This window comes from Arvicanthis niloticus, chromosome 3 (genome assembly GCF_011762505.2).
Source record: "Arvicanthis niloticus isolate mArvNil1 chromosome 3, mArvNil1.pat.X, whole genome shotgun sequence".
Taxonomy (NCBI): domain Eukaryota; kingdom Metazoa; phylum Chordata; class Mammalia; order Rodentia; family Muridae; genus Arvicanthis; species Arvicanthis niloticus.
The window spans coordinates 44,759,921-44,881,816 of record NC_047660.1 but is presented as its reverse complement, the minus strand read 5'-3'; the positions used below and the strand labels follow the sequence as shown (position 1 = coordinate 44,881,816).

Genomic DNA, 121,896 nt, shown 5'->3' with positions numbered 1-121,896 from the left:
TCACATGAACTTTATATATAATGTCATGCTACAATGCCAGGATTAAGATTGTCTAAACTAGTCACAATGGCTGCGGTCACCATGATTTGTTGTTGTTTTGTTTTTGTTTTTTTGAGGGTTCAGTTATCAAACAACCTGGCTAATTGTACGTGTATGTTTCTTTTAGACTGTGGAAATGGAAGCTAAGTCAGCTGAGCTACAGACACCAGAGGAAACCTGCTGTTACACTTTAACCAGTGTGTAAAGAAGACTCTTAGGCAATTAGTTATCTGGGACTTTCTCCCTGAAGACTTAGGTTGCTCAGCAAGTCACTGTTGGGATGAAGCTTTATGGCCTTGGAGTCCTGGTAACCATCATCCTCTGTGAGCACCATGGCCTGGCCTTTCAGAGGTAACACCAGGGGCCTAGACTGGCCCGGTCCTTCCCACTTGTGTGCCTCTCACAGAGCAGAAGTAGTGCCCTGGGATGGAGAGCCAACTGGGTGGAGGCCAGTTCCTTCAGACTTGAAGTGATTTGGGAATGACAGGATATCAGCAGGTTTTTTTTTTTTTTTTTCCTTTTCTGCTTTCATTTTACCAGTGTGATGAGTATATTCAGCGGCTATAGAGATTAAATAAACAAACGGGACCCTGATGAATTACCTGTACCTTTACATAACGTTTGATTTATACTCTTTCTGCCTTAACACATAGGTGTATTAACTAAATAAGTAAGTTTTTGTTTTCACCTTGTTTATAAAGCACAGGAGGGGTAAAGGCATGAAATAGCTCCGGATTGTACAGTCACTGGACGTAGACTGTAAGAGGAAGTGGAGTCACAATGGACAGATAGAAGAACTTAGCTGCTTCTTCATTAGCTTCGTGGAGTGATTTCCTGAGGATCTTTGACCATAAACTGATTAGAACACAAACGAATGCATGTTAGAACACTCATAACACATGGAGTAACAGTCGAAGCATACATGCAGTGTTAAAATTGTTAACTAGTCAATGCTACGCTTTAAAATTTATATATAACTTTGAAAGTATTATACTTTTTCGTTGTTTTGCTCCTATAACCCTTTTCTAGTTTTCTTTGAGATGGGTCCTTGTTTTCCTCTTACTGAATCACAGGGAGAGACAGCACTTGAGCCCAGTGTGTGTGGGGAAAAGTCTACTCATCAAAACCTTTTTTGAGTCATAAAACCCATAGAATATTCACTCATTCAGGTATTGTTGTGTTCTTGAAGCTGTGTTTATAATAGCTGGCTGATTCTGTTTTGTTCAGTGTGATTGTCAAGGTCCAAGCAGTAAATTCCATTGTGAGGGACTGGTTGTTAATGAGTCGATACAAAGGTCAGAATTGCTGACTCATGCGTCTATATTTTCTGAATAGTCAAGTATGATTTTAGGATCTTTGTAGGTTCTAATATTCCATAACTTGATGATTGTCTTTTGTTAGAAGAAAGGTAGCAGCAACTCTGATAACATTATCTAACCCTAACCCTAACCCTAACCCTAACCCTAACCCTAACCCTAACCCTAACCCTAAGCCTAACCCCTAACCCCTAACCCCTAACCCAGTTCCTGTAGAAGTAACATCATTGTCTTTGAGTGCAGGCGGCAGAAATCTATTGTTATTTAGGAATGTGTTTGACTCATGTTCTAGCTGGACACAATATTGCTATTTAAATACCTACCCTATACTATGGATCTTTCTCACCCTCCCCTCTCCTCCCCTCCCCTCCTCACCTGTCCCACCTCTATCAAATAGCTTCTCTATCTTACCCAGATTGCCTCTGAATTTCTGATCTTCTGCCCAAGCCCCTCAAGTAGATGTGGTTGGACTGAGAATGTGCTAGACTAAGCTGGCTTCAGGCTGCCATGATTATTCTCTACTAAACTAGACAGGGTACTCATTGCGACACAGGACACTGAAAGATCTTGCCGTAGCTTTACAAAATCATCGAGCCTGTACTCATTCAGTGGAGCTAAATAATGCAAGTGAAAGAGACAGACAAAGGGAAATGATAAGTATATGAGTGAGAAAACTCTCTCACGCGTGGTTCCTACTTCCTTTGCTGTGGCATGTCCTCTGAAATCTACAGAGACGTGTGTTTGAAGAGTGGAATGAGAAAATGATTACAGTTTAGCCAAATAATACTACATGGAAAATATTTAGCACTTGCAGGTACCTGGAGTGTACATGTGAGTGAGGGGAGAAAAAGAGGGGCCACGTTGGAGAAGAAGCTCTGAACTCTCACCTCTGCACTAGAAATAATAAGATGAACCCCCCTCCCTCAGTGTTCCTGAGCTCTGCAGTTTTTAGAAGTAAGATATTACTACCACTAAAAGAGAAGTCTAATATCATTCAAAGTGACAGCCTTTGATAAATTCTTATTTCTGGGGGTTAGAATTTAAACCTTTCCAGAAAGCAGTAACCAGCTGGCATTCGCCTGAAGCTGTTCTTTCTCCCTGTTTTCTTGCCGTGATCATTTTCCTAATAACAGTTTGTGTTGGAGCAATGTCTTCATGGTTGATTTGTAGGTGCGTGCTGATAGCTCTCATCCATGCCATAGAACCATAGCCACAGAACAGCTTGTATCCAGGCATAAATACCATATGCCAAAGAGGAAGGCAGCTGAAGCCCATATTTCCATATTTGGTTGATTTTTTTTCAGGGCCAGATAAATAAATAAAATACTAGCAAGAATCTTGTAAACAAAGTCGTTAATTGTATTGTGCAATGATTGTCTAAGTGGAGTTTGTCAGTCCAGGCCATTGGCAAAAGAAAAATGAGAAACGTGGACAGAAAGGAAGGAAAGGGTTTGGAGAGTGGGCATGGAGGGTATCGTAGACCACAGCACATGTGGTCTGTTAGTATCACACTCTGACTGGGTACCCTATTCCAGTCATTCTCTTTCAGTTATTAATTCCATGGAATCATTAGTTTCACCTCAAGGAACGGCTCGCCAGTGGCCCCCAAACACTGCAAAGCATATAACAACATCACGACCTAGGACTATTTCTCTCTCTCTCTATCTATCTCTCTCTCTCTCTCTCTCTCTCTCTCTCTACATCCATTCACACACCCATCCATCATCTATCCATCTATCCATTTATCTATCATTTCTATCAGCTATCTCTATCAGCTATCAATGTATCTATCCACCTATGTACTTACGTATGTATGATCTATCTCTTCTTCCTCTGTGCTTATGTGTTTTATTCTATTTTTAGTGCAAGTTCTTTTTCTTAAATATTTCTTTTGTAAATGATGTAATTATCACTATAGAGATTTGTCTTAGTCAGGGTTTGTATTCCTGCACAAAGCATCATGACCAAGAGGCAAGTTGGGGAAGAAAAGGTTTATTCAGAGCCTTCACCCAGTACACATATTATGGCAGCTTTTACCTTCTGGAACCATGTGGGTCCCATGTTCTGGAAACAGGGGAAATCCATATTAGATTCATAGATCTTGTGTGCCCATTTTGATTTGGACTTGGTCTAAGGCTCCAGACACCCAAAGTGGGATATCAGAATGGACCATGCCCACAATAGCCCTCAGAATGTTGGAGCATCTCCTTTGGCAGTGTTCAGAGTAGCTTGAGTCAACTGTCACCAGACTCTTGCAGAAAGGAGTCATGATCCCTTTAGACCAGGGATTCTGAACCTTCCTAAGGCCACCACTCTGCAATATAATTTCTCATGTTGTGGTTGACCCTCCCTAACCATAAACTTACTTTTGTTGCTACTTTATAACTGTACATTTTCTACTGTTATGAATTGTAATGTAAATGTCTGACATGCAGGTTATCTGACATGTGAAACCCTAAAGGAGTCGAGACCCACAGGTTGAGAACCACTCCTTTAGCTCTTTCTTACAGTGCTAGAGTGTTCTTTGAGGGGTATCTAGATCCTCCTTCAGGCAAGAAGATCTGGGTGTAAGTACTGACTCCAGTCTGGAAACTAGACAATGGATTGTGACTTTTGACTGCGGTAGCTTGTCTTCGGTCCCTCTCCGTGCCCATCTTTGACGTATTTGGATTACAAAGATTAAGCAGTAGTCTTACTGGCTACTCATCTATCTTGGCCCCAGGAATGTTGTGTTCTTTTTACCCCATAGCTCCCTGAAGGTCATATCTTTCTGGCTACTGCTCCAGCTTTGCCACTTGCTAGAGCAGTTGTGCCTGCCTTCTTGCTGATACATGAGCCTTGTCACCTAGAACTGACAGTACAGGAGGGGTCTCATCATCTCTGTTGCTATCAGGAAGCTCCAGTCTGTGGCAGAATGCCCTACACTGGCTCTGTGAATCCAATCAGCTTCCTTGCCTGGCTTCCAGGACAATAACAAGGATTAAAGCCTGGCAGTGGAGACACTGAGCATAAGAAGGGGGGAAAGTGACCCTTCCCTAAAGGGGGTGTTCTTGGCCATGCTGATGGACTGGACATTCTAGTTAGGTCTTTGGGGAGGGATTGGATGCTAGGATGGTTTTTAGGCCCTTGAAGAAAACAATGGCTCACTCTAACTAAACTAAAAATAGCAGAATTAATGTGGCAGATACTTAAAGTGTGTGGGGAAATTGGGAGGCTATTCATAGACTGAGACATGTCAGGATAAACATACTGTGCAAGGTGGCCCTCTCTTTATTGTACTGATCAGGGACAAAGAGGAGACTCGGCAGCACTGGAGTCCAGAGTGCCTTCTTTAGTCAAGGATGGATTTAGTGCTTGTCATTCTTCTTGCTGCTGCTGTTGCTGTCATTGGTTTGGTTTGGTTTCTCTGAGTAAATAAAGTGCTGATATTTCTTTTTTTTAATTCTTTTTTTAAAAAGAAGGAAAAAAATTAGAGAGAAAACACTGAAACTGTGTCACCCAGAGAAAAAGCTCTTTAGCATGCCAGTGGCCATTTTTCCTGAATTTCTTAGACTCTTATGTCTGTCGTATAATTCTGCATCAATTGAATATCCTGATTATTTTGAAACATTTTAGACAGTCTCTCTCTCTCTCTCTCTCTCTCTCTCTCTCTCTCTCTCTCTGCTTTATTCTTGGTTTTTTTGTTTTGTTTTGTTTTTTTTGTTTTTTTTTTTTTTTTGAGATAGGATCTCTTTAATTGGCTTTGGCTGACCTGGAATTTACCTGCCTCTGCCTCTCAGATTCTGGGATTAATGGCCTGAGCTAACACATCCAGCTGACCTTTAAAAAAAAAAAAAAAACTTAATTAGCTGGGCATGGTGGTGCATTCCTTCAATCTCAGCACTCAAGAGGCAGAGGGCAGACAGAGCTTTGTGAATTTGAGGTCAGCCTGGTCTACAGAGTGAGTTCCAGAATAGCCAGAACTACACAGTGTGACACTGTCTCAAACAACAAAGATAAAAACGAGCAATTGCAATTATGTACAAGGCCCTGGGTTTGATGCCTGTGACGAAAACCAAATCATATTTTACCCTCTCTCCTTCCCAGACAGCCATGTAAACCAGGGTTCACAATATGTTCTTTGTTTATTTGTAACTTTCTCCTGCTTTTAATACATAGTGGTTTTCTTTTTCTTCTAAATTAGTTTTTCAAAAATAGGACCATATTTCAGTTTGCGTCATCTTATTTCACTGCGTTATAATATATCACAGAAATCATCCCCAAGTTAACTGTTATAAATCAAACTCATTCTTCATAACTAGAAAACGCCTTAGGATAGCTGCACACGTGCTTCCTGTTATTGACACTTTGAATGATGATTCAATGCATAGCCTTGAACATATGCCCCTAGGCAGTGGTTGAATGGATTGTGTTAAACTTGTACCAGGGATCGACATCAAATTTCCCAGGCTCATGTTCTATGAGCCACAGTTTGCTCTTCTCAGTGGTGTCCAGAATCCAGAATCATTTTATCAAAGTTCTCCAAACAAAAGCATCCTCTGCCCTAATGCCAGTCATGGTTCCCTCCTTAGTCCTAGTTACTTAGGAGAGGAAGCCCAAAGCTATCAGTGTGCTTTCAGCATCTTCTCTATGGAAGGACTTGCTAAGATGCTTACATGTGACTCGGGGTAGATAAGAACATAAAATCAATATACGAGAGCAAGCATCTACCAAAGATAAGTCCTAAATAAATTGGTTTTAAGCCAATTCTTCAGTATCCATAGAATCTTATTGTTTAATAAAGATGAAAACAAAATTGTAAACTAATGAGATGAGGGTGTTTACTTACCTTTAACACAAAGGAGTAAACACTGCCGTGTTATCTAATACTAGAGAATAAAGAGTGTTTTTAACTTTCTCAGTGTTAATCAATATCCTCATTTTTATGCAATCAATGCTGAGAAGTCTGCCTTGCATAAATACTCTACACAAGGCTGGAGAAGTATGATAGAACTGTTTTAGAAATTGTTGGAAATTCTGTCCTAACCCCAGGCCAAAATTCATTTAATGGCTTTTTGTGAAACTCAAGTCAGTGACTTAAACTGCAAGTTCTAAAATCAAATAGTCTAACACGATATGATCCAAAGGTGACGCTGACCTGTGCATGCCGAGGAGAAGCGGTAAAGAAGTAGTAACTCCTTGTTTTCAGTAATGAAACCACCATGTGTTTGTAGGAGCAGAAAACCGTCATGTTCAGGACAGTGGAACAGTGTGGAGTCTGAGTTGAGGTGTTCCAGGATCCACTGGAATTGAGTGCTCTGGTGGCACAAAGTACACTTGCTGTGTGTTCAGAGCCACAGCGGTGGTGACATCATGTCCTGCCACACAGAGAATGCTAACACAAACACTTAGATCATCTGGTGTTTGGTTTTAAGTTAATTTTAGTTTGGTTTTCATGCATCCCAAAACCTTTTACTGTTGCCAAGTTTTTTGGAGCTTCACATTCAGTTACATGACCTCAGACTCAACTGTGGTTTAAAGAGGTGGAGGAAATACAGTAGGAGATTAACATAAAGTCCTAAACTGCTTTCTGTCTCGTTACTACTCTTCTTCTCTGAACACCCATGTATTACACTCAGAAGAAGTAGCAGGTTGCCATTTTCCCAGCAAAGTTCTATGACCTCCTGAGTTCAGCCTCAGCCAGTCTAACTTAGTCAACAGATGTTTGTGTCTTAGTTAGGGTTATCATTGCTGTGATGAAACACCACGACCCACAGTAACCTGCAGAGGAAAGGGTTTGTTTGGCTTACATATACTGAATCACCATCCACTTAAGGAAGCCAAGGCGGGAGCTAACTACATCAGGACAGGAACCTGGAGGCAGGAGCTGATTCAGAGGCCATGGAGGGCTGCTGCTCACTGGCTTGCTCTTCCTGTCTTCCCCAGCCTGATTTCTTATAGAACTCAGCACCACCAGCCCAGGGATGGCACCACCCACAATGGGCTAGGCCCTCCCACATGAATCACTAATTAAGAAAATGCCCTGTGTGTTTGCCTACAGCCTGATCTTATGGAGGTATTTTCTCAGTTGAGGTTCCCTCCTCTCAAATGACTATGGCTTGTGTCCAGTTGCCATAAAACTAGCCAGCAAGCCACCTCTGGAGCCCATGCTAACAACGCCTATGCCCCGCCCCCAAAGCCACTATTACCTCTTCTGTACTTACATACTTCTCTGTATATCTCTTCTTTAATAAAATCTTCTCTTCAACGTATTTTTAGGAGGTTGGAGAATGGATGGTTCAGAGCTTAAGGACACTTGATGCTTTTGTAGAGGATTGGAGTTTGGTTCCCAGAATCCATAAGGGGGAAAGCCACAGATGTCTCTAACTCTAGGGGATCCAGGGCCCTCTTATAGCCTCTGTGGGTATAAATTTACATAATACACATGCACACATGCACAATGAGAGACAGAGACAGAAAAAGACAGAGAAACAAAGGCAGACAGATGGACAGACAGATAGGTATAAATAAGTATCTTTAGAGTGACAGGAAATTTGCAGAGGAGACACATGGAGTTCTTGCTTGCCCCTAATCCCATTATTTCATGTTTGTTTGTTTGTTTGTTTTTTCCCCCATGAGACTCAGGCAGAGTCCCAGGAGACACAGAGAGAGCAGAGGGATCAGGCGCGCCCTCTGCAGACAGTCGTCTAAGCCGCTGCGCCACCGCTCCACCGCTTGTTCGCTCCCATCATTTTGTGTTATCGCTCCATATTTGTCAAAGCTGAAGCCAGCACTGGTTAGCCTTGTTCACTAGGCTTTTAAGAGACCACTGCTCTTTCTTTTTCTCTTTACATAATTATCTCCTACAGCAAAATTGGATGGTGAGCTGCAGAAAGGAATCTGCTAAGAAGCTCTCCCTCTCCGAGTAAATGGTTTACAAACAGAAAGTAAGCTGAGACTGAGTCACACTGATGTATTGCCCAGACTGTACCAGCATCACTAGGAACTCTTAACTAACGGAAAGGAATAAACAAAGTAAAAGAATGTGCTAAGAAGACTGATATCCCCAAGTCAGCTTCATTTGTATATCCTGACAACAAATGTGGCTAGGATATGGAGTATTCAATCGCCATTTGCAAAAGGAAAGATAGCATTGATAGAACAAGTATAATTTCAAAATATGCAATATTTTAAAGAAGGCCAAACGGACAAATCTTCTGTAATTGTTGATGAGAAGACTCAGAATCATGAGTTCGTCCATCCTCCCCAAATTATGAACCTATACATTCAATAAACTCACCATGAAAACCTTAAGGTTTTTATGAAACATGACAGGTGTTGAGTTTTAAATTTTATGCTGAAGAGCAGGATCTCTCCAAGAGGCTTTTTGAGAGGCACAGGGTGAGGGTTGGGGGTGGGAATAGGGGCTCATTCTGCAAGATACTGAGAATTAGTTTGGAGGCTGGAGAAGATAGTTCAGGTAGTAACCTGAACCTGATCCCCAGAACCCATGGAAAAAAAAACCCAGCTGTAGTCTGTGCTTTTCATCTCACCCCTGGGGAGAAAAGGCAAAGTACAACCATTTCATTAAAACACAACAGCCCGGAAAGCCGTACAATATTGGTAAGGAGCATCCCAGACTATGCTACAAGTAATCAATTCTAAAAGAGCCTTGTCTGGTGCAATAAAGCCTTAATTAGTAGTTCATTTGTGCTGCCTATATCAGCAACAAAATACTCTCAAGTGCGGGTTTATCAGCAGCCGAAACTTCTCTCCGAGCTACAAGCTGGAAATCCAAGGTCAAGGAGTAGCAGATTCCTTGGAAATGTGCACTGTGTGGATAGGGTAGAGGGAATGAGTGGGTGGAGTCTCTCCCAGGCTTCTTTTATAGGGGCATTAATCCTAATCTTATCCCAGAGGGCTCTTCCTTTGCGATCTCTTCACTTTCCAAATCCCTCACATCTTAATATCACTTTGGGGATTGGGATTTCAACTTACAGATTTGAGAGGGACACAAGCCTCCATCATGACATTTTTCCGGTCAGCTCTCAATAGAAAACACAGGCCCTCCCTGCTACTCCACCCTGGAAGTCTAAGCTGTTTCCGTTATACAACTCGGCTGTCTTGAAGTTCTGTGTCCCAGCATGCTTTCAGTCATGCACATCCCCACTGGCTGAAAGTCCGGCCTCAGCATAGCCATGTGCAAGGCTGGGGATGCAAATTTCTGCAGCCTGGGAAAAAGACATGGTTGGATGCACATTTTCTCTGTCAGGTGGTATGAAAACTTAACCCACGTCAATGGTGACATAGATACCTTTAGAAGGCATTGGAGATTCTTAAATGATGTTATGGTGTTATAAAGAGAAAGGAAAAGAGAGAGAAAGAAAGACAGACAGACAGACAGACAGACAGAGAATTCCTTTGCTATACTTCCTACCAATAATTTCCTATGGCTTAAAAGACAGGATAGGAAAGACAAATACATTGGGGGACTGAAGAGGTGGCCTAAGGACACTGGCCGCTCTTCCAGAGAACCTGGATTTGATTCCCAGCACCCATGTGGCAGCTCACACTTGTCTGTAACTCCAGTTCTAGGGATCTGACACCTGCTCTTCTGGCCTCCATGGTCACTGCACACACATGTAAGCAAAATACCTATACGCATAGAATAATTTTTAAAAGAAAGACAAAAGACATAGATGTGACTATTATTGTGTTCCAAAGTTTGGCAAGACCTCTTTCAACCTGTCAACCTGTAAGAAAATGATGGATTAAAATGTACCTTAAAAAGAAGTCAGGGATTTGGCTCAGTAGCAAAATCCTTCCCTGGCATGTACAAGTGCCTGGGTTCAATCTCAACACTGGAAATAACAAAAGAAAATTAAAAGGGGGTGGGGCAGGGAGACAAATGTAAAACTGGTAGAAGACTTTTGCGGTGTGAGTAACTAATAAAAATCAGTACCCAGAAAAGAAATAAACGATACTGGTCAATTATCACAAAAACACAAAGGACCGTCTAGGAAAAAACATGAGCAAATAACCTGGATAAAAACAACACATCAATACAATTCGGAATGCTAAATAATTACAACATTAAAAAGCACATAATTAGTAGAAGCCAAAGACTTAAAAAGTAAGTAAGTCAGAAAATTAAGCTATAAGAGCTGTGTGCTAAGTTGATTGTAGAAGTTAGGGGGCAGATGTCATCAAGTGCTGGCAGGGCGGGGTCAGAGGAAATCTTCCCCACTGGAAATACAAGTGAGTGAAAAGGGTAATGGACTAGTTCAACATTATCTTGTGAGATGAAAATGATGCATATCTCAGGACTCGTCGAGTCCACTGGCCAGGAAGTGCTTGTAATGTGAGCTCTGGCAACAAGCTTGAACATGCAACTCTTAGTAAGGAAGCATCGCTCACACGAGTACCTGGAATCTGCTCTTTTAAAATTTAGCAAAATCTGTGGACCACGCCAGGCAGGCACTCTACCATCAAGCTATGAGTCTTATTTTCTTTTTATAAAATTAAAGTCAAAAATCAAATAAATCCAGACAATTACTGAAGTATCTCCACAGACAATAGCCCACAGCTTTATAAGAAAGACCACTGTAAAGAAAAACAAAATATGGTGAGAAGCAAGGGTGAGAAATGACGGTATTGGATGTCTTTGAGAGCAGGGGATGTGAGAGAGGAAGAAAGCACATAGGGACCTCCAAGGATGGCAGTCGAACTCTCTCTGTCTTTCTCCTCCTGTGCATGGTGAGGGTGGAGTTGTGGCGATGCTTGATGCAGCTCACTATGTAGCTCAGGCTGGCCTGGAATTTGCTCTGTAGCCCAGGCTGGTCTGGGGATCATTTTCCTTCAGTCGTGAGAGTGCTTGGGATTACAGGCTACACCATCATACCTGGTCTGGAGTTGGATTTCTTAAGTGGGGAGATGGGTTCATAGATATTCTTTTTAAAATGTAACAAACTGTAAACTAGTGTTAACACAAATGTTCTATTGTGTCTCAAATAGTTGATATCATGTTGCTATTAGTTGACATGGCAATTCTACCTCCTGGTGGGATACAGTGGCATATTAGGGTACACCAGCACACTGTTGCAACCGGCTCAGCTCTACCTGGCTTGAGACAAAAGACTTAAAAAGCCTGGTTAGTTACTATGTTGCAGCCTGCTCCACTCCGCCTGGCTTCAAACTGCCAATCCGGTCTTCAGGTCAGGGTCTAGAGGGAGAGAGAGTGAGGACAAGGAGAAAAGACACAAAGAATGGAGACATGACAGAGGTTCTGATCAAGTCTCTGATCAAGTCTCTTTATTTGAAGGGAAATCTAAGGTATTTATACACTTTTGCCACAACCCTTGTAGGCGCATGGATATGACATAGTCCTTGGAGGCGTGGCTAGCATGTGAATAGCTGCTTTCTAGCTGCTTTCTGCTAAAGGTTGGCTCCCAACAGCACACTGTCTAATCTGATCAGGATATTTAGCATCTCCCTTCTTTACAGGTTTATTTTTTTATTTGTGAAAACATTCATATTCTCTCTTCTAACTTTGTGAATATATAGCACAGTCTTGTTTATCATAGTTAGCCCTGTGTGGTAGAACATATTTCATCTAACAATAATTTGCATCTGTTCATCAACCCCGCCCCCCCCCCACACACACACACACCTCCTCTACTTCCCAGCTTCTTTGGTAACCACTTTTCTGCTTCCTCCCTTCTTGAGATCTCCTCTAGAGTCTACATGTGGATAAGATCACATAGTGTTAGCCTTTCTGTGCCTGGCTTATTTCACTTAACGTAATCTCTGTTAATTTACACGACAGAATCCTATTTTTTTGAAATTTCCCCATTTAGATTTTCCTTTTTTTTTTAAATCTATATTAGTGGGTTTTTTTGTCTGCTCTGTATATATGTGCACTGTGTAAGTGTCTGGGCCAACAGATGTCAGAAGAAGGTATCAGATCTCCCAGAACCAAAGTTGCAAATGGTTTTGACCTGCCCTGTGTGTGCTGGGAATTGAACCTGGGTCCTCAACAAGGGGAACAAATGTTCTTAACCACTGAGTCATCTCTTCAAGCCCAAGGGTCTCATTCTTTTTAATGACTGGGTGTTATTCCATCGTGTGTGTCTGTGTATTTATCACATTTTCTTTATCAACTTATCCACTGATGGACACAGATTGACTCCATAGCAGTGAGGGGTACTGCAACAAAAGTGAAGGTACAGATGTCTCTCTGATGTACTAATTTCATTTCCTCATGCCCAGCAGCATTGTCAGCGCGCGTTCAAGCTCTACTTTTTAATTCTTTGAACAAACTCTGCACTGCTTTCCACAAAGGTTCTACTAACTCACATTCCTAGTTACAGCAAGCTAGAGTTCTGCATTCTCCATATGCAAAAATAAAAGCAAACTTATTATTCGTTGTCTTTTTGTTGGACCCAAGTCTTTGTACACTTGTGTGCATGAAGGGAGAGGAAAGGGATTGGTGCTCTGCACCCAAGAGCTCTGGTTCTGTGATTGGTTAGGAGTATGACTCTGAGGAAGAAAGAGGCTGTCAACCCTTTACCCTGAGTCTGCCTGTGCCCTAGCACACTTTTTGTTTCCTTCAATTAGTGTGCTCCAGTGTCATGTTGTTTTTTAACCAAACCCTGTTTGCCTCCCCAGTGGCCAGGTTTTATCTGCCCTTCCAAGAACCTCCAGGCAAGTTCAACTTCTTCAGAATCTTACTACAACTTATGAGGTAATTCCCCTAACTTACCTTTACATTAGCGTTTCCCCCCCCCCCCCCCCGTGAGCATTGTGAACTGTGATCCCCTCCAGTCTGTCTATAGGTATCTAGCTATAAGCACATGGCCTTTGGTTTCCAGAATCAAACCTTTACCTTTATTTGAGGTATCATGGCTATTACCACGAGGCTGTAAGCATGTCAGCACAAAGCTGTTACAGTAGGAGAAAGTTGAAGGTTGACAATATTTTGCTTGAAGAATGGTGGTTCTTAGCCAAGGGGTAGGCACATAAGCTATAAGGAAACTTTTATTCAAATGTCTGTGCCTGGCTTCCACCTCCCTAGAAGTCCGAGATGTGGAAGATTGGCAGGCAGCAGAGAGTGAATGAGCCTGTGTTTGTTAGTGTCCTTTGGGAATTAGAAATCCAATACAGATGTGAGTGGTAAGGGGGTGCTTGCAAACGATAAAGACGAGGAAGGGAGCTGGAGGAGGTGGAGGCGCCTTCATTGCATGGGGCAGAAGGAGATGACCCGGCAGAACAATGATAGTTCTCAGACTGCAGAGCATTTGCCAGGTCAGGCAGTGGAAGCTTTGCTTTAGCAAAACCGTTGGTTACCAGAATCCCACCTCTGGGAGGAATGACCCTACAGAAACACTCTGTGAGGTGGCACAAGCAGTAGCCCTGGGCAGAAAGGCCTCAGCCCCAGGTGTATATCACATGGGTGGCCACTAGGAGTCACCTGCACCTCTGACAGGCACAGAGATGAGTGGAACATGTTTGTGGCCCCTCTCATAAGGTGAAAATGAAATATCTCTAGAGAAAGGATCAGAGATCTCGATTTCAACTACTTTGTTCTGTTCCTTGTCTAATTTTTATTTTCATTGTTTAATGAACTTGCAAGAACAATCAAACCTGAGTTCATTTTGGCATTGTCATATATTTGTCAAACACCACATTCTCGTTTATCTCAAAATCTCATTGATATATGCTTTTAGACAAATTAGATATGATCCATAAGTGGCTAATCTTTACATCTGCCCAGTTGGTGTTCTAATAAGAAAAAAAAAGGCCTGAAAGCACTTTGGAGAAGTACAGCAGAATGGGAAAAATGTAAATATTCAGAGGCATTAGACGAAAGAACAGGACACTAACGTAATAATAATATCAAATGCACTGAGTCTTAACCAAGCAAAATCAATGTGTAATCAAACTTCCTTCCTACAGAGAATTTCTTTTAAGCACCTGAAATACACATCCAGCTCCACAGTAGTCATAAATATATTCATCTTCTCATCAAATATGAAGCATCTGGAGTGTTCCAGGGCCTGTTTGGCAGCTAGCTAGAACGGCAGTGGATAAAAAGAGGTCCCTGCAGAATGAGTGTTTATATTAGTGTGTGCTGGGCGGAGACTGGCTGAGAGGTGTCTTTGTCACAACCCCTTTAGAGACAAGTAATTAGATGGGCCTAGCTACACATGCAAATGGTGTACATGGTTCAGCTTTCAATTTACCGATTTCCCCCTGGAAACTGTAGGTTGTCCTCTGGCAGCCAGTGACAGCTGAATTCATCGAGAAGAAAAAAGAAGTACACTTTTTTGTGAATGCATCTGACGTGGACAGTGTTAAAGCCCATTTAAATGTGAGCAGAATTCCATTTAAGTAGGTATCCTTTGCTACGTATATTCAAAACCTATGATAAACACCTTTCGTGTCTTTGACTGAGAAACAGTATAATTGGTTTGTGGGAAAATGGCTTATATTTAAAAAGGTGGTGTGGCAGCCTCTGTGACAGGCTGGTGATGAGACCTAAGACTCAGTTCAGTGACAAGTGGTTTGACCTCTTACTGCATCCAGTCTTTCATCGGAATTAACACCCCATGGTCTTTCAAACCTCTCATTCATCCTCTTTCTGTGACTAATCTCTTCCTAGACCTAGTAGGCAAAACTGTTGTCACTGTGGCATTAGTTCTTTGTTACAATTTAAAAAAAAAATCCTGAGAAAAGAAACCTAAGAAGAAAGATGTATTAGGCAGGGTTCTCTAGAGGAACAGAGCTGATACTGTGTGTATAGTTATGTACACATATAATTACATATAAATACATATATATTTAATAATGGGCATACTTGCAAAAATTATATTTACTTTTATGTGCATGGATGTTTTTCCTGCACACACCATGTGTGTGCCTGGTGCCCACAGAACTGGAAGAGGCTATCAGAGCCCCTAGAACTAATATGTCTCAGCTGGTTTGCAGTGTCCTTTGGAATCCTGAAAAGTAGGCTCTAATACAGTGAAGGAATATCTCATCATTTCTATGTCCTTTATATAGGCTGGCACGAGAAGGTGGGGCCCAGACATAGGGTGGATCTTCTGACCGCAAATGATTGAAACTTAAGATGGGTCTTCATATCACCCAATTAGCTAAATATTCCTCACAAATGTGCCCATCTGCTTAGGGTTTTAGTTAATCCCACATGCAGTCAAGTTGACAGTTAAGAATAGCCACCATAGAAGGGGTTGCCATAGTACACAGTCCGATATGGCAGCAAAGCATGGTGGTAGGAGCCAGCCACGCTGCATTCATAGTCAGGAAGCAGAGAGCAATGCATGCTGCTGCTGGCTCCGTCTCTCCTTCATATTCGGCCCTGGACCATAGCCCGTGGAACAGTGCCATCTATACTTAAGATGGGTCTTCCTGTCTGCAGTAACCTAGTCTAGAAAATCCTTCACGTGCCCAGAAACCTGTCTCTTCAGTGATTCTAGAGGCTGTCAAGTTGACAATGACCATCAGACTTTTGGGATGTCTCTTGGAAAAGCAGACAAATCTGTCACGAATTCTTTCTTCTCCAAGTTAGTGAATATTTCTCAAGAGCCAGCCCTCAACTAGAGAGAGGGTCTGACACTGGAGCTCGGCACTGCCACTTAGTCACCTGTATGATCTTGTAGGAATTATAAGTGTGCTCTGGAGGGAAATAACACTGACTGTGTATCTTAAGTGATTCAAAGGCGTTTAAAAAAAAAAAAAAAAACAAGCAAGCAAATCCATTGTATTGGGTGTTTCTGTGCAGAGGCCACTCCCTCCTCGGGTTTCTCTGGATCACCTTCTCTTCTCCTGAACCACTGTCCACAAGCCAGGCTCCCCCTGCTATTCTTTTGTACTTCTTGAGACTATGGTTTGGTGTGTGCCAATGGACACCTCTGTAAAATATGCTGGGAGAATTATTGCTGATTTATTACATGATTATTACTGTGCCTTCCAGGAACTACACTGAGCCAACCCACACATTGTTTCACTTGTCCTTATAGAACTGTACAAAGCAGATGCTGTTCCCAGAGACAGATGAAGAAAGTTTAGAGATTCATTTGTTTTTATTTTAGGTGCATATATTTTGCTTGCATGTATATCTATGCATCACCTGTGTGCATTGCCCACTGAGGCCAGAAGAGGGCACTGAATCCCACAAACTAGAGGTAGAGATGGTTGGGAGCCACTGCATGGGTGCTAGGAACTTAGACTCTGTCCTCTGCTGCACAGTGTTCTCCACTGTCTCTTCAGCCCTGGAATTTTTTTTTTTTTTAACTTACAAGGAAACTTCCCAAAGTCAGCCAGTTAAAATATGGTGCAGGCAGAAATCGATCCATTGGCCTAAACAACAAAATTTTTATCAGTCTGAAAGCTAATTCCAAATTGTTCATCCTTATAGCTGATGGATAATTCTGGTAAAGTACTTACCTAGTAGGTAAGCAAGCTGATAGTCTCAATTTTATCTTTCCCTGCGTTTTGATTTGCAAGGTCTGCTCATGTTTCATCCTGAAGAACACCTGGGGTACATCACTGAAACACAAGAAAGAAGGGCTGTTTGGTGTGCTTCTCCTGTGTCCTTCACTGAAAACAGATATTGCTCGGGATTGAAGCAGGTGTCCACCAGTTTCTATATTCTAGCCAGATTACTGTTGCTGTGATAAACACCAAGACTCAAAACAGCTTGAGAAGCAAAGAGTTTATTTAATCTTGCATATTATAGTCTGTCGTTGAGGGATGTCAAGGCAGTAGCTTGAAGCAGAAGCCACAGAAGAGTGCTGCTTACTGGTTTACTCTCAGGCTCATATTCAGCAAACTTGGTAAATCTAGCTCGGCTGCCAATTACTGTGGATGGCACCACCCACAGTGGGCGGGGCCTTCTTACATCAGCTAGCAATCCAGAACTGCCTCACAGACCACACACCAATTCCATAGGTAGACACAATTCCTCAGTTGAGGTTCCTTCTTACCAGGGTGTCAAGTTGACAACCAAGATCAACCATCACAATTCTCATAGTAAACACACTGGAGAATCAGTCCAGAAATAGAGATATTGGTTGAGAAGGATGAGATTTTAGGCAGATCAGAAACTATACCCTCAGACCCTCTCGCCAATGTCCACAGGGCACTGCTAATAGGGTTTGTGAATTCATCTTGTCTCCACACACTGCTGTGTTGTTTTACTTGTGGAACTGCTCGTTAGACTTGCTGTCAATTTTCCCACAAGCTCACAAACGGTGCCTGCAATGGGCCATGTGGGAAGGCCAGCACTGTGCTTGGAAATCGCTCATCTTCTGCTTCCTCGTAGCGTCCTGATGGACAATGTGGAGGATCTAATTGAACAGCAGACGTCCAATGACACGGTCAGCCCCCGCGCCTCCTCCTCATACTACGAACAGTATCACTCGCTAAATGAAGTAAGTCACCTTGCTGTTCCTTAAAGGCACTGTGTTCTCCTGATCAGCATGGCCACTTCAACCAGGAGGAATTACCAAAAAAATCATAACCAACAGAGGAGTTTTGTTTTGATTTTTAATCACACTTGGGTTGACTAGATAGCAGGAATGTATCCTTTTACTGATGTCTCCCCTGGGAAGGCTGCCCCTGTATTTGATAAACTGGCTCTACATCAGCATGTGAGTCTAAGGCTGAGAGTATCTGTCATTTCTGGGAAGAATACTGAAGAAAATATTCAATGCTAATAACAATAGAAAATAAAGGATAGGACTGCTATATTGAAACTGTCCAAAACATTGCCACTGTTCATGTCTCTTTGGACCATTATCTGAGTTTTAGTCCTTTTTAAAAGACTTATTTTTATTTTTTATGTATATGAATGTGAGTGGCCTATTTGCACCTATGGCTGCATGACGGAATTGGGCATCAGGCAGGAGAGGACATCAGATCCCGTTATAGATGGTTATAAGCCATCATGTGGGTGCTGGGATTTGAACTCAGGACCTTAGGAAGAGCGGTCAGTGTTCTTAACCACTGAGCCATCTCTCCAGCCCTCTAAATTTTATTCTTAATAATCACCAGATTACCTCATAGAATTAAAGTGATATATTACCTTCTATTTAAATGTTATAAACGAATGCATTTTATCCTTCTGGGTAGGAGCCTTTAAATCAGGATGTCTTTGACTGGATGCCTAAAAATTGGCAGGAACCACAACTGAGACTTGGGTAATAAAAATCAATTTTATCTTCCCTTTTTGAAATCATCCATTTCTTTGCAATTGGTTAATCCGGAACTCAGTCTGCTTCCAGAACCTATGTGCCTGGCTGACTGATGAGGCTGTTACATTTCATACCCCACATTTCTTCTCTCCAGCATCCTACATCTCTCCATTCTACTTAGGGTATTTCCCACCAGCATCTGTCGCCAGCAGTGTAGACCAACTTGATGTGGACAGGCTGGGAAGGAGTGGCTTGAAAAGCAGAAGATGCCTGGCATGCACTGTGTTGAGCTTGATAGCAGAGGGAAATGCTTAAACAGGAGGATTTCAAAATACATTATTAAATCATTTTCCCCAAACAGTTATTACCATATTCTTATGAAAGACTTGGAATGGTAAACACACACCATGGCTGTGCTCATGGGCTAAGGAATCCAGCACATGACATAGACTGTCTAGACATTTACTTGTTCATATTTCTGGAGTCAAGAAGTCCGAGATCAAAATGTTGGAGACAGTTGGTCCCTTTCTTCGAATGCTGTTCTAGTTTGCTTTCTCCTGCAGTGATAAACACCATGACCAAAAGCAACCTGGGAGAAAAGGGGTTTCCTCATGCCACGTAGAACCACCTGCTCAGGGATAGTGTGTGTGTGCATGTGTGTGCAGACACACACACATGTACACACACACACTGCAGTGGGCTGGACCCTTCATTATCAGTTCATAATGAAAAAAAATGCCCACATGTATTTGTCTACAAATTTGAGGCATTTTCTACATTGGGCATCCTCTTCCCAGATAACTCTAGCATATGTCAGGTTGACGGACAACCAACCTGGACATATGGCTGTCCTCTGTACTTCCCACATGCCTCCATCTGAATCTCCCCTTCTTTTAAGGACAGTAGTCAGACCAGATCAGTGCCTCCCTTGAACTTCATCATAGACACAGGCTATGTAAGTGAGCATCAGGACTTCAACAAACCAGTTGGGGAAACATGCTATGTCATCGCCACAGTATTTCAAAACTATTTTTAAGCTTCCCCTCCCCCTACTCCAAATACTTTGTAAAAAGACTCGTGGGAAATATGGTACATTTACTCATAAGGAAATTCTTTTATCCTTTGCCTACTTATGACTACCTCATCATGACCACCCAAGATGGTCTAGTAAATTCATCATTGAAGCTGGCTCCAAAGCTGTTGGAAAAAACTATGCTGAATCACCAGTACCACAGCACTGGTTAGCCCATGTAGCAGATTCCTCAGACATATTCACCCCAATATAATTGATGAAGAAAATAAAACTCTAGTGAATAAATAACCCTTTGGTGGTTAAATCTCTGATACCTCAGAAACCGATTTGAAACTTGGTGACAGGCCTTTCTTTTCAGGAGTATCTTTGTCCCCAGGATTCATACAAGAGCTCACAATGTTCTTGCTGATTGTGTCACGGAATGAAGACCTAGGGTAAATGATGGTCTGGTTACCATCAGCCAGGATCGCTGTGGGAAATCACCACTAGGAAAGCTCTTAGAGATAAAACCGGACAACTGATCGTCATAAGTTTGCCGGGTCCAAGACGACCGAGGAAGAGGGTCTGTAATAAGACATGACCAAGTTTGATCCCAGCTATCACATACCAGATGATAATTCAATATCTGCTAGAAAGGGGATGCTAAAGTCAGCCCCAGAAATTATTTTCCTCTCATTGTAGTTTTGCTAGACCCTCAGAGTCCTTTGCACTCCTGTGCTGAAGGGAGTAAGGTCACCACTTGAGGTGGAGTTTCTTTCTTCAGCTTATCCATATTTACTTTTTGTGGTTACCACAGCCTCATTAGGTTTATGGTAGGAAGCAATCATGTTGACTTCTTTCCTGTGTAAACAGAGTGCATGGGTTGCCTTGGTTCTAAAAAGTGAATTTGTGTGTTTGTGTGTGCGTGTGCATGATGTGTGTGTGCGAGAGAGAGAGAGAGAGAGAGAGAGAGAGAGAGAGAGAGAGAGAGAGAGAGAGAATGTCTGAACCTGTGGCTCACTGATTCAGCTAGGCTGGTTGGCCAGTAAGTTCCAAGGGTCTTTCTGTCTCTGTCCCTCCTGACATACTCCCCCTTCCCCAGTGTTAGGATTACACAGGCATGCTATAGTGCCCAAATTGTACATGGGTGCTGGAGATTTGAACCCAGGTTCTCACACTTGCTTAGCGATCACTATAACAACAGTAATCTCCCCGGCCTTGAATTTCTTTTTTAAGCCTCATAATGTGAGCTCCAGAATGCCCGGTAGGAGGACCTAGGACCTCATAAAGAGAGACAAGAGTCTCAATGTCATAAGCATCTAAAACATTGGTTCTCACCCTTCCTAATGTTGCAAACCTTTAATATAGTTCCTTATGTTGCACTGACCCCAATCATAAAATTATTCTAGTTGCTACTTCACAACTGTAATTTTGCTACTGTTATGAATTGTAATGTAAATATTTGTGGAGATAGAGGCTTGCCAAAGAGGCTGCAACCCACAGGCTGAGAGCCACTGTTCTAAAACAAGTGGAGTCGGGCATGGTGGCTCAAGCCAATAACCTCAGCATTCAGAAGGCTGAGGCAGGAGATAGTAAACTCAAGGCCAGCCTGGGTTACATAGTGAGATCCTGTCTCAAAAAACAAAATAACAAAAACCCAAGGCATAGTTTAGTCAAGGCTCAGTGGCAGAGTGCTTTTCTCTTATGTACAAGGCCCTGAATTCCATCCTAAGTACCAGAAAACGAATAACAAATAATGTCTGGGCTGGAGAGATGGATCAGCAGTTAAGAGCACTGGCTGCTCTTCCATGGGACCTGACTTCAATTCCCAGCACCCACATGGTGGCTAAAAATTGTCTGTGGATACAGCTTCAAGGGATCCAATACCCTCTTCTGGCCTCCTAGACACCCATGTGGTGCACAGACATATACCCATAGACATAAAATACAATTAAATAGAAGCCAATACTTTCCAAGGCCACATTTTAAAGATCAACTCTGCTCTCTGCTTATTGGAGCTGCTTCAATATTTTCTTAATCCTTAGAATTCACCAAAACTCTGCTTTCATTTATTTTCAGCGGAGGAAATACACAACCTCAAGAGATTTCATTTCTTCAGTTCATCTAGATGCTGATAATGGAGCGGAGATCTCCTGTTTGTGAGGACGCTGCCTATTCTCTGTGATCAGGGACATCCTTTGAACTTGTCCTGTTACTAACCTGTGGCTTCTGTTCACATAGATCTATTCCTGGATAGAAGTTATAACTGAACAGCATCCTGACATGCTCCAGAAAATCTACATTGGATCATCGTATGAGAAGTACCCACTTTATGTTTTAAAGGTATGTGAGGAGAGTCATTTTGAGGGGAGATTGACTCTCCAATAGTGTTTGTTATGACTTCTGCTTTTGTTGTTGTTGTTCAGGAAGTATTTTTGATTTCAAGTATCTTAAGTTTAATGTCCAGCTACTTATGGATGAATTACTTTTAACATTTTTTTTTTCTTTTTTCCCCCTTCCCTTCTCTCTCTTGCTCTGGCCCCTGCTCACTCTTATATGTAAGTACACTGTAGCTGTCTTCAGACAACCCATGGTTGTGAGCCACCATGTGGTTGCTGGGATTTGAACTCATGACCTCCAGAAGAGCAGTCAGTGCTCTTAACCACTGAGCCATCTCATCAGCCCAACTTTTTTTTCTTGAGTAATGAGTTTATAAGACTGAAACACAGCTCTAGAGTCCGACTCATCTGTGTTCATGGTACATTAGACAATTAGATAAGCCACTTTCTGTGGGCTTCAGCTGCCACATCCATGAAACAAAGGGAGTAGTCTAGGCTATTCTTCAAGCCCTTGTGTTGTTGATATCACTACCTCCTCAGATTGGCCAGGAGAGATTGTGTGTGTTGAGTTGTTCTTGGACAATCAGGAGCCTAGCTTTTGAAAGCAAAGTAGGAGTTGTGCTACCAAACAAGGTAAGGACAGATAGCAGGGCCATACTGCAGCCGTTACCTTGGCCACCCTGGTCACCCTCATGGAGTTATTTACTCTCAGTTGCAGAGTCTTGTGGGAGAAAATTTGATTTTTTAAAAAAAATAGTTACAAAAATAATTTCAGGATATGGAAATCCTGAGTAATAAAAATGAATGAATATGTAGAGTAATAAAGACAAGAAGAAAATAGAATCATATATTACCATCTATACCATTCCAGGAGGGCTTCTTTTCCAACCCTGTAGTTAACAATATCCAAATAAAGGAGAGAGGAATATTGCCTTGGATGGGCGTTTTCTTTAAATAAATTGTGCTTAGGGAAGATGAGTGAATGTGAATACTGGAAAAGCTGTAGGCATCATGACCATCATAGTATTTCCTTTTACACTTTCCAGATCCATAGTTCTTTGTTCTCCCATACTGTCTCCCTTAAACATTAAAGAGAAGCTCTGGAGAAATGTAATTAATAGGAAAATACATTTGCTCTAGGGGTGTAGAATTGGTATCTACTCACTGGAAACAGGTAAGCATTTTCAGTCGCTCAAAGATAAGATGCTAACTTGGGATCTCAGGTTCAATCTGCCCTTGACAAGAACTTTCAGTGCAGACTCAAGGCAGAGAGGAGGAGCACTGGGTTCCTCTAGCGACTGAGTTGGTTTAATCAGATTAGTTCCACGGGAACTGTCATGGAATGCCCACCCATGACACACTCTTGTTTTGTGTACGTCTTGCAACTGGATGTCTGGAAGCTGAATGAATACATGAGAAAAAGCATGCACCCTGGCTGGTTGCATCAAGTTTTACTCTTATTTAACTGAGGATGTGCACACAGTATAAGGCTCTGCAGACCCACAATGCTGCCAGTGTCGGAGCCAGCAGGTGATTTAACCCATAAAGCTTAAGTAGGTAGACATAGCTAAGCTAATGGTATCGGATGATGAATCAGCTGGTGATGTGCTCATCCTTGGGGGGGGGGAGCTAAGAAATAGTATGTGCATTAAAAGTGTACTCCATGGGGGAAATGTGAGGGAGTTTGTATTTTTGAAGTCTCTATCTTTCCTGCAGACAACTGCCTACCAACAAACACTGTTTACCTCTGAGGAGTAAAGACATACTTAGAGCAACTGTTCTCTGCTTCTCCTTCTGTCTGTGGTGCCTACAGAGTGCAGGGACAAGAGGACTTTAACAGTCTTGGCTTCAATATCAATATCTCAATCCACACATGTCAGATCTAAGCAACTGCCCCTTCCATCTCAATGGCTTTTAAATTTACTTCTGAGAGTTTTCAAGAGAACAATATATATTTGGTAGGACCATTGAAGAGTGAAGTAAAAGAAGAAAAGATGGGCTATATCATTTGTGTCGTATTTTTATTTGTGTGTGTGTGTGCAGGTCTCAAGAAAGGAACAAAGAATCAAAAATGCCATATGGATAGACTGTGGAATCCATGCCAGAGAGTGGATTTCACCTGCTTTCTGCTTGTGGTTCATAGGCTACGTAAGTACTTCCCGTAGGCTAGTGGTTTTCCACAAGGGATCCAAGATCACTGGAGTCAGAATCAACTGGATTACAGTTAAGCTGCATTTCCCTATATCATACCGTGGATTTCTTGGTTCATGTTTTACAAGTGAATCTTAGAAAACTGTAGTGTCCACACTGAATGAAAACTAGGAAACAACATACTATTAAGTGATAAGCTTCCTAAGTAGAAAAAATATTTGAAGCAATTAGCTGTTTGGTCTTCATCATCACCATCAATCATGATTTTGGCTTGAACTGGCTGGACATCGTTTGCCACATCCCATCCTTGGGATCTGAACATGAAGCAAACACTTACAGAGCTGATAATTCTTCTTCATGTGTCATAATTTTAAAACTCTGTCTCTGAAGAAGGGATTGGATTTAAGAAAAAAAATCATATATAAGATAAAGAATGTTCCATAAAGCGACACAGAGGAGGTCTATAAGCTTCCATAATGAATAAAGGCAGTAAAATTATGCTTCAAAGCCTACAAATGAGTACATATGCCATCCATTTTGATCAGCTTAAAAAAGAAAACAGCACTGTTGAAAATGGGCGTGGCCACTGCTGGTGGACATGCATTGTTTACTCATCGATACTTTTAAAAAAATTAACCTGGCTACAAGAACTATCTAAATGCTTTACTTCTGACAAGCAACTCTTCCCTACATAAATAAGAGCACAGCAGTGTGTATTCAGATAGTGATGCTTTTGCATAGCACAATTGTATAGATATATTTTATGTTTGAAACCTCCACATATGAGTATTGTATTGGCATCATATCCCAACTCCTTCTATGTCTCCTCCTCTACTCCCTCTCAACATCACAGGCTTTTATTCTTTAGCTATTCACACACACACACACACACACACACACACACACACACACACACACACACTTATAAATACTTTGTTTAGTGTTGCCTCTATATATCCATGTTTAGGAATGACCATTTGGGATTCGATAACCTATCAGGGCCTGGGGAAGACTTCCTTTTCCTCTCTCGGAAGCCATTAAATGCTGGTAGCTCTTCATGTCGACATGTTTTAATTATGTGTATGTGATGTGAGCACATGCACAAGTGTGCAGGTACCCATGGAGGCCAGGAGTGCCAGATCCTTCTGGGGCTGGAGTTGCCATGGCTGTGGGCCATCTAATGTAGGTTCTGGGCATCAGACACTGCCTATGATCTGAAGTGCTAAGCCATCTCTCCAGCCCTGAAGTAGGATTTAAAAGAAACCTTTAAAAGTTCATAGTGAGAAAAACTTGTTTCTTACTGATATCTTTTGATTTGTGTTTAAGACAACAAACAATTCTAAGCTACTGTACAAACTAAACTATGTCAAAGCTTTCTAGGTGGCATGATTTCACCTGTTAGAGAACATTCTTTGAGGTTCTCCTGCCTGAGGTTTTTTTTTTTTTTTTTTTTTTTTTTTTTTTTTTTTTTTTTTTTTTTTTTTCATCATTTTGGATTTCCTTGGACTCCTGAAAGATGTACCCTATATATGAGTGTGAGTGAACACGGGGAGAGTGAGGGGCGGATGATGAGTGCCAGCTCCTCAGAGCAGGTGCCTACTAAGACTGCCATTTGCGTTACAGCCACGTTACAAAACGTGAGGGAAAGACCTGAAAGCAAACTTCATGACAGTTCTAAGAAAAAAAAATTTCTAATTCAGTCTCTGTCTAAAACAGTGGTTCTCACCCTTTCTAAAGCTGCAACCCTTTAATACAGTGCTTCATGTTGTGGTGACCCCCAACCATACAATTGTTTTCATTGCTACTTTTTAACTGTAACTTTGCTGCTGCTATGGATCGTAATGTAAATATCTGATATGCAGATGGTCTGAGGTGACCCCATGAAAGGATCACTTGACTTTCAAAGGGGCCGAGGTCTACAGGCTGAGAACCACTAGTATAAAACAAGATCAGGAAGAGTTCTGGTTACTATGGATTATTGAAAAGGAGCCGAGCTATCTCTTTTGTAAGCTTTACGGCTTTAAAGGGTATCCTTTCTTGACGTTTGAAGTCGGATTAGAAATGGGTGGTTCTACTTTTCTATCCTTGTTAAATAACAAGGTGGCCATGCTATGTGTTCCCTGTGGTATCCGACTAAGTAAATTTAGACATTTTAAGGGGCTGTTACTCTCCTTGCAAATTAAATCTTCACACTGAAAGCTACCAAACAACTTAGGAAAAGAGGAAAATTCATTTCAAATTGAGGCCAAACTTAGAAGGACCTCAGCTGAGACATTAAACACCCTTGGTTTAACTGCAGGTAACGCAATTCCATGGGACAGAAAATATGTATACCAAACTTCTGAGGCACGTGGATTTCTACATTATGCCAGTGATGAATGTGGATGGCTATGACTACACATGGAAAAAGGTGGGTGCAGCAGCAAAGAGAGCAAAATATGCCCGTTGGGAAATACAGAGATGCGGATATTCGTCATGGAATTCATGAATCATGGATTCATTCATAGAATCCTGGGCCTTGGTGAGGATGTTTTACTATGGAAAAGAAACTGTTCAATAATGGGAGATTTCAAATATCCATAAAAACAGAGGTAGTTGCATACCAACTGCACACTAACCCGCTAGATACCCATCTCATGGCCTCAGTAGTGGTGATCAGCTTTCCGTTACTATGACAAAATACACAAGTGTAAATGCTTAGAAGGAAGAAAGGTTGGTCTGGTGCAGAACATCAGAAAGTTCGGTTAATGGGGCTTGTGACAGGAGATTATAGTAGGAGGCACTGGGTAAAACAAAAGTCCTCCCTCAGGATGGCTAGAACCCAATGTCTCATTATCACACGCAAGGACACACCCTGCAGTGAGCTGTTTGTCCAGCTGGAATCTCCTTCCATTTTCTCCCAATAATGCCATAGGCTGGCAGCCAAGCTTGTAACACATGAGGTTCTGGGGAATGTTACAGATCCAAATCACCCCACAACTCAAGGCCCGCTGAGTTTCGCTCATGTCCTCTCCCTCCTTGTACTTCACCCATAATATTTTAAAGAAAATCCAAGATACCATATCATCATTTTATTAATAAACACTCCATCATGCATCTCAAAAATCAACTCTTAAAAAAAAAAATTAAAGCTCACTGTTGTAGTGGTGGCCCATGTCTGTAATCTCAGCAGTTGGGAAGCTGAGGCAGGAGGATCCCCGGGAGTTTGAGGTCAGCTTCGGCTAAATAGTGTTCTGCAGGGCAGCCTGGGCTACAGTGTAAGACCCAGTATCAACCAATCACCCAGCCAACTTATTACCAGCCCAAATCAGCACAGTACAGAGAGATCACTGAAATGCATAGCTCACAGTTCTGAGCTGAGTTACAAACTGTTTTACTTTACTTTGAAGGAGTTCAAAATGAGCTTAATAAGAAGGCCAGTGTCCAGCTTCATGGAACTAAATGGATTTTTATACTTGTATAGGCGAAAATCCATGAGATGTTGTAGCTGCTCTTTGCTGCTTTGTGGGTTCTCCTTTTTCCACCCTTTATCCCCTCTCCCCACTTCACCTCCTGTATCACTAAATAGGAAAGAAGGATAGAGGGGAGGGAGAGACATCCCTGAATCTAATTTCTTTCCCTTTGTTTCTTCTTTGAGCACGACTACTAACAAAATGCAACTGTCCTCTCCACCCACCAAAGACCAACAACCACCAATTCTGCTTCTCATTTATATAGCATTTGTATACCCTCTGAAAAGTTCCCAGAATTCCCAGTGCCACACAGTCGCAGAAACTATCTGCAGCTGGCAAAACTATACCTCTGCTAGAGCACGAGGCAAATCATAGTCAGCTACTTCGGACAGTCTGAAGCAGCCCCACGTCCCCACACCTGGGATTAAAATCAAAGCACATTCTTGACCAAAATCCCAGAATTCTCAAAAATGTCACTACAAGATATCATTCCTTTGTTAAGCTCAGGCTAACAGTCTGAGTGAGTGTGGCAGGGATCTGACTGGAGATGAGGGTGTATAAGAGACAGAGGGGACGCTCCAGCAGGATAACCTGTCCCCGGCTGGTTCTTTTAGGATCGAATGTGGAGAAAGAACCGCTCTCTCCACAAGAACAACCGCTGCGTGGGCACAGACCTGAACAGGAACTTCGCTTCCCGACACTGGTGCGGTAAGCATGTGTTTCACGTGTCTCTTCATGCAAATGGTGAGAGGAGCCCAGGGCTTCAGGGAGATTACAGGGAAGTCTTGGCTGAATTAGCAGGTAATCTAATAACAAACATCCTGAGGAATTGTAGTGACTGTAGTGCTGTGACTCGAGCTGACAGTCACTTTAATCTCTCCTCCTACTGTTGGCTCATCTTTAAATAAGAAAATTGAACCAGTCGATTTGTATTCCTTGATCATCTTACACATGTAGACAATGTATCTTGATTATATCACCTTCAGCTTTCCTTCTCACTCTTCCCAAATTGCCCTAAATACGTTCTTCTCTCGCTTTATCTCCTCCTCTTCCCCTCTTTCTCCCTTCTCCTCTTCCCCTCCCCCCTTCTATAATTCACTGAGTCCATTTAGTGCTGCCTATATGAGGGTGGGGCACTTACCAATGACCAAATCCACAAGGAAAAATGACCACCTCCCCCAGCAACCGTCAATTGCCCATGGTTCCTCTGCTAGGAACTGGGGCCTGGTGAGTTCTGGCCGTATCCACGCTGGAATGTGTCACGGGTTTGATCTTGTGATGGTGTGTGCAGTTAGTTGCTGTGAGTTCCTGGGTGCAGCAGCCTTGTCACGTCCAGAAGACAGTGTTTCTGACCTTTGGCTCGTCCATTCTTTCTTCTGCCTCTTCCACAATATTTCCTGTCCCCTGCAGGGGTTAAAACAGATGATCCACTTAAGGCCGAGGACTCAACAAGGAACAGGTTTTAAAGGTCTCTTCTACTTCCTAAATTAAAAATAAAAAAAATCTCAGAACCAAGAAACTCAGAGATCTCTCTTTAACAAGTCATGTTTATTATTAGGATAATAAAGACTAGGGTAGGGAACACCTTTCATTTTCAATAGTATAGGCAAACGTTTATTTTTGTAGTGTTTGGAAACATCTTCTATTGTGTTCAAATATTGCCTTTCTTAACAAGTTCATTTTTCATGAATAATATAAAATATTAAGAAATAATAAAAATATTAAAAATGATATAAAAACAGGCACAATGGGAATTTATCATCCTTTGGTTTGAGTGAGTTAAGGTCTTAGTGGGTATGGACTTGGATCATAGAAACAATCTGCTCTCAGGGAGGCAGATGGAAGTTTACCCTTTCTTCCCATTGTGCCCAAATTTGTAGTTCATAACACTGCAGTTAAGAAACAGCTATAGGCCAGGGATGATGATATACATCTGTAATTCCAGCACTTTGGGGCTGAGACAGGCAGATGAGGGGGTGCAAGGTCAGACTGGGCTATGTAGCATGCTACAAACAAGCTCCTTAAATTATACAGTGAGTGTCAATCATCTGCCATATTGAAAATATGTACATAGTGCTTAAGTAAAATGTGGCTCTCTGAGGCTCCACTCCTGTGAATTAGGGACAAAGGACAAATGTTGAAAGGCAGGTGTATTAGTCAGGGTTCTCTAGAAGAACAGAACTGATAGAATGAAATATATCAATATACATACACACATACACATATTTGTATACTATGTATACTTTGCATACATTGTAGATGTTTACATATACTACATATAAACCATATACATCATATAAACATATACATATACTATGTATACATAGTATGCATCATCTACATCATTTGTATCTCCTACATCTATAGCATATACATCATATACATACATATGCACATACACATACAATATACATACACACATATGTGTATATATATATATATATATATATATATATACACATATATATACACTCCACTTTAAACAATTCAATTAATTAAAACCCTTCATATGTGTACCCAGTCCCTTGGGTTTTAGTTAATTCCAGATATTGTCTATTCTAAGAATAGCCATCACATCAGGCTACCATACAAAGAGATACATATTGTGACCTCTCAGACTAATTAATAAAGCTTACTCTGGTACCAAACATCATAGCCACATTCTATATCATTAAAACTCATGTTTCTAACTGTAAGACAGATCCAGAGACTTATTTCCACAGTCTTGTTTGCTGTTGAGGGCTCTTTTTTGTTTTGAATAAACTATGCTGATTTTTTAAATTGCTAAGACCAGAAATAGAATCATTTATAGTGCCTAAGGAAATTCAGAGTTTATTTTTCCTCATTTAACCAAAAGTTTGGAAACAAGTTACATCTTAAGCCTTCCTGGTTGTGTTTTCAGGACCCAAGAGAGCTGCTCCCAGGCTTTAAGGAAGACCCACCTAGGATGACCTTAGCAAGTTTGCTATAAATACTTGACTTCAAAAGAAACACAGACAACATTTGATAGACATAAAGAAATATATCTCTTATAGAATCTCCCCTTATCCATCTTCCTGAATTTGCTGCACAATAGCTATGAGGGAACTCACAACACACAGAGGGATATGTATCTTACAGTAATGCCATATTAACAATTTTACTACAGAGAAAGGTGCATCAAGTTTCTCCTGCTCTGAAACCTACTGTGGACTTTATCCTGAGTCTGAGCCAGAGGTGAAGGCAGTGGCTGGCTTCCTGAGAAAAAATATCAACCACATTAAAGCTTACATCAGTATGCACTCATACTCCCAGCAAATACTCTTCCCCTATTCCTATAACAGAAGCAAAAGCAAGGACCATGAGGAACTGGTAAGTGCTACTTATTATTTTCCTTTAAGCATTTTATAAATTAAACAATATTCTATCCAAGAATTAAAAAAAAAAAAAAAAAAAAGACAGGACAACCTTTTCCTCTACGGGACAATAAGTAGGTGTATTCTCTACACTCTAACTCTGCCAGGAATTGGTTTGGGTCAGAGGGCACTTAGATGATTCTAACCATAGGGAATGCCTTCCCTATATTAGGCAAACTGTGCAGAAGCCAGGAGGGGAATGTTAGCTGATGTGATTTGAACAAGGACTGGGGTCAGAGAATGGTAGCATTATATGGTGATCACTGACTTTCTAGGACAGCTTGCCTCTGGCTAACTCATATGGGTACCAACAGTGGGAACTATTTATACAGTGCCCTTTTTAACTCCAAGAGTTGGTACTAGCAAAGAGCCATCAGTGTCTGCACTGAGACAAAACTGTTTGGATTGTAGTGGACAACACAGGACATTCAAAGAAGCTCCACACAGTCTGTTATCATCTTACTGCTTTTTGGTCCCAAATGCTCTGTTTGGATTGACAGGTATAAAGGATGCAGGACTCTCAATGAGTTACACCAGTGGTTCCCAACTCTCCAAATGCTGCGGCCCTTTAATACAGTTCCTCATGTTGTGGTGGCCGCCAATCATAAAGTTATTTCCTTGCTACTTCATAAGTGTAATTCTGTTGCTTTTATGAATTGTAATGTAAATATCTGATATGCAGGATATCTGATATGTGACCCCCCCCCAAAGGGGTCACCACCAACAGGTTGAGAACAGCTGCGTTATCCTCAGAATTAGTTAAGTCCTTGTCCCAGGTGCTTTGGAGACAGTGGAAGTGCCCTGGCATCGGCAAGGGCTGATCCCTGTTTAGTGGATTGTACTTACTGCTTTGTTCCCTAGCTCTAAGAACAGAGTAAAGCATCGCCACATTAGATGGGCTGGCAATTATTCATGACAAATATACATTTTCTGAAAATAGCTTGTTTAAAATAAAAAACCATATTAATATGATACTATGCTTTTTAATTTTCAAAGGAGATGTTTTAAAGAAATGTTCATCATTTTATTATTTATCTTTATTTGCTAGTTTATTTATTAATACTGTGCATAGAGAAATAAAAGGATATTTATCATGATTTAGATACAGAATTGATCTGGTTTTACCTTATTTGGTGGTTGCTATCAGTGCAATTACTGGTCATGAATAAAACTCTGTATCCTGTCCACATTCAAAGAAGCATTAGCTAATCCCTGCGATTAAGGCTAATTCCATATGGCTAGAGTGAGGACCACAGACAGCTGTACTCATACACGATGGAGCCTCATTACTATAGACACACAACAGAAGCCACTGCTGCCTGGAAAGCCAAGAAAGTAAGAGATAAAATGTACAGTTCACCAAAGAGTAAGGAGACAAGAATAATAAACGTTTGTTGATGTCAAGGGGCAGACACCATTACAACCAGGCACAGAGAAGTTTCCACAGGTAAGGGAAGACTTCCTGTGCAGTGGAGATGGTGTTTCCCACAGGAACATACACAGGGGTCTTGGTGGGGCACACAGGGAAGTAGGTGAGGTCAGCTTGGAAAGCTGTTTGAATGCCAGTTCATATTTATGTCTATGGATAATGAAGTTCCATTGAATTGTTTTTCATTTTATTTTGTGTGTATGGGTATTTTGCCTGCATGTGTGTTTGTGTACTTCATGCGTGTAGTGCTTGGGGAGACCAGAAAGGAGCCTTTGGATCCTATAGGGCTGGAGTTACAGACAGTTGTGAGCCGCCATGTGAGTCCTGGGAATTGAACCTAGGTCCTCTGGAAGAGCGGCCTGTACTCTAAACTGCTAATCCATCTCTCCAGCCTCCTCCTACCCTCCAAACTTTTTTTTTTAAAAACATTTATTCAGTGCGTGTTCGCATGTGTACATATCATAGCATATGGCGATCAAAGGACAACTTCTAAGAGTTGGTTCTTTCCTTCTACTATGTAGATCCCAAGGATTAAACTCAGACCATCAAGCTGGGTAGCAAACACCTTTACTTACCCATAGAGCTATCTCCCGGCCCCTAAAACAAAATTATTTTGAAAACAAAAAAACCAACAACTAACCAACAACAACAACAAACAAACAAACAAACAAACAAAAAAAACCAAAAAACTCACTATCGTAACACAATAGCCACAGATAACCTGTAGGATTATAAAAGGCAGCCTGGTTTCTGGTCGAATACAGGCTAGAAACCACTGGAAACTTGGCAGGTGACCCCATAGGGTCCCCTGCAAGAAACAGCGGGCATTTCACCACGCTCCCAGACTCTAGGCTCCTGACAGGAGGCCGCAGCCCTCCATAGATTTGTGTCCTTTAGTCACTTAGGGCAACGCCCCTACTAGCCCCTCCAGAGGGTGAGACTACAGGTCACAGAGCCTCAAGACAGATCTTCATATTAATGAGGTACCTTAAGGTCAGAGGGGCAGAGCCAACTAAGCATTCCTTCCCAGACCGTCCTCCCTGCAAAAGGTATTTAACCTCAGGCCCGCCCTGAGAATAGTGGGGTACAGTTTCTCATCTACTTTCTGCCATGACAATAAACATCTTAAGACCATGCACTGTTTCTATCCATTGGAATCTGCCTTGGGGAACAGTGAAGCAGGCCTTCACCTACAGAGCTGCCGTCTAATCTCCCACAGAAGACCTCTCTGCATTTCCAGCCAAAGCGACCACCAACCCAAGCAAGCTGCCTGCTTGCCAAGCCAAGAAGTCTCATCTCTGCGGGACACTGCCTCAGTTTCTCCCCCTTTTGCCGCAGGCCAATCCAGTGTGTATGCCCCCCCCCCCATGCCCTCCCCCTGCCCAACTTCATTTTTGGCTTTTTCATGGCTCCCAGCAGTGCCTGGAGGCCCAAGAGCCTGAGAACCAGCTGGTCACCCGCTGCCTTTTGACCCAAGGACAGCCCTCCCCCCAACCCCCAACTCTAGCAGTCCCCCAGGACCTCAGACTGCACTCTGCATACCCAGAGCATGCTGCAGCTTCCCATAACCCAACACCTACCAGGCGCTGGCATGGGGAGAGTGCAGTCAAACTTCCTGCTCCTCTGTCTCCCTGAGTGGCCCTCGCCCCATGGCAGGACAGATTTGGAACACACTTTAACCCAACAACTGGTCCAGGACACACTATAACCCAACAATAACCCTTTGTATCCTCAAGCAACCGATAAGTACCAAAAAGCTAGCTCCAAATTTAGAGAAGATAAGTAGGAACTCCAGAAACCATTTTTTTTTGCATTTTTATTGAATATTTTATTTACATTTCAGATGTGATCCTCTTTCCCCATTTTCCCCTGCACCCAGGAACCTCCTATCCCATGCTCCTGCTTCTATAAGGATGTGCCCCCACCCACTCCCTCCTCCCCACCCTCGAATTCCCCACACTGGGGCATCCAGCCTTCATGGAACTATGATCTCCTCTCCCACCTATGCCCAACAAGGCCATCCTCCCCTACATATACAGCTGGGGCCATGGGTCCCTCCCTATGTGCTCCCAGGCTGGTGGTTTAGACCCTGGGAGCTCTGATTGGTTGGTATTGTTGCTCTCCCAATGGGGCCACAAACCCTTTTAGGTCCTTCAGTCTTCTGTCTAATTCCTCCATTGGGAACCCCATGATCAGCTTAATAGTTAGCTGTGAGCATCCACCTCTGTATGTCAGGCTCTGGCAGACTTCTAAGGAGACAGCTATATCAAGCTCCTGTCAGCATGCACTTCCTGGAATCCACATCAGCGTCTGACTGCACATGGGATGGATTCCCCGGTGGAGCAGTCTCTGGACTGCCCCTCCTTCAGTCTCTGCTCCATACTTTGTTTCTGTATTTGCTCCCATGAGTACTTTGTTACTCCTTCTAAGAAGGACTGAAGCACCCACACTTAGGTCTTCCTTCTTGATGAGCTTCATGTGATCTGTGAGTTGTATTTTGGATATTGCGAGACTTTGGGCTAATATCCAATTATCAGTGAGTGCATACCATGTGTGTTCTTTTGTGATTGGGTTACCTCACTCAGGATGATATTTTCTAGTTCCATCCATTTGCCTAAGAATTTCTTGAAATCACTGTTTTTAATAGCTGAGTAATACTCCATTGTGTAAATGTACCATATTTTCTCTATTCATTCCTCTGTTGAAGGACATCTGGGTTCTTTCCAGCTTCTGGCTATTATAAATAAGGCTGTTATGAACATAGTGGAGTATATGTCCTTGTTATATGTTGGAGCATCTTTTGGGTATATGCCCAGGAGTGCTATAGCTGGATCCTCAGGTAATGCTCTCTCCAATTTTCTGAGGAACCTTCAGACTGATTTCCAGAGTGGTTGTACCAGCTTGCATTCCCACCAACAATGGAGGAGTGTTCCTCTTTCTCCACATCCTCACCAGCATCTACTATCACCTGAGTTTTTTATCTTAGCCATTCTGATTGGTGTGAGGTAGAATCTCAGGGTTGTTTTGATTTGCATTTCCCTGATGACTAAGGATGTTGAGCATTTCTTTAGGTGCTTCTTGGTCATTCGAGTTTCCTCAGTTGAGAATTCTTTGTTTACCTCTGTACCTCATTTTTAATAGGGTTATTTGGTTGTCTGGAGTCTAATTTCTTGAGTTCTTTGTATATATTGGATATTAGCCCTCTATCAGAGGTAGGATTGGTAAAGATCTTTTCCCAATCTGTTGGTTGCCGCTTTGTCCTATTGACAGTGTCCTTTGCCTTACAGAAGCTTTGCAATTTTATGAGGTCCCATTTGTCAATTCTTGATCTTAGGGCATAAGCCACTGGTGTTCTGTTCAGAAACTTTTCCCCTGTGCTCAGGTATTCAAAGGTCTTTCCCACCTTCTCTTCTAATAGTTTCAGTGTATCTGATTTTATGTGAAGGTCCTTTATCCACTTGGACTTGAGCTTTGTACAAGGAGATATGAATGGATTGATTTGCATTCTTCTACATGCTGACCTCCAGTTGAACCAGCACTATTTGTTGAGAATGCTATTTTTTTTCTACTTGATGGTTTTAGCTCCTTTGTCAAAGATCAAGTGACCATAGGTGTGTGGGTTCATTTCTGGGTCTTCAATTCTATTCCATTGATCTTCCTGCCTGTCTCTGTACCAATACCATGCAGTTTTTTTTTTTTTTTTTTTTTTTTTTTAATCGCTATTGCTCTGTAGTACAGATTGAGGTCAGGGATGGTGATTCCCCTAGAAGTTCTTTTGTTGTTGAGAATAGTTTTTGCTATCCTGGGTTTTTTGTTATTTCAAATGAATTTGCAAATTGCTCTTTCTATCTCTATGAAGAATTGAGTTAGAATTTTGATGGGGAATGCATTGAGTCTGTAGATTACTTTTGGTAAGATGGCCATTTTTACTAAATTAATCCTGCCAACCCATGAGCATGGGAGACCTTTCCATCTTCTGAGATCTGCTTTGAATTCTTTCTTCAGAGACTTGAAGTTCTTGTCATACAGATCTTTCACTTGCTTGATTAGATTTATACCAAGGTATTTTATATTATTTGTGACTATTGTGAAGGGTGTCATTTCCCTAATTTCTTTCTCAGCCTGTTTATCCTTTGAGTAGAGGAAGGCTACTGATTTGTTTGAGTTGATTTTATATCCAGCCACTTTGCTGAAGTTGTTTATCAGGTTTAGGAGTTCTCTGGTGGAAGTTTTTGGATCACTTAAGTATACTATCATATCATCTGCAAATAGTGAAATTTTGGGTTCTTCCTTTCCTATTTGTATCCCTTTGACTTCCTTTTGTTGTCTAATTGCTCTGGCTAGGACTTCCAGTACTATATTGAATAGGTAGGGTGAGAGTGAGCAGCCTTGTCTAGTCCCTGCTCTTAGTGGGATTGCTTCAAGTTTCTCTCCATTTAGTTTGATGTTGGCTACTGGCTTGCTGGATATTGCTTTTACTATGTTTAGGTATATGAGCCTTGAATTTCTGATTTTTTCAAGACTTTTACCATGAAGGGATGTTAAATTTTGTCAAATGCTTTCTTGGCATCTAATGAGATGATCACGTGGTTTTTATTTTCTTTGAGTTTGTTTATATAGTGGATTACATTGATGGATTTCCAAATACTGAACCATCCTTGCATTCCTGGAATAAAGCCTACTTGATCATGATGGATGATTGTTTTGATATGTTTTGGGATTCTGTTTGCAAGAATTTTATTGAGTATTTTTGCCTCAATATTCATAAGGGAGATTGGTCTGAAGTTTTCTTTCTTTGTTGTGTCTTTGGGTGGTTTAAGTATGAGCGTAATTGTGGCTTCATAGAACAAAATGTCTAGTGTTCCTTCTGTTTCTATTTTGTGGAATAGTTTGAAGAGAATTGGTATTAGGTCTTCCTTGAAGGTCTGATAGAATTCTGCACTAAAAGTATCTGGCCCTGGGCTTTTTTTGGTGGGGAGACTTTTAATGACTGCTGCTATTTCTTTGGGTGTTATAGGACTGTTCAGATGGTTTATCTGCTCCTGATTTAACTTTGGTATCTGGTATCTCTTTAGAAAATTGTCCATTTCATCCAGATTTTCCAGTTTTGTTGAGTATATGCTTTTGTAGTAGGATCTGATGATTTTTTTATTTCCTCATTTTCTGTTGTTATGTCTCCCTTTTCATTTCTGATTTTATTAATTTGGATATTGTCTCTGTGCCCTCTGGTTAGTCTGGCTAAGGGTTTATCTATCTTGTTGATTTTCTCAAAGAACCAACTCCTAGCTTTGTTGATACTTTATATAGTTCTTTTTGTTTCTAGTTGGTTGCTTTCAGCCCTGAGTTTGATTATTTTCTGCCACCTACTCCCCTTGGGTGTATTTGCTTCTTTTTGTTCTAGAGCTTTCAGGTGTGCTGTCAAGTTGTTAGTGTATGCTCTCTCCAATTTCTTTTTGTAGGCACTTAGAGCTATGAGTTTTTCCTCTTAGCATTGCTTTCATGGCGTCCCACAAGTTTCGGTATGATGTGTCCTCATTTTCATTAAATTCTAAAAAGTCTTTAATTCTAAAAAGTCTTTTTTTATTTCTTCTTTGACCAAGTCGTGATTGAGTAGAGTGTTGTTCAGTTTTCATGTATCTGTGGGCTTTTTATTGTTTTTGTTATTATTGAAGACCCACCTTAGTCCGTGGTGATCTAATAGGATGCTGTGGGGAAAAAAATCTCGGGGGGGGGGGAAGAGTGGGGGGGGGGAAGAAGAGTCCGGCAGCGGGGTCCCACGGCAGTCCCAGTCCCGGTGGGCTTCACACATTCACACAGCCGCTGTGGTTCAAGGTTCCAAAGGCTGAGAATCTGGCGGCGAAACCAGGCGACACGTGGAGTCTGGTTTTCCAAAGCTTTTATTTTTCATGGCATGGTGAGTGGGTATAGATGATGAGCGCTCCCTGGAAAGCCAGGTTCACCTGGTCTTTTATAGGGAGGGGGAAGGGGGCGGGAATAACTTAATTAGCTATGCCCCTGGCCTTTAGATAACTCATTAATATTTAAATCTCTGGAGGTGGAGACCTCTACCTGTGCTATGTGATTGAAGGTTGTAGGTTAAATGGCCTTACCTTGTCCAAGGCCCAACAGGATGCAAGGGATTATTATTTCAATCTTTTTATATCTATTGAGGCCTGTTTTGTGACCAATTATATGATCTATTTTGGAGAAGGTTCCATGAGGTGCTGAGAAAAAGATATATTCTTTTGTTTAAGGATGAAATGTCCTATAGATATCTGTTAAATCCATTTGGTTCATAACTTTTGTTAATTTCATTGTGTCTCAGTTTAGTTTCTGTTTCATGAGTGTTCATTGCTGAGAGTGGGGTGTTAAAATTCCCCACTATTATTGTGTGAGGTGTAATGTGTGCTTTGAGCTTTAATAAAGTTTCTTTTATGAATGTGGGTATCCCTGCATTTGGAGCATAGATGTTCCATCTCTGAGAGTTCATCTTAGTAGATTTTTCCTTTGATAAGTATGAAGTGTCCTTCCTTATCTTTTTTGATAGCTTTTGTTTGAAAGTCAATTTTATTTGATATTAGAATGGCTACTCCAGCTTGTTTTTTAGGGCCATTTGCTTGAAAAAATTTTTCCAGCATTTACTCTAAGGTAGTGTCACTGAGGTGCGTTTCCTGTATGCAGCAAAATTCTGGGTCCTGTTTATGCATCTAGTATGTTAGTCTACGTCTTTTTAATCGGAGAATTGAGTCCATTGGTGTTAAGAGATATTAAGGAAAATGATTGTTGCTTCCTGTTATTTTTGTTATTAGAGGTGGAATTATGTTTATGTAGCTATCTTCTTTTGGGTTTGTTGGAAGATTACTTTGTTGCTTTTTCTAGGTTGTAGTTTCCCTCCTTGTGTTGGAGTTTTCCATCAATTATCCTTTGTAATGCTGGATTTGTGGGAAGATAGTGTATAAATTTGGTTTTGTCATGGAATATCTTGGTTTCTCCATCTATAGTGATTGAGGGTTTTGCTGGGTATAGTAGTCTGGGCTGGCATTTGTGTTCTCTTAGCATCTGTATGGTATCAGTCCAGGATCTTCTGGCTTTTATAATCTCTGGTGAGAAGTCTGGTGTAATTCTTATAGGTCTGTCTTTATATGTTACTTTACCTTTTTCCCTTACTGCTTTTACTATTTTTTCTTTGTTTTGTGCATTCGGTGTTTTGATTATTATGTGAAGGGAGGAATTTTTTTCTGGTCTAGTCTGTTTGGAGTTCTGTAGGCTTCTTGTATGTTCATAGGCATCTCTTTCTTTAGGTTAGGGAAGTTCTCCTCTATAATTTTGTTGAAGATATTTACTGGCCCTTTAAGTTGGGAATCTTCACTCTCATCTATACCTATTATCCTTAGGTTTGGTCTTCTCATTGTGTCCTGAATTTCCTAAATGTTTTGGGTTAGGAGCTTTTTGCATTTTGTATTTTCTTTGATAGTTGTGTCAATGTTTTCCATGGTATCTTCTGCACATGAGATTCTCTCTTCCATCTCTTGTATTCTATTGGTGATGCTTGTGTCCATGACTCCAGAACTCTTTCCTAGGTTTTCTTTCTCCAGGGTAGTCTCCCTTTGAGATTTCTTTATTGTTTCTACTTCCATTTTTAGATCCTGTATGGTTTTGTTTAATTCCTTCACCTGTTTGGTTGTGTTTGCTTGCAATTCTTTAAGGGATTTTTGTGTTTCCTCTTTAAGGGGTTCTACCTGTAAGGGAGTTGTTTATGTCCTTCTTAAAATCCTGTATCATCATCATGAGAAATGATTTTAAATCTGAATCCTGCTTTTCCAGTGTGATGGGGTGTCCAGGACTTGCTATGGTGGGAGAACTGGGTTCTGATGATGCCAGGTAACTTTGGTTTCTGTTGCTTATGTTATTGCGCTTGCCTTTTGCCATCTGGTTAACTCTAGTGCTACCTGCACTCACTGTCTCTGACTGGAGCCTATCTTTCCAGTTATCTTGCTTGTGTCAGAACTCCCCAGAGTCCAGATGTCTCTGTGATCCTGTGATCCTGTGATCCTGTGATCCTGTGATCCTGTGATCCTGAGATCCTGGGTGGAAGAACTCCTGGGACTCAGGCTGCCTCTGGGATCCTGAAATCCTGCTGCTCTGAGTGCAGTGGTTCCTTTAGGATGGCTCAGGATCTGTTGTCTTTATGGGAGCAGACCAGCTAGGTGTCTGCCCCAGCCAAAAAAAAAAACAAGTGACCAAATTTTCATTATCCATTCTTCAGTTGGTAGATGTCCAGGCTGTTTACTGGCTAAGTCTGTAGCCCAACTCCTCACAGCTGTGAGTGGAAGTCCAAGGATCTAGCAGTTGCTCAGTCCCACAAGGCAAGCAGGTGAAGAAGAGCTGGAAACCATTTCTTAGAGTTGGGATCATATGTAGTGGAACCTGGCCCTTACCAGGAGTATGGCCCTTCATTTGATAAGTCTTTGATAGTTATTGGACAAATATACAAGAACAAACAATGGAGTTTGTAAGAAGCAAACTGTGCATACAGGGAGAGCATGTTTGCTCTTCAGAGAAGTAGAGTTTAAAGTACGGTGATAACTTTGTCTAGGAATGGAATAGTGCCCAGTGTTATAAATATCTAGCTCATTTTACATAATAAATTAATTCCTGAAATGCCATGTGAGGTTTTCAAATGCAAATTAGTGAAAACATTCAAAGCATTGGCAGAGTTCTGTTTTGAAAGCCACTCAGTTGTGATTGCCATAAACTAAAAAAACTGCATTTTTTAAATCAGTATCTTTTAAATTTACTTTTTGGTTAAATCCAGGCTTTTTTTTACATATAGACTTGGATTCAATTAATATGCTTATATTTGTTTTGAAAGTTCAAACTCTTCTGTTTTAAAGCTGAAAATTGACCAACTTCCTTATCCTATTGCTTCTAGTCTCTAGTGGCCAGTGAAGCAGTTCATGCCATTGAGAGTGTTAATAAGAACACCAGATACACGCATGGCAGTGGCTCAGAAAGTTTATGTAAGTATTTCTGCAACAGTGACTTTTATTCTCCTGGTATAACTGTCTTCTTGGAGTCTACCGCCTCTGTCTGCTGGCCTAGGCCCAGCCCTGGGAGCTCAGGCCTCTGAACAATCTAATCTAGGCCTAGAATGCTTTCCACCTCTGAACTTCTAGTTCTTTTTGAGCTCTGGGTGGCTGGTTCAACTCACTCATTCTGGCTCAAACTTTGCTCCCTTATTTGATATGGCTCCTCTCTGATTTACTTGATATGGCTTGACCATGTATTTACTTTGCTTGACCTCGAACTCTCTCAATCTTTTCTACTCTTCTGACTCATTCTCATTCTCTTGCTCGTTTTTTCTTTACCTGTGACTAGCTTGTTCTCTCTTCAATCTGTCTCTGTAAAACTCTCCTGGTAAACCTGCTTCTCTCTCTCTCTCTCTCTCTCTCTCTCTCTCTCTCTCTCTCTCTCTCTCTTTCTCTCTCTCTCTCTCTCTCTGCTGCAAAACTCTCCCTCTCAACTCCACTGGTCTCCATGAACTCTACTGTATTCCTGTACTGTACTCTCTTCTCCTGTACTGTCTGTCTCTCCCTGAAGTAGCTTCTCTTTCCTCTCTCTTCTTGTGAGAGTTGGGCATATCCCATTTTGTCAATTCTTTCTCTGATTCATCACTTTGCTGCTTAATTAAACATTACTTTCAAACATGGGTGCTTCCTTCTACAAACTAACATTACCTTCATTGTTTGGGATTAAAGGTATGTACAACGAACCCTGGACCTGAGCTTTTCTTTACCTGGAACTTGGTCTGTACCAGGCTGGTTTTGAACTCAGAGATCTGCTTGCCTCTGTCTCCTGAGATTAGTCCTGTCTGTATTCCAGCCAGAACACACACATCTTTGGATGTGATCCCTTGCCAGAGCAGCCATGATTTGAATTAAAATTATTTTCCATCCTCCTTTTTTCCCTTCCTTTTTCTGTCCCTCCCATCCTATCCCATCCCTGCACTCTCTCTGCAGTGCTGGGGGATGACACCCATGGCCTTCGGCAATGTTTCTTCTTGGGAGCTTAGAACATGAGGCATGGTAGTGGCATCTGTTTGGTCTCTTACGTAGTTTTAATCTTCTACACCACAGGGTCATATGTGAAGTCACCATCATGATTAGAAACAGAAGCATAACATAGCCAGTGACAGTGCCGAACAAAGTCCTGTTGACCAATAAATGCACTGGGCTGGGCATGAGTTAGAATCCCCAGGATCCCTGCTTAAAAACAACAAACAAACAAACAAAAACAAATGTGGCCACATGTGCCTGTAACCCCAACACTATTCAGGGGCAGGAGGGTAGAGCGTAGGGCAGGAAGTTTGCTGGATATTCTGGCTGCCAGCCTAGCTCCAGTGTCCTAAACAACCCAGTCTCAAGTGAATAAGGTGGAGAGTGATAGAGCAGGTATCCAGTGTCCTACTTTAGTCTCCGTATGCAGGTGTGTGTACACAACCAGATATACCACACACACATTTACATACACACATACACACACACATGCAGCAACAAAAGAAGAATTCAAGGTAGTATTTAAGAAGATGAAGCTTATCTCTCTACAGTGGGGGTTATATACTTATCAAGCATACTAATTAAGAATAGAGGAAATGGAGATACAAGGCCAAAAGTGTGTACAACATTCCCACAGCTATCATGTGATATATAAATCTAGAAGGTGTCATTTGCCTTGCATGCTTTTTTAGTGACAGCCTGTTTCCTGATGCATAGTGAGAGCTTGGTTGTGACAAACTCCACACATTTTGATCTATTTCTACTGAGAGATATTTACTAAGAAACTCCTGTGCAGGCTGACAGACCCTGATTCTGTTCTTCTGAAGCCAAAGGATAGGGACAACACCTGAAACAATTCCTGGGGAGATGAGAATAGATGTCACTTCAGACAGGGAAGCTGATCACAGACCAAAGGACAGATAACACCTTTGTCCAGTTTGGTCAACCGGAGAGTTTGGGGGTTACTTACAGGAATCTGGAAGAGGCAGGAGAAATGACTCAAAAACAGGCGCATCACCAAAGCCCACCCAGCATGGGCGATGGCTCAGGGAGGCTGGAAATGTTTTATCTAGGAGGAAATTGCTTCACACTAATGGGAGAAGAACAGAAACCAAGCATGGAAACTAATGTCAGCAAACTACTGTTCACTAACCAAGCCCAGGTCACTACATATTTTCATAGCCTTTGAGCCAAGAGTGGTTTTCCAAAATTTTAAAAAATATTTGAAAAAAAACCCTATGAAAATAATTAAATTTTGACACATCAGAATTATCTGAAAATTCATATTTGTTTCCATGAATAGTTTTATTGGAACACTGCTGTGCTCATTAATTTGCATATTATCTATGGCAGCTTTCATGACAGCCGAGATAATTGCAACAGGGACCAGATGGCTCACAAACATAAACTATTTCTTATCCTATCTTTTTTTTTTTTTGAAAAAACAAAGCCTTGCCACTTTCTAATGCAAAAAAATGGTAAAATGAAATACAATTTCACTCACTGATCTAAAGAAAATAAAAGAGACCTATAGAGTTGAGAATGATTGTAGCTGAGAGAAGCTACGTGGCTAAAGTGGTCTGGCAAGGTGCCCCTGTGTAAGTGGAATTCCTTGGAAAACAATTTAGTAGTTGCCAGATGATAGTGTAATATGTTGAATAAATGCATGAAAAAGGTTTTGAGGCACTATAGAAAAAGCCCAGGGTCTCAATAAACATGATTGACCCAAGGCTATAACAACAGTTGTTTTGTTTCAATACTCCTCTAAATATCAAATGCTTTATTAGCAGTAAGTCCAAGTTCTTCTTCCTTCTTTGTCTTCAATCCTTCCTGGAGTTGTCTCAGATTGGACTACATACCTTTGGTGTTGCTGTCCCATGGCTGGCTGCCTTATTGACATAGGCAATTTCCACACACTCACTCACTTAGGTTGTGTGTGTGTGTGTGTGTGTGTATGTACAGGATAAAAGCTGGAACTATAAGTGTTAGATGTTTGTTGATCATAATTATCAGAAATATTTATGGATGACTGACTGTGTCCACTCTTGATGGATGTTTTAAAAAATATTAGAAATTCTGTATAAACCATCTATAATCCCAGCAACTCAGGACATGTAAGCAGGAGGATCAAGAGTTCAGGGACATCCTGGGTTGTATGGAGAGTTTGAAGCCAGACCAGGCTACAGTTGAGTTGCTAAATGTGTGTATGTGTATACATAGACACATAATACATATGTGGAACTACAGAAAAATCCTAAAACATATCTAAAGTCAAATAATAGGAAAAGTCTGCATGTTTTGGGGCACTAGGAAAACACTATTAAATTTTTCCTAAATTGATTTGTGTAGTTGGCACAATCCCATGAACACTTAACCAATTTTGAAGGAAGCCTACATGCTTTGTGATGGGGAAACAATAGTGAACATTGCAAAAATTGATTTGTATATTTGATGCACTCTTATGAACACTGTTTTGAAGTTTATTTGGAAGCATATATATAGCAGAAGAATTTGTAAAATGCTAAAAATAAGGCTAATAAGAGACATTTTATCCCACTGAGCTATCAAAGCATGTTATCAATATAGGATAATTAGGACAGTATGGAACTGAGCCTGGAAGAGACAGATCATTGGATGGGGATAACAGGCACAGAAAGATATTCAAATATATAAGGAGCCCTGGTATGTCATAAAGGAGACATTTTAAACCATATTTAATTATCAGCCCTGGAAAAACTGACAGGACACTAAGAATAAAAATTGAATTGAATTACTCATACATCTTTCACTAAAATAAATGCCAAATTGATCAAATATTTAATCACAAAAAAACCCTGCCAGAAGCTAAAATTTTGAGTGAGAAAAACTTCATACTTGACACAGATCTAATAACATTAATGCAGTTCTTATAAGCATATGGAATTAACCATGTAGAAAAGTAACCAAGAAAATTGATAGAAAAATATTAAAATGAATATACACACATATGCAATTCATTGATAAAGAAATCTAAATCAAAACAATTGCTTATTATTATTGTTGTTGTTATTATTCCCAGAAAATTGCCAGGATGCAAGATTCTTGCCAATGGTGCAGAAGCTGCCAGTGGGTGTGCTGCCACTCTGCTGGGAGGAATAGGTTTCATTCTTTTCAATAGTACTTGGTGACAAGCATGGTAACTGTTAAAGGCACACCACTTTAGTCAAGTAATTCTAACTCTAGAAAATATGCTGAAGTACTAAACATTGATTTATGAACAATGGTGCTCATTCTAAAGAAAATAAGTTATTCATCAACAAAATTGTTGGACTCACTCATATATAGTTTTACAATGCAATCTCTTAAAATGACTAAAAGTGATGTATATTCAAACACAGTAATGATACATTTGGAAATGTTACAATAATTCTAGAAATGTTACAAAATTAAGGCAGAAAATGCATGCACTGTAAAATGCACTAAAATGCTATTAGCAATTAGCACTCCTTGATCAAATTGTTGAGTTCTGGGCAACATATGTTTTCTTTCTTAACATGGCTTCTTTTTGATGGCTACAATTTTCGGATAATAAATTTAGGTAACAGCCAGAGGAAAACCATTTTCATTTCTACAATAAAATAAAATGTTAATTGATATGAAACAAATATATTTTGAAATAATCTCTGTCTCTTTTAGATCTAGCTCCTGGAGGCTCTGATGATTGGATCTATGATTTGGGCATCAAATATTCGTTTACGATTGAACTTCGAGACACAGGCAGATACGGATTCTTGCTGCCTGAGAGATACATCAAACCCACTTGTGCAGAAGCTTTGGCCGCAGTCTCTAAAATAGCTTGGCATGTCATCAGAAACAGTTAATGCCCTTATCTCTGCTCTCATTTTTATTTTATTGATTTCAGCAACACTAAATTGTTGCAATCGCTTCTAGGTTTAATCAGTTTCCTTGGTTTTGTTGAAGAATAAAAAGCACATTACTTTGAGCTTAAGAGTGACAATAGCACCTGTGTATTTTAACCTTTTTATTTCTTTATTCTAAGAGGTTAGCTACTGGTCCCACCCCACCGCCCCTTGATTTATGATAAACAGCTATCTTTTTTTTTTTTTTAATATTTCTTATTTATATGAGTACACTGTAGCTGTCTTCAGACACACCAGAAAAGGGAATCGGATCCCATTACAGATGGTTGTGGGCCACCATATGGGTGCTGGGAATTGAACTTAGGACCTCTGGAAGAGCAGTCAATGCTCTTAACCACCGAACCATCTCTCCAGGCCAATAAACAGCGATATTAAGCAGTCTCAAGATGTAGTGTGTGTGTGGTGGGGCGTGGGGGAATGAGTTTAAGCACCAGGTTTATTCTGGACCCCAGCATAGGCCAGAAGGCGGAACCGCTGTTATAGAAGGTGGTTAGCAGTCACGTGGGTGCTGGGAACCAAACCTGGTCTCTGACTGAAAGAACAGCAACCGCTCTAACGGCTGGAGCCATCTCTCCAGCTCCTCCTAAGCAACGTTTACACTAAATTTACGGAGATCATTGGATCCAAGCAGTAAAAGCAAAGGCATTCTGAAGCATCTCAACGATTTGCACTCCAAAATTTCAATCAGTCTCTGCTCCTGTTCTTGAAAACACAATCCTTGCACAACTTTTGCTCCCGCGACAGGCCCAGGAGGGGGATGGGCGACTGTCAAATTCTGCAGCTCAGAAACTCGCCAAGCTGATGGCTACTGCCGGAACAAAGTAGCACTTTACGCAACGGAAAACGAGAACCTCAGCCAATTGAGAATCTCAGTCATCTCACGCTGACTCCCTGTTTCCCCAGACCTCAGTGTACAGAAGACTTCAGGAACACACTCGGCTCTGCCCTCCAACGGGGGTGGGGTGGCGCGGTGGGGGCGTAGTCGAGAGGGGCGGGGCTTACTCGCTGACGACTAATCTGGCGGCCGGAAGCTGCCTGGCCTGCGGAGGAGTAGGGCAAACTCGCGACTTCCGTCGGCTTTTGGATGCTGGTTATGTAGCGGCCTAGTGGAGTTGCGGTTTTAGTGCGTTGCTCTGCAGCGGCCTCTGTGCTGTCCCGAGCTCTCTGGAGCTTGGCGAAGATCTGGGCGGCTCCGCTGTTCCCTGTTCCCGGCGTCCGCCCGCTTGAGGAGGGCTGACCCCTGGGAGCCGCGCGTGCACGTCCTCTTCGTCGTCCTCCCGGGGCCGGGCGCGGGGACAGCTGGAGACGAGGCGCCGGGGACGTCCTGAAGACTGCGCTTACTAAGGGTGCTTGGAGTGGAGGTAAGCGTGTGGGGAGCTGATGAGGAGAGGCTTTGGACCGGGCTCAGGTGGGAGTCCTGCGCTGCGGCCTCCATCCTCTCTCGGCTTATGCTACTTGCGATTCTGAACGCTGTTTGAGCATCCCACTCTTAACTCTGCAGCGGCTCTCAGTGTTAGATCTGTCTGTTGCTGTAGTTTTGATTCTGGAGTTTGTGTCAGGAAGCAGATGGACTCGGATACCCTGGTGTGGTGGTCGCATTTGTGTGTGGTGAAAGGGTGCAGCAGTGTGTTCTTGGATTTAGAGTTAGCTTCTTCACGTATTCTAGATCTATTGAAGAAAGGAGAGTCCTGCTTTTAATTGTTTCTGGTCTTGTGTATTTCCCGGCTGGAGTAAATACTATTGTGAGTGTAGGAGTACTACTTTACCCTTATACTCCAGGCAACGGGAAGGTGGAACGAAAGGAGAAGGTATATCCGACAGTATCACTTTCTAAGTATATTAACATTTATGTGGCTGGAAAAGTATTCAGAGTTGGAAATACTTGAGTGATATTGGTAGGATCTTGTTTGTGAAGGGCAGTCAGTATCTTAATTAGTTTTATAACGAGTCTTAAGATAATTTGAACTTTGAGAGTTATGGGCGTGCACAGTCTACTGGTTTGTGAATTTTTAAAGAAGTAATTTGAAAAGGTTGGAACTTTTAAGTTTGGCATTTAAGAGTTTAAAAGTCTGAGATATGTTCGATTATTTAGTCCAGATGACTGCGGGTCTGCGTATATGTTTAGTGTTGCTATGTAGTATTTAACATTACTAGCTTTAGAACCCAGACAACAATATTTTGCAACACAAACGTATAAATTTTCAAATAACTTCCAGCTTCTTAATTAGTTAGATTATATCAGGTGACAGTTTTATCTGGAGCAAGTTGATGTAGCCTTGTCACAATTTGTATGCAAACGGTTGTGTCCTGAAACTTGAGTTTCAGTGTGAGCATCTGATAGGATGTAGTTGATACCTACCCATAGGGGGTCACTCAGATACCCAAATATGCAGAAACTGAAATCCCTTCTAGAAAATGATGTAGTCTTTGAACATGCCCACATTTTATATGCCTTCAATGATCTCTATACTTCTAAAATATAATATGATGTAAATTCTACATAAGTACTTTTATACTAAATTGTTTAGAAACAATGTAAATAAGGTTTGTACACATTCAGTGTAGTTTTGGTTTGGGGGTTTTTTGTTTTGTGTTGTTTTGGGGGTTTTTTCCCCCCTGGATATTTTCAATCCAGGGATACAGCCTCTTTATTTATTTGCTTTTTGTTTACTGGTGCTTTGGAGTGAACACTAACCTATTTTGAGTATATTCTCTGTTCTCCAAAGGCCATACCACCCTGAACACACCTGATCTCAGAAGCTCATCAGGATTGGGCCTGATTAATATCTAGATTGGAGATGTACACACTTGCCTCAGTTTAATGTCTGTAATAAAAATTTAAAATACTAAAGCACAGTGTAACTTATATATCTATACATTTTATTAAGTCACTAGTGTTAATTTATATTGTATTAGGCATAAATTTTGAATTTAAACAATGGTCATTTTCTCAAGATATCATATATACGTATTATATGTATATATAACATTATATAACATAAATATGTATGTGTGTGTATGTGTATTTAATGTAACAGGATTTGAATCCAAAATATACCTGGTTTTAAACGTTTAGGATAAGGGAATTCACAATTAGCATATTTTTTTATTAACAAAAATTTAACAGGCCTTGAAAGTACTTACTTATTCAAGAAGAGCCACCTCTGTCATGCTCCTTTCTCAGACAGATGTATGGTGTGGAACTCAGCGTATTTTGTTCCCTGAAGAAGGGGAGCAGTTCTCATATTTGAGATACATTTTCTCTTAATAGGTTCATCATTAGTGCCTCTGAATTTAAATTTTCTTTCTTTTTTTTAATTGAAAGGAGATGATGAAAGTTCCAAATATTTAGTCCACTCTAAAGGAGAATAGATAAAGGAAACCAATTGCATAGTCATTTGGCTTTGTAACTTTTGTATTTGAGAAAATGGATGAAATAGGTGGTGATAGCTTTAACCAAAGGATAATTGGAATACCAGATGGAGGAACATCTGGAATACCAAATGGAGGAACATCTTTAGGCAAGAGTCAGTTTACTAATAAGTGGTTGGTTTACAGTCTCTGATTGGAAAGTCATTGGCATCTATAGTTCTGGTTCTTTGTGTCTGATATTTCTACTCTACTTTGAAGTACTCATATCTGTCTCATTAATAGTTTTTGTCCTTTAATCAAATTTAAACTCTACTCTTTTGTGGTATTCATCTTTCTTTGTGAATCCGGCATTTAGGATTGACATTTTTGAGCTTACAAAAATTTGATTACATGGTTTTGAGTTACATGGTTTAATATATGAAACAATTTTTTTTGGTGTATTGCAGATTATATATTTACTTTCTGACAAATGAGATTTTATCTCCTGTGCAAACAGAAAGCATTTATTTGTGCAGAGTTATAGCTGTGTGATTACTAATATTGAGGATAATGTCATATTGTGAATTCTAGTAGAAGTTCTTAAGTTGACAATGTATCAATCAACTGTATTATTGTAATGAAATTCCTTATACAGAATACATAGAAAGAAAAGAAAGCTTTTTTTTTTGACTTATGGCTTTAGAGATTTATGTCCAAGGTTGGATCCATTGCTTTGGGTTCGTGGGTGGGTAGCACAAGCCACAAAGTGGACTTGGAGAGATGAACCGATTAGTTTTACAACCCCCTTTGAAAGCCTCCCTTTGCCTCGTGATGCAAGGATTTAGGTCCATAGCACCTCCTGCTACCACCACCTTGAGGACCAAGCCTTTACTGACAGTCTTTGCATGAGGAGAGGCATTCATCCAGACCTTAGCAAATGATCAGAGTTATTCATTCCAGAACCATTGTTTCAGAATCTAAGAAGCCGAAGCAGGAAGATTCATTCTAGATGGATATCTTTAATTCTTATTTTTATCTTTTGTGCCTCATGTCTAGTCCTCTCTATAATCTAGACCTGTTGCCAAAATACAGTGTAACTGTAAGACAAAATCTGACACTGTAGGATTCTGAGATGGCAAAAGAATAGTACATGTTTTATTTTATTGTATTTCTTTCTTAATTTGGAAGGCTGAGTAGTAGTTGGGAAATCACTCTATAGGTAAGCTTTTTTTTTTTTTTTTTTTTTTTAGAATTGTTTATTTTATTTTTGTTTTATGTATATGAGTGTTTTATCCGGATGTGTGTATGTATGTGCACCACATGTGTGTCTGGTGCCTGAGGAGACCAGAAGAGGGTATTGGATCCCCAGGAACTGGAGTTAAGGATGGTTGTGAGCTACGATGTAGGTGCTGGGATTTGAACAATGGTCCTCTACAAGAGCAACAAGGGCTTTTAACTGCTGAACCAACTCTGAAGCTTCTGCAGGTGAATCTTGAGTCATTCTTCATGCCATCTGTAAAAGCAGTGTTGTTTGTGTGGGAAGTAGCTTTTCACTGGTAAGGGTACAAGCTTATGAGTTGGGATCTATAGCTCTTCCTTCACTTAGTATAATATTCCAGTGGGTTCTATCGGAGAGAAGCTGTGAAGCCATGCACTGCAGCAGTAGGTCAGGGAGGAGAGCAGAGATGTCTAAATGGAATGACAGCAGTAAACATGTAGTAGAGCAAGGCAAGCTGGTGTCCTTCAGAAGACCAAGAAAGGAGATGATAGGTGATCAGTACTTCAGCTATAGGAATAAATGGGGTTTTAATCAGGATTGTCTAGAGCAGTGCTTCTCAACCTTCCTAATGCTGTGACCCTTTAATAAAGTGACCACCCAATCATAAAATTAGTTTCTTGCTACCTCAAAGCTATAATTTTGCTACCGTTATGAATTGTAGTGTAAATATCTGATATGTTAGATATCTGATATGCAACTCCTCTTGGAGTTGAGAACTACTGCTATAGATAGAATGGATGGAATTTAGGTGTAGTCCAGCGTGTCCAACAATGGCTGTCCAATGGAAAGTCCAAGACTTCAGTGATTGTTCAGTGCACAAGGCTGCATGTCTCATGTGGTCTTCAGTATACATCAGAATTCTGAGGAAGTAGGATCTATTATCAGACAAATAAGAGTGAGAACAAGCAGGCAAACAAACACTTCCTTTTTGTCTTTTATATAAGCTGCCACAAGATGGTGTGGTCCAGATTTAAGGTCGATCTTCCTACCTCAAAACATCTGGATTTAGGAAATTCAATGAAGAAAAATTTTGCACTGGTGTACCCAGCTCCTTGAGTTTTACTTACTTCCAGATATAATCAAGTTGACAAACAAGAACAGCATTACAAATAGCTTGTTGCATTGGTGGAATTTGTTAGTCACATCAAGGATTGGAATACTGGGGTTGATGGGATGAGGGGTGGGAGTGGAGGGGAGAACTAACCTAGTTTCACTGGTAGTAATTGTGGAGGGTAAAATGTTAAGTTAAAGTTAGTTTTCTGGAGGCAGTATTGTGATGAGACCATCTACTTATGAGGAAACAGATTTGCATTCTTTTTAGGTTCTGAATAGCTAATTCTTAGGGAAACTTAGAATCTGTTCGGTTTTAGTTTTGTCAAATGTTTGAGGAACACGATGTGTACTTATATTTTGATTGATACATTTTAGTGGAACTTTAAGATACATTTTTATCTTCAAACTTTGCCAGTTGTGTGTGTGTGTGTGTGTGTGTGTGTGTGTGTATAGTTTTATTATTTTTTTATTTTTTGGTTTTTCATGACAAGGTCTCTCTGTGTAGCCCTGACTGTTCTAGAACTCACTCTGTAGACCAGGCTGGCCTTAGGTTTGCCAGCCTTTCCCTTCCAAGTGCTAGGAATAAAGTTGTGCACCACCAGGCTCGGCTAACATATACTACTTCTTACTGCTTCCTAGATAGGTAGAAATTGTCCAGTACTCGGTGTTTTTCTCAGTTAATCAAAGCTTTTGGTTTCTAGGTCTTTTTCTGCACCACTTCTCTAAGTTTTCAGCTTTTTCATGCTCTGTTCCATAATCAAATAGATATATGGACTGCTGTGTCTTCCCCTGCACGTTTATATCTGGACTGAGAATGAGTTTGAGAGAAACTAAAGATATAATTATACTGATGTTAATTTATATTTGGCTCATTTGCTCTCTTGGAGAACAGCTTGTACCACTGACTTTGCTCGTGTATGTGACATTCTACACTGTTGAATGTGTCTAATTACTTCAGAGTTGTTTCCCAACTTCTATTGTATTAAAAGAATGGTTACATTTTATGATAAAGAGTTAGTAATATAATATATAAACTTCCCAATTAAATCCACCTTGATTTTTTTCCTCTCTCTTCACTTGTCAAACTTTTTTCCAACTTTTGAATGAATCAGAATGTGACCTAAATGGCCTAATTAAGTGAAATATTTTTATAATCACTATTGAATTTTTGGCTTTACTTTTATATTCCAGGATATTTTATCTGTTTTCTTTTTGTTGTTGTTGTTTTCAAAACAGGGTAAACTATTAATCGAAGGCTGACCTTGAACTCACTATGTAACCCAGGCTGGCCTGAATTTACAGGCATGCCCCACCACACACTCAGCTGGTACTGATGTCATTTCCTCCAGTAATATATATTTATTTTTAAATCATAGTAAAGATCATCTGTGATCTTTATAAAGACACATTCTGATTCTGGGGAATGTAATGTAATTAGTGGAGAATGTAGGGAAGCCCTGTGTTCACTGCCTAGTACTACATACAAATTCAGGCATGGATTCCTGGAATTGCAGAAATCAATAGAGGCAGAAGGATAAGAAGTTCAAGATCATTTTTTGTTGTACTTGAATTTGAGGCCAAAGTGGGCTACATGAGAGCTTGACTCAAGCACACACAGGCACACATGCACACACGATTAGTTGTATAGGAAATAGAACTTACCTTTTCTTTCTCTCTCTCTCTCTCTCTCTCTCTCTCTCTCTCTCTCTCTCTTTCTTTCTTTCTTTCTTTCTTTCTTTTAAAGCTGCCAGGGCTCTTCCCAATCATTTGACAATTGGATGATATAAAGTGTCATGTAGTTAGCTTGTTTGCTTTTGCTCACAAGAGTTTTTTTCCTTAAGTAAATAAGTACCAGTTAGTTATTCTTGGTCTGGAGTTTGTTTTTTAACATGTGCTGTTACCTGAATTTTCTCTTTCAATTAAATAATTGGATTAATTTTCTGATTATAGTTGTAGTTTTTTAATGTTTTGTTTAGCGTTTATATACTGTTGCCATTTGATTTTTCTATTACCTTTAGCACCTTTGACTTTCATCAGCACGTGTTAGATTATAGAAATAGCTTGGACAGTTTTGGTTTTGGTATTACTGAAAAATTAGTATTTTTAGTCAGGTTGCCTTTCTGTGACCTCTGTAACAAAGAATTTTTAAGTAACATCCACTTTTCTTTTATACTGTTTGTTTCTGTTTTACTTTTGATTTTCTTCCAGACATGATTAGGCTATGAACTAGAGAGCCTCCTGCCTCAGCTTCCCGAGGACAGGGATTACTAACATGTAGCAGCCATGGGCCCAGACAATTCCATACTCATTTTAAACAGTACTTTTTAGCACGCCACCTCTGCCTTGAGAGCTGGCTCTCGGTTCAGTTAGGATTTCACCTGGCTATTTCCCCATGTTCTTTGACTTATCTTTTTAGTTAACCAGTTATTAGGGAAGCAGTGTTCCTCTAAAGGATAGGCCTACTGAATGTTACAGCACTTTATAAGTAACATTTGAAATTGAATGTCCAGTACAGGAGGTACAGGTCCAGCCAGCAGGTTCCAGAGTTGTTGCAGGCTTAGAAGGCAGGCACCATCATTGTTTATTGGTGTCCTTGTGTTTCAGTATCTTTCTGTCCACTCTGGCACCCTCTCCCCAACCTCTGCCTCAAGGGAAAAAAAATCTCCATTTTTGAGTTTTACTTATAGCTTTGTCTGTTGATGTTTTAGGCTCAGGTGTGTAAAATTGAAAGATTTTACAGTTTTAACTCTCTCTTTTTTGGTTAAAGTAGTCAAAATGTCAAAAATTAGGAGGAAGGTCACAGTGGAAAACACCAAGACCATATCTGAGAGCACATCCCGAAGACCTAGTGTATTTGAGAGGCTTGGACCCAGCACTGGAAGCACAACAGAGGTGAGTTGTTGCTACTGTGGTTTCAGGGCACTAGGAGTGTGGCTCAGTGGCAGAGCCCTTACCTAGCATGGGTGAAGTCGCCTAGCCTAGATCCCGTGTACAGGGGGAAACATTTAAAATACTATTATTGAAGTACTAATTGCTATTATAAAGGAAAATGTGTTTTGTCATGGGTTTGGCTTGGCAAATTTTATTTTATAAAAGGAAATGAAAGAAGGGGTTAAGATTTGCAAAGTTCTTATTATATAATATTTTTGTATTGTTATTATACAGTGTATCTTGATCGTATTAATACCCCATTCCAGGAACTACTGTCTGCCTAAACACAGGCACGCACCTTCCTGTGGTTTCTCATTCCCTTATGGATTATTATTATTATTGGAGTACTATGCTTAGCTGACATTTGGGTTGCTCTGATTTGATTTTGCTCTGGTACCATCTTTTCTTCAGACATTTACATAGTAATATTTGCCTCATAGACACAGTGCCGTAACTGGCTGAAGACTGGCAGCTGCCTCTATGGAAACACATGTAGGTTCATACACGGCCCTTCACCTCGTGGGAAAGGTTACAGCAGCAATTACAGAAGGTAAATTGAGAACTCAGATATTTTCTATAGTATTAAAAACCAACTTTTGCAATTTAGTGTAAAATATGAAATAAAACCATGTATTTAGTCAGATTTTCTGTTTTGGAATCGTCTTCTTAACAATCATAGATTAGTAAGATCTTGGTTATTACTGTTAAGATTAATAAAACTTTAGCTTTAAAGTGTATGTGTTTACATGCTTTGGTAGTAGATCTATTTTTCAACGTGTATATTCAAATCAATGAACACCTGTGGAGAGACTGAGCTTGGGGAAGAATAGCCCCTAAAAAGTCACCTGCCCCACACAGCCCCAGTTGTGTTTTAAATTGCTGCTTAGGCAGAATTTGGAGGTGTGAGAATTTACTTTTAGTAAATATTAAGGCTATTTGCTCTTAATGCAGTAAAATTTAAATAAGGTTTAATTGTAATTTTCTACAAGCATTTTAAATTTGTATCTTATACAAGCTTTGTTATAAAATCTACTTGCCAAACCTCTTAGGGCACTGGGTTAATAGCATTGCATTTAGGGGCAACAGTGACAGGCTAGTGGTTAAGATCCCTGACTGCTTTTCTAGAAGACCTGGGTTTAGTTCCCAGCACCCACATGGTAGCTAACAATCATCTGTAACTTCAGTCCTGGGGGATCCAATGTCATTTTCTGGCTTCAAGCACCAGTCATGTACATGATGCACATTCATGCAGAAAAAAATACCCATACACATAAAGCAAACAAATAAATAATTTAAAAAATTGAAGTGTGTTTATGGATAAACACTTCCTCTGTAGAACATCATTTTGCCTTTGATAGAAACTTGGCTAAACTTAATTTGCACAATGAAGATTTTTTTAGTATTTCTTTTATCTCCTTTTGATGATTTTGTAATAATTTTTAAAGTTAACATGCAGAGTGTTTTTTACAGAAATAATTTAATTAGTAAACTAATTAGTAAACAAAGAATTTGGCTAGTCCTGAAATCTCTGATATAATTTTGCTACTTTAGAACTTAACCTTTCTCTTATTAATCCTTCATCTACAATATGTCTATATTTAGGTGGTCATTCAAGCTGCTATTTACATACTCATTTTCTTCAGTATATATAAATATATATATATATATATATTGGGGTTTTTTTCATATTATCAGTACTTATAACACAGTGGGAATTAACCTGCATCTTGATTGACTTTAGGAGAAACTTGTAAATATTTCTCATAGTTTAAAATATTACTATTTAATAAGCTGAAACATTATTTTTCAGAAATTTAGGCACCAAAGACAGAAAAATTATATTAGTCTGTATGAAGTTATATTATTCTTATAAAACATCATATAAATACAGATTTTTGTTGTTTTGTTTTGTATCAAAGGTCACCAGAAAGACCCACAGGTGATCTCAGAGAAAGAATGAAGAATAAGCGTCAGGATGTGGATTCTGAATCCCAGAAACGGAACACAGAGGAATCATCCTCACCTGTTAGGGTAGGCATAAAATTTATAAAGCCCACTTAAGTTTCAGTAGTCATTTATTTCATAAATTCCATTTTAAATATTTGCAGTAAATCTATAATTAACCATGGCAATATCCTGTGTGAGTAAATAATTTAAGAGACAGTGATCCCCTGGGAAACTGTTCTTCTATACAGCAGAGCTTAGGCTGAGCGTAAAAGGTTTTGTTTGTTCCTGAGTATGTAGATGTAGACCACAGCTGTGAAGCTCTCTCTCCCTGTGCTCAGTTTTCGTCCCTCTGTAAAGAAACTCCACCTCTTCTGTCAGTCACTCCTGTTGCCCCATTGACCGTGAGCCCTAGGCAGTCATGAAATCGTTTCTTGTTTTATGAATTATCCACTCTTGTGCTTCTTTAAATGGATCCTATAAGGTGTTACTTCTTGGGAATAGCTTTTTTAGTTTTTAATATTTATGAAAGATTATTCTTTTGTCTTCTTTCCCCAAAGAATATTTCATTAGCATTCTGTATTCTCTTTTTTTTCACTATTATTGATGGATATTTGGGTTCTTCACACTTTTCCCCCATAATATGAGTGAGAAGATTCATGTACAAGTTTTTGGTTAGCATGAGTTTATTTTTCTTGGTTTTATCCCGGGGAACACAATCACTGAATACATGGCCTATTGGTTTCTTTTCCATTGCTATGACAAATGTCAGTTTATTTTGGCTTAGAGTTTGAGGGTACCATGTGTAGCATGGCAGCGGTGTGTGGAGGCAGGAACACATTTGGTTGTTTGCATTCACAGATGGCAGGCCGAGAGCATCAGGCCGTGCTCAGTTCCCTTTCTTCTTGGTATTCAGTTCAGGACTCTTACCCTTAGCGTGGACTTTCCCACTTCAACTAACCAGCTTAGAAAGTTCAGAATTGTGTCTCCTGGTGATTCTAGATCTTGTCACACTGAGGGTCAGTGCTAGAGCAGTGTTCCTCCACCTTTCTAATGCTGTGTCCTTTAGTACAGTTTCCCATGTTGTGGTGACCCCCAACCATACAGTTATTTTGTTGCCACTTAAACCTGTAATTTTGCTACCGTTGAATTGTCATGTAAATATCTGATATGCAGAATATCTGATATGTGACCCTTATGAAAGGGTGGTTTGACCCTCAAAGGGGCTGTAACCCACAGGTTAAGAACCACTGTGCTGGACTGCCATTTAGAGACTGCATTGCTTTTACTTCTTGACAGTGAGATCTGAAGGTTCCAGTTTCTCCATTTTTTTCTCAGTTCCTAATTGTAGTTTTGCTTTGTAACAGCCAAGGAGGACAAGCGTCATGCACATACTCACTAGCTCTTGATACAGATTTGGAGAAATTCTGCTCATTTTTAAAAATTGAGTTCTTTATTGTTGAGTTGTAAGAGTTCTTTATATTTTGAGTACAGGTAAAATATATTTTTTGAAGGTTTCAAGTGTTCGGTTCCTTTTTTTTTTTTTTTTTTTAGTTAGTAATGTGAAATAATTGTATAATTATATACCATCAGATTTCTAGTATAAGTTATTTTGCTTTACTAGTGTTTAATACAAATACAAGTAATTTCCTTGTAAGTTAAAAATAGCAAAAAATTAGATTTCTGTTTTAAAATTTTGTTTTTTTTCAACTTTTTATTCTAAATAACTTAATACTTAAGAAAAGTTATCAGGATTAGCATATAATTTCTGTTTGCTTTCATTTTTTAAGGTACCTAAAACAAATTTTTACCATTTTGTACATTGTTGCTACATTTAAAAAATTTTTTTCCAAGTTGAGGGCAGTGTCTTATTATGTCTCTTGACCTGTCCTGACAGCAGACTGCTGGGCTCAGGCAGTCTTCCAGCCTCTGTCTCTCCTGAAGCTGGTACTGCGCAAGCTCTCAGCACCAGACAGAGCTCTGAGTGCAGTGTGACCTCACATGCTAGTTTTCTTCTGTTACTCTCTACTGTACTAAAAACAAACAAATGGAGAATGCTTGTTAAAATTGTTGGAGAGTTTCACACGTGTGTATAATACTGTATCGATCAGATCCTCTCTACCAGCTCCTCTCCTGTATTCCACCTTCCACATAACCTTTCTTTCCCAACCTCACTAAGTCCACCTAGTGCTGCCTGGCATTTGTACACCCTGTCAACACAGGGTCAAGACAGGTCATATCACTAAACCCAGAGCTCACCATTTTGGCTTGACTTGCTGGCCATTGTGCCCCTGGAGACAGGGATCCACCTGTCTCCAGTCTTTCCAGTACTGCATTACAGGTGTGTTCCACCATCCAGTATTTACATGGGAACTGGAGATCAAACCTCACATCCTTATGCTTGCTCACCAAGCATTGTCCTAAGCCATCTCCCCAGTCCCCTGTCTTTACATTCTTGATCCTGGTCTTTAAAACTCAAAAATTTTAGATTTTTATGAAATTCAGCTTCCCTGTTATTTCTTTACTAAATTTTATTGTTGCTTACTCTTTAGGTATTATTTGAGAAGCTTTTATGATACAAGGTCATAAAGATTTATGACTTTTATATATTTCATATAAAATAAATAATATCAAGAGTAAAATGTCCTGAAATATTAAAGAAATGAGCTCTGAACCTCTCTTCTCCCCCACTCCATGCATCTGTGTGTCTGTGTATGTGTATGCATATGTATATCTGATTCCTTAAAACTTAACTCTTCTGAGATCACATGACAGGCTGTAGTAGTAACTACATGAACTATAATTAGTTAATGTAAGGGACAGACACAAGGATTTACAATGAGAACACAGCACCTCTAGGTATTATTAGCTAAACTTTTCTGTCAGTATCCTCTATAAATTGGGAACTGGCTTTGTTAGTATGTTATAATGAAGGGGTAGGATTAGCCATTCTATGTTGACTACTTAATAAATGGCATATAGTGTTAGTAAAATAGCTCTTCTGTTCTCCAATTTAAATAGACTTTAGTCTGTTAACAGGAATTGCATGTGAGCATTAATTTAGGTTGTTAATGCATATTAAAGCATATATGTTGTTATAAAGGCTTGTATGTTCAGATCATGTTACTAGATGGCAAAGTTGGCTAGTAAGAAATTTAAAGTTTGGGGTTGGAGAGAGGGCTCAGCAGTTAAGAACAACTAGCTGCTCTTCCAGAGGACCTGAGTATAATTTCTAGCAACCATGAAGTGGCTTACAACTGTCTATAACTCCAGTCCCAAGGGATTTGATGCCCTCTTCTGACCTGTAAAGGCACCAGATACAAAAGTGATTTGCAGACGTACTACATCCAGGCAAAACTCTTATTCACGTAAAATGAGTAAACCTTAAAAGAAAAACAAGTAAAGCTTGTTTTTGAAGACATTCTCAAAGGCACCAAGCTTCATATTTACCTAAGGGATGATGTTTCAAGAGTGGTAAGTTATGAGGAAATTTAATGTTTAAGTAAACAGAATCTTTAATTTGGTAGCATTTTGGGTTTGTGAGTATTTGGGTGTTCTGCATGACAGATGGATAGATTCTCTCCATCTCTGATGTGTTCAGCAGTGGGTGATGCTTTTCCTCATGTAGTGACTTCCTGTTGGAGGAGATCAAATTGGTTTTAGGGTATGGGTAACACAGGCAGAGCTAAGATAGGCATGTGATTTTTCAGAGTTAACAGATTCACTTCTTTGTCACTGATATTTACTCCAGTATGTCTAAATTATAAGGTTGCTGGATTAGCTTTGACTTTGTGGGGAGACAGCTTTATAAATAAAAATTGTAATTCCATAATCAGAGATGTAAGTAAAGTACATAATGGACAAAGTACACAACTCCCTGCAAAACCAGAAAACATGGTACAGGGACGGATAGGTTTGTGGGTGAGAAGACAAAAAGAGAGGGAAAAATTATGCAGTTAGCTATGAAGCATTTAAAGGACTAATGTACTTGAAGAACTGTGAATCTGCTTTAGACTTGATATTATCATGGGTCAATTTAATTTGGCTATTATTTATTTAAATTACCTTTTCAGATGTTACTGTGGGGGGGGGGGGGGGAGTGCACGATGATTGGCCAACATCTAGCCTATCCCTGGTACATTATTCTGATGTCATCCACATGCATTAGGTCTTTTCCAATTCTTAGTTGCCAAGTTCTGTCTTATTATGAATCAAGACTAAGTGTCTGTGGAGTGTTTCTAGTTCATAGTGTCTGGGAGAGGTTTCTTCCAGAATACACACTTAGCTGTAAGTTTTATTTTACAGTGCCCTCTGAAACTGTCTTCCTTACTCTGCCCTAGCCATGTACTTAGGATTTTTGTCTTTTTACACATTTGCAATTCATAGATTCTGGGTAACAGTCCTTTGTGAAATATATGTATTGCAAGTGTGTTTTTCCCAGTGTGTGGCTGTCCTCATCATTTGTCTTGTGTCGTTTTGACACCTACCTCCTCAGTAGTTGGGGTAGTTCCTTCATTTCCTTTAATGTGCCCAGCACATTGTATACAGTTTTCCTTTTGCATTGAGGCACTTGGACCAGAAGTCCTGGTCTCTCTTATAGCTGTATCAAGACACTAAATACTTAAGAGGTTTACTACTTACTGTTAGATTAGTCATGGGTTTTAAGGCCTTTCATAAAACACAATCAGGAAGTATCTGTTTTCTCTTAAAAACAAACAACTGTAATCATTCAGATTTAGGATTTGGGGGCTTTTATAATTGTGTTGCTTTCTTGTGCAGAAAATTCTTATCCCTCTTTACATAATTACCCATTTTATATTATATCTAGTGGTTTCACAGCAACCATCAATACTACTGTTACTAGCAAGGTGTCACAGTTTGCATGGAGAATGTCCTCATGGTTTGAAAGCTTGGTCCTCAGCTGAAGGCAGTCTTGGTGAGTTATAGGGATATTTGGTCTTTTGACATTACAAAGATCATTCCAGTACTAGACAATAGAATTACAAAAACAAAACAATAAACAACTCTTACAACATTTTAATTAAGTTTATAATTAGGGAGCGAGAAACCCATTCTTGTATAGTCTAGGCTCCCCTTGAACTCTTGTTCCACCAATCTTAGTAGCACTACAATATGTCACTACTCTGAGCTAAGTTTACTATGATTTTGATTTGTGTTGCTTTCTTAGCTATCTTTGGGCTCCTATGTCCAGCAAGTTGGACAAGCCCCAGATGGAGAGCTGGGCTGTAGAGCTTCACATGGAGGAAGTGGGTCTCTGAGGGTGGGCCTTCTGGGTTCTAGCCGATTCGTGCTTCCTGTCTGATCTCTGCTTCTTGATCTATGTTTGGATCACTGTTCCTTCTTACCCACTGTGGGCTATACCCCCGAAGTATGAGCCCAAATAAACTCCTACAGTGTTTAGTTGGTTTTTTGTCCAGTCTATGTCATAGAAATGAGAGAGTAACTAATGCCTACGTTATTGAAGAGTTAAATTTCTTTGTAGTTCTTAGGATATGCCTTGTTTGGGATATATCTGCTAAATCTGGCCATTTAACTAGTTACTGTATTTTTAAGCAACTGAATTAATACATAGATTAATCTGTGTCATTCTAATTGAAATATTAGGGTTTCTTTTTAATTTTGCAAACATAAAATATGTGATTTTAAAGCAGTTTATATTTATATTTAAAAAGTATGGTGTCCATCTTTTGATTGTTCTGACTTGTTCCTCATAGACCACATTTATTTTTCCTTCTGCTTTATCTGTATATATGTGCACTCATGTATGATGCGTATGTTAAATGCTCACATTGATAGACATCTGTGTATATGCATATAAGTTCGTGTATGCTTTTATACATAAAAGATGATCTTATATTTCACTTGGCATTTTAAGCTTTTTTTTTTTTTAAACAGGTGATCATTCTATAACAATATTGAGAGACTTCTCGGGCTTTTTGGAAGTTAATGTGATGTGGTGTTTCATTGTTTAACTATACCATGGATTATTATTTAGCCAGTCTTTTGTGCATGGGGATTTAGGCTAATCAGTGTTGCTCCTGCTGTAGAGCTGTGGTGAATGGTGAATGATTGTGTACTTGATACACACACACACACACACACACACACACACACACAGTGTCTTAGAGCGAGATATATCTCAAGCTATAGGACTGCCTTGCCAGTGTCCTGGCCAGCGTGCTGTTGTTGGTGTGTGTTGTGCTTGTTCTTTTTCCCTTGCTTTTCTGGTATGTTTTGCCATAATTGTCTTTCCAGTAAGATAGGGGAATTGATGGTGTGTCAGTTAATTTTCACTTATATTTCTCTTTTGAAGTGTAAGCATTTGTATGTATCTTAAGTGTGATTTTCTGTGAACGTTTTAATATCTGTTACACCTGTCCCTTGTTGGTTTCCTCTCTATTTTTCAGTCTCCACATTGTAGGGATAACGGTTAGATATGACCTAACTGAAAGTGCTGGAGACCAGAATGTTTTAACTATATTTTAGGACATTGGCTTATACATAGTAAGCTGCCTTGGGGCTGGCAACCCTATCTCAATGTGAGATTTATTTGTGTTTCATATAACATGTTCATGATGCCTGAGGGTAATTTAGCTGGGTTTTGTGCACCTGAAGTTTTAGTGGAACCTTTACAGGAGGCCAGCTGTGGATTCCCACATGGCCTGTGCCGGTGCTCAGAAGCTCAGATTGGAACATTTCAGGTTTTGGAGTTTTGAGCTAGGGATGCTCAGCCTGCAATAACACTTTATTTGTGATATCAAGTATAATAATTTTCATTTCTCTTTTTTAAAAAGTTTCTGCTTTAATCTCTGTCTTGAGCTTTTTGTCTTGGCTTCCCTTAATGTAATAATCTCTTTCCGCCCTCACTTTGATTTTGGTAAATGTTTTATCATAGCAACAGAAAGCTAACTAGATAGCATATTAGTATAGAGAAGATGTTAGATTAGTGAAAGTGAAAACCATGAAATACAAATCTCTGATAAATATGAGATGTCTCTGGCTCTTGATCTGATAGAAAAAGATATTGAAGGGATTTAGTAATGCTGTTCAAATATCTACAGAGTTGGCATGTGAAAGAAGTACTAGATTTGTTTTGCATAATTCCAGAGACTAGAACTAGTCCTAATCAATAGAGTCTGGAAAGATAATGATTAATAACGAGTTTTCTGATATTTAGAGTCTTCTAGAAATGGGAGTGGAAGGATATACAGTAGGGAGCTGGCACTAGGAACCTTGGGTGCTAATTTTTTCCCTGTTAAATTTTCTAATAAAGGATTTTTATAATTATAAATTGTTATTAGACATTTCCTTCTGTAAGGTTGGAATTATAATCCTTACAAAGATATGACATTTTGTTTGGCTACTTATTCACTTATAATATTGCTTTTCAATTACTAGCCTCAGTACTTTCATTTTAGATTTGTTCTAATGTCTCCTTACTAAACTATAACTAAAAGTAATGTAAAACTCCATAAACATTGGATTTCTGAAGTGGAAAAAACCTAAAACATTTTACCAAGCTAGGCACAGAGTTATTAGGCATCATAACTTGGTCTTAATTGAAATGATCAAGTTGTAAATCTCACATAGTTGATAAATTCTTAGGCTTTGATATAAAATATTGGTATGTTTGGTCATAGGATTGATCATAGGCAGCATGGTTAATTAATATGCTTTGAAATTTTTAATAATGTTACTCTTTGAAAATTTCATGTATTTTGATCATGTTCACCCTCCCCCCACCAACTCCCAGACCCTTCCTACCCTACCTGACCTCCTGGCCCACCCAACTTCAGGTGTGCTTTTCTTATCTCCTCCACCCTCAGTCTTAAAGCCATCTAGATTGTGTTGGGTGTGGGGCTTGCTGTGGTGTGTTGTTGATGTGTCAGGGTCACACCATTAAAGAGAGTGTCTTGCTCTTTTCCAGCAGCAACCAAATGCCAGTAGTTCCTCAGCTAAGGGTAGGACTTCATGCTCACTTCCCCACTCCATGATGAGGTTTTGTCTGGATTGAGCTTGTGCAGATTGTGCATGCTGTTGGAATTGTTGTGTATTCATGTATAGAGCTAGTTATACTTTTCTGATTCATTGGATCCGTTCACCACCTTTAACTCTTAGAGTTATTACCTTGTTGTTTAGGTCCCTGAGCCTTGTGGGGAGAGTGGGGAGGATATACAGATGACTCATTTAGGGCAGAGCACTTGGAAGTCTTTTATTTCTGCACTTAGACCAATTGTGAGTGTCCGTTAATTACCATATACTTACATTAAAAAGAAGTTTCTCTATGAAGTTTAGAAATGCACAGATCTGTGGGGATAGCAATAAATCATTAGCCGTTTTAATGCTAGATCCATTTAGCAGAAATAGTAGTAGTAGACTCTCCTTAGGACCTATGACCTATTTACCTGCAGGTTCTTGGCCTCATTGATAGTGCCAGCTATGGTTTCCATCTCGTGGAGTGAGCCCTAAGTCCAATCAGAAAAGTGGCTGGTTAAGCTCATAACATTCCATCAGAATTGCACTAGTAGGCCTATCTTGCTAGGCTGGTTATTATTGTAGCCCACAGGGTTCACAGCTGAGTGAGTTTAGTAATTACTTTTCTCCTCCAGTAATATGCATAGCACCTTCCAGCACTATGAAAACTAGCCCTTGGTATGAAGCTTTCAGTTTAGTACCAGCTAGATTTCTTCATGTTCTATGCAGTGTCTTTAGCAAAAGAATATTTATTATCAAGTTCTGATCAGGATAACCAATAACAATGGCAATAGCTTTCCCATTTTTAAAAATTGTAAATAATCCAGTCAGAAGTGTTTAACCTAAACTACAGTGGTTGCATAACAGTATTCCAATATGAATGTGTTCTGGGATGACAAACTATAGAATGTGCAATAAAGTAAGTAGATTATACTTCTAAAAGATGTCAAGCCATTTTATTGAGGGAATCAATAAAACTGAAAGAAGACCATGCTGCACAGGTGATAAAAGACTGATGTGCCTAACATGTTACAGGCTGATGAGTAGAGAAAATGAGGAGACAGGGCAGTCTTTTTGTCTTAGATAAGGTTACTATTGCTGTGGTGAAGCATCATTACCAAAGGCAACTTGGGGAGGAGAGGGTTTATTTGGCTTAAATATCAGAGTCACAGTCTATTAGGGGAAGCCAAGGCAGGAACTCAAACAGGGCAGGAACCTAGAGGCAGGGGCTGATGCAAAGGCCATGGAGGGGTGATACTTATTGGCTTGTTTCCCCTGGCTTGTTCAGCCTGCTGAACAGAGGACCACCAGCAATGGGGTGGCCCCACCCACAGTGAGCTGGGCCCTCCCTCATCAATCACTAGTTAAGAAAATGTGTTACAGGCTTGCTTGCAGCCAGATCTTATGGAGGCATTTTTTAAATTGAGGCTTCCTCCTCTCAGATGACTCTAACTTGTGTCAAGTTGACATAAAGCTAGCTACACTTGTAAATGAGCTAAAGCCTTAAGTGTTATCAAGATAATTTCCTATGTTATGATTTGAAGTGGGTTGGTTGCTGTATAATAAGAAAAGACATAATCTTCTAACTTGAAATTCTCCTGCATGTTGAAGCCTGAGTACATACTGTATGACAGATAATAATTCAATCTCTAGGCAGAGGCAGTTGTATTGAAAAACTGGACAACTCAAGATTAGACGTTTTAAACCTATAGGTATGAACTGTTTGTATAACGGAGAACTGTATTGATTTTTGTACTTCTAGTTCAGAATGTGATTTAAATAGTCTGTTACATATTGATACAGATTATCTTGTGCATTTTACTGTGCCAGTACTGCTACTTACTCTGAACCCCTTGTTATTTATGTTAGTAGCTAGGCTCTATGTGGTACCTTAGAAAGTTGGTTGTTGTATTCAGTATTTTGGACGTAATTTCTTGTAAAAATATTTTTAGAATGGGTATGTGGTGTATGTTCTTGTAGGTTTAATTCATACAACATTCAGAAGTTGCCTTGGACATAGGACAGTTTTTCACTAGTGTTAAGCACTCTGTACTTTATGCTACAGTAATTGTCTTCCTTTTCTTCTTTTTCCTATCTGGCAAACCCCATTTCTTTATTTCTTGATCTTTTGTAAATTTTCTGTGACAGATTTCATTCTTATATAGCCTTTTGTCAACCTGTATTGCTAGCAAGCAAACATAATGTAATTTTGGAATTGATGTTTGTAATTTACACCTAAATGTATAAAATTTAAAGGGATTCCTTAAAAAGAAAACTTTAAACAAAAATTAATTTATGTTTCAGGCAACTGAGTTTTATGACTGAAAATACTCAGAAGTTTGAGCATTTACTCTGACTGACATTCATAGTATTTAGATTATGACTAAAAGTAGTAAATTCACTGTGAGGGGCTTTGAGTATTTTCTCATTATCTAGTGAAATGTGGTTTGAAATCTTATGGAACAGAGTATTCAGTTAAATTACTGAATTTATAAATTGAATTACTATTTCCCATTTTGAAGGGTAGATTACTGCTAAGCTTAGAGTAACCTCTAAATCCTAGTGTTTTATAGCATTTAACCTTCAGTATTAAGGATTAATAAATACATTAATTGTGTTAAATAACATTTGCTTTAACCAAGTTTTTTTGAAGTTTTTATAAAATTATTAAAATGAATTGAAAAGGAAATGAAAGGAAAATTGTTATTTTAGGGCCTTTTTTTTTTTTTTTTTTTAAGAATCTGCTCAGTGGTTTAGTCTTTTAAAGTTGGATTTTATGTATGGTTACTTAGATAATCTTTCTGTTGTATTATAGTCATTTTAAACTGTTTTTTACCCAGTGGGTTTTCACATAGGAAGCTTAGTATGAAATAGAATGTCAGAGGATTGGGTTTCGTTGCATTTTTTAAAAATATCTGAGTTACTTCTTACATTTACCATGTTGCTATTCTTTAGTAAATAAATACTTTCCTGTGGCTACACTAGAACTTGCAGGTAAATGACACAAGTCCTCCTCCCTCAGAAGCAAAGCTGAGTGAAATGGAAATGCTATGTATTCAATAATGACCTCATATGTCTTAACCATATGGTAACCTGAATGTATGTATATATGTACTTTTTAGAAAGAATCTTCAAGAGGGAGACATAGAGACAAAGAAGACATAAAAATTGTTAAGGAGAGAACTCCAGAAAGCGAAGAAGAAAATGTAGAATGGGAAACTAACAGAGATGGTGAGTTTGAAAAATCCTTGCTTAGCTAGTAGAATCTTGATTATTCAATGGCCTATTTGAGAGTTTTGTGATACCTTTTAACTGTGATCTTCATATTGCTTTAGAAGTATCCTATTGATTATAACAAATTGTCAGACAGAAACAGACATATAGTAGCATTTCAAGGGTAGAAAAGGTGCTTTGTATTGCCTACTTCAACTTTCTTATTCTGTCACTCCCACTTCCATAACTTTATTATATCTTTTGGGATTTTCTTCCATTTGTAAACATTAAAATTCCTCAATACCAAGTTTTAAATTTTTAAATATAATTTAATACATAAAATAATTAAAATGAGATTGTTAAAATTATTTTCAAGAAATGGCTGGCTTTAAGTTTTCAGAAGAAATTGAAGTTATATAACAATTGAATCCTGAAATTTATTCATGAATAATCATAATTAAAGTTCCTATATTTTTTTAGAAACATTATAATAAACTGGAAGCACTAGAAGTGATTTCTGCAGTAAGAACTGGTTTCTAGTCTTGGAATGGTCATTAGGGTACAGTTAGGTGACAGTTTGTTTATAAAAATTAGAAAAATCATCTTTGACTCATTGTCTTGCCAAGTAATCACCATAAAAATCTCTCTTTTTCACCTCTTTGATGTTCTGGAGAGTGAGCACTCTTAACTATGGAGTTGACATTTGTTGAATGCATTTTAATATGATTTATACCTTCATCTAAGAGCTTTACCTTTAAGAATTTCAGTACCTTTTCAGAGTAAGCAAAAACAGACTAGTGCTAGATGATCTGTAGACTGTTGCCTGTAACTACAAACAGTAAACTTGGATCAGAACACAGCCCCTGCCTTTTTGAGTTACAATGGCTGAGTGGAGTCCTGGAACAAGGATGAAGCACTTACAAGGCTTAAGTACTTGTAATTGTATTTCAGAATGCTGTCTGAAGATACAGCTAAACTAACATGGAAAAGCACCCTAATCACCATTTCAAGACTAGAAAATCAGTACTTACTGAGGAAGTCACTTCAAATACTTCCAGTCTATAAATGTTTCTAAGGAAATAAAGAGATTTTGATTATGATTAATTCAGTGACATTTTATAATATCTTCTATAAAATAACAGAATGGGTGTAATATCCTATTGTATTTGACTAATTAGTTAATATATTGAAGGATTTATTTCTCTTTTATTCTATATAAGAGGTCTTCCTATTACTATATAAAGTCAATATATTCCATTGAATCTGAGACCAAATTTCTTACTTTCTCATCAATTTAGTGCATGTATTATATGCTCTCTTCTATACCTTTGGTTTTCTTGTGTGTACATGGATATGTGTGTGGGGGCATGGGGGGGTTGTTTAATGAAAAAACACATATTTGAATGCTTGGCCCCTAGTTCCTAGGACTTATTTGAGAAAGATTAGGAATTTTGGATTTGTTGGAGGAAGTGTGTCAATGGCTTTAAGGTTTCAAAAGCCCATGCTGTTCCCAGTGTCTGTCTCTGTCTGTCTCTGACTCTCTGTCTCCCTCACACACACACACATATTCATTCATTCTCTCTCTCTCTCTCTCTCTCTCTCTCTCTCTCTCTCTCTCTCTCTCTCTCTCTGCCTCTTGCTTTTGGATAAGATGTAAACTCAGCTACTGCTCCAGTGCCTATCTGCCTGCTGCCATGGTCCCTCCCCCATGATTATTATCTTTTTCTTTTCCATCTTGTTTCTGATTCTTCCCTTAGTTGTTCATCACGTAGAACAAAATAAAAAATAATAAATATATCATTACAAGAGAGGAAAATACATGAAGTACTTTGGTAATCTTGGAGGGAGATTCATTATCTTAAAGTATAAAATCTCAAAGCCACAAGAGATTTGAATATGTAAAAGTTAAAAATGGTTTAATAACTAAATGAAGAAAGTAAAGGCAGAAGTCAGACCAGAAGAAAATTCTTGACACATGTAAGCATTAGTAAAGATACCATATAAGCACATAATGAACTGTCACAAATATTTAAGAAGATAGTCTTGTTTAAAAACTCATGACATTTTAAATAGGTACTGCCTAAGAGCTAGAAATGGCTAATAAGTGTCCAACTCTACTGCAGAGAAAGGCTTACAAAATCAAAAACAGAATTGCCTACATACTCAAGTTTTTAAGTGGTAGTTTCTATTGGTAAAGTTGTTTGAGTTCAGGTTGACCACAGTAAAAACAGAAGCTATATTTTGATTCTAGCAAACCTAGTTTGATGAAGGTCATAGAGAAATAGTTGCACTTCTGAATCAAGGCAGTTATCATTGCAGCCCTGTGTGTAGCAGCAAGACATAACATCCCTCAGGAGGCTGGCCATATAAGGAGTGGTGTACTTAGTCAGTAGCTTCAGAGAATGACTATATCCTGCAATCAAGATATTCTCCCTCCCTCCCTCCCTCCCTCCCTCCCTCCCTCCCTCCCTCCCTCTCTCCTCCCTCCTCCCTCCTCCCTCCTCCCTCCTCCCTCCTCCCTCTCCCTCTCCCTCTCCCTCTCCCTCTCCCTCTCCCTCTCCCTCTCCCTCTCCCTCTCCCTCTCCCTCTCCCTCTCCCTCTCCCTCTCCCTCTCCCTCTCCCTCTCCCTCTCCCTCTCCCTCTCCCTCTCCCTCTCCCTCTCCCTCCTCCCCCCTCCCTCCTCCCTCCCCCTCCCCCTCCCCTCCCCCTCCCTGTCTCTCTCTCTCTCTCTCTCTCTCTCTCTCTCTCTCTCTCTCTCTCTCTCTCTCTCTCTGTGTGTGTGTGTGTTTCTTTCTCTTTTAAAACAAATCTAGCCCTCACAACCTTTTCATCAGAAAAGACTGGATGTGAAAGATGACTTCAGAATGAGTGGTTAGTTCTGATCTAAAGAGATAATTTAAGTCAACTGAAGTGAAAATGCTAGACTTTTTTTAAAAAATTAGCACACATCAGTGTTAAATTTAGTTGACTTTCCTGTTTGGTATGAATCACTTGTCTCACAATAAAAAGAACAGAATTGGAGAACTAATGGTCCAAATATCTGATGGTCTAAGGCAAGGGCATGAGTCTCCTTATTCTATATAAAGTATTGAAGGCTTTGGTATCCTCAGTGTGGAGCTGAATGCTTTAATGCTTTAACTGTGACTTTTGTTTTGCTTTTTAGCCTTTTTTGTTTTTTTAAGAGCTATGGCCATATACAAACCAAATACTCCACCACTGCTCTATCTAAGCTTAAATTGTACCTATTAGAAATCGGGGAGGGGGGTTGAAAAGACAGCTCTATCATTTATATATTTTTTTTATTTGTTGGATATTTTATTTATTTATATCTCAGATGCCATCCCCTTTCCCCATTTCCCTCCCTAGAAACCCCCTATCCCATCCCCCCTCCATTTTTGCTTTTATACCATTTTAATTACATGCAAGTATTAAGGTCAGTTCTAGGTTGAGGAACTAGCAATACAATAGATGCAAATAGTTAAGGAATAAGCAAGACAGTAAACACAAATAGTCAAAGAACAAGCAAGGCAATAAACAAAATTCTGTGAACACTCCTGATATCACTGTTCCTCCTCCTCCTCCTCCTCCTTCTCCTCCTCCTCCTCCTCCTCCTCCTTCTCCTCCTCCTCCTCTTCCTCCTCCTCTTCCTCCTCCTCCTCCTTCTTCTTCTTCTTCTTCTTTTTTTTTTTTTTCCAGTTTTTTGAGACAGGGTTTCTCTGTGTAGCCCTGGCTGTCCTAGAACTCACTCTGTAGACCAGGCTGGCCTAAAACTCAGAAATCTGCCTGTCTCTGCCTCCCAAGTGCTGGGATTAAAGGCATGCGCCACCACTGCCCAACAGTGAAATCACTGTTTCTAAGAGCTTATCAGGATGACCAAAATATCTGAGCCAACTTCCCTGTCCTAGCCCAAAGTCATTTTCATGTCTGAAGCCTACTTCCTTGTTCCAGCCTAAAATTTAGATTCCTACCTGAAATTATTTCTTTGTTCTAGCCTAATATTTAGATCCCTGCCTGAAGTTACTTCTTTGTTCTAGCCTAATGTCAGATTCCTGCCTGAAGCCCACTTCCTTGTCCTTGGCCCATGTCAGATTCTTGCCAAGCAGCCCCAAAGGCTCTCCACCTCTCTCCCTTTTTTATTTCATAAACAAGACTGAGTCTGTCTTAGGTCATTCTGCCAAGAATGCTTTCCTTACCAGTTGTGGGATATGCATTATCAAAAGCAATGCATTTCTGTCTTAGGTAGGTAAGGGCTCTGTGCAGAATCTTACCCATCCTTAGCTTGCCAGCCTGTTACTTAATAACTCTATCTGGGGGTAGGTAGAACTCTTTAATAACAAAACCCAAGTGTGTGATAACCCCAGGTTACTTTCAGAAAGTATAGAAACCTTAACATTACATTTTTAAATAGAATTAAGTTCTTCATAGAAATATTATTTTAATGAAAGACTACATTGTTGAAATTTCTACAAAAGTTAACTGAAAAGTCTAATTCTCTGTATATAATTATAATAGTGTCTAAAATAATGATATTTGTATTTTAAAGATTCTGACAATGGAGATATTAATTATGATTATGTTCATGAGTTATCATTGGAAATGAAGCGTCAGAAAATACAGAGAGAATTAATGAAGTTGGAACAAGAAAACATGGATAAAAGAGAAGAAATTATTATTCAAAAGGAGGTATGTGTATTGAAGTAAATATGATATTAACAGACGTGGTTGTTGATCACAGAAATCAATTGATCAGCTTCCCACACAGCTTCCCACATATTAGCTGTACCATAAAAGATTAATTATTTAATCTTTACATGATTTTTAAGTAAAAATGTTTTTGCTGTTAAACCAAATTGACACTTCATTGCCTATACCCATCAGCCTGATACAAAGTGAGTTCTACATATGTCAGGCCCATGATATTTCTAGATTTCTCTGTCCACTTTTCTAACATATGGAAATAGAATTTATTTGGAAATAATTTCTGATTTTCCTGAGGAAGTTTTGAAAAATGTTAATGTTACTTTTTTGGTATTTGTATCTATTAGGGCAGTTTATAAGTTAAAAGCATGGGTTTTGAAATTGGCCTCATGACAATGGGTGCGATGGTTCTGGCTTTTAATTTTTAACTCAGTCCAACGCCCTTTCCCCTCCTAACTATTTTCAGGTGTGTGCTTTTTTTTTTTGTTCCATGAGTTTCTGAATTGACTTGCTAAATTACTTTGATAGGTTTCCCCAGAAGTGGTTAGATCAAAATTGTCTCCATCACCTTCTCTGAGAAAGTCCAGTAAATCGCCAAAGCGAAAGTCCAGCCCCAAGGCATCTTCAGCTGGCAAGAAAGAGCGGAAGGCTGCTGTGGTGGCTTCTCCGCTGTTGGACCCGCAGAGGTCAGTAGGGTAATCTCAGCACCAGAGGATAGGCTGTCTTTGTGGTGTTTCTAACAGAACTGCATAACTCCATTATAGAAGGTGATTCTGATACAATTGTTTGACCCTCTTTCTTCCTAGAGTTAAAATCATAATACAGTGAAACAAATATCCATGTCACATCTACACACTAGACTTTCTAACTCTGGGATTTTGTGTAATATGCAAGCCTATGTTTTTTATACTTAAGTCAATATGTCTCATTTTTACAACATAAGTACTGTTTTTAATGTAGTGAATAAGAACACAAATTTATCCTGCAACTTTCTTTGTTTGAGTTGCTTTTTTTCTTAACATTTTTAAACTTTTACTATCTATACTATGTATTTGTCTTTCTGTTGCCCAACATTGTGGTTTTCAGTTTTTGAACATTATACATTACATAAAAGGAGTGTTTTACTCATTTTTTTGTTTATATGTCAAGAAATTAGATATTTTAAAGTCTTCACATGCCAGTGTGCGTATTGATCAGAATTATAGAAGTCAACTAAAGAAATAAAAATAGGAATAATGAAATATAATCACATTAAGGACTAAGAACAAGATGGGAGGCATTTAAATATCCTTCTACAATATAAGTTCAAATTAAGGTGCATATACTAATTTTATTTTTATTTTTCTTAACTAACCAAACCCTAATGTTGATTATTTGGCAAATCTTGTTTAGCTAACCCACAATAAATAACCCTCATGTTATTTCCTGGTTTCACACTGTAATTTAGACTCAAGTTATGTTATTTGTCTCCATAGTGTGGTACCCACCTCTGAACAGACACACGCAGTTTCACTCACCAGTACCGCAGTCCATCTGCTTTGTAGATGCTGTAATTTGTAGATGCTGTAAGATAAATCTTAAAAGAACAATTCTAATTAATTTTTATACTGTGAAACTTTTTTCTTCTCAAAATGAATCTCAAATTCCCTAAGAATAACATTTATGCTTTTATTTCTTGTTAATATTTTTATCTAATTCTGTCTTGTCTGCCTAGTTGTACATTCAGTCCTTCAGGCTTTAGCTTAAATTCTAAATTTTCTTTGTATACATTCCTTTCACCTGAATTGCTGTTTGCCTTATATTTCAGCTGTGGCATGTGTGTTTTATAACCTTTATTAAACTTAAGCTTCCTGAAAAACTAGGCTCTTGATAGTTCATTTTTCTGTCTTCCCAGGAGAGTAAGAGCTCTTGTGGCCTCTCTTTGCTCCTGATTGGCATTGTGAAGGGATGTGAAAGAGGCCAACCCCTAGATTGGTGTGAGCTATCCCGACTTGTTCCTCTTCTTTTTGCCTATTAGTTATATAGCTTGCCCTAAGTTCATCCATTTGTCCAACAAATTATGTCACCCAAATAGCATTTATTTTCTTACTTTTCTATTTATTGTTGTTGAAATGTATTTTCTTCATAGAAATTTTTAAATAACTATTTAGATATAAAGGATTCATTTAAATCTATTTTCATATACTCTTTTACTATTTATTATTAGCTTATCATTTGATTTGAATTTTATCACATTGCTTTAATTGCTATATTTTCTGTATTCCAGTATATTGCTGGCTTTAAGATGTACCTATAATTAATAGATAGGCAGAGAGAGAGAGAGAGAGAGAGAGAGAGAGAGAGAGAGAGAGAGAGAAAATATTGAGACAGTCTTATGTAGCTCAGGCTTGTCTCTAAAGCTTCCTTGAACTGAAATTAGGTATTAAATCTACTTCCCTAGTGTTGGGATCACATGGATGTGTACCAGCACACCCGAGCAAGCAGTATTTACTTTTAATATTTATTATTATTGTTATATGTGTGTGTGTGTGTGTGTGTGTGTGTGTGTGTAACATTTATTATTATTGCTCATACCACAGCAAAACACAAATGTAGAGGTCACAGAGCAGCTTTTGACTTCTGGTAGTCATTTGTCTCCTTCCATCACACGGGTCCCCAGAATCAATCAAACTCAGGTTATCAGGCTTCTGTAGCATTTATTGAATCTGAGTGAGAGAGAGAGAGAGAGAGACAGACAGACAGACAGACAGACAGACAGACAGACATAGAGAGAGTTGGTGGCAGTTAATGGAGGGCCTTGAGCATGTTAGGTAATTATTGTATCTCTGAGCTACATCTATAACCTGATGATAACCTACTTTATTGCTGAGTCATAGTATAAATTATTAGAAGACATATTAAACTCAAGGATGGGAATTTCTGTTAAAATTCAATAGGCTGTTTCAACCAATGCCAGTAATTAGCTGAATGATAGATAAACAGACTCTGATCTTTCTGGGTTAGCATAATGGAAAGATGTAATTACTGGCAAATTAAGTCATACTTTTTTTGATATCCTTCCTAAGGTCTGGTATGGTGATATCTGGAGATGTGTATTACATTGTGATTTAGAATCACAAATGCATTGTTTTGACCTTTTGCTTTTTTAACCCAGGCAAAGTTTTCTATATAGATATTTTTATAAAAAGAAATATGAAATATTTTTAGAGTTGTCTGGAATAGTTATAGAATGATATAAAATGATAAAAGTGGACAGTGGGCTGTCTGCCATGGGTAGGAAGTATATTGATGTTGTGTTGCTAAAAGAATAACCAATAGACTTTAAAATGGCAAAAGATCTTGCTGATCTCAGTCTCCTTCATTTGGAAAACAATGCAGTATAATAGAATTTTGTTTTCCAACTCAGTTTTTAAAGGCACATGAAAAAATTCCAACTTCATTGCTTTCTAAACTTGAGTTTCATCCATGAATGCACTGTATTTGCACTACTTCTCCCTCTCCATTCTCCATCTCCTATGTCCTGTCTCCTTCTCTTGCATTTATGACCTCTTCTGTAGTTGTTTTATGCACACATACACATTGGTGTTGCTCTTACTAAGTTTTAGGATGTTTCTGATTATGATAGTGGTAATAGATAAATACTGAGATGTTAGTGATTTAACCCAGCTGCAGTTTCTCATCATATAGATTCAGAATGGATGTTTCTAGGTTGGAGCGATGGCTTAGTCGCTAAAGTGCTGTCCTGTAAGCATGAAGACCTGAGTTTGATCCCACATAAACAGACAGGCATGGTGGTGCGCACTTGTAATCACAGGCTGTAGTGGCAGAGACAGGGACGAACGATCCCTGGAGCTTGCTGTACAACCACTCTAACCTAATTGGTGAACTCCTGAGGGCAGGCCTTCACAGGGATGGCAGGCACATGAGCCTGCTCTCTAGCCTCTACACACATGAGCAAACATGCACCCTCTGACAGTGCTGAAATTCCTTAGACTTTGGAAGACACTGAGAGGTTGGGATGCTTAAGGGAATAATGGCTTTTGCGCCTGTTCAGCTCTCTGTGCAGTAGCTTGGTAGACGTCGTAGGAGAGTCGCTTCAGAGAATGAACTGTAGAGAGAGTGGCTCAGCTCGGTGCCAGAGGGAAGGTCAGTGGGCATCATCTCTAGATTGTGGAGTAGTTTGGAAATACATTTTTGTCAAGAATCTTCTCCATATTTTCATCTTTAAAATATTAGTATAAATGGCAGGTATTGTTGTTTCTCTTTAAAATGAGCAAATGTTTAGAAATCAAGATATTTATTATCATTTTGTACATAAAGGGTTTCCATAATCTCATAAATGATGTATTGATGTTTGTGGCTACTGTGGTTGTTGGTGGAAGGCAAGGATGCAAAGATGTAGTCACCAGATTTTAGGAATCTTTTAACTTATATAAGCAGCTGTTTTTGTCTACATTAATAACAGAGGGTTATGGACCGAGAAAGTTCAGTGTTCTAAAGGCTGACCAGGTTCCAAATGCTTTTAATCCTTTAAAAATCTTACCAGCAATTCTGAGGACTGTGCTATCTATTTTAATTATATAGCCAATGAATCTTGGGATTGCAGAACTCAAGGTCATATGAAATAAGCTTCAATGAAACCAAAACAAATGTATAAAAACAACGGGCTCCTTAAAACCCTAAGACGACACTGAATACTGAGAGTACAAGGCATAGTCAAGAGTGACCACACAGTAAACAGGAATAAGGTTAGAGCCTAGATTTGTAAATTTAGCACATTCATAAGAATGGTTTGACTTAAAATTGAAAAATATCCCTGTAAAGACAATTTGGGAGAAAAGATTTTCATGAACACTGAAATTGTTAAATATGAAGTTAGTAAAATGGTTGTGATTTAAAATCTCAACTTGACAAATATGAGATTCTGGTGGAAAGGTATTTCTCAGATGGAAATGACAGGAATTTGAGAGGATGAGATATTTGAGTGATGATATAAAACAGACAACTGTTTGTGTTCAGCAGCTCGTTGGTTGCTAGCAGGTACTGAAAAAGATAAACATACCTGGGCTTTGTAAAAATAAATAAGTAAATTCTGAGAAATAATGTCTTAAAAGTATAGAAACAGAAAAGCCAAATAGAAAAAACAGTTATGTTGACTCTCTGTCTTTCTTATCTAAAGAATTAAATGCTTTGAAGTAAAAGTCTCTGATGGGGCTTTTAGGGATAAGAGTGTTAACGTGAAATTGCTGTTCAGTTAAGCTTTGTGTCAGCTATAATGCCAAGTCAGCCAGGTTTAACTATGTAAGGGATTAAGGTCACATAAAACCAAAGTGCCAAATGATAATCTGTACCTCAAAACCACTTATATATAAGGTATTGCATACTTAACCATGAAAGGCAAAATTCCAGAATTTTAGGAGGCCATCTGTGAGATCTCAGAGTTGGAAATGGTTTCTTAAATGAGATTCAGAGATTTAGAAGATGTTTAATAACAGCTAGAGAAACCAATTTTAGATGACATAATTAATTGTACCTTCTTTATTGTGAGCAAACTAGTAACTTCCAAATTGATTAAAAAATTTAGAGCATCTTTCAGGCAGACCCCCACAGTGATTTCTTTTTTTAATAATATCCCCTAAGTTGCTTTTTGTTGTAGGCAGATGCCTATACTTTATGTTCATTCTATAAAAAATGCTGCTGTGTATGTGGCAGGGGTGTTGATTTGCAATAACAGTAAAAGTATTTGTGACCACTTTTGTATGGCTTGCAAATACAACTTCTGTTTTGGAGGTTGCTTGTTATAGTTCCATTTGTCTGTTTCTTTTTTTGCATCGCAGGGTGTGACTAATAAACTATTGCCAAATAAAATGTTTGCTCTCTTTCATGCTTTTTTCTAGGAATTCTAAATTTGGGGTTTTATGTTTCTGTCTTTCATTCAGTTGGAATTAATTTCTGTATATGATACACAATAGAAGTTCAGCTTCAGTTTTGTACATGGATATCTAGCTTTAAAATAGACTATTGAAGTGTGTTAAGATCTTTATAACAGTTACATTGGTTTAGTAATTTTTCCTTTTATAATTGGTTTCCTATAGAGAGAGTGTTTTGAGACAAGGTCATGGCTGACCTAGAATTCCAGGAAGCACAGACTAGTCTTGAATTCACTGTGGTTACCCAAGTGCGGGGATGGCAGGCCTCCATCTATCCTATATGAACTAAAAAAAAACACAACTTTAGCATTTGTTTTTATGATGTTATGCTTTTCCTTGAAACTTCACTGCCCCTAACTCCTTAGAAACTACTCTTTAGAATGATATAACTAATAAGCATTGTTTTAAAAAGTAAACTAAGTAAATTCTTTGCTCCTTTTTGTGTTTTTTTCCTGGATATGGATTATTAGTATACAACATAGTAAAAGGACAAATAATCGAAAAGAACTGTGCAGCCTTTAAAATGCACTTTAAAATCATCCAGGTGGGGTCCAGAAATATTGAGACTTCTAACTCTTGCTTTATGTACCTCCAGAAACTCAAAAAGCAACCAAAGTAAAAAGAAAGGACCACGCACTCCTAGTCCACCTCCTCCTATACTAGAAGATATCATTCTGGGGAAAAAGTACAAAGAAAAGTATAAAGTGAAAGACAGGATAGAAGAGAAACCGAGAGATGGAAAGGACAGAGGACGGGATTTTGAAAGACAAAGAGAAAAACGAGACAAGCCAAGGTGAGTAGAAACCTTTGGTCAGTATTTATCTGAACTCAAGATTCCTGACTGCAGAGCTGTGGGACAAAGGTGGATAGCTTTTTAAATTATTACTGTTTTCAACTGTGTGTATTACATTTAATAGTTCCCACAGCGAGTTGTGAGTTATACATTATTTAACTTCAAATTATTTTAGTGTATTTCAGTGAAAGTTGAAGGTGATAATCGTGTTAGATGTATAATGTTGCATGGATGGAGAGCAGTGTGAAACACATCTCCAGAATGGCAGCATCCTACACATTGGAAACTGCATTCATCACGCTGTGACATCCCACACACCATTCTGATGATGTTTTTGTGAATTTAATGACTTCAGATTCGTTATAAGTAGAATCATGCAATCCTTGACTGGAATATTTCATTTAGTATGTCTGGAGAGCTCATCCATATTGTAGCATATGGCAGAATTTCCTTCTTCGTAAGACTGAGTAATATTTCATGTGGCACAAATCATACTTTATTTTATTCATTCCTCCATGGAGAGTGTTTGGATTGCTTTCACTTTTGGGTTGTTTTTAAATAGTACTATTATAATCACCAGCCTATGAATACTTCTTCGGGAAATCCCTGCCAACTCCTGTACATAAGGTTTTCCATTGTTTTCTTTTGAGGATTATACTGGTTTGGTGCATGCATTTGGAAGGCCATGTCGAGATTTAGTTTGCCATTACATTGGTTGAAGTGACTGGTTTTTTCTTCCCCTTTGTTTGACTGTGACATCTCTGTGGAAGGCCATCTGAGCATGTGTTTGGGGATCACTTCTGAGCACTCAACCGTTGGACTACGAGGCTTTGAATGTGCTCCCGAGTGCAAGCACATGCACATGCACATGCACATGCACATGAGCTAGTGCTCATTCATTAGGGAGAGCACTAGGGACATGACAGTGCTTTGGTGTTTAAATATATCTCTGTACTACATCCTGAATTTGGGAATAGTGAAACCTATAACTTCAATCCTTTTGAAAGTTATTCTGGATATTTGAGCTCTCCAAGGTTTCTGTGTAAATTTTAGGATAAATTTTTTTTTGTAAGAATAAAAAAGCTATTGGAATTTTGAATGGCATTGGTTGTAGATTGTTTTCATTAGTGTGAGGAGCTTAATAAATCTCTAATCCATAAACACAGATGTCTCATACTTGTTTCTGGTTTTGTTCATTTCTTTCAGTAGTCTCTTGCCACCTTGCTTAGATTTATTCCTAAGTATATTATTTTGGATGTACTATAATATATTTCCCTAATTCCTTTTCAGATTTGTTCATTGTAGTATGCAGAGATATAGCTGGTGTTTTGTGTTATTTTTTTTTCTACAACTTTACTGAACTCATTCATTCTAAGAGGATCTTGTTTTAGTGTAGTAGAATCAAGGTTTCCTATATACAAGATACTATCATCTACAAATATTTTTACTTTTTTTGCCATTTGATGACATTTATTTATTTATTTATTTATTTATCTATTTATTGGCTTTATTCCTGTGGCTACGATTTTACACAATATATTTGATAAATAGGGTATCTTTGTGTCTTATAAGGAAAGCTTCAGTCTCTCTTAGTAATATATTAACTGTGAGCTTTTCATAAATGGCTTATTGATTATCATCATTCGAGATAAGGTAAAACCATGTAACTCTAGCTGGCTTGGAACTTGCTTCTTGAATGCTGGGATTCAAGGCATATGCTACCATGCCCAGCTCTACTAAGGACTAGTAAATAGCTTTGAATTTTGTCAGATGTTTTTGTGTATTAGTATCTTTATGTGATTGTTTCCTTATCTTAGTTCTTGTAGTATATTGTATTAGTCATATTTCAAAATGTTAACCACTCTTTTTTTTCCAGCAATAAATGAATGTAGTCATGGTATGTGCACATTTAACATACTATACAAATTATTTTGCTAGTACTTTGTTGAAAATTTTTGTATCTGTAATTCATTGTCTTCTTGCTTTGTAAGATTTGTAAAATGCAAATTTGATGAGAGCCAGATTCATTCTTGATCAGTTTTCAGATTCTTTAATACTTCCCTTGAAAAAGTATGATTCTTTACAGAGATCTGTCTCTCTTTTCTCTTGCCCCCCACCCCCAACACTTGGGATTGGTGAAGATTTTAAGGAAATAGGAAGATGGCTTGGTGGGTAAGAACATTTGGTCTGTAAGCATGAGGTCGGTTATCAAGGGCCAACAAAGTGAGACATGGCTCACACGTCTGTAACCTCACCACTGTGGGGTGGAGATGGAAGGGTCCTGAGAGCTCACGGGTAGCCAGCCTAGCAGCCACCGTGACTCCTCATTCATTGAGAGCCTTCTCAAGGCAATAGGGCAGGGATTGAGAGATGAAGTTACTTGACTTCTAGCTCTGACCTCCTCATGCATCCCTTCTCCAAAGGATTTTAATATAAGAACTAAAGGAAAGTCACAGGATAGGATACAACACTCACTTTCTATGACAGATGTGAGCTTCTTAAAGAGAGTGGCTAGTCTTTTCTTTTTGAGTTTGAGTGTAATCAAGATATTGACGTTACAGGAACAGGGCAGACATTTTACTTGGCTCTGCTTCTATATAAGATACTAAGCTAGTTACTTGTTCTCTAGCATCTTTTTCAGCTGCAAAATATGTATAATACACTTCATTGGGTTCAAGTCAGGATTAAACGAAGGAGTAACTCTTACATTTTTGGTTGTGAGCCTTGCCTTTAACTGCTGAGCCATCTCTCCAGCCCAAAGGAATAATTCTTTAAAATGTTCAAAAAATACACACATTCCATTTTTCTACCAGAATGCCAGAAACTTGGGATTATGCTCTAGTATTTTCTTATCTCCTGTTCTCAGTGGAAATGCTTATGTCGTTTCACTGTATTCTAGAGCAAGCCACCTTCATTGTTCAGTGCACACCTCTTATATAAGCAGTGCATATGAGGATTAGGATCCAGTCAGGCTCTCAGCCAGAGCTGCCACTTCCTGTCTTGTGGTTTTCACGATTCTTGGTCATTGACTGTTGCTGCTGCTGCTGCTTCTTCCTTTTGGGGGGTGGGGTAGGGTTGGGTGAGGGAAGAGACTGAATCTCTATTATATAGTTCTGATGGGCCTGGAACTCATTCTGTAGACTAGGCTGGCCTGGAACTCACAGAGATCTACCTGTCTCTGCCTCCCAAGTGCTGACATTAAAGGTGTGGGCTACCAAGCCTGGCTGGTCATTGACTTTTAAAGTAGTAGCAGAAAGAAAAATTTAAGGATCTTTAAATTAACATTTTTCTGAAGTTTAAAAGGGTATATGAGAAGAAAATATGGTTAAAATGATAAAGCCATTATTTGGCAAGAGATTAGTGTTCTGGCTTGAACTGACGTTGTCCTTCTATGATGTAGGCATCAAGATCTGATAGATAGAAATGGACTATATGATATGTCTTTAAAGATAGTGTAGATTAATTAATACTATGGATTTTTTGTGTATACGTTCTTGGAGCCAGTCATCAAAGATTATAGATACCTTTGAATCAATCTTTTTCTTCTTTAAGTTTTGTTTTTCTCTCATACATTACATTCCAGCCTCAGTTTCCCCTCCCTCTACTCCCCAAACCTTCCCTCTCCCCTAGATCCATTCCTCTTCTTTTTTTTTAAAAAAAAAAAAAAAAAAAAAAAAAAAAAAAGTCAGACCTTTCAGAGGTATCCACCAAAGAGGTCCCAAGTGCAGGTTAAAGTCAGAGGTAGCTACCCCAGTCCCGCTGTTGGGAGTCCCACAAGAACACAGGGATAGAGAACCATAGGTATATACAGAGGACCTAGCTCATACCCATTCAGCTTTGGTGTTTCTCTCTTCAGTCTTTAGTTGATTCTGTGGCTGTGTTCTCATGGTGTCCTTGACTCCTGGCTCCTACAATCGTTCCTGCCCCTCTTTTGCAGGGGTTCCCCTGGCTTTGCCTAGTGTTTGGGCGTGGTGGGTCTCTGCATCTGCTACCATCTGTTGCTGGATGACACCCTCTAATGACAATTGGACTAAGCACCAATTTTTGAGTATAGCGGAATATAATTTAAAATATCTTGGAATAACTCTAACCAAGCAAGCGAAAGACTTTTTGACAGAAACTTCAAATTTTTATGTTAAAAACTTGAATCAATTTATTGCACAATACCCATGTCTTAAATAATAACTTTTACCGGCCTTTGAAGTCTTTCAGTCTTTGGATGGAAGACTGGACTGTGACAGGCATGGCATTGTAGGTCATTGTTTTCATGGGTGAACCACAGTGACTGATGCCGTGACTCATCTCTTCTCTAAATCTTGGTCCTGCCACAGACGGAGCACGTGTACTTGGTATGATGGCTAATTTCAATTTTCTTCACCATTTTCCAAAGGGATGCACCATAGCAGGTCCCATACTTCCCAGTGAATCCAACCTTCTGCATTCATTTAGCCATGTCACTAGAACCTAAACCCACCCTGGAGAGGACCGTTTGAATCAGTCTTAACTGTAACCCAGAAGGAAACTCAGAACCATAGTTCAGTGGCAATCATTTTTCAGTTTTTGATTTTTAAATTTATTCTTATATAATTACATTATTTCTCCCTTCCCTTTTTTCTCTAGAAACCCGTGTGTGTGTGTGTGTGTGTGTGTGTGTGTGTGTGTGTGTGTGTGTGTGTGTGTCTTTTAGTCTATATAACGATGTTTGTATATATATTTTCAGGGCTGACCATTTGGTATTGAATGACTAGTTGTTATCTTTAGGGAAGACTATTTCTCCCGCTTTGAGTATATGTTATTTGCCTATAGTTCTTTGCCTAGGATTCAGGCCTCATGAGCTCACCCCCCTCCATGTTAGCACGTCTCTTGGTGTCATCCTTGTTCAGATCATGTATAGACAGTCACGTTGGTGAGAACTTACAGATGTAGTTTCTGATATTTCTAGAGATACAAACTCACAGCAAATTGCCTGATCCTCAGGCTCTTACAGTCTTTCCACTGTGGATGTATCAGTTGGGCCTGCACTCCAAAATTCTGCATTTTGATTGATTGTGGTCTTCTGTAATGGTCTCTTGTACTTTGAGTGTAAGGACACATGTTTATAATGCACTTAGGGATTGTGCTGGTTCAGCAAAGTTATGGGTTATAAGTTCATCTCTAAGATCTGTTCTAGAGCTTTTGTTTGCACTTGAAAATCAGTTACGTCTTTAAAAGGCAGTGCCCTTGTAATTTTACAGTACTGTGAATTAGAATGTACCCTGAGTTGTTACCTATGCTTCCAGTTTTAACCTTATATCCCATCTTATTTATTCTTTGGCTGTTCGTGAACACACTTGAACAAGCTTCTTGTTGTTTTTACTCATAGGTCTTCCTCCCCGGGACAGCACCATTCTCCTCTGTCTTCTAGACATCATTCCTCGTCCTCACAGTCAGGGTCATCTATTCAGAGACACTCTCCTTCTCCTCGTCGGAAGAGAACTCCTTCCCCATCCTACCAGAGGACTTTAACTCCATCTTTACGACGATCTGCCTCTCCTTATCCAACCCACTGTCTGTCTTCTCCTCAGAGAAAACAAAGTCCTCCAAGACATCGCTCTCCAATGCGAGAGAAAGGGAGGCATGAACATGAACGGACTTCACAGTCACATGATCGGCGTCACGAAAGGAGGGAAGGTAAACTCTGTATTTGTGCTTTTTCGTTTTTTTGGTTTTGGTTTGGTTTTTTTTGTTTGTTTGTTTTTGTTTTTCGAGACAGGGTTTCTCTGTGTAGCCCTGGCTGTCCTGGAACTCACTCTGTAGACCAGGCTGGCCTTGAACTCAGAAATCCACTCAGAGGCCTCTGCCTCCCAAGTGCTGGGATTAAAGGTGTGCACCACCACTGCCCAGCTTGTGCCTTTTTTTTTTCCAAAGAGTTCTTATATATTTTTTTAAAATTGCACATCCACATTTATCATTATGTAAGGACTAAAAGATTGTGTTGTGTTGAGTCTTCTGTAACATGCAAGCTGCAGCAGTAACAAAAGCTTAAATGTAGAGAAATGAAGTGTTAAGTCTGCACTGGTGAGCACTCAAAGGTGTGTAAGTTGGTGCTACGGTCTGTGATATTAATGAGGACTTTTGGCCATCTCAGTGTTAAAAGTATCACTTTGTAGTCCTTGATTCCTTGATGTTTTAAAAAAAAAAAAAAAAAAAAAGAAAAGGAAAGAAAGAAAGAAAGAAAGAAAGAAAGAAAGAAAGAAAGAAAGAAAGAAGAGCTGGGGAGTTGGCTCAGTGGTAGAACACTTGCCTAGCATTTGTGAGTCTATAATATTCAGTCCCCAGCACTGCAGAACAGATGGACAGACAACCCAAGGAAGATGAAAGGAAAGAAAGCAGAAGGTAAATGATCCAAGTTTAAAAGTACCAGGGGTGTTTGATAAAGGAGGGGCCAGGGGAAACTTGTAGGTCAGCCAGGCCAGTGCAGTTAACCCATGGGATTTCCAGGAGAAAGATGTAAGCAACGGTTGCGAGTGTAGCCCGGTGGTAGAGCTCTTCCATGCGTGAGTCCTAGGCTTGATTCTCCAGCAGCCAGTAGAACAGTTTTCCAGATCCCTGAAAATTAAGTTCAGGCTGGATCGGCTCTGCCAGTTCAGACTGAGATACTATATAGAGTAATAGATATCATCTCTTTGTGTGCTTTGTGTGTTTGTTGTCCATACATAAACATGTTCGTGTATGTGTGCACATACCTGTGCAGTTGGCTGTACACGTGTGCATGTGGAGGCCAGAGTGTGCATCCATCGTGTGTCTTCCTATTACTCTCCACCTTATTTCTGACACCCTCTCTCACTGAGGCTCAGCTCACTCACTGACCAGGCTAGACAGCCCCAGGAATAGTATTGTCTTTACCTCCCCAGAATCAAGATTACAGGTGCCACCACACCTGGTTTAAACCTGGTTTAATTTTGTCATTTACCATTATTATCTTTTTCTGTTTAAAACATGAATCTTTTTGTAATAAAATGTTAACTCTGTGTGAAATATATCATCTAGTTCCCTGAAACTATAAACAGAATTAGAGTTGTTTCTAAAACTGTATTACAGAAACTCGAGGCAAAAGGGATAGAGAAAAAGACACCAGAGAAGAGCGAGAGTCTGAACATGACCACAGGGATGACAGAGAACCACGAGACAGCCGGGACCGGAGAGACACTAGAGACCGCAGGGAACTTAGAGACTCCAGAGATATGCGGGATTCCAGAGACATGAGGGATTATAGCAGAGATACCAAGGAGAGCCGTGATCCTAGAGATTCCCGGTCAGCTCGGGATATCCATGACTACAGGGACCGTGAAGCTCGCGATGCTCGGGATGGTCGCGATGCTCGGGATATTAGGGATGTGCGGGATGTCCGGGATGCTCGGGATGTCCGGGATGTTCGGGATGTCCGGGATGTCCGGGATGTCCGAGATGTGAGGGATGTCCGGGATGTCCGGGATGTCCGAGATGTCCGGGATGTCCGGGATGTCCGGGATGTCCGAGATGTCCGAGATGTCCGGGATGTCCGAGATGTTCGGGATGTTCGGGATGGTCATCGAAAGGAGGATGTATACCAGGAAGAAGCCCGCAATTATGGCAGAAACCACCTGAGAGAAGAGAGTTCTAGAGTTGAACTAAGAAATGACTCTAGAAATGAGTCTCGAAGTGAAATTAGAAATGACCGGATGGGCAGAAGCAGGGGAAGAGGTCCAGACCTACCTGAAAAGGGTAAGGTTTTTGGCATGTTAGTGAACTACATCTTGTATAGTCATATAGAAAGCATTAAATATCTAAGGTTTCTTTTATAAATGCATTATTATTGTTTTTATTTATTTTTATTTATATTGTATTTAATTTAATTATATTGTATTTAATTTAATTATATTGTATATATTATATTGTATTTATATTTATTGTTAGCATTTTATGAGAATAATTTGCAGTCAGTTGAATTCCATATTAGAATTACTAACTTGAGCAGAAAAGCCTAAGGGGAATTGGGTAAGTCATGCCCACTATACTTAGTAATGTAGAATTCTATGAAAATTGTCTTCAGACAGTTTGGGTTCTCTGACCAGTATAGTGTGTGTTTGTTTGTTTGTTTGTTTGTTTTTCTAACAGTGTTCCTAACATTTTAGAGTATAAATAAATAAACTTTATGCTGTTTTGAGGGAAGATTGTGACTGATAAGTTTGTTGCATAAGTTTTATCTGTCAACAACATCTTTTGTATAGGAAGTCGAGGCACAAGAGGTTCCCAAATGGATAGCCACAGTAGTGGCAGCAACTACCATGACAGCTGGGAAACTCGAAGTAGCTATCCTGAAAGAGACAGATACCCTGAGAGAGACACTCGAGATCAAGCAAGGGATTCTTCCTTTGAGAGAAGGCATGGAGAAAGAGACCGTCGGGATAACAGAGAACGAGGTTTGTCAAGTAGAGATGTATCCTTTAGTGCTTAACAGCTGAAGAAATTGTTCTTTAAATTGATATCAAGTCACATTTAACATGAAATATAGTTTAGGATCCATACTTGGTAACATATTTGAAGCTATTCATTTAATCTTTGTGTGGTATAAGATTGTGTTATTAGCTACCAGCACCTAGTAAAAACATCTGGAGAACTGGGGTTGCCCTATTGCATGTGGTAGGTTGCTTCTTAAAGAATGTAGGTTACTGTGTGCCTTTACTGGGTAAGCCTCTGCAGTTGAAGGACCTGGCTACTCGGTAATTAACCGTTGCAGTAATTTTACAGAGTGTCAGAGATCAGCTAAATAAATGGGGGAATTGAGAGAGCAGGGCAAGTGTGGTGATAGGGCTGAGTGTCCAGAAAGTCGGCGTGCTTGTATTCTGTCCTGAGAGTCCATACTTGCTGTAGCTAATTTATTTTGTATTATCTCAAGTAGAAATTTCCTGATAATCTATTAGATGATCTTATAAATCAGTGTTGAAGCCAGATTACTAGAAAGTACATAAGGATTAGATGCAGAATAGAGTCTCTTTAATATTTTTATTAAACATCATAGAAAGATATTTATGCAAACGTGTCAAACGTGTAAAGGTAAGAGAAGCAGCTAGCTTTGCAAGTTGATAAACGAATTGTATTGAGAATAAAGAGTAGGTACAAATTCCCAGAGATGGGTAGTACTTTATCATGTCCCAGAGTATGAAAGAAACTGGTGTGGCTATGGTTTGGTGAGCAGGGGGAAAACGGAGAGAGATTAGGGGTGGATATAGGCTCAGGTGTACCTTGTCTCACTTTAATACAGACAGCTGAGGTGGGATGTTTGCCAGGACTATGTAAAGTTCTGTTAGCCAAAGTAACAATTTCTGTGGAATATCATGAATGCTCCCTTAAGTAAAGAGAATGTGTCAGCTTACTGGAAGGAACAATGAGAAAGAGTAGAATGGTGTGGTGGTGTAAGTAGCCATGTAGGCCTAAAAGACTCATCTGTTCTCGGGTAGCAATGAGGCTGGAGTATGGTCCCCTGTAATTGGTAGCCAGGCAGCTGGAGCACAAGACTAAAGAGGGCCTGTAGCACAGGCTGTAAACAACCTCTCGGCCAGACTGGAATGGTCCGAGTTAATTGCTTTTCACTACCTATAAGTAGCTGCTTTTAAGCATGCCAATCCGAGTTTTTATGAGAAATATACATCTGCCTGGGAAACTGAAGGCAAAGATAGCAACTGCTTAGATGATGTCCTCCTGACAGAACTGAGGAAGTTCTGCGTTAATGTGGCAATTAATATAGAGACAGGGACTGGAAAACAAGTGTTAGAATAAGTGTAGAATGGGATTGGGAAAAAACATGAAAGCGCAGCTTTGAAAAATACATTTTTGGGGAGAGATCAGAAGGAAGACAGTTTGACATGTTACTGTAGTAGTTGTAGATCCTTTGTGGTTTTCTTTTAAGATAGAAGTTTGGTTGGGATTATAAAGGTTTCATCTGCCCTTAAAATGACTGGAGTCCAGCTTCTGGTGCTGCACCAGAGGTTACTGATAAATTACCAAATTGATTTTTTGTTTTTTCAGGTTATTTCATCATGGTGATTTTAGTTATAACTGCTAAACCAGAAATTCCCCCTAAACATAGATCTGCTGCACAAAAGTTATGATACAATAGATCCATTTAAAGTTGTAATGGATTTCAGCAGAAGTAACAAAGAGTGACAAAAATAGACTCTTGGTTCTGCTATGTCTTGATTAACTGGCAGAGTTACCAGAATCACTTCCCCCATTGGGACTGCTAGTTTAAGACACAGTAGGACTTCACTGGGTTTGAGCTTTAAACTTGTATGAAATTGTGACAGGGACCTGTAAACTCTGTGGAGGAATTTACAGATTCTTGTCTTGTTTGTTTTTATCAGGCAGAAGGCAGATTCAAGTTACTATGTTGAACCTAGAAAGATTCTAATACTATCTGCTTAACAGACATTCTTGTCCTCAGCCTGTTGAGCACACTGTAGCATGGTTTATTGATCATTATTATACAGTAAACATTGTTATACAGCTTGAGAGTGGTCTCCAGAGTACAGTGTCCTAGGCCCCTGGCTGTGTGCAGAGAAGAGCCTGTGCCTCACCAGTGCAGTTTTGATCCCAGACTAGTTTCCTGTTGAGAGCATGCATCCAGTTTCTCTTTGGGACTTGTGTGAGGAGTGGGGGAGGGAAATACTTAAGAGGCAATGAGTCAGTTATTTTAAATGCATCGATATGTAATTTGTAGATTTAGTAATTTTAAGTTTTTGGACATCAGTGCCCCAAATTCTACCTTATTAAGAATTAATATTGCAGCCGTAAGCTTTAAACATTGGTTTGTTCTTTATTTTCTCATATTATAGCTGTGTTTTGGTGTGTATATATTTGGGGCCGAAATTAGAGATGTGCCTTATAAGGGAAATTTTTTTTCCTTTAGCTCCTGTGTTCTACACCTCCTGCTGCCCCTAACCTTTGCCACCAGTGTTCTTAGGTCCTGCTGGGGACACAGAGATAAGAAGTGAAGGGTAGAGATGGCAGGATTGAGGTGGGGTTGAAGGACTGGGCTACAGGCAGGGTAGCAAGCATGTAGGGTTAAATCAAGGATGGATTGGTACAGGGTGGATATTGGTGGGAAGCAGAAAGCAAGGCAGCAAGAGAGCAAATGAACGCCATCTTTAAGAAAGTAGTTTTTAAAGGTTCAGACTATAAGAGCAGTACTTGATCTATACTTTGTTGCTACTGTGACCTGATACTCTATACTCAGATAAAATTTAAGACTTCCTGTAGGATATCTGACAAATCAATCACTGACGAACTTAATTTTTATTGTAGATCAAAGACCAAGCTCACCTATTCGCCATCAGGGAAGGAGTGAGGAGCTTGATCGAGATGAAAGAAGAGAGGAACGAAGAATAGACAGAGTGGATGAGAGACGAGACGAAAGAGTCAGAGACAGAGATAGGGATCGAGAGCGAGAAAGGGAGAGGGAGAGAGAGCGGGAGCGAGAGCGGGAGCGAGAAAAGGAAAGAGAAAGAGAACTAGAAAGAGAGAGAGCTAGAGAGCGGGAAAGAGAGAGAGAGAAAGAGAGGGAGAGGGAGCGAGAACGAGAAAGAGATCAGAGAGACCGTGACCATGATCGAGAGCGAGAAAGAGAGAGGGAGCGAGAGAGGGAAAAAGAACGGGAGCGAGAGCGAGAAGAGAGAGAAAGGGAGAGAGAAAGGGAGCGGGAGAGAGAGAGGGAACGGGAGCGGGAGAGAGAGCGAGAACGGGAGCGAGAGCGAGAAAGGGCCAGAGAAAGAGAAAAAGAACGAGAACGGCAACGAGAGTGGGAAGATAAAGACAAGGGACGCGATGACCGGAGGGAGAAGCGCGAAGATGTTCATGTTCGAGAGGACAGGATCCCCAGAGACAGCCACGAGGAGAGGAAGTCCAAGTAAGGAGGGTGGGACCCTCAGTTCAGAAGAGGGTGCCCTGCCCGGGGTTTGTGGTTGGGTGTTCGTGCTTTGCTTTGCTCCACTTTGCACTACTACAGAGTCACTTCATGTGTACGCTTGGATATACCTACCGTACATATGTTTATTTGGTGCTTAAAATGTTTGGAGTTGTCTAGAAAAACAATTCTGAGTTCTATTTATGGATCCCAGGGGTCTATTTCTGCTCTCTCCATTTTAGTAATGAATGTGCCAGGCTGTGGGTGACACATGCTTTCAATCCCAGCACTCATGGGACAGATGCAGGTGGATCTCTGTGAGTTCAGGGCAGCCAAGGCTGCATAGAGAAACCCTATCTCAAACAAACAAACAAACAAACAGAGAATGATGAATGCAGACCTCAGATATTGTAGGCAAATGGACATTTTTCTTGAATTTTGTCTCCTAAGACTAAAAATTTTAAATCTTTATCTGTTATATGGTTCCATGATTTGATGACTATTTTTCATGGGTCTGTTGTGTTACAGTAGCACGTTTTTCTGATTTTTTTTCATATCTAACCCACCTAAAAATTGAACCTAGAAATTTAGCAATGATGCTAAGCAAACAGTGGTTACATGGGACTAATACCTTCATATTTCCATTGCCTGTTCATCTCAGCGCCCTGAACTTACCTACAACTTTTTAGGAAAATATTGTTTTATGTAGTTTTGCTGAGTTACTGTAGTATTTGTTTTGTTATTCTAATTTCAGGTTTTCTTAAAAGAAATTTAAATGGTTCATATGGTAATATAAGTGACCTGTTCATATGGTCACTCATCTGTGTAAGGAACTGTTCTTTCTCACCTTCTGACCCTGGTATTTAGAAGCAGTGATAACTCTTAAAATTTTAGAATTTAATGGGAAAAAAAAGTCAGAATTTATCGAGCATATAAGATAACACTAGAATAATTTACCCAGGGTGTTTAAGCCACTAAGTTGAAGTTTAGTTACAAAGCATGTGGATTATCTTTGTTGTTGTTGTTGTTTGTTCGCCATTAAGCAAGTACTTAGTTCTTTGAAAATAAAAGGAATTTTTATAACGTAACTCACTTTAGTCATATAAGAAGGGCTTTTCCTTTTTTTCTCAATTTCAGAAAAGAGAACTTTGATTTGAGGACCGTAAGGAACTTACTTAGGTTGCATGAAATTAATGTGGCTGTAAATCACACTCAGCTTTTTAACTCTCAAGCAACTCTAGACTTTTCTTATTCCTCTTCTCAGCATGAGGCATATAAAATTGATAAGTTGTATTACAGAATACATTATTGATTTTTCTCTTGTATGTTACCAGCATGGAGTATTTAGATCTGGCAAGTTTCCCATGAGTGTTTCATGTGTGAAGAAAGGAATGTCCCTGTGGATTTTTAACTCACAGATGTATGTTTTAGCAAATGAAGTAAAAGAAATTTTATTAAAAGCCCAGATGTCCTTTCTGAGTGTAGCTCTGACAGCTTTACTTTGCTGTGATTGTACATTCTACTAATGTGAAGTAATACTGGTAAAAAGCAGAGTACAGAAATGTTTTCTTCCTATGTGGAACTTTATAACTTGTATTTGTCCAAATTTAGGAAGCGCTATAGAAACGAAGGGAGTCCCAGCCCCCGGCAGTCCCCCAAGCGCCGGCGGGAGCATTCTCCTGACAGTGACACCTACCACAGTGGGGATGACAAAAGTGAGTAGTCATGTTCTGTCTGTACGTGCTCAGTGTAGCCACGAGTCCATCCTCTGACTGATGAGCCAGACTTTTTAAATGCTCTTGTTCCATGCTGCTGAATGTTTCCTTGTGTGAATGGAGTGAGGTAGGAGTCCTGGTCTTACACCAGGCCGATATCTTTTCCTAATATTGGTTGTTAGAGATGTGTTTTTATTTTTATTGCCATTTTGAAATGAAAAGTGAGTTTGAAGTTTAAATGTGTTGTGTTCTATTTACTGACCTGATGAAGATGTGACTACTTTTATGTTTTTTATAGATGAAAAGCATAGACTCTTGAGCCAGGTGGTACGGCCACAGGAATCTCGTTCTCTCAGCCCGTCCCACCTCACAGAAGATAGGCAAGGTAGATGGAAAGAGGAAGATCGGAAATCAGAAAGAAAGGAAAGTTCAAGGCGCTACGAAGAGCAAGAACTCAAAGAGAAGCTTTCTTGTGGTGACAGGCAAAGGGAGCAGGGAGAAAGCGTGGACGGCTCGAGAGTGCGCGCACAGGATCTCCTCAGCCATCGCCAGGCCGAAGACCGGGACCGCGACGGGTCTGATCGAGCCCATGATGAAAAGAAAAAAGCAAAAGCTCCAAAGAAACCTGTAAAGAAAAAGAAGGAGGAGGATGTTGGAATAGAGAGGGGCAACCTTGAGACACATGAGGATAGTCAGGTGTTTTCACCAAAAAAAGGACAGAAGAAGAAAAACATTGAAAAAAAGCGTAAAAGATCCAAAGGTGATTCTGATGTTTCTGACGAAGAGGCAGCCCCGCAGAGTAAGAAGAAGAGAGGTCCACGCACACCCCCACTGGCCATCAAGGAGGAGCTGATTGACATTTCCACTGACAAGGATGGTGTCCTCGAGGATCCACTGAAGAAAGAAGATACAGCCTTTAGTGACTGGTCTGATGAGGATGTGCCTGACCGTACAGAGGGGATGGAAGGGGAGCACACCGCAGCCACTGCCACTCCTGGTAGCACCCCTTCCCCACTGTCTTCTCTTCTTCCTCCTCCGCCCCCTGTGGCCGCTGCCAGTACTGCATCGGCTGCTCTTGCTGCCTCAGCCAGTTCTGCAACCACCTCTGCCACGGCCTCAAGCTCTGCAGCCACCTCCAATACCAATGGCAGCGAAGACTCACATAGAAAGTGCCACAGGACACGGGGGGAGAAGGTAGAGGTGTCTCATGTGACCCTGGAAGACGCACCACATCGCAAGCTGGTGGATCAAAAAAGAAGCAGCAGCCTCGGAAGCAATAGAAGCCACCGCAGCCACACCTCTGGTCGCCTACGCTCCCCATCTAATGATTCTGCGCATAGAAGTGGGGATGACCAGGGTAGTCGGAAGAGAGTGCTCCATAGTGGCTCCAGAGATAGAGAAAAAACAAAAAGCCTAGAAATCACAGGAGAGAGAAAATCTAGGATTGATCAGTTAAAGCGTGGAGAACCCAGTCGAAGTACTTCTTCAGGTAATAAAGTTTAATTGTGACCCTGTTGTTTTCTTATGAAGAAACATATTCAGTGGCGTGTTCACATCAGGACCTTAGTGTATGTTACTTACTTGAACTATCTTTCTTTCCGCCTGCAGCCAGTGCTACCTTTTTGGCCATAGAAAATATGATAAGGAAGGAATTGAAGACTAAAAAAATCAGCTGTACCAGTGCCTAGGCTTGTGTGTGTTACAGATGCTTTGATCCATAGTGAAAATAGACAAAGACAGTTGAAAAACTGTTTTAATTAGCACTGTAATTAAGAAATAAATTTTTCCTTAAAATGCGTTTGGATGTATGGGATTACAGATGTAGAAATATGTAAAGTTTATAAACAGAACATGTAGAAAATAGAAAAGTTATAAATTGTGAGGAACTGTAAAATAAACATACTGCTCCTGTTTCCTGTGTTAACTTTACACATGTGCACTTGCTTTAGATCGTCAGGATTCCAGAAGCCACAGCTCAAGAAGAAGCTCTCCTGAGTCGGATCGACAGGTTCACTCAAGGTCAGGGTCATTTGACAGTCGAGACCGACTTCAAGAACGAGATAGGTATGAGCATGACAGAGAGCGGGAGAGGGACCGGAGAGACCCCAGACAGAGGGAATGGGACCGGGAAGCTGATAAAGAGTGGCCACGGACCAGAGACCGAGATAGACTTCGGGAGCGAGAGAGAGACCGAGACAAAAGGAGAGACTTGGACAGAGAAAGAGAGAGACTGATTGCTGACCCCATGGAAAGGGACAGAGAACGAGATAGGACTTTTGAGACGTCTCAGTTGGAATCTGTGAAACGAAGTGAAGTCAAATTGGAGAGTGAACACGAGAGAGATCTGGAAGGCAGCTCTCGGGACTCTGTGGCCTTGGACAAAGAAAGGATGGACAGAGACCTGGGGTCTGTGCAGGGGTTTGAAGATGTGAATAAAGCTGAGAGAACAGAGAGTCTGGAAGGTGAGGGCGCCGCTCTTCTGTTGTATTTCCCCATTCCTTTTCCAGTTTTCTGCATGTTAAAGTCATCCATGAATAAACTGACTGTATTCTGTTACAGTGGAAGTAGGTGAGTAAGGGGAGCCTGTGAGAGTAGAGGTGTGATCATCTCAGTAGTCTTGTCACAGAGAAAATGAGGTAAAGAAGGTAGGGAGCAGAGGTCAGAGCAGTCACTTCCATCGCTGCCTAAAAGTTGGAATGAAGATCACCTAGCTGCCAGGCAGTGGTGGCGCACGCCTTTAATCCCAGCACTTGGGAGGCAGAGGCAGGCAGATTTCTTAGTTCAAGGCCAGCCTGGTCTACAGAGTGAGTTCCAGGACAGCCAAGGCTACACAGAGAAACCCTGTCTTGAAAAACAAAAAACAAAAAACAAAACAACAACAACAAAAAAAACAAAACCAGAAAAAAACAGATCACCTAGCTACATTACTTACAGCCTGTAATAACATCACAGCTTATTCTTACATGTTAAAAATCATCAGCTCAGCATGCTTCCTCACACCTGTAGAGCCGTCTCCAGGAAGGAAGGCTGAGGCCGGAGAATCAGGTTCTAGTCAACCTGGTCTACAAAGCAAGACCTTGTCTCAACCTGGGACAAAAATTGAAGCAAAACATTAAATAGCCATTAGTGGTTCCTGTTTGCTAGGGCAGTAGAAAAAGAATGTGTTGTAACCCTGCTCCTAAAACCATTGGATGGCAGATAACTGGAGAAGCCTGGTGGCACTTTCTGCTCTTCAGTTAGAATACAGGATCCAGTCAGAGACAGTCTCAAGTCCATGAAACCTTGGTCCCCACTGTCTCTCCCACTGCCTTTCACTGCCACTGTGCCAAACTGACTTACTGTAGGGGTAAGGGGATAGTTACTTCAGTCAAAAGAAAGTTATTACAACCAGTTCAGTTTCTTACAGTTCAATTTAGTTATGCAGAAAATCTAAACTTCCTTTAAAACCATAACTTATGATTTCATGGGTTTTATACTCAAAATTGAGGTGAAATGTATTAAGAAAGCTATGGTAGAAATGTCTTTAAGTCAAGTGTGTGTGTGTGTGTGTGTGTGTGTGTGTGTGTGTGTGTGTGTGTGTGTGTGTTTAAAACAGGTGTTACTAAGCTACCTAATCAGAATACCAAGAATTGTAAACAGTCACTTTTTAAATCAGTGGATTTTACTATAGATCAAATGTTGTCATATGGCAGCTTAAAAATAATAAGATATCATTGTTTATGAGCTCATGTCCAAGCCACAGACAACCTGACTCTGGCATGTCTGGTCTCATCCTTCTTCAGCCTCCTTTTCCCCTTGTCATCTCTTTCTCACTCTAACAAAAAAACCATGAGGTATTACTTGCCTTCTGAAGCTTTTCCTGCTGAACACAGCTGCTCTTTGAGTCTCCACTATGCTGTATCTGTAAGCATCCCTGTGCTGTATCAGGTGACGTTCGCATGGTTTCCTCCTGCTGATGACTCCACACTTCCATCCTTTGTCATCAGGACTATGTCGGAACACACCATGCTGTCCATGCTCAGCCTGTGTGTGCACTCTCACCTAATAGTTCTTGGTGAACTATATGTATCCCAGGTTAATAGGAGATGGCTTTTGAGAATTCTTTGAAAATTCTGCCTCCCGGACTGTCCAATTTTACTGTCTGGATTTATGTCATTTTTCTGACATAACTTTTCATTCCAACTCACCAAATTATTAAGTTTTGTTTGATTGATTGGTTGTTTTGCCGTATAATAGCATTGGCCTGTATAGTAAAATTTAGGAGGGTGGATTGTTACATCTGTTGGTTGTATAACTATTTTTTCCATTTAACAAAACATCTAAATTTTCATCACATTATATTATCATCTCAATTTTGAGTCTAAGTAGCATCGGGTCACAAGTTATGGTTCAGATGGAAGTGCAGCCTTGGGATGTAATTGAATATAATTGAACTAGTCATTATAATAGATCTTTTAGGATTGGAGTCACTGTCTTCATCCTGAATATATCATTTCTTTACTAATATTTAGAAATGAAACATTTGCTGTATCACATAAATATTTTACTCAGCTTATGGTAGAAAAAAGTGAGTGAGATAAACTTGCGTGTACATTTATTTTTAGAAATTTATTAGTATAGTATTAGAATTGTTTGCCTTGGAGATGAGTCGGTGGGGATATTGAGAATATATAGAATTTTATAATAAATTAATCAGTAAACCATTGTTGGGGGAAGAGACTGCTGTGGAAGAGGTTCAGGAGGTCATGGTGGTGCAACTTTCATGAGGTGTGAGCCTTTCAGTGATGCACATGCCAGGTTACATAGCATACAGGTGTAATTGGTTGAGAAAGTATAAAATCCTAGGTTACACTTTTCTTGTTAGAAGCAGCTTCATTGCTCAGAATAGCCAAAGAAGGACATGTATGCACATCCACTAAGGTGTCCTGTGCTGGCCTCAGAAGCCAGCCAAATGTTGCTATTACTGGGAATAATAGAGTGCATAAAGGGATTTTCTTTTGAAAAGTAGAAAAACTGTTAGAATTATTAGAACTACTTTATAGCCTCAAACTTTTTATGCTGCAGATGAATACCCATGAGCCTGTTGTTACAGTTTGAAAACAAGGGTTATAGATCCATAAAATATGTAGCTTAGAAATAATTAAGTATATCTATAGTTTGAGGACTAGGTTTACAACTAACTCAGCAGGAAATAAAAGCAGGGAATAGTTGAGGGGAAAGTCAATAAAATAAAAAAAATAGGATTTATACTACTGATGGCAACAAAAACACTTTGATAGTACATTACAGCATTCTTCCAAAATTTGTATTCAGTAAAGAAAACATCGAGACAGAGAAGCGGAATAGAGAAGTAGTGGAAATTAAATGCATTCTCACATTTGTGCCTCACTTTTAGAAAGTTCATATGCGCTAAATAGCATAAACTAAGATTTGAGTTTACACTTTAGTTTGAAATAGGTTTGCAAGTTTTTAAAATGACTTTATTTGGGTAAAAAAATTACAATAGCCTTTGAAAGTTAAATTTTTCTCAGTGTTCAGGTGTTACTATTGAAAATTAACACACAAGAAGAAGACATGAACTAGGAAGGACGTGCTGAAGAAGAGCTACAGCAGAGGGTGGGGAGGCAGGGGAGTGGTTCAGCTGTGCTCACGCACAAATTGCAGGGCAGTGACCTACTCAGCAGTACTTAGTACTGTAACTGGCCTCACAGCATGTTCGTGCATCATTGCTGGATTGTCTATATTAATGTGTCGAGTAAAAATTTTCAGGTTAATTTATCAAGTGTTTCACTAAGAAATGTAGTTTTCTGGTTTAAAAAAACAAAAACCGTTTCATGGCTTTTTATTGTGCCCAGTGCTATCTGCCTTTTATTTCCATTTTTAGTTTTTATCACTCCCTTTTAGTTTTTATTTATTTACTTTTGACATGAGCCTCTTTTGTCTGTTTAGCAGGAGATGATGAATCCAAGTTAGATGATGCACATTCATTGGGATCTGGTGCTGGGGAAGGATATGAGCCCATCAGTGATGACGAGCTAGATGAAATTCTGGCAGGGGATGCAGAAAAGAGAGAGGACCAGCAGGAAGAGGAGAAGATGCCAGGTAATGCACTACAGAGCTCAGAAGAAGCGCAGTATGGATGGGGTGAATGTGTGCTTTGTTCTATTCCGTGCTGTAAGAGGTGGTAAGGGGCTCTTAGCTCTTCCCATTAAAAGAATGGTACAGTGTCTGCGCCTATATTCTTAATTGACATTCCCTGTGAAAGCATGTCCTAGGGAAGAGCAGAATTGTAAGATTTCTTTCCCAGATTTTAAGATTCATATTATCTCACCCAGAACCTCACCAAATCCCATCTGCTTGCCAGTGTCCAACATGGCAGGTATATTATGCAAGACTTCACAACTGTGGTGGGCTCAGCCAACTTTTTAAACAACTATTTTATCTCTATTTTCAAAAATAGAGATAGCTGAAGTTTGAGCACAATTGATACAGTTCCTTTTCTGAGATGTGTCAATTCCGTGACTGTTGTCCTTATTGCCCTGTGTACATTGCTCAGCTCACTTGAGTGAGTACTGGGAAGCAACACCCTCAACCTCAGGGAACCAGCCACCTCATGAGCAACTTTAGTTTTTGAGACAGGATCTCATGTAGTCAGCCCAGGCTGACTTCAAACCCCCTGTATAGCTGAGGTGACCTCTTACTCTCTTGCCTGTGCCTCCCCAAGCCCCAGGTTACAGGTATGTACCCCACACCTGTTTTGTTGTTTCATTTTCTTATTGTTCTTATGATAAGGAGTTACTTGGCTTGGTCTGGATCTCTATAATATTTTTATTGCATTTGACCTTTATTTTCTAATTTATAGATGTAATTTGTCACATCCTCTTCAGTAGATTATCTGCTGTGTGTTACTAGTCACTATGTTACTCTTTTACATTCAGTCACCTATCTTTTTGTTGGGTGGGCATATGCCACAGGGTATGAGTGGCACTCAGAGGAACAACTTTTGCTAGTCAGTTCTCCTTCCTCCACATGGGTTTCAAGAGTCAGGCTGAGGCTGACAGCTGTTACCTGATGAGCCACCCCATCAGCCTCGGACGGCAGGTTCTTGGTATAAATAAAGTCCTGTTCTTTCATTCTTTAACTTTTTTACAGATCCATTAGATGTGATAGATGTGGACTGGTCTGGACTAATGCCAAAGCATCCAAAAGAACCGAGAGAGCCTGGAGCTGCACTCTTAAAGTTCACGCCTGCTGCCGTCCTACTGCGAGTTGGGATTTCTAAAAAATTGGCTGGTTCTGAGCTCTTTACCAAAGTTAAAGAAACATGTCAACAACTTGTAGAAAAACCCAAAGGTAACTTTATTTTGCCTTTACTGTACAACATGCTGTAACTATTAGTGTGCTCTTGGGAAGGGTTCCATTTGGTTCTCTTGTAGAATGTGTGCTCTAGGAACTTGTAAGGAGTTATTTATATTATTTCTCAAGTTCAAGAAAAGCTTAATTCTGAAAGAAGCAGTGGAAAAATAAGAAAATGAACTTTCTGTATCAAAAATGTTTTTGAAGGTTGAAAGTTTAGCTCAGTGGCTGAGTGTAAACAGGAGGCAGTAGACTCAATTGCAGCACCACAGAAAAGAGGAAATTGCTTTTTAACACAGAAGTTCAGGTGTCAGTATACACAGAGCTTTGTCCACAGCTAAACAAAACACTTCATGAAGTTGGTATTTTTCTTCCTAAGTAAATAATAGATGACTTCCCGACCTTTTTACCTGGTAACAAGCAGAGGAATGTACCCAAATGCAAAGTCTGGGTTAAGCCTTTAATAGAATGGTTTAGCTTGGTGGACAGGGTCGCTGCTCTGTAATACAAAGAACACCTTGCTTGTCACCTAGTCGCTCTCTGTTCCTGTGAGCTGTAGTTAGAGTAGTTAGACCACCAAGATGTTTGGACTGCAGTAAAGAGCAGACCAGTTACTACAGGTAAGACACTGAGATAATAGTGCCTGGAATAGAGGAGGATTATGCTTTGACTGTTAGTATTTAGTCAGAAAATATTTCATCTGAATTATTTTTCACCTTATTACAACTTTTAGCAAAACTGAACCTTTTAATGTATGGATACTGGTGGTTTTGTTCTGATGTTTGTTTTGTAGCTTACTTAAACTTCTGTCAGCAAGAGGCTGAGCAGATGTTTAAACAAGGGGAGGGAGAAAGAGTGAAGGCACTATTACCAAGTTTATATTATGTCCCTAAAAGGTTTTTTGGGGGGAGTGGGAGTCGGGGACTGGTTTTAAAAGTTTCATGAGCCCATGTCCTTTTGCCTAGTCCCATAATCAGTAAAAATTTCTTAATTTTAAGACTACTAATATTGTAATTGTGAACACTTTATAACCTGAAAAGTGACCTAAAGGTTCTTACCACATTTTTTTTTAACTTCGGTCAAATTTCTGGCCTTCGGGAAATAACTCCTCCAACCCCAGGTTTTTTGTGTACTTTATCCCAGCTTAATTTTTTAATAAAAATTTCTGAGTGTGTGTGTGTGTGTGTGTGTGTGTGTGTGTGTGTGTGTGTGTGTGTGTGAGAGAGAGAGAGAGAGAGAGAGAGAGAGAGAGAGAGAGAGAGAGTGAATGTGTGTGTCAAAGTGTTTTCTCTTTCCCTTACATGGTTTGATTGAAAACCACATTATTGTGTCTTAACACATTGTCCCAAGTGTTTATATGACTGAGGCATCTGGCTAATACCTAGCTGTGCTCACAGCAGAGGTTGCAGAGGCCACTGTCTCTCCTGTGATTATATTTGAATTTTGCTGTAGAAGAATCCTGAGATGTAGGACTGTTTAAGTGGTATGTACTGCTAGGCTAGACACTGAGTTTGACTTAAGCACTCTTGCTTGACCTTTCTCCCAAGTCAGTAGTCAGTGGCTTCTCCCTCTAAAATCTTCTTTTAGCACATCTTAAATTTAAAATAATATCACACTATTGTTCTTATTAAGATGAACAAGATACCTATGTGTTAAAAGTCCTTTCATGGGTGGCTGTTGCTGCTAGCCTTGACAAGTCATTCACTAAGGTTACTGCTAACTTGAGTAAATCAAAAGTTCTTGAAGTATTTAGCTAAGTCAGTAGTGACACTTCCCTTTTAGGGAAACTTAATGCATTCTTGTTTTGATTGAAAGATGCAGACAGCCTTTTCGAACATGAACTAGGGGCTCTCAACATGGCTGCTTTACTTCGAAAAGAAGAGCGAGCGAATCTTCTTAGTGACCTGGGACCATGTTGTAAAGCATTGTGTTTCAGACGCGATTCTGCAATCCGGAAGCAGCTTGTGAAGAATGAAAAGGTACCACGCAGTGGTTGGTAGGAATGGTCTATTTTTTATCTTAACTGTTTTTGTGAATTTTCTTTTCTAGTCTCCCAGACACATAAAGGAAAAATTCACATGAGTGGTTGTTGTGATTGATAATTATCATTCCAAATTTCATGCACAAAAAGTTTATTCATTCTGTGAAATGTTTTGCATATGAGAAAAGCAGATAAACAGACATATCAGAGTGTATATAAGTATTTACTACAGGATAATAAAGGTGATTTAAAGTCAGAAATAAGAGTTATTTCTGATTTGAGAAGGATCTGATGAGAAATGGAGTCTTAAGTTTTTCAAAGTTGGAAACTGGGACTGTAGGTGAGTGTGGCAGACATGGGTAGTGTGACAAAAGAAATTTGGTCCTGTAAAGTTATAAAAGCATTGACTAAGATTTTATAGAGGTCGATAGGAAAACATTGAATTATCTTTCTATCATATTGCTGTAAAGAAAAATAGATTTGGGGAGATTAAATTTATGAAAAAAAATATGAACACAGATAGGAGGAATATGAGACTTTTTAGAAAGTCAAGTCTACGTGGCTAGAGAGCCAGCTCAGCAGACCACTTGCTGCTTTCCCAGAGGGCTGGGTTTCAGTTCCCAGCACCCTCTTCGGTGGCTCACAACCACCTATATAACTCCAACTCCAGGGGATCCAGTACCCTCTTCTGGCTTCTGTGGGCACTTGTTCTCTCTTTCTCTCCCTCTTCTTCCCTCCTTCCCTCCCTCCTTTCCTCCCTGCCTCCCTCTGTCTCTCTCTCTATCTCCATCTCTCTGTCTTTTTATTTCTTCCTGTTTCTTTTACTCCTATCTGTCTCTCCCCCATCTCCTTCTCTCTGTCTCTGTCTTTCCCTCTCCCATCTATCTACCTACCTGTAGTGGACCGCTCTGCCCCATGTTGGGCACCAAAATGTCAGGAACCACTCTATCAATGTTGGAACCCACGCTTCCAAAATCTTTGGGGGCTAAATTGTCAGAGCCCGCACTGCCCCAAGCTGCTCCAGTCCGAGGGTTGGGGTTCAGCAAGAGAGAGAGTGAGGACGGACATGAAGAATGGAGACCAGACAGAGTGTGATTCAATCCCATTTATTCTTCAGTCTCTCTTCTCTCCAAGTCCCTAGTTCCAAGTACCAAGTCTCAGGTCCTGGGTTTCTGCCAAGTCTCAAGTCCTAATCCTAGTTCCAGCTGTAACAAGTCTCAAGTCCTTATCCTAGTTCCAAGTTGCTAGTCTCTTTCCCAGTTCCAAGTTACCTTCCTCTGATTCTCAAGTCTCAAGTTACTAGTCCCTAGTTCCTAGTGCCTCCAAGTTCCAAGTTTCCAGTCTTGAGTGTCAAGTTCCTTCTTCTGAGTTCCTGGTACCTTCTGTCTGCCTCTCGCCACGCCTTTAAGTCATGCCTTTAAGTCTTGTCTCTAAATGTGATCTCTAAGTCACGCCTTTAAGTCTCACACACCCAAGGGAAAATCCTGGGTATCTAAAACAAGATGTTATCAGAGTGTGCTCAGCTGTTGTAGGCTGTTGTAAACAAGTTTCTTGTCAGGGTATATGGCTCAAGATGGCTGCAAGGATGATAGCCGCCTTCTGTCGGCTCCCCACACCTACCTACCTACCATCTATCATCTTTCTCACATAAAATCCTGATTGAAATGGCTTTTGAAAATTACAGTCATCATTTTCCTTTGCTATTCCTGTTTTTCATGTCCTTAATATCTCTCATTCTTTTCTGCCTGGGTACCTTCTCTCCTGGCAGCCTTTCTCAGCTCAGCATTTCTCTTGAAATGACCATCCCCATCCCTAAGCATGTGTGTAGTTGGGCACTAACAGCAGTCACTGTCATTATTGTTATTGCAGTTGTAAATGACATTTGCATCATGTTACGGCTGATTCTAATAAGGAATGCCAGTATCTTTAGGATACTGCCCACTTTGTGTAAAATATATTTTATGGTACTTGTTGGCTCCTCCCTAATATACTGTTGTGTCTCTCAAATACAACTCAAAGGCCCTGAAAAGTCTCAACAAGAGTTGTTTAGAGCCTTATGCCTTATAATTCAGAGTACAGATAATTAATGGAACATATGACACATTGTGACATTTAATGATCATTATACATGTCTTAATTGATCCATCTGCAGGAAGAATTGTGAGCATTCAGATTTCTCAGTGTTAAAGACATCAGCAGTAGCTGGACCTAGTGAACTCTTCTGTAGCTTGTGAACTCTGCTGGGGGGTTTGGGGGGGGGGGTCAGGTAGGAGGATTTTGAGCTTGAGACCAGCCTGGGTTACAAATAACAGCACAAGCTGAGAGAAAGGGACAGAACTGAAAAATAGTTTTAAATGTTCAGCAGCCCCATGAAGAATACTGAGATTAAAGTTTTTGTCTCTATAAAAGAGAAGACTAGGACAGGGCTATATCCTGGAAGAGCTAGATTTTTCTTCAGTGACAAAAAGTGGAAAAACCATTAATCACATATTTGACATTGTCACTTTATAGGAGAATTACTTTGGAGTGTTTAAGTATAAAGCATCGTAGGAAAAATGAGGAAAGAAAACACATAACTATTGTAAATGAGTTTTAAAATCATTTTAGCATTGTAACATTAGAATAACACACAGCAAATAAAAGGAAGGAAATAATAGCAGATTAACAAAATTGGAGATAGAGGACATTAGAAAAATATATAGTGAAACCAAAAGTTGTTTTTTTATTTGTTTGTATGTTTGGTTTTTAAAGAAATTAATAGTCTCCTAGCTCAAACTAATAAAGAAAACACAATGAGCAGTAACAAGAAGAAAAGTTAAGATGACACTATAAATGTTATAGGTGTTAGGAGAGTAGTGAGGCCTGGGTGTGTCTTCGTGATAGAGGGCTCGCCTGGCAAGCCCAAGGCTCTGGGTTCAGTCCTCAGCACTGAACACCAAAACAAAAGAAAAGAAGAAAAAGTTTGCATTTAAAGTTCAGCGTAGTAACAACAAATAGACTGAGTCCTCAGACAACCAAGGCTGTGTAAGAAGGACTAGAGACCCTAGGCAGCTTTAGATCTGCTTCAGTTTAGATCCTTCTAGAAATGAAACGACCACTCCTGACACTCACGCTCACAAATCTGCTAGATATCAAAACAAAATACACACCAATTGTATACAGTGTTTCCAGAAAGACAGAGAAGCAGGGCTCCTTCCCACATATGTCACAGCTCCAGCAAGTACCCTGAGAAAATACTGCTCAGCCCCTCTGATGTAGCCATAAAGACCCTACAGAATGTTGAGAAATCAAATCCAAGAATAAATGAAATGAAAAGAATAAATAAATGAATAGGTTACTCCAGGAATGAAAGACTGGCTGGTCTTCATTTCCCAAGAAACTGGTCTATAGATTTAACAAAATTCTAATAAAAGTCCAACCAAGATTTTTGTACTCTTTGTAGAGATAAACAAGCTGATTCTAGAATTTATATGGAGTCTGGTCATATCATGTCTGCACACACACACACACACACACACACACACACAAGTAAATAAATAGAATTTATCTATTAATTTCAAGATACTGTGAAATACACATTTAAAATAATGTGGTATAGGTAAAATAATAGAATGCCAGTTAAATGGAAATAAGTAGAGTCCACAAGTAGACAGACACAAATGTAGCCAGTTAGGAGGGGCAGGAGAGTATAAAATAGTTTCAATTTTAAAATTAATTTTTGTTAGGAAATAATTATTTCTCTTTATAAATTGAGACACTGGTTAAAAAAGAAAAGAAAAGGCAAACAGTGGGAGACGGTACTTATAAATACTCTTCTTAAATATCCCAAATATATGCAGATATTCTCAAGAATTAATAAAAAATAATAGAAAAATTTTTCAAATGGTGAAATATTTAAACTGACATTATGCCAATGTGGATAGCCATTAAGCACATGAATAGATGTCTATCATCACTAGCCATCATGGAATATAAATTAAAGCTGCAGTGAAATCCTATTAATTACCTATATCAGTTGCCAAAAAGAACTAACCAACTACAACTTGACCACACTCTTCCGCAAACTGAAACCACTTCCAGTGTTCTTCCTCAGCACAACTGAACACTGGTAGTGCCTGTCAGCAAAGCACACGATGCTGTCTTGCATGCGGCATTCATGACTTTCAAAGGTATTATGTTGTAGAGAGGAGCTAACATTAGCAGGTTAGACCTGGCCTGTATTTCTGTGACATTTGGAGAATAGTAAAGCAATTGAACAGTAAAGCATCAGTGGTTGCCAGGATTAGGGTTGAGAATATGAGGTAAATGCTTCATTGAGTAAAGACCATGTCTGTCTACCCTGTTGTTGCCATGTATGTGTATTAAACCTCATAGAATTGTACATGAAACATTACTTTATTCAGTTCTGTGGCCCAGGTGCTGCAAGACTAATAAGGAGTGAAGACGGGGGCTGGAGAGATGGCTCAGCCGTTAAAGGCTAGGCTCACAACCAAAAATATAAGGAGTGAAGACGGATTGACTTATGAAGGAAAAATGAGAAGTGATTCTTTTCTCAGAATTTGCATTTTGTCAGGCAAAAGCAAGATTGAATACAGGTGTTGATCAGCAGGGTGGACACCGTTTCATCCCTCAGAAGCAGCAGAGGCTCAGCACATCCCGCCTCTTCTCTGCTCTGGTGTCTGTTTTCTCATCAAAGATGTAGATCAAATGCAGTTCATTACTCATTGGGAACTGTTAAGAAGCCCCACCTTAGTAAGAGCTAAACAGGGTGCCCACTGAAGCTTGTCTGCTTGATCTTGAACAGAATCCTAGTTTTGCTTTCACATCTGTGGAGTTCATAGTCAGTGCTCAGCTGACCTTGGGGTTGGATGGAGGAGCTACCCTGCCTCTCTTTCCCACTGTCACCCAGCAGTGTACAGCTTGTTGCTTTTGTCTCCTTCAAATAGGGAACTGTGAAGCAGGCGTACACAAACACTCCAATGGTAGACAATGAGCTACTTCGGCTAAGTCTCCGGTTATTTAAGAAGAAGACCACCTGCCACACCCCTGGACAGGAAAAGACTGAAGATGGAAAACTGGCACCGTGCAGTATCCAGCAGGAGCTGTGTGTGTCCTAGGCATAGATTGAGGACGGCCCTTTTGCATCTTCCCAGTAGTGCATAATCTTTCTTGAAGTTCTTTGGTTTGAAGATATTGCTAATTACAGAGCCAGGAGCGTCATCAGCCACATCAGAAGTGAAGAACTTCAATCTTCAGAGACACCAGTTTTGGTTCATTTAAGATTTTAAATTAATTTTTATACAGTAATTGACACTCAGGCAGAATAATGTGAAAATGTCTAGATTTAGTAATTTCGTGTGTGTCTTCATTAAAATTGAAGATTTTAAGAAACCAGGTCACCCCTGCCCTTCCAGCCTATGAATACTTCCTATGAAATAAAAGCACTGATTTTTATTCTGGATCGTCATACAGAAACTGACCTTAGTCAGAAAGGTGTGTTGATAGAAGCTGCTGCACAGGCTGCAGTATTGTGTACAGAGCTCAGAGGAGCACCAGCCTAGCAAGCGCTGGGAGGCAGTCTCCACCACGAGGAAGCCCAAGTGGATTTTGTTGTTTTCTTTTGAAAATTCTAAAATAAATGACTCCATGGGATTTTTTTTTTACACATGTACATTGCTACATTATATATTGGAAGTCTTTGGACTTTTGAGTGGGGTTTAATTGTTCATTATCAGAGACTGTGTGCTATTTTATTTTTAATAAATGTACGTTCCCTTTTCTTGTTGTAGATTTTCCTTGCTCTTTATTAATCAGACTCCAGACACCTAGAAACATGTATCATCAGCATTATAGTTTCATTCTTCATATATTTCCCTGCATGTATACTTAGCATTGGACATCTGCATGCGTGTGAGGACACTGGGGGATGTGCTTCACATCCAGCTCGGAACTCTGGAAGCAAAGCAAGAGTTCACAAACCTGTGATCAGGGTAAAAATCCTGCTACCTCATCTCAGTTCTGAGCTGCCCCCATCTATCCTATACTATGTAAAGTTGACTTTTTTAAATTTCAGAATAGTTTGTTCTTGTCTGTGTTTAGCTCATGAGGTAGACTCTTAGGAGGACTTGGGATAGATGGCAGGCTGAAGAATTTGGGCAGACAGTGGTGCTGAGCTGATAATAAAGGAGATGTTCTCATTTGCTCCTGGCTTTTCATGGGGTTCTGTTAAAGCCATGGGCCTGTGTTACTTCTCTCTGGCCTCGTATCCCATCTCTGGAGATTGCATGGTAACACTAGGGTGGTGTGCATGCTCATCTTGTAGCAATAGCATGTCTTCCCAGTGAGAAATCAAGTCAGAGCCCTTTACTAACCACACAGCTGCCTGGGCTTGATGCCCAAAGAGTCCACTTCGAAAAGAAGTTTCTACTAGCTTGTATTATATTCCTTAGGCTTATGCATTTTGTACACACTGTCATCTTTAAATCTCTGTCAGGTCCTGGCCTCAGGTTACTCTTGGAACAAATTAAACAGGCAGGAGATTACAGGTCTGGCCACTTGGGCAGATGAGAGATTTACACAGCAAAGATACTGCCAGAATTATTTCTTAAGTACACCAGTGTTACTCTTTTTGAATAGTTGTTACCCAGGGTCATCTTGCCCACCTGGTAGAATTATGCTTTTCTCAAGAAGAGAATCGGGGACTTTATGACAGGCATTCATTGTGACCCTGCGCTGCCCTCGAACTGCCTGTTAAAGGTATATTCTTTGAGGAAGGGCTTGATGGCTGGTCCACCCTGATGAGCAAACATTTATATTCTCACATCCTTGTGTTTGCTTATCTCTAACAGGCTGGCAGACATACTACTTAACTTTTGGAAGAAAGATTCCCTTAGCTGAATTCTCCTCTTGATGTTTCCTAAGCAGATCTACTAGTTAATCCTTCATAGCATCAATTCTGTTACATTGAGTTTCTTCTAATTCAAACATTTGTTATGTGGTATATCCACACAGCAAAGGAAATAGACTTATTTTCACAGTAGCTTTGGAAACATTTCTAGGAAATATCACCGAATGAAGCGGGGAAAGTGAGTAAATCCTCGGGTGTCTTTTTCTCTCTCCAAATGCTTTAAATAAAAAGAAAAGAACAGAAAAGTTATGACCCCAGAGAGTGAATGCCAGCAGGAGACCACTTCCTGACTGCAGTAGGTAGCCCTGGTCTCTGCAGCATCAAGATCCAAGGAAAAAAGCATCAAGTCCAAGGAAAAAAATAGTTCAGAGAAATTTCAAGTCCTGGAACCAATAGCTTCCAAAATTGTGAAACATCACACACACACACCAAACCATGGAACCAATAGCTTCCAAAATTGTGAAACATCACACACACACACACACACACACCCCAAACCATGGCTTTGTTTGTCCACTAGTGCTGAGACTATCTAAAATTACTTAAGTTAGGTGCAGTGGTGCATACCTGTAAACCCAGTGCCTAGGAGGCTAAGGCCAGCCTGGTACTCATAGCAAACTTCAAGACAGCCAGAGCTACAACCATCTGTCTCAGATATACATACGGAAACTAGATGGCTGAGTCTGCCTTTTTGTCAGGTAGCAGAGGAAAGCTTTAGGACCATCCATTTTGCATGAGACCACCATTTCCATAGCTTTACATTCCCAGTTGGCAGACCATTCAGTCTTGTTTCCAAACTCGTTACACAGATAAAATGCTACCCAAGTCTTGTTGGGTCTCTTGTTGGCTCTAGACCTAACACCTAAGAAACACCTTTTAATCTGTAAGTATGGACTTGAACTTAAAGCTCTCACAAGCTTGTTCATTTGCTATAATGCCGCCTCTCAGTTCTAGCTGCTGGTCAGAGAAAAATGGCAGACATGCTTCTGTAGTGCAAGGTACATAAGAGCTGCGTGGTCAGATAACTGGCATTTCCACAGGCGCCTGTGCCACCACTGATGGAAATTTGCGAGTGTGCCTAAGTAGTAGCATAGGCTGAAAGGCCTGGCTACTGAACACATGGTATCCCCAACCAGACCACTGAATTCAGATGACGCTCATCCTGCCTCATAACCACATTAGGAATGTGTGACTTACCCTTACCTGTGCAACTTTAAGTCTGCAGTACATCCCACTTAGTTCCTCACTGTTCTGTTGAGTGAAGACGCTGGTCTTCCGTGACCATCGGTGATGCTTTACAACCTCAGGAAGGAGCTGCCCGCAGAACCTCAGCTGCTTATTTTAAAGGTAGATGGGGTTGGAGCAATGGAGCGGGCCATTGATAAATAGTGCTTGCTGTTCTTCCCAGCAGCCACACTGGGGGCTCACAACAACCTGGAACTCCAGCTGTGGGGGAATCTGATGCCTCTTGGCATGCACCTGTACTCACATATGCAGACATGTGCACACATAATTTAATAAAATAAGTCTTTTAAAGGCATGCGGTGCTGGGAATATAGCTATAGGTAGAGCACTTGCTTAGTGGCTTGGGCTTGAACCCCAGCTAAGGGGAGAAAACATCAATTTCTCCTTCAAAAGTCATAAATTTCCTTTATTCACTAGTCCTTTTCTATTTTCCATATGACTATTTTGGACATAGTGTTATACTGTATTCTGAAGGTGACATAAGCTTTTGTTTAGTAACTTTCTGTATAGATCTAGACAAAATTTCCAACTATAGAGTTACTTCATCAATTCAGATTGTCATATCATATTGTGTTGGCACCACTGTTGTGGGTTTGTCAGTTTTGGTGGCTTGGGCGAAATGGGATGTTAGCAGACTTACATCACAGTAGTTAGAAGAAAAGGCCGAGCAGGGAAATGAATGTTAGAATAGAGACTGTGGATAGGGTAGGTTGTTGTCATAGTTTGCCAAGCAAGGTCTTGTGAATATTGCAGGGCCAGACGGGAAGGAGCATTTTGGGCTGAAGGACTGGGGAGACTGGGGTCTGCTGACATCTGGACTAGAACACCTTGCTTTGCTACATGATGGATACTAACTGGTACCACTCAGCACCGGGATGGGGAGTGATGCTCTCAGGTCTGAAACCGTGCTGTTCGGGAACTTTCTACAGTGGTGGTATGGGTGCTGCCTGATGCAGTAACCTCATGTGAATGCAGTCAACACCAAAAAGATAACCTGTAACAGGAACCAAGGTTTTGCCTTTTGGTGTGACATAAAGTAGTCACGCATGGCTTGGTGTTGCTATCTGGAACAGAATGTGGCCGTTTTCCCCAAAGCCCTTATAAACTTATTATTGTTTGGGTAATTATCTGTTAGGACAAGCGATGCTGCAGATTTACCACAGCAAGGCTTTTAGTTAAGTTCCTAAATTTAGCCCTGATGTTACTGAAATAGGACAGAACATTGGTGCACAGATAACTGGTCTTCCAGTGTGTGGCCTGGGAAGCACAGAATGGGATAAAGGGTGAGAAGAAAGACCCAGGCTGTTCTAAAAGGCAAGTAGGGGAGAAATGGGAACACGGCCGATAGGTTGGGTCTAAGCCATGAATAGCTGTGTGTGGTTAGCATATGCCTTTAGTCCCAGCACTCAGCAAGTAAGCAGATCTCTGAGTTCTAAGCCAGCCTGGTATACATAGCAAGTTCCAAGACAGCCAAGGCTACACAGTAACATTCTGTCTCCAAAAAAAAATTTTTAATAAAACATAACAAGAGTATTCATATGCTATATTACATGATAATTAAGTATTCCAGTTAAACACAGTAATTATTAAATGTAGAAAAGTAACTCCATGTTACAAGACATGAGAACAAATGTTTGAAAGTAACTGTAAGAAAAAGATCTGTAGAAATAAGACTATGCTAATTTTAATTATCAATATCTTATAGTCATTGAATAGGAAATCACTAATATTAATTATATCTATTTTGTATATATTGCTGTGGTCATTGCTAAAGTGCTGGTTTCTGCTTTTGTCATCTCTCCCACATTTGTCAGAATTCTAACTTAAGCAGCTTACCCAGCCATTTCTTCATTCTCAACAGTATGAACTATGGGCTTCTGTTTTTTTTTGTTTGTTTGTTTGTTTGTTTGTTTGTTTTTTTATGGTTTATAGTGCATTACTACTTGTCTGTAAATGCCCATGTCTTGGATGCTAACTCAACTTAGTGTATGTTTGACAATACTGATATTTAGTGTTGCTCTGGGGTCTGTGTCTCTTTTATTTATGCTAGCTTTAGGCTTAGTCGTCTTTACTTACAAGATGAAGTTTGCAAAGCTGTTTGTAGGAAAAATTCAGGATCTGAGTTGCCACCCTCAAACCCAGAAACAAGTCTTGTTTGCTTCTGCCAGATTCTGAGTGTCACTGCCTCACTGGGGACATTCTATCTGAGTTATAGGAACAGATTGCCTGAGTCTCCCTGTGACCTAGCCTGGGCTATAGATCATGCTTGAGCACTCATTACACACCATCATTCCACCATTTCAAAGGGCAGGGCTTATTGGTGGCCATACCTCGGACCTTCTGGGCCTGTGTTTCTGCTTTCCCTAAGAACATCCCAACAGCTGATCAGCTCCTCGGTTGCCCTTTCAGATATGTAGGTAAAACCAGCCTCAAAAGCCAGCTTAACTTTGGATTTCTAGCTCCTCTAGAATTCTTATACAGGAACCCACACACACACACATTGTCTTACTGGTTTCTGGTATCCAAGCAGCATTTTCTAGATAAGCAATGTCTCAACATTCCCTCATTCCTGCTGTGAGGACTGTTCTTAGTCGATGACCCAAGGAACAAGCTAACTCTCCATCCCTTTAGTTCATTCTCTGTGTCTTGTTGCATCGCACACTATGTGTTTTTCTATAGCTTTTGAGCTTTTGTTTTTTTTTTCCCCCTTTTGTTTTATTTTGTAGTATTTTTCTATCCATTATCTGGTATGTATTCTGAATTAAATGCCATTGAATTATTTGCAATACTGTGGCTTGGAGCAAATCTAGCAGGTGGTTGCCTTCCATACTTCATGGCTATACCATCTCAGCTGATACCTCAGAGACATGCCGCCTCCTAGTGTGCCCCCCCCCTCCGCTTTGTACAGCCTTGACTCCTCTCCCTGTCTGAACCAACTCAAATCCAGGAAGACTTATGTGGCCAATCTTGCATCTCTAACCTTAACTGTTTTAAACAAAGGGCATTGGCAGCCATTTTGACTGTCTTGACATGTGAAGATTGTATTTGTCTTCTAGTTTCACTAGAAATAGAACTTTAGTGTGTATCCAGTCTTTTTGTCTGCTTCTATACAGTTTATTAGCGAGGAAATGAACAAATTTAGGCAGCGTGTTCTTCCTGTATTCCTTGCCATGTGATGCAATGGTCACAGGGAGCTCCTCCCCCCAATACAGTTCTCTCAGCATGCACTGTATTAAACACACATGATGAATTATTGGGGTTATTAGTGGAGATTAAATAAACAAGGGTTGGGCTGTATCTTTTCTATTTCTGGTAGGTGGTAGGAATTATTTGTCACAGTTTTATTGCATGACCACCTCTAAAAGCAAAGGAGGCTAGAAATTATTTTTTTTCTGGCCCCTTATGTTAAGAAATGCCCAGAGGAGGTGAAGTTGATTATGGGTATTAGGTTTGACAACTAACCATCTTCAGCAACTTCTGTAACATGGAACATGGGAGCCCGTTCAGGGCTGGGGATGCCAACTTTATGATATTCAATAGAAGTCCAGAATTATGTTGTCCCTTCTCCAAACTACAATTCAAACACAGCTTTGCATTTTTCTATGTATATACTCAAGAATTGTCTTTAAAATGCCACATTGTACTCTATCTGCAATTGGTTAAACCCACAGAAGTTCATTCTTGCATAATCAGCAGCTTAAAGTACCCTTCAGTTTATACAGGATGCCTATTGGCACCAGCAGGCAGGAGGTGGGAGCTACACCTTATTTCTGATCGCTAAAATGTGATACGGGTTGAGAGAATTGTGTGAAAATAACCAATTTAAAAATACATTCAAGTGGCTAACAAAATAGAACAGAAAATAGTAAATGCAAAACCCTGGATCTCATTTTGTTTTGTTGAGATGGGGTTTCACTGTGCAGCTCAAGCTGGCTTGGAACTCATAGCAGTCCCCCTGCCTCTGCCTCCTTAGTTCTAGGATTACAGACATGAGCCATCACAAGCAGCTCTCAATGTCATTGTATATGGACCACTTGCGCACTTAGTCTCAGCTCCATCTCCTTCATATGTTATCAGTATTGTCACCAGAATGCTACGTAAACTATCCCTCTGAGCATCCCTTAATCTACAAAGAAGGGACTTTCCAAACTCACAGTCTGGCCCCAAATGGGCCTTCTCCCTGCATCCCCTTTCCATCATGCCCTCATTCTTCTTACACTGCCTGTATCTTCCTGACTTGACGTCTGGCCATCCATGAAACTCCGAGCTCTCCTACTTGCCCAGAGCGTCATCAGTATCGCACCACAAAGGCATAGCGGCAGATTCCATATGAATGTCGACTGCTGCTTTCCTTGTTTTAAACACTCTTCTGCTCACAGTCCCCCTAGTTACCCTTTCCCTATTTGTACTTGTTCTTCAGCTACATCAGATGCCAATTCTGCAAACTAACTTTGTGCATCCTGTTCTCTCCACACTATTTTTTCTATTATAGCACATATTTAACAGTACATTATGCCACTGTCATCTGTGGTGACATGTTTCTATATTTAGACACTAGGTGCTTATTTTGCAGACTATTGTTAATATACCAGCTTTGTCTGTTTTTAGAAACAGGGTCTCCTATGTCCCAGGTTGACCTCAAGCTAAATACATAGTTGAGGGTTACCTTCCACTCCTGCCTCTATCTCCCAAGTGTTGAGAGTAAAGGTATGTGCCACCATTGTTTTTATGTGGTACTGGGAGGGATTGAGCCCAATACTTGTATATAGTAAACAAGCATTGTACAAACTAAGCTACATCCCCAACCTCAAAATGTCCACCTTCAAATCACTGATTTGCTCAATCATCAAGCAGTTCATGAATTGAGCAGCTCCAGTGGGAAATGGCTGAGGCCTCCATGAGAGATGGTTGAAGGACAGTTTGTCAGAGCAAGCGCAGAAGACAGCAGTGAAGGCATTTGTAGTTCAAGCTGGAGACATTGCCTTATTTGGACTGACTCTGTGGAAGCTCAGTTGTCCAAGTGGCCACTTGGGAATGAGTGAGCTGAAGTCTCATCTCCTTTTAAATCCTGACTTTCATTTTGGTTTGTGTACATAAGAACTATTATGTAGAGAAAACAGAAAACATGGAGAGTGGGCTCCTGGAAAGGAGCGGACACATAATTACCCTTCTGAGTTAGCTTCATTTGGCAGAAGGCTCTCAAGCCTATGATCAGGCATTAGTGCAACACAATGTGCTAAAAACAGAATGATAGGGTCTTAGGAGGGGCTTTCCTTAAGGCCGGAAGAGAAGCTACATGGTAAGATGGCTTAATTTAAAGTAAAAGTAACAGAATACCCATCAGGAACAGGATAATGGGGGTGGGAGGAAAGAGCCTCAAAAGAAAGCCTCTAAAATAGTGTTTCTCAACTTGTAGATCACAACCCCCAAAGACACAGATACTTACATTACGATTCATAACAGTTGCAAAATTACAGTTAGAAAGTAGCAATGAAAATAATGTTATGGTGGGGTCACCACATCATGAGGAACTGTTTTAAAGGGTCGTGGCATTAGGAAGGTTGAGAACCACTGCTCTAAAACAAAGGAAAACATCTGCCGTTTATATCTTTTCAGTTGGGTAGTGGGAGTTTTGCATGTGATTTGTCTGGGCTAGCTTATGTGACAGAGATCGGAGGAGCCAGATACTGCCACCCCCTCTGCAGTACTTATGAAGAATTCCAACTGTCACAATGCATCAAGAGCTATCTGAAGCAGTAATAAGCTTTGTCAAAATTGTTGCCGCAGTCAACCAACTGCCTAGAAACATTCCCCATTGCAGATACAGAGTAAGTTCAAAAGATGTAGCATAAGCTAACAAACCTGTTAGCGATTCCTGGGCAGCTGGTAAAGAGATTATTGCCTAATTAATCTTCATAGTATGCTAATGACAATCCTAAGTGGGTTCAACCTTGAATCTGCTTGTTCACAGACAATGAAAATTCTCCTAAAGGGCAAATGTAGGCAGGTTTCCTCTTAAACTCACCTACCTGGCCAAAGAGCCCCTTTAGTAATTTCTAGTATAAAAGGTTAACATGTAATTGTGAAATAGCATGATGACATTTCTAGTGGCCACACATGAGATGTTAATACAGACCTTTGATTCGTTTGGACTAGAATCTTACATTGCAATGCTTTAATAGATACTGCCTTTTATTTCCCATCAAGACTACTCAGGTACAGCATATATTAAATTGTAGTAGTCATCTCTAAGAAGTAGACAGTGGCAAGGGTGGAGAGAGAGGGGAATGGGGGCATTCAGTTTATCTGCATTAGCTTTCAAGGGCTTTATGGAGAAATGATAACCCAGACCTAGGTTGGTCAAGCACTTTCTGGATACTGGTACCTGATGTCAGTGCAAAGCACACTTTCCATGAGCATGCTATGTTAGATATGATGTCCTTCCTTTCATATGGTATTTCAAGGAGGGCATTTGTGCGCCTTTCTTCTCCGTAAAATTAATGTGTTACCAGGGACCTGAGAGGTATGGCCCAAGGCTGATTGTGGGTCAGAGGAGAAGTGTCCACACTCAGTGACCTCAAAGCCTGTTCACGTGTGACTACCTAATAAGAGACCATCAGGTCAGATAGAGAAAGTGAATGCTAAATGTTATTAAGGAGCTAAAGGATTCAAACATCTCAAGGCTCTACAATCCAGCCATTTCCCATCCAGTGCTAACCAGGTTTCAACTCTACTTAGCTTGCAGGTCAGATCAGATGTGGGATAGCCTCAGACCACAGTCATGACATGCTTGTGGTCAATCAGCCTAGTAGAATCCTTAACATTGGTATGGTTTCTTCTAGAAACTTCAGTTTACACTAATTAGAGTGTGTGTCTCAGGACCATTTTGCTGTTTCCTTTCCCTTGTGGATTTAAAGTGTAACAAATACACACAGCCTTCTATTGGCTCCTCTAGGCTACACATGCAGGGATTTCGATGTGCTCTATGAAAGCAAAAAGTGAGTCTTTTACTCTTTGAAAATAAGTCTCCAGTTCTTTCCACCGCGGTGGACAGGAGGACAGAGGCTCCTGTTTAGAGGGGAGACTGATATTTGCTGGCCATCAACACTACTCTCATTTCTTCAAAACCCATCTTTCCTCCTTGTCTTCCTCCATGGGAGGAGAAAACATTGGTTTGTGATACGAAGGATGGGTTTGAACACGTAAATCGAAAGTCACTTTAATTATGAAAATGTTTTTTTCCTGCTGTGGTTGTATAATGTTGAGTAAGCCTTTTTTGGTATTTTCTCTGTGGGAACAGCTTAAATATTGAGACTGTAAATGAACCTGCTGAGTGTAAGTCATAAGTGATTTCAACGACTCTAACAACAGGTTCCTAAAACACAGTGCAGTAGCTGGGAAGCAGCTGACTGGTTGAAGTGGGACATCCCTAGTTAGAGGTTTGCCGGTGATTTCTGACTTGTCAGGCTTGAGTTCTGTTCAGTGTACGGGGTGAGTAACCATAAGCTTGTTCGGGAACCCAACATGGCAGAACAGCTTCAGCCCAGTAGATGCCCAGTTAGTGCTTTCCACAGTCCCCACTGACCAATCAAACTAATCCTCCATTGACTTATCCTGACTGAACTTCCGATGTCCCCCACACCCCTGCATCTTAACTCACCTTTGAGCGTGAACAACCTAGACCATCCCTTTCTGCAACAGTCCCCTCCTCAGAACCGGCAGACTGCAGGGTAAATTCTCTGAGCAAATTGCCCATCCCATTGCTTGCTGTCTCAGGTCCCACACCTGTCCTTTCCAGTCAAAAAACAAAAACAACAACAACAACAACAAAAAAACAACCAAACAAACAAAAAAAAACCTTCTTCTTCAGGGCCTGTGAGGCATCTGCAGTCTAAGAGTGAGGAAGGATGCCTGGTCCAGCTTCAGAGATGGGGTGAGAAAGTCAGGTGCTTCCTTGACTTAAGGAAACACAGATTCACGAAGTGGAGAAGTCCTAAAATGAATGCATGTATTCAGAGATAGTGAGCCAAAAGTCAGAACCATCAACTTAATTTTTACTTCTGGCACTACCCAAATAGAACATTTACCATCAAGTTCTCCTAAGGGAGCTGTTACCAGCCTGTTTTCTCATGAAAAAAAAAGAAAGGAAGAAAGAAAGAAGGAAGGAAGGAAGGAAGGAAGGAAGGAAGGAAGGAAGGAAAAGAAAGAAAGAAAGAAAGAAAGAAAGAAAGAAAGAAAGAAAGAAAGAAAGAAAGACCTGCTAGAAACAACAGAGACATTATCCCTACCCCCAACCCCCAGCGTTTGGGTGTGTGGCATGTTCCCTTCAGAGGGAAGCTGTATTGGAAAAGGAAATCACCTGTGAAAGATTCACTTTGTAAAAACATCTCCCAGACTTGAGTTTCATCTTCTGTCCCCCTTTTAGGGTTCCAATTACATTTTGATTTTTCAGTCCCCAGCCTGGGGCGTTGTTTGAAGATTCTGGAGCCTTTAGGAAACGGGGTCTGACTGAGAAAAATGAGTCAGAGTCTAGATTGTTGACAATTATACCTGGGCCTGGTTCTGGTCTCAGTATCTCTACTTCTTTATATTTTAAGACATAAGAAGCCTCTCTGCCACATGCTGCTGACACCATGAACTCTACCATGCTGTCACCACCATGATGGACAGAAATACTCAAAACTGTGAGCCCTGGAGGCCCTCTCCTCGTTAGTTGTTCCTGTCTGGTATTTTGAACATAAATGCTAATTCCTTCTTCCCTTACCCCCCCCCCCAGCCCTCTTATTCCAATATTTCAGTTGCCCCTCCCTCCTCCCTTTTCTGGCCTGCAGAATCTCACCCTTAACTTCTAGTCAACTTCTTTTCGGCAAAGGTATTAGCTGATAATGGATTGATCTTTTGGAAATCATAAAACTATTGATCCAGGTGCAGAGTGTAAGAATGTCTTTTTTTTTTTAGTCAGCCTAATAAAGGACCAAATTTCCCCAACCTCTTCCCTCCCATTTGCCCCAATGAGGCAATCAAGTCAAACTATAAGACCAAGTTCTTACCAATGGTTCTATCACCATTTTCCTCCAGGACAACAGATGGACCTGGGCAGGGCGTGCTAACTGGCCTGGTTTTGTTTGTGGTACTTCCTTTCTGCAAAAAGAAATCGCCCTTCCAAGTTACTTAAGCTTTCTTCGTGCGCCACTGACGTTCTTCCCCCACTCCCCTGCAGTACCTCATGCCCACAGGCTCCCGACAGTCTTCCAGATGCTGAGGATAAAATGGTGGACACAAACTCCCTGCCCATATATAGCTTACAGTCAGTGGTAAGGCAACAAACTCGTCAATCAAAGATTCATGGGCATTTCTACAGTAAGTAAGTACTGTGAAGACAGCTGAGGCAGTTTTAAAAATCATAGGTTTTGTTTTGGATTAAGCAGGAGCCTCTCTGAGGAACCGAGGTTTTAATGTAACAAAGTTAGATCCCTTAGTAAAATCTCACCTGAATGATTCTCTTCAGATTGATTTCTTTAAAAAATTTGGTACAACTCAACATTTTTAAAAAGCTTCCTACTTTCTAGTATTTTTAATGATCATTACATGCATAGCTTCCCCAAGACCTACTCAGCCATTTCTCCAAAACCCCTTCTTGCTTTCTTGCTTAGTTACTTTTCTATTGCTGTGAGGAGACACCACGGCCAAGACAACAGTTGTTGAGGCTCACCATGACAGGGGCTTGGAGTCTGAGGCCATTGTGATAGCGCCGTGGCAGGTGGGCAGGCACGGTGCTGGGACAGTAGCTAGGAGCTTACATCCAGCTCCATAAGTTAGAAGCGGAAAAAAGATAACAGCCTGGTATGGGCTTTTGAAACATCAAAACCCACCCTCAGTGACACACCTCCTCCAACAAGAACTCAGCTCCTAGTTCTTTCCAAACAGTTCCACAAACAGGGGACCAAATATTCAAATATATGAGCCTATGGGGGACCAGTCTCACCCAAACCTCCACAGCGGGGAATGATATTTAGAGACTATTATATTGATTCTAAGCCCTTTAAATGAATATATATATATATATATATATATATATATATATATATATACATTTAAATGTATAATGAAGAGATAAAATATTGTTCATATTAAGACACACACACACTTAAAAATTCTGCACCCCCACAGCTGGAGAGATGGTTTAGTCTGTAAAGTGTTTGTTATGCAAACATGAAGATCAAGCCCAACACCCATATATAAATCCAGGAGTGGCAGTGGTTCTTCAATCCCGATGCTGTGAGATAGTAATAGGAGGATCCCTGGGACTTGCTAGGAGGCAGTCTGGCCCATCAGTGAGCCCCAGGTTCAGTGAGAAACACTGTCTCAAAAATAAGATGGAGAGAGATTGACAACGATACGTGACATTAACTTGTGGCCTCCACATGTATGTTCATGAACACTGGCACACACACAGACATAGACACAGACACACACACACACAAAAATCCTGCTTCACAATAGCTTCAGAACCTGCTTTCTTTACCTTGAGACAGCACACACAACTATAGAGTAATGATACCAATTTGGCATACCAGGATTGCTAAAAATCGTTTGAAAATTTAAAAACATACCCAAATCTCCTTGTTTTATAAGACGTTAGAAATAGAGCTTATTTTTGCTTGGCTGGACAGTCTGAAGTTCTATTTAGTTTTATGGGTCAGGTAAGTCCTATTTCTAGTGATATGATTGATATTCTTTTACAGTGGCTCCTGGTTTATGTGTTTCTCTCAGATATATCTTTTGTGGTTAAAGGTTTATAGGTTAAAGGCTAGAGAGATGGCTCAGTAGTTAAGAGCACTTGCTGCTTGACCTGGACCAGCAAGACATTCTTCAGGGATAGGTTCCTGAGAAGAAGGACCAAGGGATGAGAGTACCCCTCCTCTTCCTGGATCCTTCCAAGTACAGTATTCAAAATAATACTGTTTTCCTCACAGGGCTGTTCTACCTCCCACATGTTCACCACTTTCTCTCTCTGTATTTCCGTGGTTGACCTGTGTGCTGCCTTATTCAATGCCAACTTGACACAAGCTAGAGGCATTGAGAGGAGGGAACCTCACTTGAGAAAACGCCTCTGTAAGACTGGACTATAGGCAAACCTGTAAGGCTTTTCTTATTTAGTGATTGATGGGGGAGGGCCCAACTCATTGTCATGGCCATCCCTGGCCTAGTGGTCCTGGGCTCTATAAGAAAGCAGGCTGAGCAAGCCATGAAGAGCAAGCCAGTAAGCAGTGTTTGTCCATGGC

General features: G+C 40.0%; 2 protein-coding genes and 1 pseudogene across 6 annotated transcripts; 2 read left to right on the top strand and 1 right to left on the bottom strand.

Annotated features, from left to right (window-relative positions):
- The first annotated feature begins 230 nt into the window (after positions 1–230).
- Positions 231–46,368, top strand: Cpb2 (carboxypeptidase B2). The gene is made up of 11 exons (XM_034498660.2): positions 231–390; positions 13,002–13,077; positions 14,599–14,723; positions 17,677–17,785; positions 21,801–21,902; positions 23,942–24,046; positions 26,349–26,459; positions 28,116–28,209; positions 30,650–30,852; positions 41,258–41,345; positions 46,056–46,368. The coding sequence occupies exons 1-11, from the start codon at positions 320–322 to the stop codon at positions 46,238–46,240; spliced, it is 1,269 nt and encodes a 422-aa protein (XP_034354551.1). The 5' UTR covers positions 231–319; the 3' UTR covers positions 46,241–46,368.
- Positions 46,369–47,309: 941 nt separating this feature from the next.
- Zc3h13 (zinc finger CCCH-type containing 13) lies at positions 47,310–108,238 on the top strand. Of its 5 annotated transcripts, none has more exons than XM_076930706.1 (19): positions 47,310–47,661; positions 54,754–54,875; positions 55,355–55,464; positions 56,834–56,945; positions 67,976–68,084; positions 72,610–72,749; positions 73,293–73,450; positions 79,290–79,487; positions 84,850–85,157; positions 86,568–87,230; positions 87,737–87,928; positions 90,810–91,410; positions 93,019–93,122; positions 93,421–94,611; positions 95,072–95,584; positions 99,072–99,224; positions 100,275–100,475; positions 102,294–102,457; positions 107,406–108,238. In XM_076930706.1, exons 2-19 carry the CDS (start codon positions 54,759–54,761, stop codon positions 107,574–107,576), a joined length of 5,205 nt encoding a protein of 1,734 aa, XP_076786821.1. In that variant the 5' UTR covers positions 47,310–47,661; positions 54,754–54,758; the 3' UTR covers positions 107,577–108,238. The 5 variants fall into 5 exon arrangements, with proteins under 5 accessions (XP_076786821.1, XP_034353571.1, XP_034353570.1 ...); XM_034497680.2 differs by having other exon boundaries at positions 54,751–54,875; positions 99,075–99,224; XM_034497679.2 differs by having other exon boundaries at positions 54,751–54,875.
- Positions 83,611–83,940, bottom strand: LOC117705257 (large ribosomal subunit protein eL43 pseudogene; annotated as a pseudogene).
- Positions 108,239–121,896: the final 13,658 nt, after the last annotated feature.

Bases quoted from the DNA above. Each gene is read 5' to 3' on its own strand.
- Zc3h13 (XM_076930706.1), top strand. From the start codon at position 54,759: ATGTCAAAAATTAGGAGGAAGGTCACAGTGGAAAACACCAAGACCATA. The intron at 56,946-67,975 runs GTAGGCATAAAA...TGTACTTTTTAG, and splicing joins AATCATCCTCACCTGTTAGG to AAAGAATCTTCAAGAGGGAG. The intron at 95,585-99,071 runs GTGAGGGCGCCG...TTGTCTGTTTAG, and splicing joins GAGAACAGAGAGTCTGGAAG to CAGGAGATGATGAATCCAAG.
- Cpb2 (XM_034498660.2), top strand. From the start codon at position 320: ATGAAGCTTTATGGCCTTGGAGTCCTGGTAACCATCATCCTCTGTGAG. The intron at 391-13,001 runs GTAACACCAGGG...TTGCCTCCCCAG, and splicing joins CATGGCCTGGCCTTTCAGAG to TGGCCAGGTTTTATCTGCCC. The intron at 30,853-41,257 runs GTAAGTGCTACT...TATTGCTTCTAG, and splicing joins GCAAGGACCATGAGGAACTG to TCTCTAGTGGCCAGTGAAGC.